The sequence below is a fragment of the Oryctolagus cuniculus genome, chromosome 4, assembly GCF_964237555.1.
Source record: "Oryctolagus cuniculus chromosome 4, mOryCun1.1, whole genome shotgun sequence".
NCBI lineage: Eukaryota > Metazoa > Chordata > Mammalia > Lagomorpha > Leporidae > Oryctolagus > Oryctolagus cuniculus.
Genome location: NC_091435.1, coordinates 169,281,095 through 169,403,160, shown reverse-complemented (window position 1 = coordinate 169,403,160; position 122,066 = coordinate 169,281,095). Strand labels below are relative to the sequence as shown.

General features: G+C 50.8%; 1 protein-coding gene and 1 long non-coding RNA gene across 14 annotated transcripts; one reads left to right on the top strand and one right to left on the bottom strand.

The window, feature by feature from the left end:
- Nucleotides 1–22,937: 22,937 nt before the first annotated feature.
- On the bottom strand, nucleotides 22,938–106,020 carry CNOT10 (CCR4-NOT transcription complex subunit 10). 13 transcript variants are annotated; one of them, XM_070072906.1, is made up of 20 exons: nucleotides 105,667–105,998; nucleotides 79,602–79,696; nucleotides 78,198–78,359; nucleotides 74,507–74,657; nucleotides 70,718–70,860; nucleotides 68,436–68,522; nucleotides 67,922–68,005; nucleotides 65,011–65,128; nucleotides 58,298–58,447; nucleotides 54,139–54,341; nucleotides 50,306–50,427; nucleotides 44,361–44,537; nucleotides 42,646–42,726; nucleotides 32,135–32,248; nucleotides 30,002–30,124; nucleotides 28,625–28,755; nucleotides 28,098–28,133; nucleotides 27,819–27,946; nucleotides 24,046–24,121; nucleotides 22,938–23,383 (listed from the first exon to the last, which is right to left on the bottom strand). In XM_070072906.1, exons 1-20 carry the CDS (start codon nucleotides 105,686–105,688, stop codon nucleotides 23,229–23,231), a joined length of 2,358 nt encoding a protein of 785 aa, XP_069929007.1. In that variant the 5' UTR covers nucleotides 105,689–105,998; the 3' UTR covers nucleotides 22,938–23,228. The 13 variants fall into 13 exon arrangements, with proteins under 13 accessions (XP_069929007.1, XP_069929008.1, XP_069929005.1 ...); XM_070072907.1 differs by having other exon boundaries at nucleotides 42,646–42,723; XM_070072904.1 differs by lacking the exon at nucleotides 105,667–105,998 and adding an exon at nucleotides 84,650–84,941 and having other exon boundaries at nucleotides 42,646–42,723.
- Nucleotides 106,021–106,279: 259 nt separating this feature from the next.
- LOC138849440 (uncharacterized) lies at nucleotides 106,280–107,471 on the top strand. Its single transcript, XR_011388310.1, has 3 exons — nucleotides 106,280–106,387; nucleotides 106,763–106,892; nucleotides 107,261–107,471. It is a non-coding gene; the product is annotated as an uncharacterized lncRNA (long non-coding RNA).
- The last annotated feature ends 14,595 nt before the right edge of the window (nucleotides 107,472–122,066 follow it).

Here is a 122,066-nt window from a genome sequence, read left to right as displayed (position 1 = left end):
GCTGCCTGGGCGGTGCCGAGAGGAGTGACCTGGGAGGCACCGAGGGCGGCTTCCCAGGACTTGCGGAGTTTGTGGCCCTGGGGCTGCAGGCCGAACCTTTGTCCGGGTCTGCTCACCATCTCGCCGCCAGTGACTTCTTGGGTTCCACTTAACCGGGGCAGGCAACAACCTGAATGAATCCGAAAACCTCTCGGGCCAGAGGCAAGCACAAAAGGATCACCCCTTAGGATTGCATTGACAGGGAATTCTAGAACGGGCGAAACTTCACATGGAGATGAGAAAGCAGCATTTGGGAGGTGAGGGACCCTTCCCCCGGGGGATGGGAGAGACACAAAAACATCATTTAATGCCGAAATTTCACTGTGTGCAAATTGAACTTCCATAAAACGGAAAAAAAAAAAAAACTTAGAAGCTTGGTTTCCAACCTGAACAACCCCACCTGGATCATGAAGTTGGAAAAATACAAGGAGACACACGGCCGTGCCCTGCTTCTCCGCGGATTCTCTCCCTGGGATCCAGAGGAAGGTCTGTCTGGAAAGAGCCCTTAAGTCAGGCCAGCTGGGCAAACAGCTCCCGAGAGGACCCAGCCGCAGCGGGGGAAGGGCGCAGGGCCACAGCACCCAGTGCAAAATGAGAAATCAGTGGCCAGTCCCTGAGAGACGTGAGTGGGAAAATTATTGGAGAAATAAAACCAAGCTGCAGCTCCTCCTCTGTCGACAGACCAGGGAAACTTCTTCTCATTTGAAAATGAGAGAGGGGCTTCTCCTGCCACCATCTGCCGCCACTACAGCAACTTGCGTCCAACATGGGAGACCCACGTGTGCACACACACACACACACATCTATGCACGCGTATGCCTTTGTACCATGGGCGCCTTGCTCCAGAGGTGCTCCATGTAGTTTTGTTGGGTTTTGTTTCTTTACCCTGCTTTGATTGTTTTGAGTTCTTTTTTTAAAAGCAAAGCAAAATAAAAATAAGAGGAAAACAGATGGGGGAAGAGAATTGCCAGAAGGAAGATGGCCCCATAAGGTCAGAGCTGGGATGGCCCGGATCTGCTGCCTCCCTCCTAGCTTGGCCCCACCCACCACAAAAAGAAAAGAGAGGAGGGGGTGGGGACAGGCCTCCCCCAGGCCCCCTGGTCCTACCCAGCAGACTGTCTTGCAAGTGGATGGCAGAGGGGGGCCCGTGAGCTGAGCTTCCTTGGGGGAGCAGAGTGATTCCAGGAAGAGGTGGGTTGATTTTCTGGGGACAGTCGCTCAGAATTACTCCCAAAAAAGGAAGAAAGAGGAAGGGGAGGTTTGATTTCTCTTTAAGGAGTAGGTTCTCTCCTCTCCTTTCCCGCTCCGGTTCACACCACATCGCCAGGAAATTGGGCACATTCCAAATTTCCCGGAAGACCGAACTTCCCACAGGTTGGAAAGACGGAGTTCTTCCCGCCGACCAGTTTCACTCCGGTTGTGTGGAAATACAGTTGTGATTTGTTGAAATGCGGCACAGCCGTAGATCAATAATAAATTAGTGCTGGATTGCAATAAGGTTTCAGATAAGCTGGAGGAGGAGCTGGAGCTACGCATCCACTCCCAGGACCCGAGCCAGAGTCCTGTGCCAGCAGCCCCCAGGTGGGAAACGCCTTGCCATCCTCCTCCATCGACACCCACTCCTAGCTTTCGGTTGTCCTTTCTCCAGTTTACATTAGCAAGGGAGCCTTTGCGAATCCCGAAAATAAATCATCTGCTGTTTTCATACGCAACCACCTTTTAAAAGAAACCAGCCCTGGGCTCACAGAGGCAGTAAATTTGCTTTTTTTCTCCACTGCATCCGTAACCATATTTTGGTTTCACAGAGTGACACCAGCCCCTGCCACCCTCGCGGACCCTGGCTTGGGGGCAGGGTCCGTTTCCATCAGAGCGACTTTGCTTCTGCGTTCTTCCTCTGATCCTTTCATTAAATATTCGATGCACCGTTTGTTTTGATGTCCAAATTGCACCTTTCACCATCCTCCTTGGCATGCATGCGTGTAATTTTTAAGCATATAAATCGCCAGATCATTAAAAAAAAAAAAGCATGGAACATAAGTTACATCATAATCACTGTTTGGAACCTTCGGGGCGCAGGGTGGGGGCCAGCTGAGCAGACACCATCGATTCACCGCCTGCACCCTGCCAGTGGAAAGGGGCTGGGGCTCTCCACACTGGGGCCCACTCTTCACTCCGCCCTTGCAATCATTAACAGAAGGGTGTCAGCTGCCTTCAACAAGCCGGGAGTTGAGAGGAGCAGCGTGTCAGAGGATATGCTAGACGCTCTAGTCACCAGGAACTATATAAATGACCGTAGGGAAACTCAAATTGCACGCATAAAAAGTTAAATACCCAGCTTTGGTAGTTAAAGGCAGGTTACCACTGGGTGAGGCTCACCCCACCCCCACCCCCCACTCCTAACTGTGTGACTTTGGGCAAGTGTACCTAGCCTTTCTCTGCCTCAATTTTTTTTTTTTTTATCTGCCTGCCGGGAATGTTACAAGTACCCAGCCTATCAGGGCTGAAGAAGCTGCTGACCACACAGCGCTTGCTACAGTTGCCAGCACGTGCAAGCCCTCCTCACCTCCGCACCTTTAAAATAATCAGCATTCAGAGCCTGGTTGGCAAACTGCCTGCCTACCCTCACGCCTGTCACTGCTTGATCACTACCCTGGGCTCCCGGCCGGCCAGTCACTTCCTCCTTCCGCCCTGCAGAAGGAAGGGGCAGTATCGGCCTCCTGTCACTCAGCACCAGGCCCCAGGGGCGGCCCGGGGCCACCCTGAAAATCCCAAGCTCTCAGTCCCGGTGTTTGAAAATGAAATTTGTCTTTCATACTAAGGGGCAGAGAAACGATCAACCCTGTTTTTAAAATAAATAGAGCAGCAGGATGAAGATCCAACCTGAGTCTTAAGCTACCTACCCCCGGTGCTGCCTGATTTTGTGGCTGGAAAACTCTCTGCTATTTATCCCTCCCTGTTTCAGCCTAATCCTGCCCTTCATTCATTCCACCTGCTCCAGGGTTGAAAGGGCCTCCTCTTGCCAAGAACAATGAACTGCAACTGCTACCCACGCTGGCGAGGGCCCCGTCCCTGCCCAAGTCCGCCTTCCCCGTGTGGCTTCTGCCCCGCAGCTCCAAGTCTGCTCTCATCCAGGCTTGAGTTCAATTGCCCCTCCAGCACCTGGGCTGGCTCCTGGCTCCCTGGACCACTGAAAGGAAGGCCTACCCGTTCCGAGAACTGGCAGCCAGCACCTTGGTCTCTCCTATCCAAAGTCACAATGCAGGAGGTCTGACTCCCTGCTAGAGACCCCACCAAGAGGCTCAGACTCCTCGAAGGGGACTGTTTGAGAGGAGCCCCCATTGTACCCACCAAGGTGACACGTGTACCAAGGCCTTCAGAATGTCCATAGAGGCCGGCGCCACGGCTCACTAGGCTAATCCTCCGCCTTGCGGCGCCAGCACACCGGGTTCTAGTCCCGGTCGGGGCGCCGGATTCTGTCCTGGTTGCCCCTCTTCCAGGCCAGCTCTCTGCTGTGGCCAGGGAGTGCAGTGGAGGATGGCCCAAGTGCTTGGGCCCTGCACCCCATGGGAGACCAGGATAAGTACCTGGCTCCTGCCATCAGATCAGCGCGGTGCGCTGGCCGCAGCGCGCTGGCCGCGGTGGCCATTGGAGGGTGAACCAACGGCAAAGGAAGACCTTCCTCTCTGTCTCTCTGTCTCTCTCTCTCTCTCACTGTCCACTCTGCCTGTCAAAAAAAAAAAAAAAAAAAAGAATGTCCATAGAAAATGCAATGAAAAGATCAGCTTATTTGGATGCCATGTACGTATGAAATTATGTGTACGAGGGGTCTTCAAAACACTTGTAGAAAATGCTGATTATGGGGCTGGCGTTGTGTTCCAGTGAGTTAAGCCACCGCTTGCAATGCCTGATTCTAAATGAGAGTGCTGGTTCGAGTCTCAGCTGTTCCGCTTCTGATCCCGCTCCCTGCTTATGCACCTGGGAAGGCAGCAGAAGACGGCCCAAGCATATGGACCCCCGCATATCTGTGAAGACCCGGATGAGTTCCTGGCTCCTGTCTTCAGCCTGGCCCAGCCCAAACCTCTAAGCCGTTCACTGGGAGTGAACCAGAAGATGGAAAAATCTCTGTCTCTCCCTCTCGCTCTGTAACTCTGCCTTTTAAATAAATTTTTTAAAAATCCTTTAAAAATGCATATTTACAGGGCTGGCGGTGTGGTGTGGTGGGTAAAGCCACCGCCTCCTGGCACATGGCTTCGGATTGGTGCAGCTCCAACACTGTGGCCAATTGGAGAGTGAACCAGTGGATGGAAGACCTCTCTCTCTCTCTGCCTCTTCTCTCTCTGTGTAACCCTGACTTTGGAATAAATAAATCTTTGAAAAAAATGCATATTCATGAAAAGGACTACACATAGATTGCAAAAATTTTTTGCACCAAAATAAACTTATCCTTTAATTCCATTATTCCCTGAACTTCTTGGAGTCCTCTCATGAGTGAAGCCATCTTGAAATATCCAGCCCGAACCCCACCCAGGTGAGCCAGTATGGATGCTTGAACTGCAAAATTGTAAGTATAACAAAACAAGTCTTGTATTTTTCTTTTCAATTTTTTAAAAGATCTATTTACTTATTTGAAAGGCAGAGTTATAGAGAGGCAGACAGAGAGAGAGAAAGGTCTTCCAACCACTGGTTCACTTCCCAGATGGCCACAACAGCCAGAGCTGCGCCGATCCAAAGCCAGGAGCCAGGAGTTTCTTCCGCGGTACAGGGGCCCAAGGACTTGAGCCATTTTCCACTGCTTTTCCAGGCCATAGCAGAGAGCTGGATCAGAAGAAGAGCAGATGGGACTGGAACCAGCACCCATATGGGATGCCAAAGCTGCAGGCAGCGGCTTTACCTGCTACACCACAGTGCCAGCCACTGCAATGCCTTTACCCATTCCCTTGTCGTTGGACATTTGGGTTGATTTAATTTCAAGTTTTGACTGTTACAAAGAAAGCTGCTTTGAATATTTACATGCAACTCTTGTGGGGGGGGGAAAGGTTTTTTTTTTTTTTTAAGAGAGATTTATTTATTTATTTATTTATTTGAAAGAGTTACACAGAGGAGAGGCAGAGAGGGGGAGAGAGAGAGAGAGAGAGAGAGAGAGAGGTCCTCCATCCGCTGGTTCACTCCCCAGATGGCCGCAACAGCTGGAGCTGCGCCGAACCGAAGCCAGGAGCCAGGAGCCTCCTCTGGGTCTCCCACGTGGGTGCAGGGGCCCAAGGACTTGGGCCATCTTCCACTGCTTTCCCAGGCCACAGCAGGGAGCTGGATCGGAAGTGGAGCAGCTGGGTCCCTGACCTCCATGTGGGATGCCAGCGCTTCATGCCAGGGCGTTAACCCTCTGTGTCACAGCGCCGGTCCCAAAAGTTTTTATTTATTTGAAAGAGTTACAGAGAGAGAGGGAGAGACAGCGAGAGAGGTCTTCCATCCGCTGGTTCACTCCCCAGATGGCTGCAATGACCAGAGCTGAGCCAGGAGCTTCATCTGGTCCTCCCACGTGGATGGCAAGGACCCAAACACCTGGACCATCATCTGCTGCTTTCCCAGGTCGTTATTAGGAGCTGCATAGGAAATGGAGCCGCTGGGACACCATGAACCGGCACGCATATGGGATGCCTGTGTTGCAGGCAGTGCCTTTACCAGCTGTGCCACAACACAGGCCCCTGCATAAAAGTCTTTAATGAGAAAAGTCTCTCCTTTTCTCCCGTGAAAATACCCAGGGATACAAAGGTTGATTTATATAGTAGGTGCAGGTTAGCTTCGCAACACACTGCCACGTCTTTTCGGGAACAGCTGTGCCCTGTGGAGTTCCCCCAGAAGAGGGAAGAGCCGAGTTTGCCTTCCTCACCGCCGAAGCTTCCGGTGCTCAGCTTGTTTTCGCTTTACCTTGAGCCGTTCTGTCTGACGCGTGGTCGTATCTCGTCTTGATTTCTTTTTTTAAGAGTAAGTACGTAATTTATTTGAAAGGCAGAGTGACAGAGACAGAGAACGCTTTCCCCCCCCAAGATTCACTCCTCAAATAGCCACAAAGGCCGGAGCTGGGCCAGCCTAAGCCAGGAGCCTGGAACCCCATCTTCCCATCCAGGTCTCCCACCTGGGTGCGGGGGTCCAAGCACTGGGCCAGCCTCCGCTACTTTCCCAGACGCGTTAGCAGGGAGCTGGGTCCGAAGCCGGAGCTGGGACTCCCACTTTGATACGCGATGCGGATCCTCACAAGTGGCAGTGGGTTTTAATTTGCGTTTCCCTGATACCTAATGGTGTGGAGCCTCCTGTCCCGTGTCTATTTGCAAATTATGGTTTTTCTTTGGTGAAGTTGCAGTTCAAAACGTATGCTTTTTTAACTGAATTTTTATTTACAGTTTGGTGGAGAAATGTATTCATTTTTAGATTCAAAACATTCCAACTTTACTGCATTATAACTGATACCTAAAAATTGTATGTGCTTGCACGACATGTTTCTATGCCTATATTCTGTGAACTGATTACCACATCAAGGTCATTAACATACCAATCACTTCCCATAGTTATCTTTAAAACTGTTGTATTTTATTTTATTTTATTTATTTAATGAGGTCAGTGTTGTGGTGCCGTGGGTTACACCGTCACTTGTGACACCTGCATCCCGTATGAGTGCCAGTGTGTATACTACACGTTCTTTATTGAGGGACACCCAGGGGAAGGTGGCCAGCCTCCTCAGCTGCGAAGCATCCGGGGACCCTGGGCAGCCGAGGTGTGGGTGAAGGGCTTAGAGACCAAGGCTCATGAGCTGGACGGGGTAGCATGAAAAGCATACATTACAGAGGGAGTACCTGGAACAAAGCGCAGAGGTCAGGCATGAGCAAATCCCAAGGTGAGGGAATGGTAAACACCCCGGAGCCTGGGAGTCTGCGGAAGGTGGGGTTGTGCAAGGTGTGTGCCTCTCCCCTGAGCCTGCTGTCTCCAGGAAGGGCACCCGCCTGGAGTCCCATAGCCAGGGTCAAACCAGCACGCGGGGAGAAAGGAGTCCTTGCACACTGTCGGAGGGGCTGCAAGTCACACGGCTGCTGTGGGAAACAGCACGATGGGGCCTTGAAAACTGAGTCGAGCCACTGGCTGGGCATTTGGTACAGTGATTAAGACACCATTTGGGGGGCCAGCGTTGTGGCCTAACAGGTACAGTTGCTGCCTGCAGAGCCGGCACCGGTTGGAGTCCTGGCTGCTCCACTTCTGATCCAGCTCCCTGTTAACAGATCAGAATGCATCTGGGGAGGCAGCAGCAGATGGTCCAAGTGCCTGCACCCCTGCACACACATGGGAAACCCGGAAGAAGCTCCTGGCTCCAGGCTTCAGCCTGGCCCAGCCCCAGTTGTTGCGGCCATCTGGGGAGTGAACCAGTGGATGGAAGACCTCTCTTTCTCTCTCTCACTCTGCCTTTCAGGTAAATTTAAAAAAAAAAATGTACATTTAAAAAAATACAAACCAAACAAAAATAAAAGTAAATTAACTGAATTTAAGAAGCGATAGATGCTAGAGAGAAAAGGGAGTCAGTAGAGATGTATGCTAATGTAAACATGAGCCTACTGCACGCCTGATGATGGCACCTTTTCCTCCTGCCCAGAAAGGTGCTGGTGGACTGTCCCAGAGAGAATAATCACCCCCGGGGCCGGCGCTGGGGCACAGCAGGCTAAGCTTCTGCCTGCAGTGTCGACATCCCATATGGGTGCCGGTTCAAGTCCTGGCTGCTCCACTTGCGATCCAGCTCTCTGCTACGGCCTGGAAAAGCAGTAGAAGATGGCCCAAGTCCTTGGGTCCCTGCACCCGCATGGGAGACCCAGAAGAAGTGTCTGGCTCCTGGCTTCAGATTGGCACAGCTTCAGCCACTGCAGCCAATTGGGCAGTGAACCAGCAGATGGAAGACCTCTCTCTTTCTCTCTCTCTTCTCTCTCTGTGTAACTCTGACTTTCAAATAAATACATACATCTTAGAAAGTTCCCAAGCCCTTGCTTGTTCGTTTCCTGAGACCGTGAGCTGTAGCTCACACAGCCCACATGCAGTTACGGTCCCCGGGTTCCAGATCATCAGCTAGACCGCAGAGCGCATGCCCGGCTCACCAGGCCTCCGGCGCTGGTCCTTGCTGCATAGCTCGGGGCTGGCCTCCCTGGGCCCCTGCAGGACCCCTGGCTGCAGGCCTCCTCGCCTCTCCTGTGTGACAGTTCCCCAGCCCCTGTCACCTCTGAAGGTTTGAGAGCAGCCTCCCCGGAGCCCACCTCTCACACGTTGCTATCAAATCCGCTTTTCCTCCAGACTTCGGGGAGGGACTCTTTGCAGGGCCTTGTAAAACCTTAAATAAACGACACGAACAAATTCCACTTTGACCGCTATCTTGTTAAAATTCCTTAAAAAAGTTAACTCATTGGGCCCAAAGCACCTTCACAAAAGCCAGGCCGTACCGCCCCTAGGAGTCACTGTTCCTCAAAGGGTTTTATGTACTGTTTAATGATTTTTCACAAATAGTTTCTCTTGCCCTTAAAGTCAGATTAATTGAATTTTAATTCAGCAGGGTCACTCTCTAAACGGGGACCACTGGCTCTGCAGGTGCAGCTGGGGCTGCTCAGGCTCAGAGGGGCTGGGAGGGTGGGGGCACCCCCAGCGCAGCTCTGCTGGGGGGCGCCAGGAAGAGTCTCTGTTCCTTGTAGGCGCTGGGGACCCTGGAGGGCCTCGGACAGGGACCGTGTTAGCTTTCAGCTTCTGGATCTACCCTCCCTCTCCAGCTTTTTTTTTTTTTTTTTTTTTTTAATTTTTTGACAGGCAGAGTGGACAGTAAGAGGGAGAGACAGGGAGAAAGGTCTTCCTTTGCCGTTGGTTCACCCTCCAATGGCCGCCATGGCCAGCACACCGCGCTGATCCGAAGGCAGGAGCCAGGTGCTTCTCCTGGCCTCCCATGGGGTGCAGGGCCCAAGCACTTGGGCCATCCTCCACTGCACTCCCTGGCCACAACAGAGAGCTGGCCTGGAAGAGGGGCAACCGGGACAGAAACCGGCGCCCCGACCGGGACTAGAACCCGGGGTGCCGGTGCTGCAGGTGGAGGATTAGCCTAGGGAGCCGCGGTGCCACAGTTCTACTTTTCTATCTGTGATTTCATGGATCTCATCACACCTCTCTCTGGTCCAAGTCACACACCGGCCAAAGAGTTTTTTGTTTTTTTTTTGTTTGTTTGTTTGGTTTTTTTTTTTTTTTTTTTTTTTTTGCTTTTTTCAATTGATTATTTATTTGAAAGGCAGAGTCGCAGAGAAAGAAGGAAAGAGAGCTTCCACCCACTGGTTCACTTTCCAAATGGCTACAACAGCCAGGTCTGGGCCAGAAGCTTCTTCTGGGTCTCCCACTCGGGTGCAGGGGCCCAGATACCAAGCACTTGGGCCATCTTCCACTGCTTTCCCAGGCCACAGCAGGGCGCTGAATCGGAAGTGGAGCAGCCGGGACTTGAACCGGCGCCTATATGGAATGCTGTTGACTCAGGTGGCGCCTTAACCTGCTGTACCACAACACCATGACCAAGGACTCTGGTTTTTAAATATTTGTTCCTGATTCTTTCTGAACTTCACTGTCAATTAAAACACCGTAAACCCACACTTTTTATATTCGTCAAAAATTTTCTTGAACACCTAAACCTGGTTAAAATTTCCAAAATGGCAAAAATTCTAGGCCTCCTCTTTTTCTTTCTTTTTTATTTGACAGAATTAGACAGTGAGAGAGAGACAGAAAGAAAGGTCTTCCTTCCGTTGGTTCACCCCCCAAATGGCCGCTGCGGCCAGAGCTGTGCCAATCTGAAGCCAGGAGCCAGGTGCTTCTCCTGGTCTCCCATGGGGTGCAGGGCCAAGCACTTGGGCCATCCTCCACTGCACTCCCTGGCCACAGCAGAGAGCTGGCCTGGAAGAGGGGCAACTGGGACAGAATCCAGTGCCCCGACCGGGACTAGAACCCACGCCCACATGGGATACTGGCACCGCAGGTGGAGGATTAATCAAGTGAGCCAGGGCGCCTGCCCCGTCTTTTTCTGTATTTATTTGTTTCTTTATTTGAACAGCAGCGCGACAGAGAGGGAGAGACAGCGAGAGAGCGAGCCTCCATCGTGGGTTCACTCCCCAGTCGCCCATAACAGTGCTGGACCAGGCTGAAGCCAGAAGCCAGGAATCCAGCCCAGGTCTCCCACCTGCGCCCTCTGCTGCCTTCCCGGGAGCATTAGCAGGGAGGTGGATGGGAAGCGGAGCAGCCGGGCCTCCTGCCAGAGCTTAGCTCCGGGATGCCAGCCTTGGCCTTGTGAGGGCAGCCCCCGCGCTGGCCCAGGCCTGCAGCTCTCGAATGCCGGCCTGCAGCTCACCGTTCTCGCTGTTGCTGCTGCCCGGGTTCCTGGGAGCTTTCGGTGCTGTCCGCCTCCGAGTTTTACCGAGTGACTCCGCGGGTTGGGGACCAAATGTAGCGTTTCCTCCCTGAACCTCCGTTTCCATGCTGAGCCAAACCTGAATTTCGGCGAGTACGAAATCAGACCTGGGGCCAGCACTGTGGTGTGGCGGGTTAAGCCACTGCGTGTGACGCCGGCATCCCAGCTCTGCGTGCGGGTTCGAGTCCTCTCTGTTCACTTTCCAAGCGCCCCTGCCACCCATGCGGGAGACCCCGATGGAGTCCCTGTCTCCCGTCTTCAGCCTGGCCCAGCCCCTGGCAGTTGCCACCTTTTGGGGAGTGAACCAGCGGATGGTTCAGGTCTCTCTTGGCCACTTTCAAATACAACAACCACCTAACCAACAGACGTCAGCCCTGGAGCAGAGGGGACAACGACCACAGACACCTGGCAGCCTCTCGGCCAGTGTGGCTGGTGAGGAGCTGCCTGGGACTGCACACAGCTGACCCAGGAAACCGTCCTGAGGGTGCTGCAAAGGAGGAGCAGCCAGTGTGGCCTGCTGGGAACGTGGGGGGGGGGGGGGCTCCGCGCAAGGGGCAGAGCTGGGGAGGCCCTTCCCACCCACTCCTTCCCCTGCAGCAGCGGCCATCGCCCTTGCACTGCGTCCTCACCTGCGGGCGGGGACCCAGGCCTCAGGCAAGCTCCTCTCTCACTCACGGCCCAACTGCCCAGCCCATGAGCGTCACCCCCGATCCACAGACGTGCACGTCAGGGACAGGCAGGCCCCCGAAGACCGAGCCCGGCCTCTGAGCTGGGGCCTGGATGCAGGGGTGTCCGAGTCCCCCTGCCCGGAACCTGGCCAGGAACCCTTCCTGCAGACCCGAGGACGGGCTGGGGCTGAAGCTGGGGCCTCAATCCAGGGCCACACGGGGGCAGCACCCAGTCACTTGAGCGGTCGCTGCTGCCTCCCAGGGTGTGCAGGAAGCTGGAATCTAAAGGTGAGAGAGGACTCAAACCCAGGAACTCAAAAAGGAAAAAAAATATATATATATAAACATATAACTATATATCAAAATTCTAACAGTAATTCTCTCTGAATATTTGTTTATGAGTAATTTTCACTTCTTTTTTTAAATTGAGTATCCCTTTTTTTAAATTTTTATTTATTTTTATTTTTTTGACAGGCAGAGTGGACAGTGAGCGAGACAGAGAGAGAAAGGTCTTCCTTCCGTTGGTTCACCCTCCAATGGCCGCCGTGGCCAGCGCGCTGCAGCCGGCGCACCGCGCTGATCCGGTGGCAGGAGCCAGGAGCCAGGTGCTTCTCCTGGTCTCCCATGGGGTGCAGGGCCCAAGCACCTGGGCCATCCTCCACTGCACTCCCTGGCCACAGCAGAGAGCTGGCCTGGAAGAGGGGCAACCGGGACAGAATCTGGTGCCCCGACTGGGACTAGAACCCGGTGTGCCGGCGCCGCTAGGCGGAGGATTAGCCTAGTGAGCCACGGCGCTGGCCTGAGTATCCCTTTAAAAAAAAAAAAAAAGATTTACATATTACGGTCGGCGCTGTGATGTAACAGATAAAGCCACAGCCTGCAGCTCCAGCATCCCATATGGTCGCCAATTTGAGTCCTGCCTGCTCCACTTCAGATCCAGCTCCCTGCTAATGCTCCTGGGAAAGCATCAGAGGGTGGCCCAAATCCTTGGGCCCCTGCACCCATGTGGGAGACCCAGAAGAAGCTCCTGGCTCCTGGCTCCTGGCTTCAGATCAGATCAGCTCCAGCCGCTGTGGGCATTTGGGGAGTGAACCAGGATGGAAGACCTACCTCTCTCTCTCTCTGTCTCTCCCTCTCTCTGTCTCTCCCTCTCTCTCTGTAACTCTACCTTTCAAATAAATAAGTGAATCTTTTTTTTTAAAAAAAGGAACTTCCTCAATCTAATAAAGGACATCTATGGAAGAAAAAAGATTGATTGATTGATTTGAAAGGCAGTGTTACATACGTAGAGAGACACAGAGAGAGGACCCATTCCCCAAATGCCTCAACAATTGGGGCCGGGCCAGGCCAAGCCAGGAACCTGTACCCCCACTTGGGTCTCTGTTGTTTCCCAGGTACGCCAGCAGGGAGCTGGACCAGAAGTGGAGACTGGAACTGGTGCTCATATGGGAGGCTGGTGTTGCAGTTAGAAGCCCAATCCACTATGCCACAAAGCTGGCCCCTATACTTTTTGTATTGTTTGAATATTTCATGTATTGCTTTCAGTAACACTAGAAATAACAAAGCTTTGGGGCTGGCGCTGTGGCATAGCAGGTAAAGCTGCCGCCTGCAGCGCTGGCATCCCATATGGGCGCCAGTCCTGGCTGCTCTACTTCTGATCCAGCTCTCTGCTATGGCCTGGAAAAGCAGCAGAAGATGGCCCAAGTCCTTGGATCCCTGCACCCACGTGGGAGACCCAGAAGAAGCTCCTGGCTCCTGGCTTTGGATCAGCACAGCTCTGGCCATTGCTGCCAACTGGGGAGTGAACCAGCAGATGGAAGACCTCTCTCTCTTTCTCTCTGCCTCTCCTTCTCTCTCTAACTCTGACTGTCAAATAAATAAATAAATCTTTAAAAAGAGAAATAATAAAACTTTAAAAATAACAGATACTGGAAAACTCTAGACATTCCAACCCCCTAGGCCAAATGCTGGCCTCACCCTCTTTTGTTCTCTTTGCTAAAGTTTAATTTGTTTATTTGAAAGGCAGGATGAGAGAGCACACGAGAGAGTTTCCATCTGCTGGTTCACTCTCCAATGGCAGAGACAGCCATGGCTGGGCCAGGCTGAAACCAGGGCTGAGCCTTGAACTCAGGTAGGTGGCAGGAACCCACGCAGTTGGGCCAATGGCCTCTTGCCTCCCAGGGACATTAGCAGGAAGCTGGATGAGATGGAAGTGGAGTAGCAGGGACTGGAACCAGTGTTCAGACATGGGAGGCAGGCACTGCAAGTGCAACTTAACCCACTGCACAATTCTCTCCTAAATAAAATATTTTTTATTTATTTATTTATTTATTTTTTGACAGGCAGAGTGGACAGTGAGAGAGAGAGACAGAGAGAAAGGTCTTCCTTTGCCGTTGGTTCACCCTCCAATGGCCGCCGCGGCCAGCGCGCTGCGGCCAGCGCACCGCGCTGATCCGATGGCAGGAGCCTGGTGCTTCTTCTGGTCTCCCATGGGGTGCAGGGCCCAAGCACCTGGGCCATCCTCCACTGCACTCCCTGGCCACAGCAGAGAGCTGGCCTGGAAGAGGGGCAACCGGGACAGAATCCGGCGCCCCGACCGGGACTAGAACCCGGTGTGGTGGCGCTGCAAGGCGGAGGATTAGCCTAGTGAGCCGCGGCGCCGGCCCTAAATAAAATATTTTAAAAGCTCCGGGGCAGGGCAGGGAGGTGGGGGCTGGTGCTGAGCCTTATCCGGTAAAGCCGCCGCCTTCAGACGCTGGTTCTAGTTCCAGCTGCTCCACTTCCGATCCAGCTCTGCTGTGGCCTGGGAAAGCAGTGGAAGATGGCCCAGGTGCTTGGGCCCCTGCACCCATTTCGGAGACCTGGAGGAAGCTCCTGGCTCCTGGCTTTGGATTGGTGCAGCTTCGGCCGTTGCTGCCTTTTGAGGAGTGAACCAACGGATGGAAGACCTCTCTGCCTCCTCGCCTTTCAAAAAACAAATAAATAAAATAAAAATATTTAAAAAGCCTCTGCTTAGAACACTCACATCCTGTCTCAGAGTGTGGGATAGAGTCCTGACTGCCTTCCAATGCAGCCTGCTGTTAATGTCCCTGGGAGGCAGTGGGCGATGGCTCAGGAACCTGGGCCCCTACCACCCTTGTGGGAGCTCCAGATGGAGTTCTTGGCTCCCGGCTTCAGCCTGGTCCAGCCCTGATTAATGCAGGCATTTGGGGAAGGAACCAAAGGATGCAAGATCTCTCTCCCTGTATTTCTTTCTGTGGTTCTGCCTTTCAAGTCGATGCAAAATAAATATGTTTATTTATTTCTTGACAGGCAGAGTTAGACAGTGAGAGAGAGAGACAAAGATCTTCCTTCCGTTAGTTCACCTCCCAAAAGGCCGCTATGGCCTGCGCACTGCGCCGATCCGAAGCCAAGAGCCAGGTGCCCCCCACCCCGGTCTCCCATGAGGGTGCAGGGCCCAAGCACTTGGGCCGTCCTCCACTGCCTTCCTGGGCCACAGCAGAGAGCTGGCCTGGAAGAGGAGCAACCAGGACAGAACTGGTGCCCCCAACCGGGACTAGAACCTGGGGTGCCGGCGCTGCAGGCGGAGGATTAGCCAAGTGAGCCACAGTGCCGGCCAAAAATAAATATGCTTTTAAAAAAGGACTCATTTATGGAGCTGGCGCTGTGGCATAGTAGGTTAAGCCCAGGTACTGCAGGCCAAAAAAGGCTGGGGAAAATTTGTGAATTAAAGAAGATTAAATAAAGACCTCAGCGGAGGTGTTAGATACAATTATCTCGGCTGTGTTAAATTTCCTAGGAGACTGTGTGTGTGGTTGTTTAGGGAATGCATGGGTTCTTAGAGACACAGGTTGAAGCCTCGCCGCGAAGTGTCGCCCCACGTACGCCCTGCCCTCAAAGTTCAGTGAAAACAAAAAGGATGCTCAGCACTTGTTGGCAGAATGGTCACAGGTGATCCAGGCTCACACGGCTTACTATTCATCTGGTGTTTTCCAAAGTAGGAGATGACACATCGCCCTGACCGGGGGGGGGGGGTGGGGGGGGGGGGGGGGGGGGGGGGGTGTGCCCCTGGTCCACCGCAGAGGGCAAGCAGCTCCCTGCTGGCCACCTTCTCAGCGTCTGCGTGGGGAACAGCCCCCCCCCCCCAGCCAGCGCCCCGCGGGGACCGGGGCTCCCGGGGTTCTTCGTTGGAGAAATGTCGAGGCATAAGTAACAGGCAGTCCAGGAACACCTATGAAGGCCTGCCTGACTCCCGGGGGAGCCGACCCGCACCCTGGGCTCCCCGCGAGGACCGTGTCACCGGGTCTCCGCATTTCTCTAGGCGGAGTCAGGGTCTGGGGCAAGGTTCAGAGGGGCCTGCTCTTCCCCTCGATTTTAAAAAGGAGAAAAAAAAAAAACCGATAAATAACTAAATTTTGGGGAAAACAAACCCCAAAGTAACTCTCAATACAATGCCATCAAATACCAAATTAAACAATGGAACACATGAATAAAGCGGAATAAACAGAAATCATTAAGTGAATCAGAGTAAAATAAATAAACGAAATAAAACAGGAGAGACACAGCGCGCGCCGCAGTCGGTGTCTGCGCGGCCCGCACGTCGCGGGGCGCGGGGCGGCCGGCAGGGGGCGCGCAGGGTCTCCTGGGCGCCTGGGCCCCCGGCGGTCGGCTCTGCGCCCCCACCCCCGCCGCAGACCAGCGCCTGCAGCAGCCGGCGCCCCGGCCGGAGGATCCCGACCCGGGGTCTTCCTCGACGGCTCCGTCCCGGCTCGCTCCCCGCGGGGGCAGGGGGCGCCCCGCGTCTCCTGGGACCCCCGGCGGTGGGCTCTGCGCCCCCCACCGCCGTGCCCGGAGGATGCGCGCGTCCGGGGCCCTGGCCGGCGTCCCCCGGCGAGGCGAGACCCGGGGTCTTCCTCGACGGCTCCGTCCCGGCTCGCTCCCCGCGGGGGCAGGGGGCGCCCGGGGCCGGGGGCGGCGCGGCTCTCCCGGGGGCCGGCGGCCCCGCGCCCCCGGGAGGCCGAGGCGGAAACAAAGCGTGAGCATTTTCTGCATGTGAAAAGCCCGCATTCCTGGGCGGCGAGGCCGCGGGGGCGCCGGACCACACAGAGCGCCTCTCCCGCCTCTCGCTCCGAGATTCCCGGCCGCTTCTCCCCTGACCCTGGCGATGCATCCGAAATGTAGACATTTCCCTAAACGCCGGCTTTGACATTTAATGCGATCCTAAGTAGTCTGAAATGTGGCCGGGATTAGGAGGAGGCTGGGGGCCCACAGGGACACTTGGCCAAATCCCCCTAAATCCTCCAGGACGATTGTCGGTCACCACACGCACTGCTTCGCCCCAGCGAGGGGGCTAATGACCCTCGTGGCCGCCCCTGCAGGCCCGGCTCCCACCCTCGTCCCTGGCCTGCAGGGCGCACGTCGCTGGCTCCGACCGCTGACCCGCGCGTCCACAGCCACTGCTTCACACTCACGCCACAAGGCTCAGGGTCAAGGCCGCCGAGCCCCTGGGAAGCTGGGGTTGTGCTCATGGGCCATCCCACCTTGAGAGAGGTCGGGCCTGTGGAGCGGGGCCAGGCAGAAGACTTTTTTCCCTGGAACAACCCGCACACACAGCCTGTCTTCCAGGGGACTGGGAGGACGTTGAAACCGCGCCCCTACACGCCCAGCGTTGCCTCTGTCCCCCTTAACCCGCGGTGTCCTTGCCTGGCCTTTATCAAAAGAAATTCACTGGGGAGTGACACAGCTGGCCCTACAAGGCTCTAATCACCGACTGACTCAAGGAGTCCTTTGCTTCCCCAATAGATAAGACCCCGGAAGGCCAGCGTTGCCCTGGGGTGGCCAGGTCCAGGCAGGGCGGAGCTGCCACCCTCCCAGACCTCCTGGAGCCCACCTGGCCACCGCAACACATTCTCTACAGACCACGGCATCACTGACCAATCAAAGGAAGGTCCCGAGCTCCAATGACCAACCAGGAACTTGGACAGGACCTGATCCTGCAGCCCCTAACTCCTGGGCGTGGGGCTGGGAGCGAAGCAGCAGCTGTCCAGCTCCTTGCTCTGTGCTTTGCAGTAAGCAGCTTCCTCCTTCCATCACCCCCAAGTCAGTGATGGGCTGTGAGTCAGGCAGGAGGACCCAGATCTTCCATCTGCTGGTTCATTCCCCACAAGGCCACAACAGCCAGGGCGGGGCAAGGCTGAAGCCAGGAGCCAGAACTCCATCCTGGTCTCCCACGTGGGTGGCAGACCATTGTCTACTATTTATCTGAGCCATTATCTGTTATCTCCCGGGCACATTTGCAGGAAGCTGGATTGGAAGCTGGGCATGCCAGTGAGATACGGGTTGCTGGTGTTGCTAATGGCAGCTCAGCCCACTCTGCCGAGACGCCGGTCCCCTCCAGCTTTCTGAAGGCCCTTCGTGTCCAGCAGACTGGGCAGCAGGCTGAGCAGGTGCTGCAGGCGACAGGAAGTGTCCACTGGCTAAGTTCCGTGTTCACTGCATTCCAATCCTCCTACAGGGACAGGTTTACCAGTGGGTGAGAAAGGACGCAGGGCGAAGAGTTCATCTGCTGTCACTAGGCTCGAGAGCTGAGGTTCCCAGCCAACTGGTCAGGAAAGGGGCTGTGTGGCCAGAGCACCAGGGAAGGCTTCCAAGAGGTGGCATGCCCCTCTGAAAGGTGGCAGGGGTGAGGTGTGCCATGTGCAGGCAGGCGGGTGTGAGGAGAGAAAGGCCAGGTAGGAGGCCGGCGCCGCGGCTCACTAGGCTAATCCTCCGCCTTGCGGCGCCGGCACACCGGGTTCTAGTCCCGGTCAGGGCTCTGGATTCTGTCCCGGTTGCCCCTCTTCCAGGCCAGCTCTCTGCTGTGGCCAGGGAGTGCAGTGGAGGATGGCCCGAGTACTTGGACCCTGCACCCCATGGGAGACCAGGATAAGTACCTGGCTCCTGCCATCAGATCAGTGTGGTGTGCCAGCCGCAGTGGCCATTGAAGGGTGAACCAATGGCAAAGGAAGACCTTTCTCTCTGTCTCTCTCACTATCCACTCTGCCTGTCAAAAAAAAAAAAAAAAAAAAAGGCAGGCCAGGTAGGATGCCACTGTTTACACTCATGCCTACAGCATGCACAGCGGGACCTTCCAGAGAACGCTATCCTGATGGCCCCCGACTCACGATGGCTCATTGTAGATTCCTCGACTTTATGATGGTGTCAAATGTCCGCCTGCAGGAGACTGCACTTGGCACTGGGGCCTTCCCCCAGCTGTCGCTGTGCAGTGTGGTGCTGTTAGAACGCGGGCAACAAGACCATGAGGCTTATCTGTATTCAACGGCTGAATGTCTCCTGGGATTGACTGGTTATACCCAAAGCGAGAAGCAGAATGCAAGCCTTATTATTCGAAGCCAAAACCACTGTCAATTAAAAAAAAAAAAATTGAAAGAGTGACAAGGAGAGAAGGAGACAGAGATCTTCCATCAGCTGGTTTACCGATGGCCACACTGTGGCTGGGGTGGGCCAGGCCGAAGTCAGGAGCCTAGAATTCCATCTGGGTCCCCCATGTGGGTGGAAGGGGCCCAAGTACTTGCGTCGTAATCTGCTTTCCCAGGCACGTAAGTAGGGAGCTGGATTGGAAGTGGAACAGCTGGGACCGGAACCAGCACTCCGACCTGGGATGCTGGCGTTCCAAGAGGCAGCCTAACCGACCGTGCCAACGCTGGCCCCCTTACGTTTGCAACTTGCAATGGCTTTACTGGGATGCAACTCACTGTAAGTAGAGAGGCATCGGTATACTCACTGTATACTTACTAGAAAAGATGCTAAGGCGGCTGGCGCCATGGCTCACTAGGCTAATCCTCCGCCTTGCGGCACCGGCACACCGGGTTCTAGTCCGGTTCGGGGCACCGGATTCTGTCCTGGTTGCCCCTCTTCCAGGCCAGCTCTCTGCTGTGGCCAGGGAGTGCAGTGGAAGATGGCCCAAGTGCTTGGGCCCTGCACCCCATGGGAGACCAGGAAAAGCACCTGGCTCCTGGCTTCGGATCAGCGCAGTGTGCCGGCTGCAGCACGCCGGCCGCAGCGGCCATTGGAGGGTGAACCAACGGAAAAGGAAGACCTTTCTCTCTGTCTCTCTCTCTCTGTCCACTCTACCTGTCAGAAAAAAAAAAAAAAAAAAGCTAAGGCAGGTGACAGGAAAAACTCCAGGGAAGCGGCATTTAAATACTTTAGGGGCCCCTTCAGAGGGGGCCCTGCAGGACGGCTCCCACAGACACGGTGGTGAGAAAGGCCACTCTGCCATCAGCACGGGGCAGAGCCGAGAGTACACCTTCCACACCCACAATGCCTCGGGGGACTGGGTGCAAGGAGCGAGCTGCCTGGCACTCAGAGATCCGGAAATTTGCCATGAAGGAGCTGGGTGCTCCAGATGGGCAAGTTAACTCCAGGCTGCCTGGACCAAGCACTAAGGCTGTCCCCCACCTTCCTGAGTGTCCCGAAAGCGTAGAGGGTGAAGACTGAACACGCTGTGTGCGTCGGCTGCTCATGTCCCGTCACCACGTCCACGGCAGTCAGTGTGGTGAGAACTCGCTGCTGGTTCAAGTCACACAGCAGAAGCACTTCCGGGGGCAGGCACTCGGCCTAGCAGTTAACGTGCCGGCTGAGACACCTGCGTCGGAATTGGGGTGCCTGGGTTCGACACCTGGCTCCCTTTTCAGATTTCAACTTCCGGTCAGTGCAGACCCTGGAGGCAGCAAGTGATGGTTCCAACACTCGGGTCCCCGCCACCCCTGTGGAAGGCTCACTGAGTCCCCAGCTTTGGGCTTCTGCCCCTGTCTAGTCCTGGCCGTTGTGGGCATTTGGGGAAGAAACCAGAAGCTGGGAGCTCTTGTTAAAAACCAAAAAACCCTTTGAGTATAAGTAGGATCACCTCAGCTAGATGTGGCTTCATTAACTGGAGCGGGACAATCGGGGGGTAGCGTGGGGAGGGGGAGCCTGTGGGGCTGCAGGGGCCAGTGGGAGGAGTCCCTAGGGTGCAGAGCTTACTCATGCTGGGCCCTGGTGGAGGTGGAAGGCCAAGCCGAGCTGCTGGAATGTCAACGTGACAGGCATCAGACGTGACTTCCAAGTGCAGGAGAACACTTCACTTCACCTTAAGACGTGCAGGGCTCAGGGCCAGTGTCTTGGCCTAACCCCAGCCACCGCGGCCATTTGTTTTTTGTTTTGCTCTGAAGCCAGGAGCCAGGTGCTTCCTCCTGGTCTCCCATGGGGTGCAGGGCCCAAGCACCTGGGCCATCCTCCACTGCAACTCCCTGGCCACAGCAGAGAGCTGGCCTGGAAGAGGGGCAACCGGGACAGAATCTGGCGCCCCGACCGGGACTAGAACCCAGGGTGCCAGCGTCGCAGGCAGAGGATTAGCCTAGTGAGCTGCAGCGCCCGCCTGAATCCACTTTCAAAGGGCAGTGGTTAACTAACCTGATTGGCCATGGGCACACAGGTGTGGCCAGGTAGGGGCATGAGGTCACACAGGGGTGTGGTGAAGGCGTGGTGTCCCAGCTCACAAACCTAATCTCTTCTATCCTATATACCTGCCTACAACATCCCCCCTCAGAGACTCCATTCCCTTAACCCTACGGGATGTTGAAGGGTGTACAATCATCCATCTTCTGTAGCCACTTCCTGCTTATGAGGGGCGTAGTACAGGCCCTGCCTGTCTTGGGTCTGGAAGTCTCTGTCTTATGAAACAAATTTGCTTTGTGAGCCAGAGCAGTCTTGGTCACTGCCAACATGTTTCCTCCACTGCAGACATTTGGATGGTTCACTCTAACTCTGCATTCAAAAAAAAAAAAAAAAAAAAAAAAAGAAATATATATATATATATATATATATATGTGCAAGGTCATCGCAGCCACAGCAGCGGATACTACCAGTGCTTGGCTTCTGTCCCAGGTTCCACTGCGGCGAAGGAGAGCCACATCTGGGGCTGCGCCAGGCTAAGCCAAGAGCCCGAGCTCCATCAGAGTCTCCCACTTGGGCCATCCACTGCTGCTTCCACAGGCACATTAGGGGAGCTGGATTGGCAATCGAACAACTGGGACTGAACCGGTACCCATATGGTATTCCCCAAATGCCCATAGGTGACAGCTCCACCCGCTATGCCACAAAACCAGCCCTCTTAATAATTGATGACATCTGTGGACTCGCTCTTCAGAAAATGCCCGGGCTAAGCAGTTCCACCACCGTCCTGCAGCATCTGTGCGGGCTGGGCTTTGGAAGACGCTGTGATTAGACTGACACTGTGCAGCCCTGCCTCCTGTGTTCACCAGCAACGTGGACACCCGGCCGTGGAGAGCTGTGCATCTCCACCCAGCGCAAGCGGAGGAAGAAAGCCTCCGTTCTCCACGTCGCGGCAACGCCCAGTTCCAGGACACAGCCCTGCGAGTGCTGTGTGGTGTCGGCCAGAGTAACCCAGGCAGCAGTTCGGATAACTCGTGTGCTTATCCAAACACTTGCCTGTGTGGCTGTGAAACTGGGGAAGCTGTGAGGTCGGCCAGTGCCAGACTCCACTATCTGAAGCTGGTCGTCCCATCAGGGAACGGAAGAGCCGGCACACGGCAGCGGATACGCCCACACGGCAGGCTTTGCTGAGTCCACCCAACACCATGCAACTTGGGGAGCGGTCACTCGATGTTCCTCACCAAGTCTGCACTGTCTGCTCCCCACAGTCTGCGTATCCAGGCCACTAGCAAATTTTGGCAATGCCGGTTTCACAGTACAAATCTGTCTCTTGGGAAGCAGCTTTTAAACTCTTGTCTCATCTGCAAAGGGGTTCGTGACGAGGGCGAAGCGCCTGAAGAGTCCAGAACCAGCGCTTCTGCCTGGGGGGACAGCGGGGGCGAACCAGGCCAGCACTCGGAATCCCGCGTGACTGCCAACTGCACACAGAGCAGTCTTCTCTTCTCCACCAGTTACACCAGCCCTGCGCGTCAGGACACAGTTCCTGCACCGTTGTCACAACCAGGCACAGGACGCGCCAGCTGTCCCCCTGTCCTCCATCCCAGGGCAGCTCTGGACTGACTGGTCACCTCCTGCTGGGTTGTCAGTGTCTGAAGCTGTAACGTGGGGCCAGCGCTGTGCTAGCCTGCAGTGCGGGCATCCCCTATGGGGACCAGTTCAAGTCCTGACCACTCCACTTCGGATCCAGCTCCCTGCTAACTCGCCTGGGGAGACGGAGGAAGATGGTACGTTGTGGCCCTGCACCCACGCTGGAGACCTGGAAGACGCTCCTGGCTTCAGACTGGCCCAGCCCCGGCGCTGTAGCCATTTGGGGAGTGAACCAGTGGATGGAGGGGCTCTCTCTCTCTGCATCTTTTCCTTTCAAATAAATTTAAGGAAAAACAAAAACTTTAACACGCATTTACAGATGCTACAATACTCTTCTAAAATATTCACTTATTTATTTGAAACATGGAGTTACAGAGGCAGAGAGGTCTTCTATCTGCTGACTCACTCCCTAAATGGCCACAATGGCCGGAGCTGGGCCGATCCGAAGTCAGGAGCCAGGAGCTTCTTCCAGGTCTCCCCCGCGGGTGCAGGGGCCCAAGGATTTGGGCTATCCTCCACTGCTTTCGCAGGCCACGGTAGAGAGCTGGATCGGAAATGGAGCAGGTGGCACTTGAACTGGCGCCCATATGGGATGCTGGCACTGCAGGTGGCAGCTTTACCCGCTAAGCCACAGCGCCGGCCCCAGATGCTAAAATACTTTTAACCGCTCCGGGAAAGACTGTCAAAGACTGTTCTGAGCAGATCATGCTTTAATTGCCTATGCCACAGACCACACAATGCCACAAAACGAGCAGTAACAGTCTGGCAGAGACTGCAGAGCTGCACCTGGGAATGAGCCTGTGAGAGTCCTTCAGTCTAAGTGACCTGGAATAAAAGCAGTGGACGGTCTCAAAACTGTGCCTTCAAAACCAGCACCGTTACCATCGGTCTTTTATTCGTTCTGCTGGCACAACTGAAGAGGCCAGTGAGTACTGCCCTGGGTCTCAGGTAACAGTTTTTTTTTTTTCCCCAAAAGCGAAATATCACTTTCTCTGCACAGTGGTGAAGGCCGGCATCTGGATGGGCTGGATCGGGTGGGTGGGCGGGAACACTGCCTTCTTTCTCAGCTCCGAGTGTGCCTTCACCGTGGGCAGCAGCTGATTCCTTTTGATGATCTGCAAGGCCAGCTGGGTGTTGCCTGGAAGAAGACAAGCCCCACTGAGCCAGCGTCCACAGCCAGCAGGGAGCTGACAGATGAGCTTCAAGAACCCAGGCCGAACGGCGCAATCCCAGACACTGACGTGCGTGCTGGAGGGCGTGGCCTGGACTCCCCAGCGAGTCCAAGGCACGGCCCAGGTTGAGAATCTGCTAGAGGTGGACTGCACAGTGTGCAGGGGCATGCAGACCGATGCCTGCTAGGCGCCTAGCACCTCACACCCGAGTCCGACTCAGAACTCCCGGTGTTTCTGACCCTTCCCGTCTCTCCCGTCCACACCACCCTGGGCTTTCTTCTGGTGAGCCACATCCTAGTGATGTGTGCTTGGAGAAACAGTGCTGGCTATAAAACTCGCTGATGACGTCTGTGTTCAAACACCAATGGCATTCCGACTCTTAGAGTCATGTAGCTGCTACGAGAAAGGTTCACTAGTAGGGATTAACTAACTGTCAGACGTTATGAGTCTACTTTCTCACAAAGAAATGTACTTACCCAACTATACTTACAGGAATCTGGGAGCTGCCCAAACCTCCCTGACTGCACTGTTGTTGGTAAGCACTGATCGGTGCCCACTTCTAGAAGGCAGAGTTTCTGCACTGAAGAGACAGCAGACGCGCCCGTCTGGGCGGGGAGCCGCCACTCACCGTTCTGCAGCTCCAGGTACACGGCCAGCAGAATGGCCTCCGGGGGCACCTCCTTCGGGTGGATCATGGACGCCGCCTTCGCTCAGAACAGAAAGACACCCATGAACACCAGCAGCTTAACAAACTCCAGCGTGCCGCCAGGAAATCAACAGGCACGCCCTTGTCACTCACTGCCTCTGCTTCATCCACACTGGGTTCCTGGTGGGGAAGGTCCGACTCTCCTTCCCTCTGGGCCTTTGCTGGCCCTCGGCACAGGGGTTCTGTGGGCGGCTCTTCACCGGAGCCAGCGGCATCCACGGGCCTGTCTCTCCTAAGGAGCCGCAGCACCGCGGGCTGCAAGCTGCCAGCCAGGAGTAAGAATGAGCTTACAGGGACGGCAGCACAGAGCACCGCGCCACGCAGCACGCCCGCCGCCCCGGCCTTCAGCACTGGCATGGACTACACTGGTGTCAAACAACCGTCGCCGGGCGTGGCCGCGAGCTGTCCTCGGACCTGAGTGTCGCCAGCACGCTTCAGCAGTCTCTCCGAGCCAGCCCTGGGGAGAGCAAGGCTGAACTGCTCTGGCCAAGGCGCTACACTCATCGGCTCGCTTCCTCCTTCAACTGTGCATGTGCCTCTCGTGCCAGGCGCTCGCTGCTCCCAGACTGCCTCGTGTGCCCTCTACGAACACTGAGGGAGCAGAGGCGAGCGGGCAGGACAGGAACTCGCAAGAATCCAAATGGTGCCACCTGAACGCCAGGGAGAAACAGTGGTTCCCACAGGGGGCTCTGCCCGGTCCCTGCACGGCTGCTGAGTGACAGGCAGAAGGGGGGGGGACAGGCCCGGGGACCAGGCGAGACTGCAGCAGAGGCCCACAGGATCGGAAGCTTGCAACAGGCTGGCTCCTAGCAGCCTCAGAAGGAAGCCCACACCGGGGACTGGGGGGGGGGGGGGTGTTTGTCCAGAAGGAATCCTACACTGGGGGTGGGGGGGTCTGTGCAGAACACACACTTTCAAGCTGCTTGGATGCATGCATCCCACACCAGAGTGCCCGGCTCCACCACTTCCTCCTCTTCTTCTTCTTTTTTTATTAGACAGGTGGAGTTATAGACAGTGAGAGAGAGAGACAGAGAGAAAGGTCTTCCTTCTGTTGGTTCACCCCCCAGATGGCTGCTACGGCCAGCGCTGTGCCCATCCGAAGGCAGGAGCCAAGTGCTTCTCCTGGTCTCCCATGGGGTACAGGGTCCAAGCACTTGGGCCATCCTCCACTGCACTCCCGGGCCACAGCAGAGAGCTGGCCTGGAAGAGGGGCAACCGGGACAGAATCCGGCGCCCCGACCAGGACTAGAACCTGGGGTGCCGGCGCCGCTGGGTGGAGGATTAGCCTAGTGAGCTGCAGCACCGGCTCTACTTCTTCTTTTTAAAAATATATATGTTTTTACTTATATATATAAGAGGCAGAATTAGAGAAGAGAGAAGAAGGAGAGAAGAGAGAAGAGAAGAAAGAGAGGAGAGGAGAGGGGAGGGGAGAGAGGTAGGTAGGTCTTCCATCCACTGGTTCACTCCCCAAATGGCTGCAATGGCTGGAGCTGGGCCCATCTAAAGCCAGGAGCCAGGAGCCTCTTCCAGGTCTCCATGCAGGTGCAGGGCCCCAGCATTTGGGTCATTTTCTGCTGCTTTCCCAGGTGCATTAGTAGGGAGCTGGATCAGAAGAGGAGCAGCCAGGACTTAGGAACTGATACCTATATGGGATGCCGGTGCCGCAGGTGGAGGCTTAGCCCACTGTGTCACAGTGCCGGCCCTGGCTTTTTCATTTTTAAAAAGACTTATTTATTAATTTAAAAGGCAGAGTATCATAGAGAAGAGGGAGAGAAAGATCTTTTATTCATTGGTTCACTCACCAAATGCTCACAACCACCAGCACTGGGCCAGAACAAAGCCAGGCGCCAGAAACTTCACCTGGGTCTCCACATAGGTGGCAGGAACCCAAGTACTCGGGCCATTGTCCACTGCCTTTCAGATGCACTAGCAGGAAACTGGATCAGAGTGGCTCGGGGCTGGCATTGTGGCATAGAGGGTACAGCTATTATTTGTTACGCTGCATCCTGTCCCAGCTGATCCAGCTCCCTGCTAATGCGTCTGGGAAATCAGTGGAAGACGGGCCACGTGCTCGGGCCCCTGCACCCATGTGGGAGACCAGGAAGAAGCTCCTGGCTCCAGCCTGGCCCAGCCCTGCTTGTCGAAGCCACCAGGGGAATGAACTAGTGGATGAAAGATGTCTCCCCCTCTCTGTAACTCTTACAAATAAATAAATTAAATAAATCTGAAGCTGGTCGCCTTCACACCACTCTGTGGTCATGAAAACCTCTCCTTCCTCAAGTAGCTGGGCAACACACGTCACCTACTGTTCTTCGCACTGACCTCAGTCTGCAGGTTTTTTTTTTTTGTTTGTTTTGTTTTGTTTTTCCTGAACTACAAGAATTCAAGGCAACAACTTTGAGATTTAATGGCGTTTTGCTTTCTGGCTGTTCAGAACGGTGAGAGGTGGGCAGGCAACCTCGGAAACACCTACTCGGAGCCCCTTCCCACTCTTCACGCTCACTGTTCTGCCATCACAGGCAGGGTGGGCCTCCCAGTTAGACAAAGGTCCAGCCTTTGGATTAACCTACAAACCAAGGGACCAAAACAAAACCCCTTCCGACCCCGAACCAGGCCCGACCCCATCTGCCTCTCCCGGTGCGGCACAGCCAGGGCCACCTGCTGTATGAGAACCTGAGCTGGACTGTACACACTGTAACTTTAGACCCACAGCTCTCAGCCCCAGTGGCTGGGGCCGGGGCCACTCTCGGGGGCGTTACACGTCCCAGCTCTGCCCCCGAGCACAGCCACACAGTTTAACTCGAGCACTCAATTCCACGTTCCCCTGGCCAGTCAACACTTTTCTCCATGGCAAAGCAATGCTACTTCTAGGCACAACAGGCCACCTGCACAGGCAGAAGTCTCGGGAAGCCAGCACATCGCCTAGGCTGAATTTCAGGCAAGCTTGTGAAGAGCCCATTTGGAACAAATGCCCGGTGTTACAAGAGTTAACTCTGCAGCCCTCTGACTTTGCAGTTCCCCTCCTAACCGCATGTGCACGGGCTGCGGCACGCCCACCGTGAGGGAGGCCTGGGCAGGCGGCCTCGGTCATCCAGCACGAGTCTCCCTGGAGGCCCGGCCACTTAGCGGGAGGACGCAGAGGTCTACGGTGGCTATTTTTGTACACTGCCCGCAGCTTTCTTTAGTGTGTGGGGAGTTTCTTGGCACTGGCTTTCTGAACGCTGACTTTCTGAAAGCTCTATTTATAATTGGCTTTTTGAACGCAGAGGCACAGAATTCGAGCTGTAAACGCCTCTGAGGGCACAGTGAAAGCCACTCGCCCTGGGCGCCCAGCACCCGGGCCAGCTCCTCCTCCTGCCAGCCGGCAGCTCAGGGGAAGCGACAGACACAGGCTTCCCGCCTGCCGGGAGGCCTCAGCTGTCCGCTCGCTCGGCACAGGGGATTCCGCGCGGTGCTATGCTCGGCCCGGGTTCACTCACGCGGCCTCTGAAATCTCAGTGCTCGAAACCATCAGGAAAAAACCATCCTTTGGGTACCCGGGTGCCTTCGCTAGGCTGGCTACTTGTTTCCCTTGCAGGAATACTTCCGCAGCCGGACAAACGAATATCCCGATGCTTCCCAGGGTGACTCACACAACCACACACACGACAACCCAGCGTCTCCGAGGAGGCTGGCTCCGCCCAGCCCGGCCTCACCTGGTGTAGACACTTGCGGGCTTTGTCGTACTCGCTCCTCAAGCAGTAGGCGCTACCCAGGTTGAACAGCATCACGGTCCTGGCGGAGTTGACGGAACTGGGGTAGCACTGAGGGGCCCGCTTCCCGGCTGCGGAAAGAGCGCACAGACCCGGGTGAGGAGGGCCCTGCAGGGCAGGGGCGCAGCCCACCCCCGCCCCGCCCCGCCCCGCCCCAGGAGCCCCAGGGAGCACACGGTACTGCCCAGGCCACGTCAGGTCTTCACACATCTGCTTACTTACAGGATTCCATTGGTTCATTTTCACCTTTGTCCGATCCTACGGAGACAGGAAGACACGTCTGAGGGGCCGGACAACAAGCACATTACCCAAAACCCGACTTTCTCTGTGGCATGGAGAGCCGTCTAGAGCCGTCTGCCCAGAGCGCACCCACCACCACCAGCTGGTCCTCAATAAAGCGAATGCCACGCAGTGCCACCTTCTCAAAGGCTGAGCCATGACTCAAAACTGGCTTCTGAATGGCATGTTCTACACAGCCCCGGGACTGCGGCAGCACTGCCAGGAAAGATCCAGAATCGGAACCAAGATGCATTGTCCAAGCATTGCCAGTCTTCCCAAAACCAGAACTGGACAGGTGACAAGCAGCTCCCGGGTCTGCTTAACTAACAACTCTGCCCTCTAAGTACAGCCAGAAATGGCAAAGCCCGCCCGAGACTTCCTCCCCTTCACAGCCATGCCCTTAGATCTGCACACGCCTTCAACAGCCACGGGAAGGGGCACCCGCTCTGGTCAAGGGTGTCTTCACTCACCTTGGTCCTGCTCGTTTGAGGAGATCCCTAAGGAGACATCAGTGACGTTCTCCGGGTTCAAGTGAGTGATGGCGTCAGATATCCTGTCGAGCGAGATGAGGGCTTCTGCAGCGTAGAGATGGCCCAGAAACCTGGAACGAGAGCAGACGCCCAGCTGAAAAGCAGGTCACCGCCCAAACGCCAGCGTCCAGGAACACGGAGCAGACTGCCACGGCACATAGGTATGTTTCAAACACTTCACATCCTGGAAATCTAAGTCTATTTAGGAAAAACAGATCAACCGAGGATAACTTAAAGTTTCTCATGAAGACCACCTTGTGGTCAGTGGTGTGGTGCAGCGAGCTAAGCTGCAGCATGTGTCACTGGCATCCCATATGGGCACCAGTTCAAGTCCCGGCTGCTCCACTTCTGATCCAGTTCCTTGCTAATGTCCCTGGGAAGGTAGCAGAAGACAGTCCAAGTGACTGGGTCTCTGCCACCCACATGAGAGACCCAGATGGAATTTTGGGCTCCTGGCTTCAGTCTGGCCCTGGCCCAGCCAGTCTGACATTTTGGGAATAAACCAGCAAATGGAGATGGCTCTGAGCAGCTCTCCCTCTAACTCTGTCTTTCAAATAAAGAAACAGACAACAGTTAAGTGTTACATTAAACAGAACAAAGTACACTACCATTAAGAAAACTGTTCGAAACTGACAAGCTGTGATGTTCAATTAATTGAGGAAATAACATTAAAGTAAAACAGTTCTGAAGTAAGAGACCAGCCAAGGATGGACGACGCCCACTCTGCTCAGAGCCAGGATGCGCGCTGCACGCTCTGGGCGGCCCACGGCTCGCTGGACACTCTGGGCGGCCCGGCTTTGCGCACGCACACCCTCTATTTTGTGCTGCCAGGTCAGCTGCACAGCCTCCTGGCTTACAATCGCCTGCTCCCGCCAGTCTCTTTACTCCGAGCCGTTTTCCCCATGATCACCCGGCTTTTCAAAACTGAAAACAGCCTTAGACATGCTACACCCCTGCTCAAAATCTTCATGACTTCTTCTCCCAGAGAACAAAAGGAACAAAGCTGAAGGGTGTAGTTTCAAGGCTCTCACTGATCTGCCCCACTCTCCTGTGTTCAGTCCACGCTCTCACTCCCCGTTCACGGCTTTCCTGCGGCCTTGCCTCGAAGGTCAAAGCCAGGTGGAGCCCTCCTGCCCCAAGGGCCAGCTCAAGGCTCACCTCCAGGGCCACCCTGCCCCAGCGGGTCCTCAATTTGACTATCTCCTGGGATTTAAGTACATCAGTCACCCCAGTTCTTCCTTTCTTTGCTAAGTAATTTCTCCTCATTAGGAGGGCAAAGTGACCTCTAATTTTGTTTCCCCACCGAGTAACTCACACCTGAACAACTCGCGGGCAGGTGGCGTCTGGTGGCTGAGTGACGCCACTGCCTGGCAGCATCCCGTACCAAGAGCACGGTTCTCGCTCCCGCTGCTCCTCTTCCTCCAGCCCCTGACCACGTGCCTGGGAAAGCAGTGGAGACTCGGATGGGGCTCCTGGCTCCGGCCTGGCCCAGCTCGAACAGTTGCGGCCACGTGGAGAGCGAATCAGCAGATGGATAACCTCCCTCTCTCCCTCTGTCACTCTGCCTTTCAGATGAATAAGTCAACCCAAACAGTAAGACACCACGTGGGATGCCCACAGCCAACAACGCAGTGCCTGGGCTTGAGTCCTGGCACTGCCTGATTCCAGATCTCTGCTGATACGTACCCTGCGAGGTGGCAGGTAATGGCACCACCTGCGAGACCTGGATTGAGTTCCCGGTTACCGGCTTTAGCCTGGGGCAGCCCCAGCTATTGTATCCGGGGAGTGAGCCAGTGGATGGAAGATCTCATTGTCTCTTTGTCTTTCAAGTAAAATGAAAATAAATAATTTTTAAAAAAATCAGTAACTTGGGGCCAGCACTGTGGAACAGTGGGCTAAGCCTATGCCTACGATGCTGGCATCCCATATGTGCGCTGGTTCGAGTCCCGGCTACTGCTCTTCTGATCCAGCTCTCTGCTATGGTCTGAGAGGGCTGTGGAAGATGGCCCAAGTCCTTGGGCCCCTGCACCCACGTGGCAGACCCAGAAGAAGCTCCTGGCTCCTGACTTTGGATTGGCCCAGCTCCAGCTGTTGCGGCCATTTGGGGAGTGAACCAGCAGATAGAAGACCTCTCTCTCCCCCTCTGTAACTCTGCCTCTCAATTGCATAAAATAAATCTTAAAAAATACAAAATAATAATAATAATATTTTTAAAAAAGAAATTAAAATTCTTACTTTGTTTTCTGTGAATTTAAGTTTAAAAAATGGTTAACCAGATGAAACGTCTTCACGGCACAGGAAGCCCAGAAACCCGTGACCAGGGGTACGGAGAGCAACAAGCAGCGGGCACAGGCTGCTGTGCCGGGCGGCACCCAAGGCAGCCGAGTGCACAAAGTCCTGCCGACCCCGGCTGGGAAGACAGGCGGTCCTGCTATTAACGAAAGGACCACAACGCTCACGGCAGACTCCTGGAGAGAGAAATTTCCAGACGGAACCTGGCCGATCCCGCAGAAGTCAGCGAGAGAACTCTATGACCGAGGCAGTTTGTTTCTTTGACTTTCAGATACAGAAGTTGACAAATAAGGCTAAAAACACTCCAACAGCCGAGCTGAACCCAAGTTGGTGACGCTCATCATCCAAGGGCCTGGGAAGACAAAGGCCAACACTGGACCTCTGACCTGGTGCCCCGTAGTGGACCAAAGGGTTTGCAAGGAATTTACACGTCTCAAACAAACAAGCCTGCCTCAGGTTAAGTAGCCCCCTAGGTGTTTGCCAGCCAGGTATTATTTAGGTTTAACCTGCGAGCTCTGGAGATCCTGTCAGAACCAGACAGCACTGGTTCACCGTCAAGTGATAACTTTCAGTGTCTTATGCCATAAATGCCGGTAGCAGCTGAAGCTGGGAGCCCAGAACTCCATCCAGATCCCCCCGAGGATGGCAGGGAGCTGGACAGGAAGCGGAAGCGGGGGTGGATCTCGGGAATTCTGATGTGATGTGTGTACCCAGGCGGCAGCTTAGCTTGCTGTGTCACAAGGCCCACTCCTAGCTGACAACAAAGTTAATACTGGGGAGGGATCTGAACAGTACGAATAAAACTCTCATGAGTTGGCACAGCAGCTTGGAAAGATCCTTGTCTGTTTAGACTGCCTTCCACAGGAGACCTAGTATGTGGCTCAAACACCTTTTTGTGAGGAGTCACCTTATTCTGGGGCCAAAATGCTCCAGACAGACCCAGCCGTGGACACTAGGAAGTCCCAAGTGTCCGGGTTCAGGAAATGAAAAATTTTCTACTGCTAAGACAGGAGTTAAGGATTATTATTTTTTAACCAGTGGTTTCCCCCCCAAATAAATATATCACTGGAGGGGTTAAAAGAAGGCACAGACCCCACGAATGTTAACCCGAAACTCTGAGACAAAACAAAGGAGACGCACTGGGCAAGCCACACTTACTTAAGAGATCCTGACAGCTTGGGCTGCTGAAGAAGTTTATCTGCGTGGTTCAAAGCCATAAGGTTATCGCCCAAAGCCAGAGCCACGTAAGCACTGCAAGCCAGTATGGAGCACCTAGAACGCAAACGAGAAGGGGCTGAGAACTCGAGCTGAAAGATTAACAATGGTTTTATCTGCCAAACAGCAATGAATGGGGGTCTTGGTGAGAAGAGAGAAAGCACGCTACTGAGGTTAAGAATCACAACGACGTAGAAAACCACCATCTGTGTGTATTATTTGTCTAACTCATCGTCAGCTTCCATCCAATCGACCCAGCTCCCCAGTAAGACGATCACATGCAGTTACAGTACATACTTAGCCTGAAAATAAGTAAAACGGTGCAGTTAATGGTCCAGTGAGAACTTACTTTCTTCTTTCAGTATACGAGAAATAAATATATTGCAGATCTTATTTTTTTTTTTGACAGGCAGAGTGGACAATGAGAGAGAGACAGAGAGAAAGGTCTTCCTTTTCCGTTGGTTCACCCCCCAAATGGCCGCTGTGGCCGGCGTACCACGCTGATCCGAAGGCAGGAGCCAGGTGCTTCTCCTGGTCTCCCATGGGGTGCAGGGCCCAAGCACTTGGGCCATCCTCCACTGCACTCCTGGGCCACAGCAGAGAGCTGGCCTGGAAGAGGGGCAACCGGGACAGAATCTGGCGCCCCGACCGGGACTAGAACCCGGTGTGCCAGCACCACAGGCGGAGGATTAGCCTAGTGAGCCGCGGCGCCGGCCTCGCAGATCTTTCTATAACAATTTGCAAACTTTGCTAAGATACACAGTCACCTTTTAGCTTAGCTTGCTATCTGCATTTTCTTGAATCTACTAAGCAGCCCACAGTTCTTGCCAACCAATGGAACCAAGAGTAACTAAAACATTCACAGTTAGTGACCGAAACAAATATTCAAAGCAAAGAAACAAGCTGAACAAATGCATCGGAAGATGAATTAAGTCACATTACTTCTCCTAAGTTGGGTCAGAAACCCAATTTCTGTTGGGCTCTCTCCTTCATGGGGCAGCTTATTTAAAGCAGATCTCGTGGATGTTAAACAACCGCTCCACAAAGCAATCTTAAAATAAACTTTGTCAAATAGAAACGGGTCATTTGAATGGTGGACCCCAAACAGCCTCAATCAGCTATGGGATACTGAGTTATGCTTACCAATTACAATATGCATGCATGTCATTAAAGCGCATTCAGGTTGCAATTTCATCTGAGGAGGAAGGTAACCATTGTTATCACTAGAGCATTCAGGTCCTCTGGGCAGACAGCACTGGCCTGCAGGGCGCTCTCCCCTTGCTCACCCTGTCCAGTACAATGCAGCTCCTCAATCCCGACATACAGGGGGCCAGGCCAGCTCTGGAGGGCCGAGGAGAGGCAGGCCGCCAGCCGCTTCCCGTGCTCCCACCACACTGAGCGCGTCCTCCGGCTCAGAGCGTGCGATTCATCACAGCCAATCCCTCCACCCTCCACCCCAGGACCACCCGGGATACAACCACAACTGGAAAGGAAAGAGCGCGAGCTCGCTACCTTGGGAAGAAAATTTCATCAAAACTAGTGTCTGATATTTTGTTACTGAGAATTTTAAATCTGAACCCTGTTTGTGGGAGAGTACTTTGAGAGCTGGCGTAGTAGTGCTTCCAACAGCACTGTCGAGGAAAACGTGCCGTCAGTCACTGTCCCTGGGACGCCGAGAGCTGGCTGCCCCAGCCGCAGGCCCGGGGACCCTCCCTCCAGGGAGGACTCCAGGGGGCAGCGGAGGGAGCACTGGTTGGTTATCTGCCACCTTCTGTCAGCGGCCAGGCCTGTGCGCCAAGATGAGGTGACTTATCGTCCTCTTCTGGCTTATTTGTAGCCTTCATGTTTAATTGGCAATGCACATTCATTCATCTAAGGATTTTCCTGGATGCCTCTCACACGGCAGGTGTGTTTTGCTAATAAGAAAAAAACCAGACTTCCCAACGTCTCCAGGGCTCAAGACAACCAACAGTCCAAGGCCTATGAACCAGCCACAGCATTTTGTCGTTCTTTTAATCTTTCTTTTCATTTTATTGAAAGACAGAGATTTTCCACTGGCTGGTCCACCCCAGATGCCAAGGAGATTTGAAAACAAAAACTACAAATAAACCAAAAGAGGACACGAATTACCATCTTCCAGGAGGAAGCCAGGAGCCCAGGATCCAACCCAGTTCTCTCCTGTGGGGTCAGGGATCCAAGCACGTGTGTGCATCAGCCGGGATGGGAGGTGGCGCAGGTACACTGATACGGGATGAGGGTGTCCAAGGAGCAGCCCTGGTCACAGCGTTTAACACCCATTTTCACCTGTGACTTTGGCAAAGGTCAGGGCAAATCAGGCGCTCATTAAAAACCAGAAGGCCACAGCTTTTGCTCTTTACACAAAGAGGAGAGCGATACTCCACCAGCTGTAGTCAGTTCTTAGTAGGCACTTGCTAAGGAACACGGCTTTCAGCGGTTAAACCTGCTTCTCCCAGACCCACACCACTCCTGTGCGATGACGCTGACCGCAATGTTCCCGATGCTCTGGGTGCAGGGGCTACTGCAAAGCCATCTCTGCTGGGAGTCTCCCTGCCTCTCTCGGCAGCAGGTAGGCTAGCGCTGCTCCAGCCCACTGTGGGTCCAGAAATCAGTCAAGTACACTTTGTAGCAGGGAGGGAGAGGGGAAGGGGAGAAGAAAGGGGAAGTGGAGGGGAAGGGAGAGGGATAGAGGAAGAGGGAGGGGGGAGAGGGAGAAGGAAAGGGGGAGGGAGATCTTCCATTTGCTGGTTCACTCCCCAAATGGCCAATAGTAGGGGCCCAAGCACTTGGGCCATCCTCTGCTGCTCTCCCAAGTGCATTAGCAGGGAGCTGGATGGGAAGTGGAGCACCCGGGACTCAAAGTGGCACCGATATGGGATGGCAGCACTGCAGGTGGTGGCTTTACCTACGAAGCCACGGTGCTGGCCCCTTGTAACAGGACTCTAATTCCCAGCAAGCCCCAACTGTAATGATGTGCAGCAAGAGGGTAAAAATCTGTTTGCTTCAACTTTCACCTTTTACTGTAAGATATATCAAATCCTATCTGGGTAAAAGAACCTAATAATAAAACAATCATTCTATTAAGCATATTTAAATATGGAAATACAAAATTGGGGCTGGTGTTCTGACCAAGGGTCATCAGTTTCAGTGTCCAAAACTCAAACCCATATTTATGCTTCTCTTCTATCGGTGCCTACTAATTCACCCCCGCTCCCCCCCCCCCCCATCTCCTCCTCCTCCTCTTAGAAAACAACACTGAGCTCTGCAGGAGGCTGGCGGACTGATAACACCGGAAGCATGCACTGCTCTATCTACAAGCCCCTGGAGAAATCACTTTACTTCTGATAGCGACTGCTTAAAATATTAGCCCTCCTCCCAGTCACTAGTTCCTCTGTCTAATCTGCTTTACTGAGTCCTCAGCTGATCTGACAGGTCACCAGACTGGAAGAGCTACACCTCAAGCAAGACACACAGCCACGGCCCAAACCCATTCACAAACTGGAGGAGCCAGCCCTACGTCCACACAACCCCAGCCCTTGGGAAAGCAAGGGAGAGAGAAAAGGGGGAAATGTTTGCTTTTTCCATTTTTTTTCTAATTGTTTGTGATTAAAGTCAGAGTTAGAGAGAGGGAAGGACAGACGCAGAGAGCTTCCATCCGCTGGTTCACTCCCCAAATGGCTGCAATGGCCAGGACTAGAAGCATCAATCCAGCTCTCCCAGGTGGGTAGCAGGGCGCAAACTCTGGGCCATCTGCTGCTTTTCCCAGGCCACTGGCAGGGAGCCGGATCAGAAGGGGAGCAGCTGGGACAGGAACTAGTGCCCAAAAGGGACGCTTGTGTTGCCAGTGGCGGCTTTGCCCGAGACACCAGAACGCTGGGCCCGAAAAGCTTTTTCCCCCCAATAAAGTACCAAATTACACCAAGCTTGAAAGATTGAGCATTATAATTTGTCAAGTCACATATCCCGTGAGTTAGAGGACTCTCACCCAAATATCTGTTGAACCTTCATTACAAGAAGCTACAGCAGAAGAAAGTCACTGTGTGTCAAAGGAAACTAAATTGGCAATGCAATGTCATAGCAAACATCATTTGAAAAATTGGTTCAAAAATCCAATAATGTAATTTCTTTCAACAAACTGAATATGGCTCGGATGTAATTCAGAGAATGTTAACTTGCCAACTTCAATTAAGTTTTCACTTCATGTCTCTGGAAATATTCTGTTTCTAATATTTATTGTTCTACACAAAAAGAACCTTACTGACAAATCAAATTCACCACAAATCTAAGTCCAGCACAAAGAAGCTAAAAAAGTTTTCATCGTCCCCAAATTCCGTGCCCCAGAGCCCATCCCACCCCAGGCAGCAAAACCATGCATGAAGTCGCAGAGCAGAGCCTGGGCATTTCACACCACCACCCAACCCAATGCTTTCATTTCAGAGGGGAAAGGCAGGCCCAGAGGGGTTACAGGATTTGCTGGGTCGACCGTGGCCCGAGGGGTTTCCACAGGCAGGCTCCTGCTGCGGCAGAACCGGTTAGACAAGTTTCAATGGGATCACAGGCCGAGTCTCTGGCAAGGACGGTAAGAGACTCAAACCAGCCATAGCGTCACCACGGGGCTAGGGGGGCTAGGACAAATATGATTCCTTAAATACACTAGAACTGCCTCTAATAGTCACTTTACCAACATTTATTTATCTCCTTTTCTACACCCTGGACGGTGGGAGGTACTTTTTCACTGCATAAGAAGAATTCACTGAGTGTCATGTTAAGAGTCTGAAAGAATTAACCTTCTATAATATAAAACCGTGGAATCACTTAATTGGGCTTCATTTCTTTTTACGACGCCCACATCCCATGCTGGGGCCTCCTGGCTCTGAATCCAATTCCAGGATCCTGCTGGGGCCCAGCCTGGGAGGCACTTGACTGTGCCTTGGCCCAGCCTCCGCTGTTGCTGGCCTGTGGGAAGTGACTACAGGGTGAAAGGCTGCCTCCGGTCTCTCAGAATGAACATTTAAAATACAAATTAAAATTTCAATTGCTCACTTATGCTTTGCTTTTATTACTGGGACAGACATTTCCAGTGTTGGCCCCAACATTGCTTCCCACTCTCCCTGTTCTGTTACCCTCTATTCCAGAACCTAGAGTAGCATCCATTTTAATTTTATTCTTTATTTTTATTTATTTGAAAGGCAGAGTGACAGAAAGAAACAGAGATCTTCCAGCCACTGGTTCATTCCCCAGAATGCTGGCAACAAACAGGGCAGAAGCCAAGAGCTGGGAACTGCGCCTGGGCCTCCCATGCAGGTGACAGGGATCCAAGCACTGGAGCCATGGTCTGCTGTCTCCCTGCTACCTTCTCAGGAGCGTGGACAGGAAGCCAGGCTGGGAGTCAAACCCAGGCACTCCACTGCGGATGTGGGTCCCAAGTGGCAACTTAACCCACTGTACCCCACACCAGACCCAAAACTTTTTTTTTAAGATTTTATTTATTTATTTGACAGGTAGAGTTACAGACAGTGAGAGAGAGAGAGAGAGACAGAGAGAAAGGTCCTCACTCCGCTGGTTCACTCCCCAAATGGCTGCTACAGCCGGAGCCGCACTGATCCGAAGCCAGCAGCCAGGTGCCTCTTTCCAGTCTCCCATGCGGGTGCAGAGGCCCAAGCACCCGGGCCATCCTCCACTGCCATCCCTGGCCACAGCAGAGAGCTGGATCAGAAGAGGAGCAACTGGGACTAGAACCGGCGCCCACATGGGATGCCTGCACTGCAGGCAAAGGATTAACCCAGTCAGGCAGCCAAAACTTTTTTTATTCACAAAATAGAAGACTTACAGCCCCTTTCAGTTGAAATTTCTCTCCTCAAACAATCTTGAGCAGAAGGCCTTGAGATTATCAACCGTGAAACATGCTGAAATGAAAACGTTCTTGAAGTTTACAAACCAGTACTCTGTATAGGAATTCTCTATAGTTTGTCAATCAATGCATAAAATACTTTCTTTAATCGAATAGAAGGCATGTTCAATTTATGTCATTCTGTGGAATTCTCCTTGCTTCACTGGACTCTCTCCACTGCTGCTTTTTCTTAGATTCTCCGGGATGCTCAGAGCACCTGCTACATTTTTGCCATCGTCTCTCAGCACCACTTTGATGCCTACCTTCACCACTTCCAGACCTGGGTTTCTAATTATATTCCCTCAACTTCGATCTGTAATTTCTTCTAAAATGCTCACTTCTCCTTATTTTGGTGTCTACGCTTTCCAGTTTCAGAAACAGAATCTCTCCTCTTGCCTCTCTTCTTTTTGGGATCACTACTGTTTATTTTCCAAATCCACATGCATTTCTCGGTCTCTGTCATTTGAACTCTTAGAAGAAAATGCAGGATTTGGCATAGCATATTACAAGAAAAGCAAGAGCAACAAAAGAAAAAAAATAAAATTGGGGGCCGACGCTGTGGCATAGTGGGTAAAACCGCCGCCTGCAGTGCCGGCATCCCAGATGGGTGCCAGTTCAGGTCCCAGCTGCTCTGCTTCTGATCCAGCTCTCCGCTTATGGCCTGAGAAAGCAATGGAAGATGGCCCAAGTGCCTGGGTCCCTGCACCGGAGTGGGAGACCCAGAGGAAGTTCCTGGCTCCTGGCCTGGGATCGGCGCAACTCCGGCCACTGCGGCCAATTGGGGAGTGACCCAGTGGATGGAAGACCTCTCCCTCTCTCTCTCTGCCTCTCCTTCTTTCTCTGTGTAACTCTGAATTTCAAATAAATAAATCAATGTTTTTCAAAAAAAGAAAACTGAACTTCATCAAAATAAAATACTTTTGTGTTTCAAAGGATACCTTCACAAAAGTGAAAAGGCAACCCACAGACAGGGAGACAATACTGCAAGGCATGTATCTGATAAGAGACTTGCACCTAGAACAAAGAACTCTTTTTTTTTTTTTAATTAATTAATTTATTTGAAAGTCAGAGTTATAGCCAGAGAGGGACACTGGTTCAACTCTCCAGATGGCCGTAATGACCAGGGCTGGGCCAGGCTGAAGCCAGGGAGCTAGAACTTCTTCTGGGTCTTCCATGTGCGTGCAGGACCCAAGCACTTGGACCATCTTTCACTGCTTTCCCAGGCCATCAGCAGGGCGCTGGATCAGAAGTGGAGCAGCCGGGTCTAGAACTGGTGCCCACAGGGGATGATGGGATGGGGTGCCAGCATCGCAGGCAGCAGCCTCACTTGATAGGCCACGACACCAGCCCCAAGAACTTTTTTTTTTTTTTTTAATTTATTTGAAAGGCAGAGTTACAGAGAAAGAGGGATGAGAGAGACGCTTCCATCTGCTGGCTCACTCCCCAAACAGCTGCAATGGCTGGGACTGAGTCAGGCTGAAGCCAGGAACCAGGAGCTTCATCCAGGTCTCCCCTGTGAGTGGCAGGGACTCGAGCACTCTCCATGCATTAGCAGGGAGCTGGATCAGAAGAGGAGCCGCCAGGACTCAAACCAGTGCTCACATGGAACGTTGGCATTGCCTGTGGCTTAACCCACTGCGTCACAATGCTGGCCCAATAAAGTATTCTTACAACTCAATCAATAAAAATAGCCCAACTTAAAAATGTGCAAAAGATCTGAATAAACATTTTCCCGAGGAAGATACACAAATAGCTAGTAAGTTGAGGACACGAAGAAACTGGAATCCGCATACACAGCTATGCTGGGTGAGACTGTAAACAGTGCAGCCACGTTAGCAGACAGTCTGACAATTCTCACCTAAACACAGACACCACGTGACCCCACAGACAGCCTGACAATTCTCACCTAAACACAGACACCACATGACCTCACAGACAGCCTGACAATTCTCACCCAAACACAGACACCACATGACCTCGCAGACAGCCTGACAATTCTCACCTAAACACAGACACCACGTGACCCCACAGACAGCCTGACAATTCTCACCTAAACACAGACACCACGTGACCTCGCAGACAGCCTGACAATTCTCACCTAAACACAGACACCACGTGACCCCACAGTGTCATTTCTAGGTTTATACCCAAGAGAAACAAAGTGCGTGCCCACATAAAAACTTGTACCTGAACTTTTACAGCAACATTATTCATAATAGCAGAAAGATGGATATAATCCAAATATCCATCAATGGACAAATGTATAAACAAGATGGTGTATCCATGCAATGGAGTATTACTCAGCAATAAAAAATAACACTGGGGTATGCGTCTGGCACAGTGGTTAACATGTCACTGGGGACATCTGTGCCTCCTATGAACTGCCTTGGTTTGAGCCCCAGCGTTCTGCTCATGTGCACACGGAAAGCAGCAGGTGATAGCTTGGGTTCTTGGGTCCCTGTTACCCACGCAAGAGCTCCAGGCTCCTGGCTCACCCCTGGCCGTTCTGGGCAACTAAAGAATGAACCAGGGGCCAGAGCTGTGGCACAGTGGGTTGATCTGCTTGTGGCACCGGCATTCCATATGGGCGCCAGTTCCTGTCCTGGCGGCTCCTCTTCTCACTAGCTGTCTGCTATGGCCTGAGAAAGCAGTGGAAGATGGCCCAAGTGCTTGGGGCCCTGCACCCATGTGGGAGACCTTGAAGAGGCTCCTGGCTTCAGATTGGCTCAGCTCCTGCCGCTGTGGCCATTTGGAGAGTGAACCAGTGATAAAAATCTCTGTTTTTCAAGTAGATAAAAATAATAAATAAACATTAAAATGTACTTATAAAACTGCTTGTATTACACAAGAAGTTTATTTTTTTAAAGTTATTTATTTAGTGAGAGAAATGCATAGGGGAGTAAGGGCTTTATCTAAGGGAGAAAGAAAAGTCTAGAAATTAAGTTGGGGTCCATATCGAGCAGAGACCAGGCCAGGACCCACGTGCAGTGAGCGTTTAGTTATGAGCAGCCACAAACAGCTTAGCATAAGCAGCAAAGCGAAGGTGGACAGAGACAAGAAGTTCTAAAATCAATACCCAGCATAGGATTTAAAAAAGGAGAGCTGAGGCCGGCACTGTGGCCTGCAGTGCCAGCATCCCATACAGGTGCCTGAGTCCCGGCTGCTCCACTTCCAATCCAGCTCTCTGCTGTGGCCTGGAAAAGCAGTGGAAGATGGCCCAAGTCCTTGGACCCCTGCACCCACGTGGGAGACCCGGAAGAAGCTCCTGGCTGCTGGCTCTTGGCTTCAAATCGGCCCAGCTCCAGCTGTTGCGGCCATTTGGGGAATGAACCAGCGGATGTTAGAACTCTCACTCTCTCTCTCTGCCTCTCCTTCTCTGTGTAACGCTTTCAAATAAGTAAATAAATAAATTTTTTTTTTTTAAAAAGAGCAAACCAGTTAATAGAAGGAAAAGTAAAAAGAAAAATTTAGCAAAATAGAAAACAGACTACCAAAGAAAGTAGGTAAAGTAAAAGTTTGCTCTTTGAAAACATCAGTCCAATAGGTGAATCCCTCACTATCACTAAGCAGAAGAGACAGGAGAAAAACCACAAATAACTGACATCATAAATGAAAATGGAGATGTAAATGTAGATCCTACAAACATTAAAAAGACAAGGGGATACCATGAACATGTTATGCCAATCAATCTGACAACCCACAGAAAAAAAAATTCCTTGAAAACTTCTGGGTGGGCACTAGACACAGCGGTTAAGATGCCCACGGGACGCCTACACCCCACACCAGCGTGCCTGGGTGACCGGGATGTCCATCAGCGTCCCAGCTCTGCTGCCAGGGCCGGCTTCCTGCTGATGCGCATCCCAGAGAGGGAAGAGGCAATGACCAAGCAGCTGGGTCCCTGGCCTTCTTCTGGAAGACCCGCACTGAGTTCTCGGCTCTCACTTCTGGCCCAACCCTGGTGACTGCGGGCATTCGAGGAGGATCCAGAAGGGAGCCAGCTCGCTGTCAAATAAATTAAACTTTAAAAAATGCAGAATAAGAAAAACTCAAACTGACGCAAGATGAAACACAAAACTGAAATAGCACTCTATACTGAAGAACTTCAATTCGTACTAAAAAATTTCTCAGAACGAAACCACAGGAGCAACAGTTTCACCGCTGCAGTCCGTCAGACACTGAAGATGCTCCATTGAGGGAGGGCTTAAAAATCCCACAAAAATAGAATTCAGAAGTCCCTTCCTGTATTACACAAATGTTTTCAGAAGAGAGGGAGAAGCTCTTCTTACCCCATTTATAGGATCAGTGCAGTCCTGAAACCAAAACCTGACAAAGACGCCCCAAGGAGAGAAAGCCACAGACCCCACAGGAGATCAACAGGTCGAACCTAACGACCTAGAAAAGGGGGTATGCTCTTACCACGCAGGGTCTCAGCATGAACACTGGATGTCCAACCAGTAAAATTTATCATGTTAACAGGACAAAGACTGCTTAAGAAACACTGTGCTCATTTTGATAAATTTAACGCTAACTTTGATTAGATACTCACTTCAAGTTTTCTAATTCCTGCTTTCTCAGTGGTGATGACGGTGGAGCTGGAATGAATTTATCTCCATCATGGCTTTTACTGCTAAAATAGAGGTGGACTTAATTAAGAACAGCACATAAACAAGTACAACATTTATTTCCTATCCCATATCTGTACAATGTAAGAGTCAACACAATGGAAATGCTTCTAATTTGGTGCTACTAACATGTTAAAGCTATACCGCATTATTGGTTTCTTTTCCCCAGCAAATGATAGTTTTAAAAATCTCTAAATGAAAAAAATTTCCATGTTATGTAAAGAATATCACTTCAATATTTTCACACATTTCTCATTCATCTGCTTTTTGGCAACTACAGAGAAACAAAATTCAGTGATGGAGGAAAACCCCACAATTTTGTTTCAAGTTTTTTTTTTTTAAAGATTTATTTATGGCCGGCACCGCGGCTCAATAGGCTAATCCTCCACCTAGTGGCGCTGGCACACCAGGTTCTAGTCCTGGTCGGGGCACGGGATTCTGTCCCGGTTGCCCCTCTTCCAGGCCAGCTCCCTGCTGTGGCCAGGGAGTGCAGTGGAGGATGGCCCAAGTGCTTGGACCCTGCACCCCATGGGAGACCAGGAGAAGCACCTGGCTCCTGCCATCAGATCAGCGCGGTGCGCTGGCCGCAGCGCGCCAGCCGTGGTGGCCATTGGAGGGTGAACCAACGGCAAAAGGAAGACCTTTCTCTCTCTCTCTCTCACTGTCCACTCTGCTGTAAAAAAAAAAAAAAAAAAAAAAAAAAAAAAAAAAAAAAAAAAAAAAAAAAAAGACTTATTTATTTGAAAGGCAGAGTTAGAGAGAGTTCTAGAGAGTTCTTCCATCCGCTGGTTTCCTCCCTAAATGACTACAATGGCTGGGGCTGGGCTGAACTGAAGCCAGGAGTCAGGGACTTCCTTGGGATCTCCCATGTGGGTGCAGGGGCCCAAGCACTTGTGCCACCCTCTGCTGCTTTCTGCTTTCCCAGGCCATATCAGGGAGCTAAATCGGAAGTGGAGCAGCTGGGACCGGAACCGGCACCTATATGGGATGCCGGCACTGCAGGAGGTGGGCTTAACCTGCTAAGCCATGGCACCGACGCCGGGCCCTCTAGTTCTCTACAATAAGATGTTATGTATTTGATAATCAAGGAAAAGATGCCGGGCTGGGGGAGCTGGGTATGACAGTGTCAAGTGTGGACAGCAGAACCTTCTGTCTGTAACGGGGTTGCTCTGCTATTATGCTGAGTTCCCTCAGTTCCCACAGGTTGACACGATTTGTAATTGATATCAGAAACTAGACAATTAGGCACACTGGTTTACAGTGTAAGAAAACAGGAGTTACAGGATCTGTGCTGCCTCTGATAACAAGAGCATCTCCTGAAACCATCCGTCCTGTCGGGGAAACCTGTGCCGTCCAAGTTCCAACCAGGCCTGCCCCTGCCTGGCTTCTGAGATTAGACGAGATCAGGGCTCCGGGGTGGGAAGGCTGCAGACTGTACTCTGTCTTCCAGCGTTCTGTCCTGAGCCTTCGCGTTCTTCCTCTCTTCCAGAAACATTCTGCAGCAAGCTTTCTTTTAATTATTCAAAACAGAATTCTGGGGCTGTGGCTGAACATTTTAGGCGGTCAGTACCTGCAGGAAGAGAGGCCTCCTGCAGCTCTCAAGGATCTGCCAGGGGTCTGGCCCCAGGGAGCCACATACCTGCAGGTCTCACTGCTGTCGCTGCTTTCTGTGGTTCCACCTAGTTGGCTACTATTTTTAGACCCATTTTCCTGTTTTGGGTCTTGCTGTTCTTCAGGTAATAGCAACAAGGCATTCCTGAGACAAATGGCTGCAAACTCCATGCTGGCTACAGGGATAGCGGAAGACTGTCCATCACTTAAAAAGAACAAGAACAAATTAGCTAAGCATACTGAAAAACAAACAAACAAACAAACAAACAGGATGTATTTTGGGATAACATAATTAACTGTTAATGCTGAATATTCTATATATGATGTAAAAAGTATTAACAATGGGTTACAAGTACATATACTACACACACACTGTGCCTCCAGGAATCACATGAGGACAGGAGGCCACGTTGGATATGCTGTAATGTCAAAGATACACAATAGTCCTGGAGGAACTAAGAGTGGACAGGAAAAATTACAATGAAAACCAGGACAGGTGCATGGTGAAAATGGGAAGTAAAGAAAATGCACTTTCACATTGGAGCCTTCTTTTGGTTGATCCTTGCGTTTATTTTTATTTTAGTTTTAAAAAGATTTATTTGAAAAGCAGAGTTACAGAGGCAGAGGCAGAGAGAGAGAGACCATCCATCTGTTGGTCCACTCCCCAAGTGGCCACAATGGCCAGGCCTGGGCCAGGCCAAAGCCAGCAGCCAGGCGCTTCATCCAGATCTCTCACAGAGGGGCAGGGGCCCAGTCTCCTGGTCTGTCTTCTGCTGCACTCCCAGGTGCATCAGCAGAGAGCTAGACTGGAAGTGGAGTAGCCAGGACTCACATGGATGTCGGTGTCATGGGTGGCAGCGCAACCCACTGTGCCACAACTGTGGCCCCATCCTTGCTTTAAAAACTCCTTTACAAGGGGCTGGCACTGTGACGTAGCAGGTAAGGCCGCCACCTGCAATGCCGGCATCCCCTATGGGCATCCAACAACTGGGGCTGGGCCAGGCCGAAGTCAAAAGCCAGGAGCTTCTTCCAAGTCCCCCAAGTGGGTGCAGGGGCCTGAGCACTTGGGCTACCCCCTACTGCTTTCCCAGGCCACAGCAGAGAGCTGGATCGGAAGTGGATCAGCCGGGACTCAAACTGGCGCCCATATAGGATGTGGACGCTGCAGGCCGTGGCTTCAACACTGCGCCACAGCGCTGGATCCCCCCAAAAATTTTGGAAAGTAATGACAACTTTGAAATTGTAAGATAATGATACTATGTCATCAGATAGTATTTTATAAAATACTGTATTATGAATGAACTAAATTAAGACCAAAATATTATATGCTAAATACTATTTAAACTTGGAAAAATGTTTTCTGTTTTACTTTTTAATTATTTATTGCTTAGAGGCAGGCCCCCCCCCCACCAAGAGACACAGAGACAAGTTCCCAAAAAGCCAGAACTGGGCCAGGAGGAAGCCAGGAACCCAATCCAAGCCATCCACATGATTAAGTGGGAACCCACACGTTTGAACCATCATCTGATGCCTCCCAGGAAACTGGAACTCAGAGTAAAGGCAGGACCTGAACCAGGCACATAATATGGGGTGTGGTCTTTTTAACTGGTGTTGCCATTAGGCCAAACATCTACACCTGGAAAAACTTTTAAATCGCAGTGAAAATTTTTCTTCTTGGAATAAGAAAAAAAAAGAAAAGCAGTAAATAGTTCAACATACAGTATGAACAACAAAAAAAATAAACACTGTTCCTCAGCACGGAATGGGGAAAAGCTGGAAGCATTCCCACTAAGTTCAGGAACCAGGCAGGGATGCCCACTCTCACCACTGCTATTCAATACAGTCCTGGAAGTTTTAGCCAGAGCCATTCGGCAAGAAAGAGAAATGAAAGGGATACAAATTGGAAAGGAGAAGTCACACTATCCCTATTTGCAGATGACATGATTTTTTTTTTAAGATTTTATTTATTTGGGGCCGGTGCTGTGGCTCAGCGGGTTAATGCCCTGGCCTGAAGCAGCAGAAGATGGCCCAAGTCTTTGGGCCCCTGCACCCGCATGGGAGACCCGGAAGAAGCTCCTGGCTCCTGGCTTCGGATCAGCACAGCTCCAGCCATTGTGGCCATCTGGGGAGTGAACTATTGGATGGAAGACCTCTCTCTCTCTCTCTGCCTCTCCTCTCTCTGTGTAATTCTTTCAAATAAATAAATAAATATTTTAAAGAAAGATTTTATTTATTTATTTGAGAAGCAGAGTTATAGACAGAGGGAGGGGAGAGACAGATAGAAAGGTCTTCCACCTGCTGGTTCACTCCCTAAATGGCGCAAAGGCCAGAGCTGGACTGATCTGAAGCCAGGAGTCAGGAGCTTCCTCTGGGTCTTACATGCAGGTGCAGGGGCCCAAGCTTTCCCAGGCCATAGCAAAAAGCTGGATCGGAAGAGGAGCCGCAGGGACTCAGACTGGCACCCATGTGGGATGCTGGTGCTGTAGGTGGAGGCTCAGTTCACATAGCACCAGCCCAACATGATTCTATATACAGGGGATCCAGAAGACTACACTAGAGACTACTGGAACTCATCAAAGAGTTTGGCAAAGGATATAAAATTAATACACAAACATCCACAGACAATGCCACGGCTGCGAAGAACTTCTAAGATCAAGCCCATTCACAACAGCTACAAAAAACAACAACAAAAACAAAAACGCCTTGGAATAAATTTAACCAAGACTGTCAAAGATCTCTACAATGAAAACACTAAACAAAAAAATAGGAGACATACACAAAAAATGGAAAAATTTTCCAAGTTCATAGATTGGAAGAATATCATCAAAATGTCCTGAAAGCAATTTATAGATTAGATGCGGTCCCAATCAAAATACCAATGACATTCTTCTCAAAGCTAGAAAAAATGATGCTAAAATTCATATGGAGACCCTGACAGCTAAAGCAATCTTACACAACAAAAACAAAGCTGAGGGTCGGTGCTGTGAACCAGCGATTGAAGCCCTCTCTCTCTCTCTGTAACTCGGCCTCTCAAATAAAAATCTTGAGAAAAAAAAACAAAAAACACAAACAACAACAACAAAAACAAACCCGCAAATCCAGAGGCATCACAATACCAGACTTCAAGACAGACTATAGGGTAGTTATAATGAAAACAGCTTGGTACTGGCACAAAAACAGATGTGTAGACCAATGGAACAAAACAGAAACTCCAGAAGTCAATCCACGCATCTACAACCACCTTATCTGTGACAAAGGAACTAAAATCAATCCCTGGAGCAAGTACGTACGGTCTCTTCAACAAACGGTGCTGGGAAAGCTGGATCTCCACATGCAGACGTATGAGGCAAGACCCCTACCTCACACCTTACACAGAAATGCACTCAAAAGGATCAGAGACCTAAATCTACGACTTGATACCATCAAGTTATTAGAGAACATTGGGAGAGGCAACTGACAGACTGGGAGAATATATCTGCAAATTATACAACTGATAAAGGGTTAATATCCAGAATCTATAAAGAGCTCAAGAAACTCACTAACAATAAAACAAACAATACAGTTCAGAAATGGACAAAGGACTTGAACAGGCATTTTTTAAGATAGGAAATTCAAATGGCCAACAGATACATGAAAAACTGCTCAGGATCACTAGCTGTCAGGGAATTGCAAATCAAAACCACAATGAGGTTTCACCTCACTCCAGCTAGAATAGTTCTCAAACAGAAATCAAGACAACAGGGGCCGGCACTGTGGCACAGTGGGTTAATGCCCTGGCCTGAAGTGCCAGCATCCCATATGGACGCCGGTTCGAGACCCGGCTGCTCCACATCCGATCCAGCCCTCTGCTGTGGCCTGGGATTGCAGTGGAAGATGGCCCAAGTGCTTGGGCCTCTGCAACCATGTGGGAAACCCGAAGGAAGCTCCTGGCTCCTGGCGTCGGATCAGTGCAGCTCTGGCCATTGCGGCCAATTGGGAAGACCTCTCTCTCTCTGCCTCTCTTCTCTCTGTGTAACTCTGACTTTCAAATAAATAAATAAATCTTCAAAAAAAAAAAAAAAAAAGAAAGAAACAACAAGTGCTGGCAAGGATGTGGGGTGGGGAAACAGTACCCTAATCAGCATATTAAACAGTGATCTGTACTCCCACATTTATTGCAGCTCAATTCACACTAGCAAGGATATGGAATCAACCCAGATGTCCATCAACTGAAGACTGGATAAAGAAATTATGGTATATGTACACTATGGAATACTACACAGTGGTAAAATAAATGAAATCCTGTCACCTGCAACAGAATGGGTGCAAATACCATATGTTCTCCCTGGTCTGTGTAACTAACCGAGTACCTAGAAGGTAATCTATAGGAGTGAAATGGACATTTTGAAATGGGAAGATTTTTAACAGCCTTTGTCTGGACTATTGAGGAATAGTGTTTTTCTTCATATTATTTTTTTTTTTAAGATTTATTTTATTTGAAAGAGTTACACAGAGAGAGAAGGAGCTGCAGAGAGAGAGAGAGAGAGAGAGAGAGAGATGTCAGTCTTCTATGTGCTGGTTCACTCCCCAGATGGCTACAACGGCCGGAGCTGTGCCAATCTGAAGCCAGGAGCCAGGAGCTTCTTCTGGGTCTCCTATGCGAGTGCAGGGGCCCAAGGACTTGGGCCATCCTCTACTGCTTTCCCAGGCCATTGTAGAGAGCTGGACTGGAAGTGGAGTGGTTGGGACTTGAACTGGTACCCATACAGGATGCTGGCACTGCAGGCGGCAGCTTTACCCACTACGCCACAGCACCGGCCCCTACTTTATATTATGCGTTAAACTCTTTATTTAGTGTAGGGTTAATCATATGTGTATAAAGCTAATTGAAAATAGATCCAAGTAAAAACCCGACTGGGACTAGGAGAGGGAGAAGGGTGGGATTGCGGGTGGCAGGGAGGGTGGGTGGGAGGCAGCACGATGTTCCTCAGTCTGCGTATGTGCAATTCATACACCTCAAATACAATTTGAAAAAAACGTTTACTTCTGTATTAGAAAGTATAACAAAGGGAGGTGGTGGGCGGGGGCTTGGGGGGTGGGAACAGGTCTTCCATTCGTGGGTTCACTCCCCAAATGCCCACAACAGCCAGGCCTGGGGGAAACCAAACTTATACAGGTGGGGCTTTCACATGGGTCGTAGGGACCCACTGCTGCCTCCAAGGGTGCAGGAAGCTGCGTCCGAAGCAGAGGTGGGGCTCAGTCCAGGCACTCCAATACGGGATGTGGGCATCCCAAGAGAGGGTGTAACTGTCTCAGAGGGCCTGGCCCAGGAATGGACAATTTTCTTATTGTTAAAAAAGGTTTATTTATTTGGAACACAAGAGCGAGAGAAAAAGATATGGAGATCTTCCATCCTCCAGTTCACTCCCCAAAATGCCCACAATAGCAAAGGATGGCTAAGCCAAAGCCAGCAGCCAGGAACTCCACCCTGGTCTCCCACATGGGCGGCAGGGACGCAAGCACTTGGGCCATCACCTGCTGCCTGTGCAGGTGCGGGCAGGAAGCGGGATCAGAAGGGGAGTCCCCAGGCCTTGCACGGGCACTGACATGGGATGCAGGCGTCCCACGCAGCGCTTTCCCTGCTGCACCAAGCACTACCCTCTGCAGTTATTTTGAATCCTGGGGAATAGGAGAAAAAACCTAAGTGAAAAGCGTCGGTGCAATCCTAAAAGGCATCCAGATGCCCTCTTCTGGACATTTCGGGTAATGGCACTGAGCAGACCAGGGTTTCTTAGGGCGTGGGCAATGCCGGCATCCAGGGATGTAATAAGCCCTAATCACAGTGTGTCAGATGACATTTACTCTGCGTCCAGGGATGAGGGTCTGCTCCATGAAGAAGCAATGAAATCTAGCTACGAAGTACTTCCTCACTTTTATACACAGGTAACACATGAAACAGTAAATACACACACTTTCTCTTTGCAAGATACTTACTTATATACAGTGTTCTGTATGGACTGTGATGCCAGGACTATTTTACGATGATAGCCTTGACCAACAATAGACTGAACAATTCCTTTTTTGCTTGGAAGACCTTTAGTTTCTTGTTCAGAAGTCTACAAAATACAAATAATTTCCAAGAAATTTAAGGTAATTGTAAAACGTGACATGGAAAAATGACCCAATACCTTTCATAATTACTCTAAGTTTAAGAGAGCTCATAAGATCCATCTGTGTGGATTTTTTTTTTTTGGTGGTAAAGGAAGAAAATTTAGTATCAGAGGAAATAGTACATAGGTTGAATATTTGTAATTATGTGCTACACTGCTGTTTCTACGAGATCTGAGGAAATTCTAAGGAAAGAAGCCAATTCACGAATGACCCACGTATGCACCTAGAAAGTCCGCGTTCCCACTACCACGGCAGCACGTTACAGGCACTCCGCCACCAGAGCAAGGAAAAGGAGACACACAACACAGTATAAACCGTGACGCAGTTCCACTCTCTAGAGACAAAGACCTTTTCTTCTTACACCAAAGTATTAATTAAATTTAATTAAATTGTCAGCAATTATAAACTCCAACAAGCTATATGCTAAAATTATATGAGCACAATTCCTGACTTCTAGGAAATTAAAATGCACAAATCTTAAAATCAGAAAGAAAGCATTAAACTGGACACAGAGAGCCATTTACACATATTTCAGGACGTTCTATTAGAATGCATTCGCACTGGGCCTGACAGTGCCAGTTTCACTCCTCTTCTCCCTTCACTGCAAGTCTCTAATTTCCCTGCAGGTGGAATGTCACCTATCAACTTAAAAAGACGTCCAAATTCTCATGTCAGGAACAACCTGGAGCCAATCAATATATGTATTTGCAGAAATAAACCCTGCCCTGCCAAGAACTTTTCTCTAAAGATAATTTTTTTTTTAAAGATCTGTTTTATTTATTTGAAAGGCAAAGTCACACAGAGAGAGGTAGAAAGAGAGAGGAGGTCTTCCATCTGCTGGTTAACTCCAAATGGCAGAAACGGCCAGGGCTGGGCCAGGCTGAAGGCAGGAGCCAGGAGCTTCTTCCAGGTCTCCAATGTGGGTGGAAGGCCTAGGCACCTGGGCCGTCCTCTGCTGTTTTTCCCAGGTACATTAGCAGGGAGCTGGGTAGGAAGTGGAGCAGCCGGGACTCAAACCAGTGTCCATATGGGATGCCAGCGCAGTAGGTGGTGGCTTAACCGGATATGCCACAGCATTGGCCCCAAAACAAATGTTTTTATACTGTTAGTTATTAGTCTCTAATATAATTTTACTGTAGTTGTACTTATATATTACTTTAAAAATAAGGACTTACTTGTATATTCATTTAAAAAACATACTACACAAATGCAAAAAAATATAATGAAACTTTGCTGACTGGGACTAACTTTATGCAGAGGAGGTAGACAAGCTGCACTAAACAAAGTAAGAAAGCTGAACGCTCTGAACCAGGACCAGCAGGACCTGCGTGGTGCCACACTCACAAGGATCAATCGTGCTCTCGTTCCTGACGGGTGAGGCCACGCACACCGATCTAGATGGCGGGATCTGAGGATGCAATGCGTGAAAACAAACTGGCCCATGACGGAAGCAAACAGAAACTCACAATAAACCACACACCCAGTCCCCAACAGCCAGGATGTGCGCCAGATCTGTTTTGATGTAACAGGATCACAATAATTAAAATGCAGGGTCTGTGTTGCTTAGCAGATCTTTTCTCATACATTACACACCGCTCTGCTAACCACGAGCCCAGTTCCTGCCAAGAAACGGCTCAAACAACACGCATCACACTGACAAAATGACCCCTGAAATCAACAACTTAGAATCACGCTGGTTTCTTAAATTAAAAATGAATTTAATTCTGAGGGCAAGTGCTTTGTTCAACATCTGTCCTGCCCTGACTAAATAAAATACATTTTATAGAATTTTATCTGGAGTTTACCATTTCTTCTATTGGGATTTTGTTCAAATGTATTTGAGAGTGTTTTTACTGTTTTTAGGTCACCTTAAATCTTTTGTAGGAGTTAATGCCCACAGACAGACAGTCATGTCCAGCTTCCTACCAGCAGCACAGATGTGGGTGTTCTGTTATCCAAACACACAGAAACCAATCTTTACCATTTTTTAAAAATTTCAAACACAGAGTCTCCTAGCAGAAAATGGGGGCTACATTTGAAGTCCAGCGGAATCTATAGACAACCCTGAAAGTACTGTTTCTAAAATTAAGTAATTTAAGTACCGAGGTGGACACTTGGTGAAGCCGTTCAGATGTTGTTTAGGACACCTACTTCCGACCTCAGGAGTGTCTGATTCGAGTCTGGGCTCTGCTCTGGATCCAGCTTCCTACTCCTGCACACCCTGGGAGGCAGCAGCTGATGGTTCAAGTAACGGGGTCCCTGCCACCACGCAGGACACCTGGATTCAGTTCCCAGCTCCTTGCTTCAGCCTGGCTCCGCCTAGCCATGGTAGAGTGAGCAACTGGATGGGAGATGTCAGCCTGTCTCTGTCTTCTAAATTAAATAAGAATATTTTTAAAAAGATTTATTTATTTATTTGAAAGTCAGAGTTACACAGAGAGAGAGAAGAGGCAGAGGGAGAGGCAGAGGCAGAGGCAGAGAGAGAGGTCTTCCATTCGATGGTTCACTCCCCAATTGGCTGCAACGGCCGGAGCTGTGCCGATCTGAAGCCAGGAGCCAGGAGCCTCCTCCGGGTCTCCCACGCAGGTGCAGGGGCCCAAGGACTTGGGCCATCTTCTACTGCTTTCCCAGGCCATGGCAGAGACCTGGATTGAAAGTGGAGTAGTCGGGTCTCGAACTGGTGCCCATAAGGGATGCCGGTACTTCAGGCCAGGGAGTTAACCCACTGCACCACAGCGCCGGCCCCATATAAGTAATAATTTTAAAAGAAAATATTGGCTGGTGCCGTGGCTCACTAGGCTAATCCTCCGCCTTGCGGCGCCAGCACACTGGGTTCTAGTTCCAGTCGGGGCGCCAGATTCTGTCCCGGTTGCCCCTCTTCCAGGCCAGCTCTCTGCTGTGGCCAGGGAGTGCAGTGGAGGATGGCCCAGGTGCTTGGGCCCTGGACCCCATGGGAGACCAGGAAAAGCACCTGGCTCCTGCCATCGGATCAGCGTGGTGTGTCGGCCGCAGCATGCTGGCCGCGGCGGCCATTGGAGGGTGAACCAACGGCAAAGGAAGACCTTTCTCTCTGTCTCTCTCTCTCACTGTCCACTCTGCCTGTCAAATAAATAAATAAATAAATAAAAAAAGAAAATATTAAATTTTCCTGTATTTCTCCAGTCCCAGGAGGAAGTAACTTCCTGGTTTCCAGTAACTATACGACAGGTCCCAACCTAAATTCACGAATGGATTAAAATGTAAAAGCAATTTCTAGATATCCTTTTATTTCTATAAAGTATAAATCTGGGGCCAGCACTGTGGCGTAGCAGGCTAAGCCTCCACTGCGTTAGTCATACGTCTCTGAATATCACCTGGTTCACACACATCATCCTGCTGCCCAGCAACTGACAGTCAACGTTCCACCAGCAAGACTCTCTCGGGTCTTAACTCTCCATGGTGTCTAGAGACTGAGCGCCACACATCTTGCCACTCACCTAGAATCAAAACGTGAACAAATGGCTTTTGAACTAAGATTTTCCTCAACTTAAAGAACGGGAGGTTATCTTTATAAACTCCCGGAGAGTTAAAAGTGGAATGAGGTTTTCTATATTCCCACTTATTTTCTGCTTTCCACGGAACAAGAATGGGAGAAGAGATAACCAAACAGCACTCACCCCCTTATTGGCAGCAATGCAGCACTCAGCCAGCCGAAGCCACAGGCGTGGATTTGCGTGATAAACCTGGACAGCCTCAATCAGACACTCAAAGGCAGCAAGCGGCCTTCCAATGTGGAGAAGCTGGATCCCACAGTTGTACAGCAACTCGTACCTCTTGTTGGTCAGCAACGTGCACATGGGTCTTCCGGAAAATTTTCTGCCTAGCAACAAAAGTTAGACGAGAATACATTAGGTATAAACTAACAGCTACACGGAAACCATGCGTTCCTGTAAGAACTTTACACTCCCACGCCGGGTCTCAGTGACCCCGCTATGAGCAGTACCAGCTCTCACCAACCAGAGCGGGCCCCACCCTCAGCAACACAAATCCTCCCCAGCCATCCCACTTGTGCTTTCTCATTGCCAGCCCACAGACAACAACACTAGAGGAAGGCAGGGACAGGAGCTGAGAGGACACCCTCACTGCCTGACGTCACCTTCCCGCACGACAGGAGTGAGAGGACACCCTCACGACAACCTGACGTCACTTTCCCCCATGACAGGAGCTGAGAGGACACCCTCACTGCCTGACGTCACCTTCCCGCACGACAGGAGTGAGAGGACACCCTCACTACAACCTGACGTCACTTTCCCCCATGACAGGAGCTGAGAGGACACCCTCACTGCCTGACGTCACCTTCCCGCACAACAGGAGTGAGAGAGGACACCCTCACTACAACCTGACGTCACTTTCCCCCGCGACAGGATCTGAGAGAGGACACCCTCACCACAACTGGACGTCACCTTCCCCCACAACAGGAGTGAGAGAGGACACCCTCACTACAACCTGACGTCACTTTCCCCCATGACAGGAGCTGAGAGGACACCCTCACTGCCTGATGTCACCTTCCCACACGACAGGAGTGAGAGAGGACACCCTCACTACAACCTGACGTCACTTTCCCCCGCGACAGGATCTGAGAGAGGACACCCTCACCACAACTGGACGTCACCTTCCCCCACAACAGGAGTGAGAGAGGACACCCTCACTACAACCTGACGTCACTTTCCCCCATGACAGGAGCGAGAGGGGACACCCTCACTGCCTGACGTCACCTTCCTGCACGACAAGAGTGAGAGAGGACACCCTCACGACAACCTGATGTCACTTTCCCCCACGACAGGAGCTGAGAGAGGACACCCTCACTACAACCGGATGTCACCTTCCCCCACAACAGGAGTGAGAGAGGACACCCTCACTACAACCGGACGTCACCCTCCCCCACAACAGGAGTGAGAGAGGATACCCTCACTACAACCTGACATCACCCTCCCCCATGACAGGAGCTGAGAGGACACCCTCACAACAACCTGACATCACCCTCCCCCATGACAGGAGCTGAGAGAGGACACCCTCACTATAACCTGATGTCACCTTCCCCCATGACAGGAGTGAGAGGACACCCTCACTACAACCTGATGTCACCTTCCCCCACGACAGGAGTGAGAGAGGACACCCTCACGGCAACCTGACATCACCTTCCCACACGACAGGAGCTGAGAGGACACCCTCACGGCAACCTGACGTCACCTTCCCACACGACAGGAGCTGAGAGGACACCCTCACTACCACCTGACAGCACCTTCCCGCACGACAGGAGTGAGAGAGGACACCCTCACTACAACCTGACATCACCATGATTTAAAGCATCTGTTTCTTTAATTTGGTAGGTTTTTACTTCTTAAAAACATGATTGACTTTAAACATTTCAGATCAAGGATCCACCAAATGTGAGTGAATATCAAAATAAACTTCAGAGGCCGGTGCCGTAAGGCGGGGGCTGGGCTGCAGTTTCTGACGCTCGCATCCCGTATCAGAGGGCAGATGAGTCCCGGCTGCTCCACTTCTGATTCCTGCTAATGTGCTTGGGAAGGCAGTGAAGGGTGGCTCAAGTGCCTGGGCTCCTGCCACCCATGTGGGAGACCCCATTAGAGTTCCTGGCTTGGGCCTAACCCAGGTCTACATGTTGCAGCCATGTAGGGAGTGAACCAGAGAATTCAAGATTGATCTCTCTAAGGCTCTATCTCCAGCTTTGCCTTCCAAATAAATAATTTAAAAAAAAAGAGTAAACTTTAGGAGTTTGCTTAAAGAGTATCAGACATTGCCAGTGGTACCCAAGGTAAACTCTGCAAAGAAGCTACAATAAAACTAATTTGGTCTTTAAGTTTTTGGGCAGCTATTTGGTGCAGCAGTTAAGATGCCCCTCGGGACACCCGCATCTCATATCAGAGAGACCAAGTTTCAGTCCTGGCTCCACCTCTGATACGGCTTCCTCTAATCTGCACCCTGGGAGGCAGCAGGGGATGGCTCAGCAGCTGGGTCCCTGCCATCCATGGGGGAGACCTGGACAGAGTCCCGGGCTGCTGGCTTCAGAATGGCCAAGCTCGGACTGTTGCAGACATTTGGGGAACGAATCAGAAAATGGAAGATCTCTGTGCTTTCTAAATAAATTAATGGAAAAAGGACACTTAATTTTGAATCAAATATTCTGATTTACAACACTACCTTTAGTAATTACTGATTTTCAAATCCATGAAAAATAGAATCTAGCTAAATTTTTAACAATTCAAAATTACTCCTAATGCCTCGCTATTCAAAGCAACAGCACCTTCTAGAAGTCGGGATCATCGTTAGCCGTACGCAGGGCCACATGCTGTGTCTTGACCAGAGCATTCTTGCTCTTTAAGTCATGCTTTTCACTGTCAGTGTCCCAGCGCTGTGGCTCAGCAGGTTAAGCCGCTGCCTGCAGTGCTGGCGTCCCCCATGAACGCTGGCTGAGTCCCAGCTGCCCCACTTCAGATCTGGATCCCTGCTAATGCTCCTGGGAAAGCAGTGGAAGACGGCCAGGCGCTTGGGCCCTGCCCCCTCAAGGGAAACTAGGATGCTCCTGGCTCCGACTGCTGTGGCTATTTGGGGGGTGGACCAGCAGACGGATTATTTCTTTCTTCCTCTAACTGCCATTCGAAAAGTAAATTACTCTTTAAAAAAAAACCATGCTCTCCTCCAAGTAGTAACAACAACCCCCCGCCCCCGTGTGCACTCACCTGGGTCAGCGCTGCCTGCACTGGGCTGTGCACAGCTAGTAACAACAACCCCCCGTGTGCACTCACCCGGGTCAGCGCTGCCTGCACTGGGCTGTGCACAGCTAGTAACAACAACCCCCCGTGTGCACTCACCCGGGTCAGCGCTGCCTGCACTGGGCTGTGCACAGCTAGTAACAACCCCCGTGTGCACTCACCCGGGTCAGCGCTGCCTGCACTGGGCTGTGCACAGCTAGTAACAACCCCCCGCCCCCGTGTACACTCACCCGGGTCAGCGCTGCCTGCACTGGGCTGTGCACAGGTAGTAACAACCCCCCTGCCCCCGTGTGCACTCACCTGGGTCAGCGCTGCCTGCACTGGGCTGAGCACAGGTAGTAACAACCCCCCGTGTGCACTCACCCAGGTCAGCGCTGCCTGCACTGAGCTGTGCACAGGTAGTAACAACCCCCCGTGTGCACTCACCCGGGTCAGCGCTGCCTGCACTGGGCTGTGCACAGGTAGTAACAACTACCCCCTGCCCCCATGTGCACTCACCCGGGTCAGCGCTGCCTGCACTGGGCTGTGCACAGGTAGTAACAACCCCCCGCCCCGTGTGCACTCACCCGGGTCAGCGCTGCCTGCACTGGGCTGTGCACAGCTAGTAACAACCCCCTGCCCCGTGTGCACTCACCCGGGTCAGCGCTGCCTGCACTGAGCTGTGCACAGGTAGTAACAACCCCCCGGCCCCGTGTGCACTCACCCGGGTCAGCTCTGCTTGCACTGAGCTGTGCACAGGTAGTAACAACCCCCCGCCCCGTGTGCACTCACCCGGGTCAGCGCTGCCTGCACTGAGCTGTGCACAGGTAGTAACAACCCCCTGCCCCGTGTGCACTCACCCGGGTCAGCGCTGCCTGCACTGAGCTGTGCACAGGTAGTAACAACCCCCCGGCCCCGTGTGCACTCACCCGGGTCAGCTCTGCTTGCACTGAGCTGTGCACAGGTAGTAACAACCCCCGTGTGCACTCACCCAGGTCAGCGCTGCCTGCACTGGGCTGTGCACAGGTAGTAACAACCACCCGCCCCCGTGTGCACTCACCCGGGTCAGCGCTGCCTGCACTGAGCTGTGCACAGACGTTATCATTCTCCTGCAGGGCCTTCTTAAAGTAGAAAATCCCCAGATTGTGCTTGCTCATGGCAAAGTGGATGCAACCCAGATTGTTCCAGAACATACACCTCAGGCATTCACCTAAGAAAAACACAAATGAAACCGTTCATGGGAATGTCAGGGTTTGGATCCGTCATGGGAGAATCTGGCTCAGCAGGAGGAGGCAACGCAGCGTGCAGTGCAGGCCCACTCTGTCCTTGCACAGTTCACGAGGCAGCTGAAGCTCAGGACGCTCTCAAACAACCTTAAACTCCTTTTCAAAGAGAACCTCTACTAGGAAAGGTAAAAGGGACCAGTGCTGTGGCACAGCGGGTTAGGCTGCCATCTGCAGTGTCGGCATCCCATCTGGGTGCCAGTTCAAGTCCCAGGTGCTCAGCTTCTGATCCAGCCTCCTGTTAAAGCGCCTGGGAAAGCAGCAAGAAGATGGCCCAAGTGCTGTACCCACGTGGGAGATCCAGAAGAACCTCCTGGCTCCTGGCTGCTGCCTGGCCCAGTCCCAGCACCAGCCCCAACAGTTGAGGCCACGTAGGGAGTGAACCAATGGATGGAATATCTTTCCCTCTCTCTGTAACTCTTTCAAATAAGTAAATAAATTTTAAAAATACAATAAAGGTAATAAAAGAGGTGTGCTTTGGCCTAGCAGTTCAAAATGCTGCTTGGACACCTGCGTAATATTGGAGTGTCTGGGCCTGCGTCCTGGCTCCACTGCTGACTCCAGTGGCAGCAGGTGATGGTCCAAGTACTTGAACCCTGTGGACAGGGACTGAGTCCCCGCTTCAGCCTGGCCCAGCCTGGCTATTGTGAGCATCTGGGAGGTGAGCCAGCAGATGAGAGCTCTTCTCTCTCTCACTGGTGTCTACTTTTTAATAATTGCACCCGTACAGTGAAATACTACGTAGAAACTGGAAATAATGAACAAATACATCTGAAAACAGCCCGTGTGTATGTAAAATCTGAAAGGCAGACAGTAAGAGACATGGGGGGCAGAGAGAAAGCGAGAGAGAGAGACAGACAGACAGACAGACACCGACACACACCAAGGTCTCCTATCTATCTGCTGATTCACTTCCCAAATGGCTGGCCAGGCTGACGTCAGGAACCTGGAATTCAATCTGGGTCTCCCACATGGGTGGCAGGGACCCAAGCACCTGGGCCATCACCTGCCGCCTCCCAGGTGAGCATCAGCAGGAAGCTGGGTCAGAGGGGAGCTGGGACTCGAGCCCACACAGCCAGGGTAGCACGAAGACATCCTAAGCGGCGCCCTAACCTCTGCCTCAAAATCCTACTCCCAAAACACACTACAGGAAGAACACCAAGAATGCACAGAACAAAGTACACAAAATACTGCTCTTGCCTGCTACTCCTCAGCTTCCACTGTTACTCGAATCCAGAGGTCTGAAAACATCGCTGTACCCTTGTTTATCAGGCATCCGATGCCTCTCAGCCTGTACGCCGCTGCTTCCTGTGGTACAGGCGTTTCCCTAATGGTCACCACTCGGCTTTATGTTAGAGAAACCTTCTGTGACATCTGTTTCAAATATCCCTGCCCACGACGTTTATCATCTGTTTTGTGACTTGGTTCAGTATGTCTATGTGTGTTTATGTTTTTAATCAGAAAAAAGTTTAACATTGTTATGTGGTCAAATGCAGTAATCTTTTCTAAATTCTGTGGTATTTGGATTTTGGATAATGAATGTTTAGTCAAACCTTCCCTAGCACAAAATTAAACTATTCATACAGGTTTTCTTTTTCACTTTTTTCTTCTTATTTTAACCCTTCCTTCATCTTCCTGGATTTTACTCTGGTGTAATGACAGGAATCCAAGTTTTCGTTTTCTTTTTCTAAATGGCTACTTTACTTCACAGTCCATATCTTTTCTTCAATGATATCAAATGACTAGAATGACAGTTAATAAGCAGGGTATTCATTGCTTAATACTAAAAACAAAAGGTTCTACTGAGATTATATGTAATGCATATTTAAATATGGAGATTTATTTATACATACATATTTAAAGACTTGTTTATTGGAAAGGCAGTTCACTTCCTAAATGGCCACAACAGCTATGCTGGGCCAGGTGACGTGAGGAGCCAGGAACTCCATTGGGGTTTCCCGCATGGGTAGCAGGAGCCCCAGGGCTTGGGCCACCTTCCACTGTTTTCCCAGGCATGGACCTGGATCAGCTGGGACTCAAACTGGTACTCTTGACATGCGACACTGGAGGCTCAACCCCCTATACCAGAATACCAACCCTTTCTTTCTATATATGCATACATGTGTGTATACATACATATGCTCTTTTTTTTTTTTTTTTTTTTAATTTTTTGACAGGCAGAGTGGATAGTGAGAGAGAGAGACAGAGAGAAAGGTCTTCCTTTGCCGTTGGTTCACCCTCCAGTGGCCGCCGCGGCCGGTGCACCGCGCTGATCTGATGGCAGGAGCCAGGTGCTTCTCCTGGTCTCCCATGGGGTGCAGGGCCAAGCACTTGGGCCATCCTCCACTGCACTCCCTGGCCACAGCAGAGTGCTGGTCTGGAAGAGGGGCAAGCGGGACAGAATCCGGCGCCCCGACCGGGACTAGAACCCAGTGTGCCGGTGCCGCAAGGCGGAGGATTAGCCTAGTGAGCCGCGGCGCCGGCCCATATGTTCTTTTAAAAGTTTATTTATTTATTTGAAAGGCAGAGTTAGAGAGAGGAGACAGAGAGAGATCGAGAGAGAGAGAATGAATCCTCCATCCACTGGTTTACTTTCCAAATGGCTGCAATTGCTGTGGCTGGGCCAGGCCAGTCAAGAGCTAGGAACTGGATTTGGATCTCCCATGTGGTAGCAGGGCCCAAACACTCCAGCCGTCTTCCACTGCTTTCCCAGGCGCATTAGCAGGGAGCCGGATTGGAAATGGAGCAGCTGAGACTTGAACCAGTTCTCATCCGAGATCTCAATGTTGTAGGTGGCAGTTTAAACACTGTGCCACAACGTTGGCCCCTCTTCTGATATATTTTTGACGAACAAATAACAATATATTAAAGAGATACACTAAGCTTAGAAACACATTATAACGTTTCAAGGCGGTGCTGCTGGGTTACTGCACTGTGGACGACTGAAGGAAACCTTTTCCACATCTTGCCTAATAAACATTTTGTCAGCAGCAAGAAACGTCCATACATGGGAAACAAATTACATTTCAAATCCAGTAACTGAAAAATAGCATTATATAAAATACATAACTATATAAACTTTTCCCTACTACTTCACTTTTTAAAAAGATTTTTTTTTTTTTATTTGAAAGAGTTACAGAGGGAGAGAGGAAGAGAGAGGTGTTCCATGCACTGGTTCACTCTCCAGATGGGTGCAGCAGCCAGGGCTGAGTTAGGCCAAATTCAGGAGCTTCATCCGAGGTCTTCCAAATGGGTGTCAGGGCCCAAACACTTGGGCATCTTCCACTGTTTTCTCCAGCCATTAGCAGGGAGCTGGATCGGAAGCGGAGCAGCTGGGTCACCAACCTCGCCCAGTTGGGATGCCAGCACTGCAGGTGGCGGCGTTACCCGGGACCCCGTATTTTATGCTGTCCAGCACTGGTCAGCCACGGTCTCTGCTCCTGGTTGCACTTTAGAGACTGACGGTGCCACAGAAACCTGCCTGAAGGCAGCCCTGGGCCAAAGCCCTCTCAAAGCACAGCACCTTTCAGTTTGAGAGATCCCTTTGTTTTCAGTGTCAGAGGGCTTCTGAGGGGACACTAGGACAGTCTAAGCATCAAAATTTAAAATTCGGCAGAACTAGAAATGGGTACTTACAACAAAAAGAATGCCCATGAGAAAACTACAGGAAACAAACCGCCTTCCTCCACCTTCCACGACTCCAGTGAGCTGGAAGGTGCATGAGGGCAGGTTTGCCTGCGTGTGCTCTGCTGTGTGTATCGGAACCTGCAAGGCACAGGCACACCCACACCTGCCTCACCCTGCTTCCAGCTCCTACTTCCTGCCGGTACACACCCTGGGAGGGAGCAGGAGCTCCGCGACCCAGGTCCCAGCCACCCACCCCAGAGAACAGACAAGGTTCCAGGCTCCTGGTTTCAACCTGGCCCAGCTCGTTGCTGACAAGGGCTTTTGGGGAGGGAACTAGAGGATGGACGATCTTGTTCTCTGCTCTTTACAGTGTGACAGAGAGAACAAGAGATACACAAAGACTTCTAGCTGCTGGTTCACTCCCCAGGGGCTGCAATGGCCAAGGAAGGGCAAAGATGAAGCCAGGAGACAGGAGCTCTATCCAGGGCTGGCACACGGGTGGCCCTGTGTGCCCAAGCACTCAGGCCATTTTATACTGCTTTCCCAGGAGCATTTGCAGGGAGCTGGAATGGAAGTGAAGCAGCTGGGACTTGAACCAGTGCTCATTTGGGATGCTGGTATTACATGGGCGGATTAATCTGCCAAAGCCAATCCCAAAACATTCTGAGTAGTTTACCCTCATTTCTTTATTTTTTTTGGACATTCTGCTGGTTTACTTTCCAAATGCTCAAAACAACTGGGGTTGGGTGAGGTTGAAGCGAGGAGCCTGGAACTCCATGTGGTTCTACACAGGGGGCAGCCACCCAATTACGTGAGCCACCACCTGCTGCCTCCCACGATGTGTGCTAGCACAAAGCTGAGTAGGGCTCAAACCCAGGCACTCCGATACGGGATGTGGGCCACCCAAGTGGCGTCTTAACTGCTGTCCAATATGCCTGCCCACCCTCACTTTTTAAACACCTTATTTCCCTTCTCTCTTCTCATAGTAGTAATATAGACCTAAATGGCAGCCACAATTTTTATCTTTCATGTTAACATTATTATTAAGCAATTTATTAAGACTTTCTAAACAGAGGCAAGAATAAATACAACAATTATCTTCCTACTTTTATAGCAATATTTTAGACCTTAATGCAGTTCTGGGCTCCTGGCTTCAGCCTGGCCCAGTCCTGGCTGCTGCACCAGTGGACGGATGATTGCTTTTTCTGTCTCGCTCTGTCATTTTGCCTTTCTTTTCTTTTTCTTTCTTTTTTTTTTTGGTTTTGTGTGTGTGTGTGTGTGTGTGTGTCTTTTGACAGACAGTGGATAGTGTGAGAGAAGAGACAGAGAGAAAGGTCTTCCTTTTTGCCGTTGGTTCACCCTCCAATGGCCACTGCTGCCGGCCGCGGCAGCCGGCGCACCGCACTGATCCGATGGCAGGAGCCAGGTGCTTCTCCTGGTCTCCCATGCGGTGCAGGGCCCAAGTACTTGGGCCATCCTCCACTGCACTCCCTGCCACAGCAGAGAGCTGGCCTGGAAGAGGGGTAACCGAGACAGAATCCAGCGCCCCGACCGGGACTAGAACCTGGTGTGCCGGCGCCACAAGGCGGAGGATTAGCCTAGTGAGCCGCAGTTCTAGTCCCGGTCGGGAGTGCAGTGGAGGATGGCCCAGGTCCTTGGGCCCTGCACCCGCATAGGAGACCAGGAGGAAGTGCCTGGCTCCTGGCTTCGGATTGGCGCACTGCGCCAGCTGTAGCGGCCATTTGGGGGGTGAACCAATGGAAGGAAGACCTTTTTGTCTCTCTCTCTCTTTCTAACTCTGCCTGTCAAAAAAAAAAAAAAAAGAAAAGAAATATTTTAAATATAGTTAATAGTCTAAAGAATCACATTACTCATTGCTTTTATGGGAGAAAAGCAAAAGTGTAAAAACATTATCTCAGTTGCTTAAAAGGTCTCACTTCTGGGCTGATGTGGCGTAGTGGGTAAAGCCACCGTCTGCTATGCCAGCATCTCATATGGGCACCGGTTTGAGTCCTGGGTACTCTACTTTGGATCCAGGTCCTTGTTAACATGCCTAGGAAAGCAATGGAGGATGGCCCAAGTCCTTGGGTCCCTGCACCCATGTGGCAGACCTGGAAGAAGCTCCTGGCTTCAGACAGGCTCAGTTCCAGCCTGTTGAGGCCACACCGGGAGTGAACCGGAAGATGGAAGATTTCTCTCTGCCTTTCAAATAAATAAATCAATCTTTAAAAAAAAGTCTCACTTCACAGAGCCCAAGGACCTCATGCCCTTGATATAATTTCTAAGCTAGTATTAAAAATACAAAATGAGTGGTGGGGGATGTGTCTAGTGGTTAGGACGCCAACTGGGAATCCCCGTCAGTCACATCACACCTCAGAGGGCCCAGGCTGACGCCTGCCTCCAACTCTGAACTTCGGCTTCCTAAGACAGACCCTGGGAGGCCGCAGCGACGGCTCAAGAAATCGGGTCCCTGGTGCCCACGTGGGAGATCTCAATTCCCTTCCCTGGTCCTAGCTCCAGCCTCCACTCCACTCAGCCCCCTTGAGGGGAAAGCCAGCAGAGCCAACTCTTATACTCTCTTTCAAATAAGCAAATAAAAATTACAAAGAAGATGAAAGAGGCTAAGAAAAGAGAAAGAAGTGAGGTGGCTTCTTAAGGAAGGGGTCATCAACTGAAACACCAACATATTTTAATATTTCTGCAGCGGAAATATTAAAAAATTTTATTTCAAGATAGGCATAATTCACTGAAGAGCGGTCCAGGAAAACACTAAGAAACAAAAAACCCAAAAAACAAACTCCAAAGAATAATGTATAAAAGAACCAGGAAAAAAAAATAATGACGTTTCACCAATTTTCTTTACCTGTTTTCATGAATCCTGGGTGCTCGGCGATGTTGGAACTGTTTAGGAGCTTCACAGCTTTCCGGTAATTGCCCCGCAAGTACTCGAAATTGCTTTTAAGAAAGAGAGAGGGTGCCGACTGCAAAGGAAACACGGGAGTTGTTTATTACTTGGTTTCAGGTGTCGAATGCGAGATCACAACTCCGTCCCGCGGCACTGGAACTGCTTGGGAGGATAAAGGAGTCGGTTAAGTCGTGGCCACAAACACTACAGTCCAAATTCCTCAATGCTCTCACAATCTAAAAAAACTGAAACCTGTTAAAAAAAAAAAAAAGTAACATACATTGTCCAAGATTACAGCCTGAGGACATTAAACTGTCTTCAAATATAACAGCGCCCACCAGAAGCCAATGTGAAAGCATAAACTGGCTCTTTCATCTCAGTGTTTGGTAGGGTCTGGTAAGCTCCCCTACTTAGAACCCTAATAACTGAGGGGCAGCGCTGTGGTACTGCAGGTTAAAGCCCTGGCCTGAAGTGTTGGCATCACATATGGGTGCTGGTTCGAGTCCCAGCTGCTCCTCTTCTGATCCAGCTCTCTGCTAAGGCCTGGGAAAGCAACGGAGGATGGCCCAAGTCCTTGGACCCCTGTAAAGTGTGGGAGACCCAGAGGAGGCTCTTGGTTCCCGGCTTCGGATTGGCTCAGATCCAGCCGTTGTGGCCAATTGGGGAGTGAACCAGAGATGGAAGACCACCACCCCCGTCTCTCCTTCTCTCTCTGTGTAACTCTTTCAAATAAATCTTAAAAAAATAAAATAAAATAAAATAAAAATAGAACCCTAAATAATTGAATACTTTTCCGACTAGGAAACAAAAAAGTGTCATTCCACGAATGGAGGAATTTTCTAACGGAAGCCTGATCTGCCGCTGCCAATCCTGTTTCGAGATCATGTTTTGGATTACGCCTCACCATTCAGCAGTGCTAAGAATCCCTACAGCGGAGGACCCTCAAAACAGGACCTGCTGAGAGCGCTAGAGCACCCGGAGACCCAGGACCCATCCGAGAGGACTCGCGGAACCCGTCTCAGTATTTAACCACTTCAGCTCAGCACAGGCTTCCCTCCAACTCCCAGGGCGCCCTCGGCTCTGCCTCCCACCCGCTCTCGAGTACTACTCCAAGAGATCGGGGTTATCGAGGCTACTCTAGGTGGCAGCATGTCTGCCTGAGGACCTCCCTGATTCGGGTCTGACATCATACTGAGGATTAGTATCTTCATCTTCCTCTGTGACTCTGGCCTCCTCCAAGCGTGACCAGTTAGGCCTTTCTCTCCTCGGCCTTATCACTAGGCCACAGTTGTTCTGACACCACTGGGGTACTGAGCCAGCGGCTCGCCTGGGTCCTGCCCGACATCCCTAGCTGCATCTCCTCCCAGCTTCACCCTTCTCAAGTTAACGCTCCTGAAAGCAAGACTGCTCAGGATTCCACTCCCTCCCCACATCATCTTAGAAACTGAGCATCAATGCAAGAGCAGGTGGAGGGGGTCAAAGGAAGGAGGACTTACATTTCAAATACTCTAGTACAAGTCAAGTCAAAGTTATTGTCAAGCTAAGGCTACAATTTGACTGTTAAACCTTTAATTAATGTTTTGAGTATAACACCAAAAACTCTGAAATAACTATATTTAATATTAGTAAAATGTTTGAGTGAATTATAAGAAACCATTCCCAGAACACTCAGCAGCTGTTTAAAATAGTTTTGAAAGCTACATACAGGGGCTGGCACTGTGGTGTAGCGGGTAAGGCCACCGGCTGCAGCGCCCGCATCCCATATGGGCGCTGGTTCAAGTCCCAGCTGCTCCTCTTCTGACCAAGCTCTCTGCTACGGCCTGGGAAAGCAATGGAAGATGGCCCAAGTGCTTGGGTGGCCCAATCAGCCCACCTCCGGCCCTAGCAGCCATCTAAGGAGTCAATCAGTGGATGAAAGACCTTTCTTGTCTCTCCCTCTCTGTCTTTAACTCTCTCAAGTAAATAAATAAATAAATCTTAAAAAAATGAAAGTAGTGGGGCCAGCGCTATGTGCAGTGGGTTAATGTTGTGGCCTGAAGCGCCGGCATCCCATATGGGCGCCGGTTCGAGACCCGGCTGCTCCACTTCTGATCCAGCTCTCTGCTGTGGCCCGGGAAAGCAGTAGAAGATGGCCCAAGTCCTTGGGTCCCTGCACCTGCATGGGAGACCCGGAAGAAGCTCCTGGCTCCTGGCTTCAGATTGGCACAGCTCCAGCCGTTGCGGCCAACTGGGGAGTGAACCAGCAGATGGAAGACCTCTCTTTCTCTCTCTCTCTGCCTCTCCTCTCTCTCTGTGTAACTCTTTCAAATAAATAAATACATCTTTTAAAAAAATGAAAGTACCTTGATAGGAGGTTCAATAGTATAAAAAAACCCAAAACAAACCAAAAGCTACATATAGAGGGGCAATGCTTTCTATAATTTTAGCTGAAAAAACCACCATATTAGGGAGCAGGCATTCTGCTTAGCACATGAAACATCCGTATCCCTTACAGGTGGAGTGCCTGGGCTTGATTGCCAGCTCCGGCTCCAGACTTCAGCTTCCTGCCAGCGCAGACCGTGGGAGGCAGCCATGATGGTTCATGGCACTGGCCCACCCAGCTCCAGTTGTTGTGGGCATCTGGCGGGTGAACCTGCATGCGGTAGCTCTGTCTCTGTCTGCTTCTCAAATAAATAAATGTTTAAATGTGTATTATTTAAACTGCAGGCACAGCTGAACATAGACACAGCATGAGCAGTACTTCTCAGCTCGGTAATGAATTTTTTTCTGGGAGTATACACAACAGACTAAGATCATTTAAAACTGACAGACATGTGCAGTCTAAACAGGAGCCACAAACCGGAACGCAGGGAAGGCCGCAGAAACTTACATTTCCAGCTGTGTTCATGACTGACTTGATCTCCCTTTTGCAGGCCTTCAAGGACTTCATCTGGATATAAGCTCTCACTTTGTACTGCCAAAGAAAAGATGCTCTTAGTCCGTAAGAACTACAGTCCATTTATGTACTTACTGAACTGGACCCAACCTGTTCACAACACAGTTACACCAGGTGGCTGCAGAAGCAAGTGTCAAAGTATCTTAAATATTCTATTTGAATGCAGCGTTGGAATATACACTAAAAACCCACAGAGATGGTAGAATAAAATTTATACCTAATTCCAAAGATTCCATCAACCTTTTTCTATACATATAATTTAAAAAGAAATTACATTACCTTAAGCGAAATGCATTTAGGAGAATTAATGTGCTTCTAAATCCCAACACTTCACAGCCAAGCACAGACACATGCCTTGAATGACGCCCAGCTCTGGCGACAGCACCACCCCACCGTTGCTAAGTGCAAAGAACGTGCACACACGACCCGCCTTCAGCACCAACACTACCTGATGTATCTTTGACTTCGCGGCTTCTATCATAGCTCCACTCTCAGCTTTGTGATTTGATCCATCTTTGCTGGTATTGTTACCGGTCTACAAGGAGGAAAACAACAGTAACCGAAATTGAGTATTTCTGACCATCATGTAAATCAGTGATTTTCAAGTGAGCCACTTGAAATCACCTGGAGAGCACTTAAAACCGCAGAGGCCTGAGTCCCATTCCCAGAGGTCCAGGTCCACAGCCTGGAGTGAGGATGAACCAGTCAGCAGTGCACAGGTGAGCACACTGACGAGCTCAGTTTTAACAGACATGGATATTACTCAGCCTGCCTCTCACAAACCCAGAACAGATCCTATTACTACCTACTTAAAAACCTCTGTGCTATAAACATTGCCAACAACATCAAATCCTAACTTAATTTAAAAAAAGAAAAAAAAAAAGATTTATTTATTTGAAAGGCAGAGTTAAAGAGAAAGAGGGAGAGACAGAGGTATCTTCAAAAGTATCTTTCATCCACTGGTTCACTCCCCAAACGGCCACAACGGCCAGGGCTGGGCCAGGCCGAAGCCAGGAGCCTGGAACCGTCAGGGTCCTCCGTGTGGGTGCAGGGGCCCAGGCACTTCTGCCGTCTTTCATGCTTTCCCAGGCACATGAGCAGGGAGCTGGACTGACACGGAGCAGCCAGGACTCAACAGAACCAGTGCTCACATGGGATGCCGGCGTCGCAGGTGGCAGCTTAACCTGCTGTGCCACAACGCCGGCCCCTCAAACCCTAACTTTCTAGTTCAGTGTCCAAAGATCTTCAAGCTATGACCCACACGCACACTGCCCACAGCAAGCCCTACTACTCTCGACTACAGTGCTCGGGTTCTGCCCACTTCACCGACAGAGTGCTCACACCCTTCGTGTGGAATTCTCTGCCACTTCTCTTCTGAGTGGTCAGACTGCTACCATCTTCCAAGGCCGACACGACCCGTTCCCTAACCCTCTTCTTCCCTAGCCATAAGCAGATGTTGCTTCATCTACCACCTCCCAGACCTGAGATCCTTGAAGGCAACAATTACAATGTTTTCAATTTTGTCACACCAGTGCTGAGCAGAGTATATAAACACGGGCTGAACTAAACTGTATGTCAACAGACATTAAAAGTATAAAAACAGATATATTTTACCTAATATAAAAACAAATTACTTTACCACACAACATTTAGAAATAAAGCTAAGACATTCAAGTGAAATTCCTTACACAGATACACTTGTTAGGTTGAAAAGGGTAATGAGAGATATTTATTTATTTATTTTGACAGGCAGAGTTAGACAGTGAGAGAGACAGAGAGAAAGGTCTTCCTTCTGTTGGTTCACCCCCCAAAAGGCCGCCACGACTGCACTAATCTGAAGCCATTGCTTTCCTAGGCCATTCGCACGGAGCTGGATTGGAAATGGAGCATCCGGGTCTTGAACCAGCCCTATACGGACGCTGGTGTCACAGGCGTTTTACTTGCTACCCCATAGTGCCAGTCCCTATCTGTCCATCTTGAAAACGGACAAAGTACCTGAAAAAGAATCAGGGACACGATACAATGTGGAAGAACCAGAAAGCATTATCCTATGTGAGAGAAGCCAGTCACAACAGGTCCCATGATTCCAGCTCCGTGAGACACCCAGAACGGGAACTCCCCAGAGACTGACAAATTAGGGTGGGTGTTTGGTGCAGTGGTTAAGATGCTACTTGGTATGCCTGCACCCACACCGGACTGCCTGGTTTGATTCTTAGCTCGGCTTCCCAATCTAGCAACTTGGCAGGCAACAGGTGATGGCTCAAGTACCTGGGCTCCCGCCACCCATGTGGGAGACTCGGATGAGGGCGCAGGCTCCTGGTTTTAGCCTGGCTCAGCCCTAGCTAGTGCAGGCACTGGGTGAGTGAAGGACAGATCTCTCTGTTATAAATTTAAAAAAAAAATTTAAATGGTTACCATGGTAAGTTACTACTACTACTACTACTACTACTACTACTAGTAGTAGATTAGTTGCTACCAGGAGCTGAAGGGAGGAAGAAATACATGGAGTGAGTGCTAACGGGGACGCGGTTGCTTTCGGGCAGGAGGAAACGTTTTGGCGGTGCTGACTGTGAACTCTGTGAGTATGCTAAGAAAACACTCAGTTACACAGTTTAAAACGATGAAGTTTATGGTATGTGAATTATAACTCAATGAAGCTTTTAAAATACTTCATAATCACAAACATTAACCATACTTAAATTTTTAACTCTGATCACTGTGAACACTCACCTCATTCTTCCCGTTTTTATTATTGTTGCCTTGTGATATCATTTTTTCTAGGACTGCAAGAAGATGCAAAGCCTTCTCAGCTTGGTAGGTTAATATATATAGGTCTACCAGCAAAAAACAGACCGCTTGGGCAAATTTTTCTTCTGGAAGACAAAGAAAAACAGAAAAAAGACAAGTCAATTCCAAGTGAAGCACCCATCTCAGAGCACAGCACAAGAAGACACGAAGCTGTAAGGAGCAAAGCTCAGTCTTCACTGGGCCACGGGGGAGGCAGCGTGCTGCACGCCCAGCGCCGTTCGATCAGGCATCTCCACGCCTCTCATTTCAGGGACTCCAGTGACGGGACCCTCTCTGGAACACCGGCCATGCAATGCAGAGCGCTACGTTGCGTGGTAGATGATCGGCTGCTTACTACACGTGCGGTCTTTGTATACCATCTACCACTTTAGGCCTCACTGGGCTGACCTGCAGGCAGAGGGTGGACCATGGGTTATCTCAAGGCTCCCTCTAGCTATAAAAAGGCCGTGACTCCAGGAAACAGACTGCCTGCCCTTCTGGGTCACAAAGACAGAAAAATAAAGAGTTTGATTAGACACAGAAGACGCGGGGTGTTGTCTGTAGACACTACCAGGAGGAAAACAGACACAAGGTCTGCAGGGGAAGGAGGACTCAAAGGAGACACTGGTGTGGCCTAACCCGCTTTCAAGAAAGAAAAGGAAAAACGTAAAGGGAAAGTCAGGCCCACAGGGCAGCTGCTGGAACCAACAACAGAACACTTCCAGGGCCTCTGAAGAGCAAACGCCATTTCCACGTGGGGTGGACACAGCTGATGGGCAAAGCCAGCACAACTCTGTGTGCTCTGACCCTCCACACCTCAGGAAGCCTTCCCCCAAGGCAGCCTTGTTTTACCTGTCCCGCCCCTGGCTACCTCTGACTTTGTCCCCTACCATTCTCCCCATCTAGCTCCAGCCACAATGATCTCTCACTGAACACTGCCCCTGGCGTCGGGTCCTCTGCCCATGCCATTCTCTCTGGCTGGAATCCTCCCACCCTAGATCACATGGCACACCTCCTGGATTCAGGTCTCTCTTCTTTTTCTTTTTTCTTTGTTTATTTGAGAGCTAGAGTTACACAGAATGAGAGGAGAGAGAGAGAGAGGGAGGTCTTCCTTCCGTTGGTTCACTCTCCAAATGGCTGCAATGGCCGGAGCTGCACCAACCCAAAGCCAGGAGCCAGGAGCTTCTTCCCGGTCTCCCACGTGGGTGCAGGGGCCCAAGGACTTGGGCCATCTTCTTCTGCTTTCCCAGATGCATTAGCAGGGAGCTGGATCGGATGAGGAGCAGCCGGGACTAGAATCGGAACCCATATGGGATGCCGGCACCGCAGGAGGAGGGTTAACCTAGTGTGCCATGGTGCCGGCCCCTTCAGGTCTCTTTTCAAACACAGGCTCATCCCAGGCCCTGACAGATTACCTCATCTGAAAGTAACACGTCCAGTCAATGGCTACCCTCTTTCCTAGTTCCAGATTGACTTCACAGCATTCAGCCATCTCACAGCATGTATTTATCATGCTGTTTTCTCCCCTAGTAGACTATAAGCTCAGGAAGGACAAAGACTACCTCTGTTTTGTTCACTGCATTATCTCCAGATCCCAAACAGAATCTGGCCCCTGGGCTAAATATACACTGCATGAAGAATCTGAGAGGTTAGGATTCCAACTCTGACTTTCTAGAAAGGGCAAAACTACAGAGAGGGAAAAAGACCAGGGGCTGCAGAGAGGAGGGATAAACTGGAAGAACTGGAAGAATTTTTAGGGCAGTGAAAATACTCTTTATGAGACCACAACTTGTCCAAATCCACACAATGGACAACACCAAAAGTGGACCTAATGTAAGCTGTGGACTCTGTTTAGGAGGTGCCGGTGTAGTCCATTAACACTAACAGACGCTCCACTCCGGGCAGAGGCACTGACAGCGGGGAGGTTGTGGGGGGTGCGTGCAGAGGGAGACACCTTCCTCTCAATCGGCTGAGCCTGAAACTGCTCTTAATAAAGTCTTGGGGCTGCTGTGGTGGCACAGAGGGTTGAGCCGCTGCCGGAGACATCAGCATTCCATACTGGAGCACCGGCTGCCGTCCCAGGTTTTCTGCTTCCGATCCAGCTTTCTGCTAATGCACCTGGGAAGGCAGAGGACGATGACTCAAGTGCGTGGGCCCCTGCCACCCACGCGGGAGACCCAAACGTAGTTCCAGGCTGCTGGCTTCAGCCTGGCCCAGCCACAGATACTGCAGCTACAACAGTAGATGGAAGATTAATATTTCTGTTTTTCTCTCTCTGTAACTGCCTTCCAAGTAAATAAACAAATATTAAAGAAAAAGTCTTAAAAAACTACAGTAAAGGCTAAAAACAATTTTTTTAAGAAAAAAAGTGAGGAGTCGGCACTGTGGCACAGTGGGTTAAAGCCCTGGCCTGTGGCACCAGCATCTCATATGGGTGCCGGTTCATGTCCTGGCTGCTTCACTTCCGATCCAGTTTCCTGCTAATGTGCCTGGGAAAGCAGCGGAGGATGGCCCAAGTCCTTGGGCCCCTGCACCCACATGGGAGACCTGGTAGAAGCTCCTGGCTCCTGGCTGAGCTCCAGCTGTTGCTGCCATTTGGGGAGTGAACCAGCAGATAGAAGACCTCTCTCTGTTTATCTCTCTGTAACTCTTTCAAATAAATAAGACAAATCTTTTTTTTTTTTAAATGGTACTACCTTATTTTAAAAAAAATCTTAAAAAAAAAAAAAGAAGAAAAGTCGATCTGAAAATTGAATAATTAAGATTCTATTCAGCCACAGTACAGAGGAATAAGATCTTGTCAACGTTCTGAGATTTCCAAAAAGCATCAACAACTGTAGCTTTACACAAAAACACGTGTGATATCCCAGAAATGTGATTCTGAAGACGGGGACTGGTCACTGGCTCCTTAGCCTTCCCACCGGCGTCTCGTCTGCCCAGCTGGCCCGGCCACTGAGTCCTCAGGATGCAGGAAGACAAAATGGCTCTCTGGAGCCCGGGGACCAGCTGCTTAACCAGCTGTCAGCGGAAAGGGAGCCTCTAGGCCTTCCCAAACCCCCAGAGGTGGTGTCACACCCCACCATCTGTCCTGGGTGACCACACCAGCAAGCAGGTGTTCATCAATTAGGAATTCTCATCCGTGTTTTGAAGACAAAACACGTGCAATCCGGCTGCTGAGGGCTGGGAACCAAGCACTCTCTCCAACACCCTCTTCCCGGGTCAGCATCCCTCTGCTGCTGGGTCTGCGCCCTAGTTTTTCCTTTTCCCTGACCTTGCTTACCACTCCTTTTGAGGCTAGTTCAGATAGCAAGCTGGTTAAAATACCGAAAAGGTAACACGGTTCTCTACTGTCTATGCCAGGATTACCCACGAAAAGAGACAAGGAGCCAGTGTGCAGCCCCTAACATTGCAAAATGGTCCTTCCTTTTACGTAGGGAGGTGAGAAGGGGGTCAGGTACACACGGCAGAGTTCACACAAAGACAAAACAAAATACAGCAAAAGCCAGGAAGTCTTTCCATCAGTGTTTCTCACAGTTACCTTCAAAAATTGGCAAGAGACGTTGAAAGAAAACCTGGATTCAGCTAAAGGCCAAAAGATAATTTCAGTCTTTTTAACCATTAGGAAAAGCTCACGTAGCTCTAGAGACAATTACTGACATATAGGTACGAAGCACCAGGGAGCTCTGTGAGCAGGGGTTGATAAGGAAGTTCCTGACCTGCCAGATAACCTACCAAAAGGTTCTATGAACTGATAGAGCTTCTCGCCGACGGATATGGCCTCCGTGTGCTGCCGCAGGTGGTACAGAACGACTGCCTGGTTGTAATACAGCACGCTGTTCTCCACGTCGTCTAGCCCATCCATTTCTTCAACAGCTGAGTGCACCTGCGAAACGACAAGCCACGACTGTGTTCTGACTGTGAGGAAGGAAGAGAGTGAAATAACCCACAGCAAGCAGGGACCCGGGCCAGCACCCCTCAGTCTGGACTTCCCCACACTTCCAACAGGACCGCTGTCTTCTGATCACTCTCGCGCTGTAAAAATCGTGTCATTCATCTGTCCAAGCAGAATACAAATCTCCTAAGCAGACAGCTTTGCTGCACTTTATTAAATACCCTGCACACGGCAGGGCCCGGCTCTTCCTCGCCACGCTGACGGTACCTTCCCCGCTGTGGCTTCCGAGCGGGACGCCCACTTCCAGCTTCCTGCACTGCCAGAGTCAACACGGAGAAGGGGCAAAACCCCAAATGGCCTCTCCCCACAAAGCATTATACGATACGGACGGCTGGATTCCATGTTGTAAAAACTAAAGTGAAATGTAAACATTAACAGCAGCAGCTAAGTACTTACCGTGCGCCAGGCCTGCCAGGTTAATCCTCTCTACCCTCTAGGACATACATGGAATCTCCATTTTATAATCGTGGAAACCAGCACAGAATGCTTCATTATGCTATCCAAGGATACATGGCTAGGAAGCATATTTTCAGATTCTGTTCCCAATTAAAAAGAACAGATTTTTCTAAAGTAATGAAAACCAAAAATACACGATGTCACACAAGATGGTCAGAACAGGCTCTCAAGGGCTATTCTGAAACCCTAGCTCTCAAGCCGATCAGAAGAACAAGAATCAACACTTATATTTTAAAGCTCATGACATTTGTAGAGCCCCTTCCCTGAACTGGGGCAATGGGCTTGTAAGCCATTCTTAATTCCATATAATACATGCAATTGGAATTCCACCTATGTTAACACTAATCCACTGTCATTATGAAGACTGCAATAAACGACTGTAACACTACATAATTAATTCTCATATAACTAATGACACTTCCCTAAGTCATGCAGGGGAACTGTGGCACGTGGCCTTACCAACCTCTGCCTGGCTAATGGTAAGAACCCGAGGGTTCAGAACACAGCGTGATCTGTAACTGGACTTCCGCAGACTCGTCACTGTGGTGAGCCCAACACAGGGTAAATATTAGCAAATGGTACCTGACGACCACCAGCGTGTACACTTCATTGAGTCTGGGAGATTTTTTTTTTTTTTTAAGATTTTATTTATTTGAAAAGTAGAGCTACAGAGAGAAGAAGAGACAGAGACCGAGATCTTCCATCTGCTGATTCTCTCCCCAGATGGCCACAACAGCTGGAGCTGAGCTGATCCAAAGCCAGGAGCCAGGAGCCAGGATCTTCCTCTGGGTCTCACACATGGGTGCAGGGGCCAAAGCACTTAGGCAATCTTTCGCTCTCCGAGGCCAAAGCAGAGAGCTGGATCGGCAGTGGAGCAGGCAGGACAGGAATTGGCACCCATATGGGATGCTGGCGCCGGCAGAGGCTTTGCCTGCTACGCCACAGCGCCGGTCCCTGGGAGCTCTTTATGACATCCTTCCCATTTCAAGTTTCTATCTGCAAATGATTAAAGATCGTCTCCTTAAAAAGAAAGAACTCAGAGAAAGAATGAGCTAAGGAAGGGCTAATTCTAATTTTTAACCAGCGAGGGGTATTTCAGACAAAGCGGTCTGAATTCAGCTCCGGCTGAATTTACCACTTGAATAACTGCCACATTTTTTATGATTCACCAAAAATAATCCAATAACTGCTGAAGGCAGAACAAGATTGCTCGATCAAGGAGATAAAACATTGATGAAAGTGGAGTAGGTGGAAAAACCATGTCACTGCCCCTAAGACACGCGACCGTGGACACGCGACTTAGAGAAGCCAGAAGACATTAAGTACAAACACTTCTAGGAAACCAAATGCTCGGAAGGCACTGGACCAACAAAAGGACTTCAAAAAGCAGGTTTTCTTGGCTTAACAGTAAGCTTGCACAAACCCTGTATTCTAAGAGAACATTTCCATGACTTTGAAGGAAATGGCCCATGGAGCAGAGGGGTGTCACCCTAGGTAGGGGCAAACGTCATCTTTCCTCTGATCCTGGAACTCCAGAGAGAGTCACGTGTAAAGTTACAACGGAAGGTGATGGTCTAGGAACACCAAGGGGGCTACACATGCAGGAGGTTCACTTCAAATCCTGCTCCTCCCCTTACTAGTTGCATAAATTAAAATCATTGGACTTCCTAAACCCCAATAACAAGTATCTTCCTCAAGGGTTGAATGTAAGGATTTTATGAGATAAGGCAGAAGAAGTGCTTAATACAGAATCTGGCATTCAGTAGTCAATCAATAAATGTTGGCTGTTCTCATTCTTTGATAAAGAATTTTCGTAGAGTCAAAAAAATGACCTCAAAAAAGAATTAGTGGCCGGCGCCGTGGCTTACTAGGCTAATCCTCTGCCTTGCGGCGCTGGCACACCGGGTTCTAGTCCCGGGCGGGGCGCCGGATTCTGTCCCGGTTGCCCCTCTTCCAGGCCAGCTCTCTGCTGTGGCCAGGGAGTGCAGTGGAGGATGGCCCAAGTGCTTGGGCCCTGGACCCCATGGGAGACCAGAAGCACCTGGCTCCTGCCTTCGGATCAGTGTGGTGCGCCGGCCGCAACGTGCCAGCCACGGCGGCCATTGGAGGGTGAACCAACGGCAAAGGAAGGCCTTTCTCTCTGTCTCTGTCCACTCTGCCTGTCAAAAAAAAAAAAAAAAAAAAAAAAAAAGAAAAAAAGAAAAAAAGAAAAAAAGAATTAGCCTCTGTCTCTCCCTCTCACTGTCTGTAACTCTACCTTTCAGATAAATAAATAAAATCTTAAAAAAAAATAAAAAGAATTAGAAAGAATTAGCAAGAGCCCAAGGGATATTCATTTCCAACTGAGCCGTACTTTAGGCTGATACTGTACGGTACAGGGTATTCACAACAGTACGGAGTTTCAAGAGCCCCTACAGCACAAAGCAGTGACAGAGCGCGGGCTCTGCAGCAGACACGCCTGCGTTCACAAGGCTCGTCCTAACGCAGTCTTGTACACGCCCTCCATGCCTCAGCTTCCCCACTTGCGAGAGGGGACGCCACGGCAGCTGCTCACGGGACTACTGGGCAGAGTGGCTGAGACACTGCATAAGGTTCCTGGTAGGGCCTGGTCGCACGGTGACAATCCGTCCCTGATCCCAAACGCCAGGACAGGCAGACACTACTCATTGTCTCTGCAGTCATTAACAAGATAGGAGCACCTCAGAAGCCAAGTTCTTCCATACAATTCTACTTCAACCTTCAAAACTCCAAAGCCCATTCAAATTTCACATATTGTTCTATCATGTTCAAGCTCATTAAAAAAAAAAAAAACAGAAAAAAACCCATACAACATATTTTTCATTGCCTAGATTAATAATTTTAACTAAGGAAGTTTAATTCCAACAAATATTTCAGATACATTAGAAATTATGCCATTAATATCAGTCAAGTAATTATATTTTCCTTAACTAGCTATATTTCACAAATTCAAGAATATAATAACATTTTAAATAGTTAAATTCATTTGCATATCACCTGATTCTTCAGCTGGTTAAGTGTTTGTCTCAAATTATCTGTTGTTGTTTGGTTACTTTTAAAAAATTCAGCTACTGCTGTATTCAAAATTATTTTATAATCATCTTTGTTTATATCTTGTAGACAGGCGAGGTGTTGTAGACAGGCATCGTAATTTCCAGACTAAAAAAACAAAAACAAAAACACACACACACATTCACACACACATACAATTACATACCAGTGTTCAGAACAATAACCATCCCCAAGTACATTGTATTCATTTTTACCTTAAATATTCTTAAAATGAAAGATATAGTTCCCCCAAACAGATCAGTTACACGAAACAATTTTCATGTCAATTGAGAAACTGTATATATGTACTTCCTAGGACTCACACTGACAGGGACACATCTGTCTGTCAGACATACAGTTGGATATAAGTATCTCAAATTGTAATTTCTTTGAATATTCAAGTATCCCATTTTGCTATATATATATGACCTTGATAATCAAAGTTTTCTTTCATATCACTTAATGTTAGAAAAGCTAAAATTATGACGATAGCCTTCTGGAGTTTTTTTAAATTAACTTTTAAAAGTTTTGGCTATCTGTTTATCTGAAAGGCCGAGGGACAGAGATAAAGGACGCAATCTTCTGTTGGTTCACTCAACAAACGCCTTCAACAGACAGGGCGAGGCTGGGCTGAAGCCAGGAGCCAGGAGCTCCACCTGGATCCCAGGCCCAAACCGCCACGTGGCTGCTCCCCCACACCAACCCCTGGCATCCCACTTTAGAGGATATCCAGGACAAAGAATCGGAGAGCAGTGAAATGAAAGCATCGACCTACATCTTTACAAGTACATTTAAAAGACTTCAAAACACAACAATGTGAGAGCTAAACATGTTTATGAAAACACAGAAACTTGGGAATGGTTCCAAGGACTTCCCTTGCTTTCACTGCATTTAAAATCACACTTACATACCTCTTACTACATTTAACTATTATCAAACAAAACTACATTTAACTATTATCAAACAAAACCATCAACTGAAAAGCTCACTGTGGAGACTCCACTTGACAGAGTCCTGCAGTTGCGCAGACTGAGAAGCCAGGAGCAGGTGCTGAGCGCCAGCTGAGACCCCACACCTCACACCAGAGTACCTGGGCCTGATTCCTGGCTCTGGCTCCTGACTCCAGGCTTCCACCAGGCCAATCTGGAGAGGTGGCAGTGAGATTTGAGTAATTGGGACCCCACTGCCCACAGTGGAGACCTGCACTGAGTTCCCAGCTCCTGGCTCCCAGCTTTGGCCCCAGCCACTGAAAACATCTGAGGGCTGAACCAGCAGGTGGGACCTCCCTGTCTCTGCCTCCCTCCCTCCTTGAAAAAACCACCACCAGGAGAGGGAGAGGCCACTTCTTACTGTGAAAGCCTGGAGAGCGTTCGTGGAGAACTCCTTCTCTTGATCCGTGATGCCGGACGACGGACCTGCCCCTTCGTGCTTCTCCGCGCCCTGATCTGCAGAAATAAGAGCGTACAGCGGATCTGTCCCTGGTTCTCCTCCTGTTGTCTTCCCAGGGAAGCTGCCAGAATTAGAGCTGTCAAAAGGGCTGACCAACGTTACCAGTGCGCAAGAACACTTGGAAAGGAAGTGCTTCCCTCTGCCAAGGCCAAGTACCACGAAACGCCCTGCATCTATAAAAGCAGCCCTCCCAACTCTGACGCGCGATTTCCCCGGCCCGCCCCCGCTCTGTTGGGACCGCCCCGCTCTGTTGGGACCGCCCCGCTCTGTTGGGACCGGGGAACCTCACCTGGGAGTGGAATCCCAATAAAAGCTTGTGGATTAATTGATTCGTCTGCCTGGGAAGGTTTGCTATGCGCCGGACACCCTGCACTGGAGACAGGAGGGCAGGTAGGGGAACAGCCCCAATCCTTCCATAGCTGGCTAAGGTACTAATAAGCATTATCCCAACTTCACCTTCAGCCTCAAAATTCAGGACACCTATGCTGTGACACTTCTTGCTTTCTCTGAAGTGTTATCTCAACAAACAAGCTGTACATAATCATTAGTAACAACCTTTAGAAACTATTTTTTGGTGCTGGTGTAGTGGTGTCGATGCCACCTGTGATGCTGGCATCACATAAGGGCACCGGTTCGAGTCCCAGATGCTCCACTTCTGCTCCAGATCTCTGCTAAGGCCTGGGAAAGCAGCGGAGGATGGCCCAAGTCCTAGGGTCCCTGCACCCACGTGTGAGATCTAGAAGAAGCTCCTGGTTCCTAGCTTTGGATTGGCCCAGCCCCAGCCATTATGGCCAACTGGGGAGTGAACCAGTGGTGGAAGATCTTTCTGTCCCTCCCTCTCTGTAATTTTTTCAAATAAATAAATAATTTTTTTTTTTTTTTTTTAAGAAACAGAGATCTGGATCGGAAGTACAACAGTTAGGTCTTGAACTGGCATCCACACGGGATGCAGGCAGCAGCTTTATCCACTACGCCACAGTGCCAGCCCCATAAATAAATCTTTAAAAAAAAGCTATTTTCTTCAATATTTATAAGTATTTTTCCCACTTAGAAAACTTCTTTTGACTTAAAAAAGAACCTTCAATCTATTTTTCTATAATTTTAAAAATCCCTTTTATTCATGCCCCAAACTTTCAATGTTGAAAATTTTCATACGTATGGGAAAGCTGCAAGGCTATACAATGAACATCTGTATTTTCCTCACTTGGATTAACCTTTTTTTACATTAAACTTTCAGTTGTAAGATAATCACAGAGTCACATACAGTTGCAGACAATACACAGAGAGATCCCTCGTTTCCTCACCCGATTTCCCCAACATCAGAGGACCATCTCACAGCCCGAACGCACAGGGACAGTCAAGACGCACACAGGGACAGTCAAGACGCACACTGGGACAGTCAAGACGCACACAGGGACAGTCAAGACGCACACAGGGACAGTCAAGACGCACACTGGGATAGTCAAGACGTACACAGGGACAGTCAAGACGCACACTGGGATAGTCAAGACGTACACAGGGACAGTCAAGACGCACACAGGGACAGTCAAGACGCACACAGCCATCAACTCCGGGATGCTCTCTTTTTTACTTTACAGCTACACACACTTCCTCCCCTCCTCCTTACTCCTAGCTCCCACTAATTTGCTCTCCGCGTCAATAATCCTACCACTTCATATGGGCGCCGAGTTCCAGTCCCGGCTGCTCCTCTTCTTATCCAGCTCTCTGCTGTGGCCTGGGAAAGCAGTGGAGGATGGCCTAAGTCCTTGGGCCCCTGCACTCACGTGGGAGACCTGAATGGAGTTCTGGGCTTCTAGCTTTGGCCTGCCACAGCACCAGCTGTTATGGGTATTTGGGGAGCGAACCAGCAATGGAATATCAATCACTAGATCTCTCTCTGACACTCTTTCAAGTAGATGAAAGTAAACAAACATTAAAAAATTAAAAATAAAATTTTTAAATGCCAGCCCAAAACTAACATAAGGCAGATAAGCAGCTACCTTGAGGAAGCTAGCGGAGTCTGCTAAAGATCCAGTGGTGTGCTCAGAGTGTGAGAACCCACCAAACTGTAACACTTACAATCTTATCAGAGGGCTCTGACCCACTGCACTGGTTCATTCCCCAGATTCCCACAACAGATGCGGGAGAGGCTGGGCCAAGCAGAAGTCAGAAGCCAAGAACCCAATCCAGGTCTCCCACAGGGGTGACATCTGCTCCCACTAGGGTGCACATCCGGGGTCTGGAGAGGAGCCGGGCAAATCCAGGCATTCTGCTATGAGATACGAGGGTCCCAAGCAGTGTCTTAACTGCTAGGCCAAATGCCTGCCCCAGTCTGGGCATTTTTTGGTAACTGCCTAGAAACCCACATTCCAGGAGCATCTCGAAGAATCAGCGGTCAGAAGAGCTAACTAGGAACCGCTGGCCTAAGATGTGCCAGCAGCCAGCGGGGGTTCCCAGCCTTCCTCTTTCAAGAGCCAGTATGGTGTAAGGAAACGGGCACACGCCTTGGAACCTGTCACTCAGTCGGTACAGTCTATTCTTGGCCTGTCTTTAGCTGGAAACGCTAAATAACCACCAGCTCCCTTTCCCTCTGCCTCTGCCAGGACAACTAAGGCTTCCTATGGTTATTTTTTTAAATACACTTATGTCTGTACTTTAAACACACAAAGTGGGGGCCGGCGTTGTGCTTTGCTGCCTGCAACACCAGCACCCGTAAAGGCGTTAGTTCAGGTCCCGGCTGTTCTACTTCCGATCCAGCTTCCTTCTAACGTGCCTGGGAAAAGCAGCGGAGAATGGCTGAAGTGTTGGGGTCCCTGAACCCATGTGGGAGACCCAGAAGAAGGTCCTGGCTCCTGGCTTTGGACTGGCCCAGCTCTGGCTGGTGCGGCCATTTGGGCAGTGAACCAATGGAGGGAAGGTCTTTCTCTCTCCATCTTTCTCTTTGTAACTGACTTTTAAATAAATAAATAAATCTTTAACCACACAAATTGACAATGAAGTTAATTTAGTGTAACTTGATTACAGACCGCCTTAGATTACTGTGAAATGTCTACACCCTTCTCAAATCACATTTATACTAACAATAATCTGCTTTTGAGAACCTATCAATCTAAGAACTTATCTGCCCTATAAGAAGGGCATTCTGTGAAATGTTACTTCTTTCTTTTTTAGAAAAGATTATTTGAAAGGCTGAGTTAGGGAGGGAGAGAAGAAGGGGGAGGGGAGGAGGAGAGAGCAAGAGAGCAAGATCTTCCATTGCTGGTTCACTCTCCAAATGGCCACAAAAGGGTAGCTTTTCCAGGTGCATGGGGTGGGGGGGAGCAGGATCAAAAGTGGGGCAGCCAGTACTCAAACCTACACTCATGTGGGATACTAGTGCTGTAAGTGGCTGCTTGACCAGTTCTGGCACAACACCAGTCCCAGAAATGTTAATTCTGATAAAGTTAGCAGATAAATCAGTGTTCATGGGGCCTGCACTGCGGAGCAATGGGTTTAAGCTTCCGCCAGCGATGCCAGCATCCTAAATGAGCAGCAGTTTCAAGACCTGTCTGCTGTATTTCCAATCCAATTCACTGCTAACGTGCTGGGAAAGGCAGCGGGTGACGGCCTGAGAGTTGGAATCCTGCAACCCACATGGGAGACCTGGATGGAGTTCCAGGCTCCTTGGCCATTTGGGCAGTGAACCAGCAGATGGAACATCTCTTTCTCTTTCTGTAACTCTTTCAGATAAATACATTAACTGAAAAAAAAAAAAAAAAAAAAAGGCAAGGTATAAGTTTTAGATCGAAGCAAAATCTCCCATTCCACAAATACTCACCATAAAATTTTAAACAACGAATTTAAAAATATTTCTTAGGGGTCAGCGTAGCTGTGGCGTAGCGGGTAAAGTTGCCACCTGCAGTGCCGGCATCCCAAATGGGCACAGGTTCGAGTCCCAGCTGTTCCAATTTGAATCCAGCTCTCTGCTGTGGCCTGGGAAAACAGTAGAAGATGGCCCAGGTCCTTGGGACCCTGCACCCATTTGGGAGACCCAGAAGAAGCTCCCGGCTCCCGGCTTTGGATTGGCGCAGCTCCAGGTGTTGCAGCCATCTGGGGAGTGAACCAGCGGATGCAAAACCTCTCTTTCCCTCTGCCTCTAGTTCTCTCTCTGTGTAATTCTGATTTTCAAGTAAATAAATAATTTTTTTTTATTTTTGACAGGCAGAGTGGACAGTGAGAGAGAGAGAGAGTCTTCCTTTTGCCGTTGGTTCACCCTCCAACAGCCACCGCAGCCAGCACGCTGCGGCCACCAGCACTTTGCTGATCCGAAGGCAGGAGCCAGGTGCTTCTCCTGGTCTCCCGTGGGGTGCAGGGCCCAAGCACTTGGGCCATCCTCCACTGCACTCCCTGGCCACAGCAGAGAGCTGGCCTGGAAGAGGGGCAACCGGGACAGAATCTGGCGCCCCAACCGGGACTAGAACCTGGTGTGCTGGCGCCACAGGCAGAGGATTAGCCTAGTGAGCCATGGCGCCGGCCTAAATAACTAAATCTTAAAAAAAAAAAATATTTCTTTGAGAGGCAGAGAGAGCTCTCATCCACTGGCTCACAACCAAAATGTTCACAACGCCCAGGGCTGGGCCAGGCTGAAGCCAGGAGCTGGGATCTCAACCCGGGTCTCCCATTTGGGCAGCAGGAATCCACGCACTTGAGCCAGCATCTGCTACTCCCAGAGTGTGCCTCAGCAGGAAGCTGGGTCAGCAGCAGCCGGGACGTGAACCCAGGCACTCCAGTGAGGGATGTGGGCTTCCGGGTGGCATCCCAACCACCACGCTAAACAGCCACCCAAGATAAAAATTATGTTTGCTTATCTATGCTTCTCAAGTTTTTTTTTTTTTTAAGAGTATTCATTTTTGTAGTCAGTTTTAGAATGTTTTTTCAATGTCCATTATTTGTAACTGCTCACTTCTTACCAGACAGAGACTGCACATAATTCCACAGCGTGTCTTTATCTGTCCAAAAGTAGTCTCCATTGCCAATGGACAGAGTATACGACCGCTCATCCATAAGCTTGACCTTCCTTCTGCTCTGGCCTAAGGAGCACGGCTGACCTTCTAGGCGAACAGAGCTCTTTGACCCACAAGCCTTGACATTCTTTAAGCCAACGGACTTCATTTCTAACCAAATAATTGCTTTTTGGTTTGAACTAAGTAGAAAAGATATGTACTGCTTTTTCAAAACCATAAAAAGTCAGTTAACGGAAAGAACAGACACATTCCAGCACAGAATGTTAACCACTCAAATCTGATTGGAGGATGACTACTAGCTATAGCTCCAATGATGTTCAAGAAAAGAAAGACGTTTCCAAAGAAATGAGGAAACTGAAAGGCCTGAGGAGGATGCCTGGCCTCACGGTTGAGACTCCCATGTCTCACACGGAGCATCTAGCTTTGATCCCCAGCTCCTGAGTCCAGCTTCCTGTCCTGGGAGGCCGCAGCCACAGCTCAGTGACTGGGAACTGCCACCCAAATGGGAGATGTGGATTGAGTTTCTGACTCCAAGTTTTGGCTACAGCCCAGTACTGGCTCTTGTGGACATCTGGGAAGAGAACCAGCACATGGGAGCTCTCTTTCTAGAAAAAAAGAAAAAGGTTACCACTTCAAAAAATAAAAAATAAAAAAAATCAATTCAGGTTCACTAAAGTCACCATATAGCTAAGGTTAAGACACTTCAAATGTGGTTTCTATCATCTAAACAAGTATTTCTGACTTAACAAAACCCCACATATACTAATTTCAAAGCCAGTATTGGGGCCGGTGCTGTGGCGTAGCGGGTAAAGCCGCCACTTGCAGTGCCAGCATCCTATATGGGCACCGGTTTGTATCCCAGCTGCTCCACTTCCGATCCAGCTCTCTGCTGTGACCTGGGAAAGCAGTGGAGGATGGCCCAAGTCCTTGGGCCCCTGCACCCGCATGGGAGACCCGGAGGAAGTTCCTGGCTCCTGGCTTCAGATTGGTGCAGCTCTGGCCATTGCGGCCATTTGGGAAGTGAACCAGCAGATGGAGGGCCTCTCTCTCTCTCTCGGCCTCTCCTGCTTTGTATAACTCTGACTTTAAAATAAATAAATGAGTAAATCCTTAAAAAAAAAAAAAGCCAGCCTTGTGGTGTAGCAGGTTAAGCTCCTGCCTGCGATGCCGGCATCCCCTGCGGGCACCAGTTCCACACCTGGCTGCTCTGGCTCCATCCAATTCAGCTCCCTCCTGATGTGCCTGAGAAAACAGGGGAGAGTGGCAGTGCCTGTCACCCACATGGGAGACCCCGATGAGGCTCCTGGCTCCTGGCTTCAGCCTGGCCCAGCACTGGCTGTCATGGCCATTTGAGGAGTGAACCAGGAGATGGAAGCGCTCTCTCTTTTTTGGGTTCTCCCTCCCTCCCTCTCTCTCTCTAACTCTGATTCCAATAAGTAAATCATTTTTTATAAAGAAACTATAAAAAAGGACTAATTTCTACAAAGCTCCGAGAAGTAAAACACGACCAGTGAAGCCACGTTCTACAGTACAAGCAGTCACTAAAGCAGGTCCCCTCTACTTGAAGTTGGACAGAAGAGCTGGAGAACTGGCCCAGAGGATAAGCCAGTCATACCAGCAGCAGTGCCACAAACCGTAGCATCCTGCCAGTCACAGACCTCGAGTAACTAGGGTCAGCACGCTTGGAAGACAGGCAAAGCAGAACACTGCCACTGACAATGAGTATTCTTATCTTCCCATCTAAAAGCACTTTTTATGCATAGAAATATCTGAATTTTAGTCTAGTTGAAACATTGATACTTGAAATATTAAAGTCACAAATTCAAAAATCCTGGATATCCTTCAAACTTTCACATTCAACTTAGATATCTTATTCTATTTGAAGGTCTAATTTTGAAGGGTTGTTATAAATGTTTGAACTTTTAAAAAACCATTTGGCTTATTTGAAAGGCAGAGTTAGAGAGAGAGAGAGAGAGGGAGAGGGAGAGGGAGAGGGAGAGGGAGAGGGAGAGGGAGAGGGAGAGGGAAAGAGGGAAAGAGGGAGAGGGAGAGAGTATTTTCCATCTGCTGGTTCACTCCCCAAATGGTCACAACAGCTGGGGCTGGGCCAGGCAGAAGCCAAGAGCCCCAGACGACACGGGTGGCAGGGACCCACCTATTTAAGCCACCACTGCTGCCTCCCCGATGTGCATTAGCAGGAAGCTGGAATCAAAAGTGGCGCAGTATGTGGGTGTCCCAGATGGCAGCCTAACCGTGGCACCACAACGCCTGCCCAGAGAGCTGCTCTTCGCGGCAGAAGGCCTGCTAACAGATGCACACAGCAACAGAACCAGGGAGGTGCCCCTCTGCAATGCCCAGTCTCAAGTGGGGATGTCTGCACAATGCCTAATCGCTTCCCCAGAGAGTACTTCCAGTTGCCTGGAAAAAGATGCTCCTGTCAACCACCTTAACAAACCGACCAAATTTAGCATCACTAATAGTGGATAACCTGACTCCTACAAAGTGCTACACATCTAATAGCCCAAATAAATTTCAGTTTATGAAAATACAGGCGGTAAACAAACCAAGTAAAGGACGCCAGGAAGAAGCAGACACATCTGGAACCCTGGGATATTCTACCAGATAACTTGGTCTCTTCAAAAAGTCACTGCTGTCGGGAAATCAGAGTGGCCAGTGGAATTAAAGAGTCTCAAGAGACATATCAAAATATAATACTGTGGGGGGGGGGCGGGGGCAGGGTTGGACACCAGGCAGAGCCATTCAGCCACCGTTTGGGACACCCACATCCCACAGTAAAAAAGGCCTGGATTCAAGTCCTGGCTCTGCTTCCAGTTCCAGCTTCCTACTAATGCACACCCAGGGAGGCAGTGATGGTGATCCAAGCACTTGGGTCTCAGCCACCTACGTGGGAAAATCAGATGAGGTCTGGCTTCTCGTTTTGGACTGGCCCAACCCCACTTGCAGCAGGTATCTGGAGACTGAAGTTTTCGTTGTCTCTTTTTGCCTTTCAAATATGAAATGAAAAAACTATACATACATACACACACATATATAAACATATAATACATGGTTTGAAAAGTAAAGCCTTAAAGCACATTATTGGGACAATTGGCAAAATTTTAACATACTGAAACATCGACTGAAATATGACAGGAGGGGATTAAGAGGGTGGAGTACGGAGAGAGCTTACTGTTCTAGTCTAGAAGAAAGTTTAAAAAAAGCGGAGAGCGCAGTCTCAGGGAAGAGTTAGGGAGAAAACAGCAGACGGAGCTCTACACAAATTAGAGGGTCACCATGGACCTACGTGGAGGGTGTGGACACCCACACTCAGGACCTAGCAGCTGAGAGCCTGCACACCAGCCTGGGGGAGTGGGGTGAGACCAGACTGCAGCAGCCAAGTCGCTGGTGATAGAGCTGCAGGAGGAGCCTGGAGGGAATCCGGCTTGGAGCCCCTGGGGGACAGTGAACCTGCCAAAGTACAGGGGAAAAAAAAAGAGGGGCACGTTTCTCTCATGGCGTTCCGTAACAAGCCAATTCAGAGCGGGCACCATTTTGGACATACATAATAGCTGCTCCAGCTCGTGTCCATGCCCAGCAATCAGCCACACGAAGACTTCTGAGTCTGGTGGGGAGAACAGGCAGGGGCTGGGTGCTCGTGACTGTGGGAGGCTTGTGTGCCAGGACTGTGCAAACACTGAGGACTCACACTGTGGCTGGGACGTGGGCCGTCTCTGTGGGAGGCTGCAACACTCAGGGCTCCCTGGATACCTGGTGAGGGGCACTGCAGGGGAATCTGAGCTCACACTGAGGACTGCACAGGTCATTTGTGTGGTCCTTGGGACAGAGAGGATGAATATTATACCCCTGGGGCTAGCGCTCAGGCGCTGGTCTCCTTCGAGGAGAGGGACTCAGCTGAGCACAATAAGCCTCCCCGCTGATTAAAAAAAACAGAGATTTACTGCACCAAACCTGGGTGTGTCACCTTAGACACGCCTTTCACCCTGGGGAACTGAACACAGCTCCCTGGCCACAACCAGCACACGCCTCTCATCACTGAAGGCAGACACTGCACTCATCTACAGAGGCAAAGTACAAAGATCAAAGCTGCCACAGCTGAAAAACAAAGAAATCAACCAGTATCTCCACAAATGCTGAATAACGAATGCACCAATTCAGGAAACAAGAATAAGGCAACATGATGCCCCCAAAGAACACAGCAGTAGATTGTGAAGATGATGAGACTGAAGAAATGCCAGAAACGGAATTTCAGAATCAAGTGCGCGAACTAATGAAATCTGTTCATGATATGAAAATGTTTCACACGAAACTGAGATCTTAAAGAGAAACTGGGGCCGGCGCTATGGCGTATCAGGTAAGGCCACCACCAGCAGTGCTGGCATCCCATGTGAGAGCTGGTTTGAGTCCTGGCTGCTCTACTTCCAGTCTGGCTCTCTGCTGTGGCCTGGGAAAGCAGTAGAAGATGGCCCAAGTCCTTGGGTCCCTGCACCCGTGTGGGAGACCTAGGGGAAGCTCCTGGCTTCGGACTGGTGCAGTTCTGGCTGTTGCGACCAGTCGGGGAGTGAACCAGTGGATGGAAGACCCCTCCCTCCCTCCCTCCCTCTCTCTCTCCCCTTCTCTGTGTAACTCTTTCAAATAAATAAATAAATCTTTAAAAAAAAATATGAAATCTTAGAAATGAAGAATTCAATAGAACAAATAAAAACTGAAGTGATGGCTGGCGCTGCGGCTCAATAGGCTAATCCTCCGCCTGCGGCGCTGGCACACCAGGTTCTAGTCCCGGTCGGGGCGCCGGATTCTGTCCCGGTTGCCCCTCTTCCAGGCCAGCTCTCTGCTGTGGCCCGGGAGTGCAGTGGAGGATGGCCCAAGTCCTTGGGCCCTGCACCCCATGGGAGACCAGGAGAAGCACCTGGCTCCTGGCTTCGGATCAGCGCGATGCGCCAGCCGCAGCGCACCAGCTGCGGCGGCCATTGGAGGGTGAACCAACGGCAAAAAGGAAGACCTTTCTCTCTGTCTCTCTCTCTCACTGTCCACTCTGCCTGTCAAAAAAAAAAAAAAAAAAAAAAAAAAAAAAAAAAAAAAACTGAAGTGAAAAGCCTTAACAACAGAATTGGTGAAGCAGAAGAAAGAATATCCAACTTAGAAGACAAAGCACAGGAAATTTTTAAAAATGTTTTTTTCTTTCTTTCTTTTTTAAAGATTTATTCATTTATTTGAAAATCAGAGTTACACAGAGAGAGGAGAGGCAGAGATATATATAGAGAAAGAGAGGTCCTCTATCTGATGGTTCACTCCCCCATTGGCCGCAACAGCTGGAGCCGCGCTGATGCGGAGCCAGGAGCCTCCTCTGGGTCCCCCAAGTGGGTGCAGGGGCCCAAGGACTTGGGCCATCTTCTATTGCCTCCCCAGGCCATAGCAGAGAGCTGGATTGGAAGCGGAGCAGCCGGGCCTCAAAACAGCGCCCATATGGGATGCCCGGGCTTCAGGCCAGGGCGTTAACCCGCTGCGCCACAGAGCCAGCCCCAGCACAGGAAATTATACAGACGAAAAACAAGAAGAGAAAATTAGAAAACTAAAAACACTGTTGGGAATCTACAGGATACTATCTAACGACCCAAGGTGTGGAAAGAGAAAAGGACTAGAAGGCCTTTTTAGTGAAATAATAACAGAAAATTATCCCAACTTGGAGAAAGAAAGGGACATCCAAGTACAGGAAGCACACAGAACGCCTAGTAGACGTGACCAGAAAAGATCCTCACCACGACACATTGTAATCAAATGCTCCACAGTAAAACACAAAGAGAAGATTCTAAAACGTGCACCAAACATCAGATTCTTTCAGAGGATCTCCAATTAGACTCACAGCAGACTTCTCATCAGAAACCCTACAGGCTAGGAGAACATGATATATTCCAAGTCTTACGAGAAAAAACTGTCAACCCAGAATACTGTACTCTGTAAAGCTCTCATTTGTGAATGAAGATGAAATAAAGATCTTCCACAACAAAAAGAAACTGAAAAAATTTGCCACCACTCGAACAGCCTTAGAAAAGAGGCTTAAGGGGGCCAGTGCTGTGGCACAGAGGATGAAAGCTGCCACTGCAGTGCCAGCATCCCATATGGGCGCCGGTTTGAGTCCCAGCTGCTCCTCTCCATCCAGCTCTCTGCCATGGCCTGGGAAAGCAGTAGAAGATGGCCCAAGTCCTTGGGCCCCTGCAGCTGCGTGGGAAGACCTGGAGGAGGCTCCTGGCTTCAGATCAGCACAGCTCCACAGCTCCATCCATTGCGGTCAACTGAGGAAAGAACCAGCAGATGAAAGACTTCTCTCCCTCTCTGCCTCTCCTTCCCTCTTTGTGTAACTTTGACTTTCAAATAAATAAATAAATCTTTTTAAAAAAATACAATAAAAGATGCTTAAGGATGTGCTGCACACAGAAACACAGCACCAGCTCCCCCAAAGTACACTTACACTTTTTTTATGTACTTCATTATAATTAAAATGTTTGGGATGATTTTGTTTGCTTTTAATTTTTATGTTTATTTATTTGACAGCCAGAGTGCTTCCCTTACTGGTTCACTACATAAATGCTCCAACAGCCTGGAGGCCGAAGCCAGGAATTCAACCCAGGTCCCTCACATGGGTAGCAGGAGCCCAGTTACTTGAGCCATCATCATCTGCTGCCTCCCAGGCGTTCACAGGAGTGGGAAACAGGAACTGAGAGTCGGAGGTGGAGACAGACCCACATACTCAGATACTGGACACAGGCGTCTGTGGGGAGCAACTGGGAGCAACTCGGATTAGACTGTTACTCGAATTAAGACTTATTCTATGCATCTGCTCTCCCACAATATGGCGCTGGGAGAGGAGGAAACAGCTTCTACACAGCTGCCTCCAGTTCAACCAATAAACAGCAGGACCTGCTCCTGATTGGAGGAGAGCAGCGTACTCGGCGTGTGGGCAGCCGAGTTGGGATTGGTGGAAGCGGACTATAAAGGAGGAGAGAGACAACATGCACCAGGAACACCTGAGGAACACCTGTGCAGCCCCCGAGAGAGCCGGCCGGCGGTGTGCCGCTCCCCCGCGGAAGTGGGGAAAGTGGCAGGGGGAACCGCCCTTCCACGGAGGTGGAAGGGTCAGTAGCCAACCCGGGAAGAACCAGCAGCAAACCCGGGGAGGGCCGAGCAGACAAAAGAACAGCGCAGGGTCCTGTGTCGTTCCTCCACGAAGAGGGGGAGCGACATAATGGTGCCGTGACTCGGATATGAAGCCTAGGCAGGTTTAGTGTCGCTCCTCCACGAAGAGGGGGAGCGACATAATGGTGCCGTGACTCGGATAGGAAACCCAGGCAGGGTTTAGTGTCGCTCCTCCATGAAGAAGGGGAGCGACAGGCGTCCTCATGGCATTTTCACCACCAGGCCAAATGCCCATCCAGGGGTGTTCTAAATAAACGTAACCTTGACTTAATCGTTTACATTTATTTGTTCTTTCTACAGGTTTTCTGGTCATCCTTGCTCAAAGCCATCTGTAAATTCTCTTTTCTTGACTTCTTATTACCCATGTGGCCCTATTTTTCCCTCCTTCATAATACCATCAACCTCTCCTGTCAACCCTGCCAACCACCATCGCCACAGTCCAAATTCTCCGGTAACTTCAAACCTCAGATTGAGCCCCAGCTCCAGCTATTTCCTCCCTTCAAATAATAAAGAGCAAAGTCAGTAAGTAATTCTGAAACATTGTTAGCATTTAGTAAAAAGTGACACTGGTTTAGGAGATGTTGAGCCTAGCATTAAGACGCCTGTATCCCACAAGAGTGCCTACGTCTGGTTCCCAGCCCCAGATGCTAGCTTCCTGCCGATGCCTGGGAGGCAGTGGTGAGGGCTCAAGTGACTGGGCTCCTGCCTCCCACAGGGGAGACCTGGACTGAGTTCTCAGCTCCTGGCTCTGGCCCTCGCCCATCTCTGGCTGCTACAGACGTTTGTGGCGATAACCACTGGCTGGGAGCCTTGTCTCTGTCTCCCACTCTATATCTGAAATTCAAAGGGGGGGGGGGCTTGAGCTGTGGCACAGCAGGTTAAAACCCCCGCCTGCAGCTCTGGCATCCCACAGGGGACCTGGTTTGAGTCCCCGCTGCTCCACTTCCAATCCAGCTCCCTACTAATGTGCCTAGGAAAGCAGTGGAGGATGACACAAGTGCTTGGGCTCCTGCACCTGCATGGGAGACCCAGAAGCTCCTGGCTCCTGATTGGCTCAGCTCCAGCCATTGTGGCCATCTGGGGAGTGAACCAGCAGATGGAACACCTCTCTGTCTCTACTTCTCTCTGCAACTCTTTTTTTTTTTTTTTTTTTTTTTGGACAGGCAAAGTGGACAGTGAGAGAGAGAGATAGAGAGAAAGGTCTTCCTTTGCCGTTGGTTCACCCTCCAATGGCCGCCGCGGCCGGCGCGCTGCGGCCGGCACACCACGCTGATCCGATGGCAGGAACCAGGTACTTCTCCTGGTCTCCCATGGGGTCCAGGGCCCAAGCACTTGGGCCATCCTCCACTGCACTCCCTGGCCATAGCAGAGAGCTGGCCTGGAAGAGGGGCAACCGGGACAGAATCCGGCACCCCGACCAGGACTAGAACCTGGTGTGCCGGCGCCGCAAGGCGGAGGATTAGCCTAGTGAGCTGCGGCGCCGGCCACTCTCTGCAACTCTTCCAAATAAATGAACTTTTAAAAATTGCCTTAATAGTGGTTTCAAGCCACTTTTCTATGTTATGTAAGAAAAGAAACCTTGTGAATCTTTCCAGACAGACCCTTTTCCAAGGAGCTCAGCTTCCTGCTCACCTACTGTCCTCACTCACCAGTCTGTCAATTTTACTGAGTATTTCTCCCATCTGCCTCTCCCATCCTTCCTACCAGTACCCTAATGTACTGTTAGCTAGCATTTTTTAAAAAATTAGGGCCTGGGCCAGGCACATAGCCCAGTGGTTAGGACGCTGGTTGAGAGACCTGGATCCCACGTCGGAGTACCTAGGTCCAGTTGCCGGCTCTGGCTCCTGACGGCTGCTAATGCAGACCCTGGTAGGCAGTGGTGATGGCTCAAGCGACTGAGTCCCTGCCGCCCATGTGGGAGACCTTGACTAAGTTCCTGGCTCTTGGTTCTACCCCAGCCCAGGCCTGTCATGGGCATTTGGGAAAAGGACCAGCAGATAGGAATTCATTCTTTCTCTCTCCCTCAGCCTCTAAAAGAAGAAAGAATTAAAAAAAAATAATAATGAATATAGAACCGGCGGTGCCTGATGGTGCGTCTGATGCCGAGTTGGATGGGGTAGTCGGGTGGTGGGAGAAGGAGGCGGCGGCGAATCACTCACGAATGTGCCCAAGCAGGACCCGAAGCCTAAGTTCCAGGAGGGTGAGCGAGTGTCGTGTTTTCCTAGGGCCCTTCTTTATGAAGCAAAGTGTGTACGGGGTGCAGCAAAGGACAAACAAGTGTGATATTTTATACATTACAGTGGTTGCAATAGAAACTGGGATGGTTGGGTTCCAGAGAGCAGAGTACTCAAACGTGTGGACACCACTCTGCAGAAAGAGCGAGAACTTGTGACGGCCCATCGGGAGCAGCATGCAGGGGGGAAGAAGAGGGGGCTGCTCCAGGAAAGACGACATCTGGTCTGGAACAGAAAACTCCTGGAAATGGAGATGGTGGCAGAGCCAGCAACACGCAGCCTCCTCGGAAGGAGAGGGCCTGCGCAGGTCCTGCTGTTGAAAGTGAGGAAATTCAAGAACAGAGTGGAAGATAAAGATTCCTGGGGGCCGGTGCTGTGGCACACTAGGTTAATCCTCCACCTGCGGCGCCGGCATCCCATACGGGCGCCGGTTCTAGTCCCGGCTGCTCCTCTTCCAATCCAGCTCTCTGCTGTGGCCTGGGAAAGCAGTACAAGATGGCCCAAGTGCTTGGGCCCCTGCACCCACGTGGGAGACTGGAAGAGGCTCCTGGCTTCAGATCGGCACAGCTCCGGCCGTTGCAGCCATTTGAGGAGTGAACCAACAGATGGAAGACCTCTCTCAGTCTCTTCCTCTCACTGTCTAACTCTACCTCTCAAATAAATAAAATCTTAAAAAAAAAAAAAAAAAAAAAGTAAAGATTCCTGAAGAGCTCAAGCCACAGCTTGTTGATGATTGGGACTAAATTACCAGACAAAAACAGCTCTTTTATCTTCCTGCCAAGAACAAAGTGGATTCCTTTCTGGAAGATTATGCAAATTACGAGAAATCTCGTGGAAACACAGATAACAAGGAGTATGCTGTTCATGAAGTTGTGGCAGGGATGAAAGAATCCCTTCATGTAATGCTGGGCACACAGCTGCCCTCCAGACCTGAGGGCCCACCGCACGCTGCCGTCCTCGGAGAGCACCCGGACGCACCCATGGCCCAGTGCCTGGGGCGCCACATCTGCCGCGACTGTGTGTGCCAACTGCAGTGATGTTGCCCCCACACCTCTGGATGAGAAGGCCTTGCTGTATTACTCAGCTATCTTCACGATGTCCTAAAGTGCTTAGCACCAGTGACTATGAACGGGCTCCCCTGGGAAGCACCGGGAAGCTGTGTGAGAGGCGCCAGACTCACTAAGGACTGCGTCTCTGTAAGCATATCTTTGTTCTCAGCCCTTCTCTTGTACAAACGATGCAGTCTGAAGACGTTAGTGTCTAACAGAATCCATGCTTGTTTTCTGTTTGATTTTTTTTTTTAAGATTTATTTATTTATTTGAAAGAGTTACAGAGAGAAGGAGAAGCAGAGAGAGAGGTCTTCCATCCACTGGTTCACTCCCCAGTTGGCTGCAAGGACCGGAGCTGCACTGATCCGAAGCCAGGAGCCAGGAGCTTCCTCCTGGTCTCCCATGCGGGTGCAGGGGCCCAAGCACTTGGGCCATCTTCTACTGCTTTCCCAGGCCATAGCAGAGAGCTGGATTGGAAGTGGAGCAGCCAGGACTCGAACCGGTGCCCATGTGGGATGCCGGCACTGCAGGTGGCAGCTTTGCCCGCTACGCCACAGCACCGGCCCCCTGTTTGATTTTAAACACAGAAAATGAATGGGGTTGCAGCTCCTTTTTTTCTTTTCTTACTTTTTCATTTCCAAGTTGCCACCAGTGTATTCAGTGATGGACAACAGAGGGACGTGTTGTGGTTTCACTGCCTGGTCGACAAAGCTGCTTTGAACGCTGGTGGTTCTATTCCTTTGACACTACGCACTTTCATAATGTGTTAACGCTAAAGGACAAGATGCTCCGATTCTCAGTGCCACAGGTTCAATTCAGAGTATATAACTGGGCCGGCTCACTAGGCTAATCCTCCACCTAGCGGCGCTGGCACCCCGGGTTCTAGTCCCGGTTGGGGCGCCGGATTCTGTCCCAGTTGCCCCTCTTCCAGGCCAGCTCTCTGCTATGGCCCGGGAGTGCAGTAGAGGATGGCCCAAGTACCTGGGCCCTGCACCCCATGGGAGACCAGGAGAAGCACCTGGCTCCTGCCATTGGATCAGCGCAGTGCGCCGGCCGCAGCGCGCCAGCCGTGGCGGCCATTGGAGGGTGAACCAACAGCAAAAGGAAGACCTTTCTCCCTGTCTCTCTCTCTCACTGTCCACTCTGCCTGTCAAAAAAAAAAAAAAAAAAAAAAAAAAAAAAAGTATATAACTGAAAAACTCCTCCGTTTGTGCTCTTTTTTTAATTTTTAAGTGATGTTTAAAGTAAAGAGCCCATCCTTGGCAAGTCATCCATGTGGTTCCTTAGGCATTTTATCTTTGCTCAAACTGTTGAAGAATGGTGGCTTGTTTCATGGGTTTTCTATTTGTGTCTAATGTTAACATTTTAACACAATAGAAGCAATGCATTGTGTAGCTACAGTTTTCTGGAAAAGTTGATCTTTCAGGAATTGTTTGTCAGATCATCAATAAATAAAGTTTTTCTTTAAATTTGAAAAAAGTAATAATAACCCTTTATAGGCCCTGTGAGATAGATAAAATCATCACTCTCATTCCACAAACAGGACACACTTTGACAGGCAGAGTTAGTGACAAAGAGAGAGACAGAGAGAAAGGTCTTCCTTTGCCGTTGGTTCACCACCCAAATGACTGCTACGGCCGATGCACTGTGCCAATCTGAAGCCAGGAGCCAGGTACTTCCTCCTGGTCTCCCATGCAGGTGCAGGGCCCAAGGACCTGGGCCATCCTCCACTGCACTCCCGGGCCACAGGAGAGAGCTGGCCTGGAAGAGGGGCAACCGGGACAGAATCCGGGGCCCCGACCGGGACTAGAACCTGGTGTGCTGGCACCGCAGGCGGAGGATTAGCTTAATGAGCTGCGGCGCCAGCCAAAGCTCCTTATATTCTAAAGTCACATATGTGGTACAGTTAGAGCAAACCCAGGCCATCAGATTTCAAACCTCGAGGTCCAAACTCCTACCATTTTGGCTCAGTTAAAACAGAGATCACACCACAACACCTTTGTCGAAAACTCCCCGTGTTTTCCTTTGAGTGAAAATGAACTCCAGGGCCCATGAAGCCTGAGGACAAACCCCAGCTCCTGCCACAGCTTCGACTTCCTTTCTCGCCATGCGGAGCTAAGTATGCACTGAGTGGCTCCTCTCTGGCGGCCCTAGCCCTGGGCACTGGAGCTAGAGCACGCCTGCCACGAAGTCCAGGTCCTCCGAGGCTTTCCTGGTGTTCTTTAAACACTTTCCAACAAGGGTTCCAAACATTTGTTGCTTCTCCTGCCTGAGTCATTCTTCTCCCAGATGGTTGGCTCTTGAAGGTCAAAGGTCACCACTAAAAGAGCTTTATCTAACCAATCCATCTAAAAAGAGTCCTCACTGTTAACCTCTAAGCTCCCTCTCATTTTGCTTTTCTTCAGAGTATTTACACAACTTGAAATCATATTTTTTGCTTACATTATTTCCCTGTCTTTCATACTATATAAGATTTTATTTACCTGAAAGACAGAGCTGGGAGGGGGGGAGAGAAAAAGATCTTTATTCAATGAATTGCGAACAGAGAGACTCTCCAGGCTAAGGACTGACCTCAGGAGCTCAGAGAGGAGTCAGTATGCTAAGATTCTGCATGAGAGAAGTGTTCACCAGATGTAAAGAAGGGCATTCCAGCTCAGAAACTCAAGACAGCGTTCCATGCACGAGCGTATTTTCTGTTGCTATGACAGAGTACCCAAGGCTGGGTCCTTTATGAAGAAATGCAAGGCGCCGGCGTTGTGGCATAGCAGGGTAAGCCACCACCTGTGACACTGGCATCTCATGTGGGTCTGGTTCAAGACCTGGCTGCACCACTTACGATACAGCTCCTTGCTACTGCGCTAGGGAAAGCAGTAGAAGACGGCCCAAGTCCCTGGGCCATTGTACCTGCGTGGGAGACAAAGAAGAAGCTCCTGGCTTTGGATCAGCTCAAGCTCTGGCCATTGTGGTAATTTGGGGAGTGAACCAGCGGATGGAAGACCTTTCTTTCTCTCTGAATCTACCTTTCTCTGTAACTCTTTCAAATAAATAAAAAACATATTTTTTTAAAAAATGAGGTTTGAGGTCTTTTTTGGGTGGCAGGGGCCTGAGCACTTTAGCCGTCTCCTGCTGCTTTCCCAAGTGTATTAGCAGGGAGCTGGATTGGACGTGGAGCAGCCAGGATTCTAACCAGTCCCAAGTAGGATTCAGGGTCGCAGAAGGAGGTCTAACATGCTGCACAGTACTTGCCCCTGGGCAAGCAGTCAAGCAGCTGCTTGGGACACGTGCATCCCCTATCAGAGTTCCTGGGTTCAAGTCCAAGCTCTGCTCTTGATGCCCTCTTCCTGCTAATAAGAATTCTGGGACGCAGCCGATAATGGCTCAATGCATGGGTCCCTGCCACCCACGTGGGAGACCCGGGTAGAATTCTGGGCTCCTGGGTTTGGCCTGGCCCAGCCCTGACTGTTGCAAGTATTTAGGGAGTGAACCCCTGGATGGGAGACCTCAGGCTGTCCCTCTGCCTTTCAAATAATGAAGTAAATAAATTTTATTTACAAAGGAACAGAGGTTTATTTAGCTATAATTCTGGAAGTTCAAAGTACAAGACCAGGTGGGCCCTACGTGTTTAGTGTCAGCTGACAGCTCACAACACAATAGACAACAGTATGGTGACAGCGTGTGCAACAAGGAGAGATCCCATGTGAGATCGAAGCCTGGAGAATTCAGGGGCCAGATTAGTTCTCTTATATTTTCTTTTCAGTATTTTTTAAGGATTCACTTACTTATTTTTTTTTTTTTTTTTGACAGGCAGAGTGGACAGTGAGAGAGAGAGAGAGACAGAGAGAAAGGTCTTCCTTTACCGTTGGTTCACCCTCCAATGGCCGCCGCGGTTGGCGCTCTGCGGCCGGCGCACCGCGCTGATCCGATGGCAGGAGCCAGGAGCCAGGTGCTTTTCCTGGTCTCCCATGGGGTGCAGGGCCCAAGCACCTGGGCCATCATCCACTGCACTCCCGGGCCACAGCAGAGAGCTGGCCTGGAAGAGGGGCAACCGGGACAGAATCCGGCGCCCCGACCGGGACCAGAACCCGGTGTGCCGGCGCCGCTAGGCGGAGGATTAGCCTAGTGAGCCGTGGTGCCGGCTGGATTCACTTACTTATTTCAAAGAGTTACAGAGTGAGAGAGAGAGCTCTCATCTTTCGGTACACTCCGTAGATGGCTGCACTGCCCAGTGCTGGGTCAGGCTGAAGCCAGGAGTCAGGAGCCAGGAGCTTCATCCAGGTCTCCCACGTGGGTGGCAAAGGCCCAAGCACTTGGACCATCTTCTGTTGCTTTTTCAGGCCATTAGCAGGGAGCTGGATCTGGAGTGGAATAGCCGGGACATGAACCAGCACCCATATGGGACGCAGGAGCAACATCACAATGCCAGCACGTTAACTCTTTCATAATAGCTCTAGAGTCCTGCAAGAACTATATTAATCCTTCCTAAAGGCACTGCTCCAGGGACTTACCTACCTTCCACTAGGTCCTGCCTATATTTATATGAGAGGAAGAGAGGCAGACAGACAGCTCTCAGCTAGCTGATTTACTTCCCAAATGCCTGCAAAGACTGGAGCTGCAGCCAGGAATTCAGCTGGTCTCCCATCTGATTTGGATGAACCCAATTACCTGAGCCACCTCGGCCGCATCCTAAGCTGTACATGCCAGAAACTGAGGTCACGAGCCAGAGCTGGAGCTGGGTACTGACCACAGGCACTCTCATACGGGACACAGGCGGACTCACTCTTCAGTCGTAGGACAAACGCCACCTCCTAGATGCCACCGTCTCTCACATCAACACACGGGAGCAAGCGTCCAGCTCTTGCACACTTGTGGGAACACACTCAAGCTACATCTAGACCACAGCACTTTGCAGGGGAGTCACTTCTAATGTCGAGAGCTGGATGGACTGAAACACAAAATCTGTGGGAAAGAGCGAAGAGGCTCACAAACTGCATTAAAGAGGAAGAGACTTGATGCCCCCAAACACAGTACAGTCTCAAGTTTACAGGTAGAACGACATGATTCAAGGAGTGTTTTAGACATAAAGACAGCAGTGAGAACGCAATGGACAGCAACAAACTCTCGCCTGTTGTTCACTTTAAGTCAAATACATCACATGAGGGCTGGAGTTGTGGTAGAGTGGGTAAAGCCACATTCCATACGGGGGTCAGTTCAAGTCCTGGCTGTTCTATTTCCGATCCAGCTCTCTGCTCATGGTCTGGGAAAGCAGAAGATGGCCCAAGTGGTTGGGCCCTTGCACCCATGTGGTAGACCTGGAAGAAGCTCCTGGCTCCTGGCTTCGGCCTGGTCTGGCCCTGGCTGTTGCAGCCATTTAGGGAGTGAACCAGCGGATAGAAGACCTCTCCCTTTCTGCAATTCTTTCAAATAAATAAATATTTTTAAAAATACAGCATATTAAGAGGTAAAGGCTGGAACACAGTAGTTGAAATGGAGATGTAAGAAAATGTCTGGTGATCCATTTCCCAGCACAGAATGGAAGTTACTGCTGGATGACCTGCGGATGCAGCACAATTCACTAGGCAAACAGGATGCCATGGAGTGATCAACTCCCAGGAGGACACTGAAACACTGAGAAGGAAGGAGGAAGGTGACTTTGTAACTGAGATGCCCTCAGAAAGACTGTACGCCCCCTAGTATTCAGCCAGTGAGCACAGGGGAGGGACCTGCGGGCTGGGTTAAACTGCCTGCTCCTGCTGCCCTTGACACCAGCCTGCTTTCACTGCGCTAGTCCACCTCGAGTAGACAGGTGAGGGTGTTTCCCACAGACCTGGGGGCTCTCCCAGGCTCTCTGTGCAAGCGTGGAACGGCCCCTGGCAGAGGGGGAGACACACCCCCCCGATTTCTGCGTGGCCGCTAGGTCCGCGTGCCCCATTTCCGGCAGAACCACAGAAAGGCTTGAGGCTGTCGTTAGGAAGGCGATGGAGGCGACACAGAAAAGAAAAAGCACATGGCAACCAGGCAACCCTGTGCAGGAGCCAAGGAAGGAGAAGCCGGGCTGTAAGTACGGCCTTGCTGGCTGGCTGGGTACTTCTGCACGCCGAGTCTGTGTGGCTGAGGGGTATCTTAGACAGGAAGAGCGTGTGGAGTCCCCGCCAGCGGTTCCATCATCCAGCAAGGGAACCAGCCGGAGACAGATGAAGTGGGTCCCGCGGTGTGCAACAGACCTCCGTTACAGGAGACAGAGAGCACAGGGACACTCACCAGCCAAAATGGGGAATAAGAATTCCAGGCCAAGGCGGGTGAAGAGGCTCCCTCTGACACCCCCGACAGTTCACAGGGGAGAGAGTACTGGGGCCCCGGGGGATGCTCCTCAGACCAGGAACAAAGAAAAGCAAAAAGGATTAAATATTGCTGTCCTATTTTGTCTAGAGACTCCATTTGTGAACCTTCTGTTTTTTGGCCCAAGTGTGGCTCAGACGAAGATTGAGTGTGCCAAGCTCCAGTTTTCTATGTGAACGACAAAACTCCATCCTTAGAAGAAACAGATTACGCTCCCTGCTTGATGAAGCAGTTGACCCCTCTGTTCCCCCTCAAAAAGGGGGAGGGAAGCAAACAATCGGGAGAGAAAGCTTATACAAGACAATACCCCGTTCCTATTGAAGAAGGGTTAGAACCTCGCATGTCCCTGTACCCCGATTCTCCCAGGCAGAAAATCTGATGGGCCCCATACATCAGTGCAGAATTTAAGAAAGGAACTGGTACCTGGGGAGTTAGTAAAACAAGGTCTAGAAAGCCTCTTACTTCCAACAGAAGTGGCTCCAGTTCAGGTAAATGGTCATCAAAAGGGAAATTCTGCCTAAGTCATGCGAGACAGACTTGCAGATGCAGCCGCTAAGCAAACCTCCCTAGAAGGAGGAATCAAATTATGCAATCTAATCCCACACATCCCGAGAGTAGCACTAACGCCCGGTTTACTAAGGAGCAGAGAGGGACTACACCGAATGGAGCCCACTCAAATGGAAGCTGAAAAGTGGGTGCTCCCTGATGGGAGAGATGTAAGTAAACCCGGGATGAGATTACTGTCCATATAACATAAAGGGAGCCATGTGGTCCCCAGGCTATATGTGATGGTGTGATGCAATACTTAAGAGACACGCCGGCGCCGCGGCTCACTAGGCTAATCCTCCGCCTAGCGGCGCCAGCACACCAGGTTCTAGTCCCGGTTGCCCCTCTTCCAGGCCAGCTCTCTGCTGTGGCCCGGGAGTGCAGTGGAGGATGGCCCAAGTGCTTGGGCCCTGCACCCCATGGGAGACCAGGAGAAGCACCTGGCTCCTGGCTCCTGCCATCAGATCAGCGCGTTGCGCCGGCCGCAGCGCGCCAGCCGCGGCGGCCATTGGAGGGTGAACCCACGGCAAAGGAAGACCTTTCTCTCTGTCTCTCTCTCTCTCACTGTCCACTCTGCCTGTCAAAAAAAAAAAAAAAAAAAAAAAACTTAAGAGACTATAGGTGTGTGGCAATCTATACCACAGCTAAGAAGGCAAGTGGAGGTTGTGTAACATGTCAGAGGATAAACAGGTACTTAGAAAACAAAACACAGGAGGAAGACCTCCTGGGTTAAGGCAATTTCAAAGTATCCAGGTAGACTTTACAGAAACACCTCACGCTGTGGCACAGCAGATAAAGCCACCATCTGCAGTGCCAGCATCCCATATGGGCGCCGGATCGAGTCCCGGCTGCTCCAATCTGATCCAGCTCTCTGCTATGGCCTGGGAAAGCAGTAGAAGATGGCCCAAGTGCTTGGGGCCCTGCACCCACGTGGGAGACCCAGAGGAAGCTCCTGGGTTCGGATCGGCGCAGCTCCAGCCATTGCGGCCACCTGGGAAGTGAACCAGCGGATGGAAGACTCCTCTTTCTCTCTGCTTCTCTGCAACTCTGAATTTCAAGTAAAACAAATAAAATCTTAAAAAAAAAAGGAAAAAAAGAAAAGAAAAATAGTTGCTGATGGTAGCAGATCATTTTCTGGCTGGGTGGAGGCTTTCTCACAACTGCCATTGCTGGAAATGTCATCAAAATACTAGGACTTGCAGAGAACCCGGATTCAGACAGCGGGGGTCATTTCACATTAACGATCCTGAAGGGGCTGTGGAAAGGCTGGGCAGTAAACGGCTCTTCCTCACTCCCTAGCATCCTGCCTCTCCAGGAAAGGTGGAAGGGGTGAGTCAGAAAGACTGCCGCGCCACCCTTGGAAACCACTCTCCTGGAGCAGACACCTCCTGAGGGTCAGAACAGCTGGGAAGGGAGGAGTGACGGCCTCCCCAGGAACTGTGACCTGGGCTCCCTTGCGTAGGAGGACCACATGGAACCCAAAGATGAGTTTCTAAGGACTATGTGCTGGCCACATGCTCTACTTTATCATCCCTAAGGTGCAAGGACTGACTCCCTGCCAGACTGTCAGGTTCAGTCCACCACTTCCCAGCCAGCAGTTTGGTGCTGATGAAGATCTGGAAGGAAGACAGGCTCCACCCCTGCTGGGCGGGCCCACACCAAGTGCCCCAGTCACATGCACACCCTCCAGTTAGAGGACTGGACCACCGGGAAGCGTGGGGGCCGTCTAAAGGACCGTAAAGGCGACTCCAGCCCCCGCCTCCGAGCTTCCCATACTGACGCAGGCCATGGAGTCCGGCTCGGTGGGGCGCGCTGCTGCAGGAGGCGGCTGAGCAGGGAGGCCTGAGTATCCAGTACTCTCAGGATGCCCCCAGAGAAAGGACGTCAGGAGGAAAATGCTGCATCCTAAATAACACAGCGCCCGATGGAACCGCCAGAGGCATGCCAGCGGCTAGCTACTGGAGCCAGTGGACGGGCAGAGAAAGCTGGAACTGACAACCCTTTACAGGCTGGCTAAAAGGGCACTTTGGGAAATGGAACGGTATGGTGGCTTCAATCCCCAGCTCTCTCATAATTGTAGCTGGAGTCCTGAATCACATTATAAGAAAAGAAACAATTTGAGAACAAAAATAAGAGTGAAAATGGGACCAGAAAGTCCAAGTGGAGCACACAGATTCCAAGAAGTCGCATTGAACAGTCAACCATTTTATACAAACCAAAGCCTTACAACTTAGGTAGCAAAGTGGTCTACAAACTTAAATCAACCAAAGAAATGCGCTGGGCCTTATTCTCCAACTAGACATAGCTCTTACCAAATGGTACTGCAAATATGAAGGGCCTGCCCAGGGGCTGGCACTGTGGTGTAGCAGGTAGGGCTGCTGCCTGCAGTGCCGGCATCCCATGTGGGCACCGGTTCTAGTCCCGGCTGCTCCACTTCCCATCCACCTCTCTGCTGTGTCCTGGGAAAGCAGTAGAAGATGGCCCAAGTCCTTGGGCCCCTGCACCCGCATGGAAGACCCGGAGGAGGCTCCTGGCTTCAGATTGGTGCAGCTCGGCCATTGCGGCCAATTAGGGAGTGAACCGGCGGATGGAAGACCTCTCTCTGTCTCTTCCTCTATCTGTAACTCTACCTCTCAAATAAATCTTAAAAGAAAAGAAAGGCCTGCTCCTTCTAACAGACTGAAGAGCAAGTCTTCCGGGGCAGACGGTGAGTCAGATCCCTTTCTCCAGCTTTGCGAATGAATCCAGGAACAAGACGAGAGGCTTTATTTCTGTGGCAGGGCTTGAAAACCACAAGTGCTTTAGGTTTTAGAAGGGTGATTCCAGGCGAGCAGAAACGGGAACCCTGGCGCTCTGCACACAGGAGACAGAAGCTGGTCCCCCTGCACAGGCCAAGTTCACGCAGAGCCTGTAGCACCCTCCCTCTCCTCCCCTGCATCCAGAATTCTGCCCGAACACCAGCTCTGCAGGGGCAGTCCCGGGCCGCTCTCGAAACTCCACTACACTGCATCACGCTCACCGCCTAACCCTTCTCTCTGCTGTTCTCCTTAGCAGAAGCTGATGTTTCGAAAAGACCGTGTGCATCTGTGGCTGTCTAGTGGCTGCTGAGCGAAGTCTCTAAGTCCGTTTGTCAGTTACTGGAGAGATCTGGACCTACCAGGGCGGCCAGCACGGACACTGTGTTCGCTCTTCTCACCGTCAAGACGAAGCGGCTGACCTTGGGGAACTAAGGAACACACACACACACACACACACACACACAGAAACGTCCTGCCGCCGAGACGAGCGGGGCTCGCGAAGTTCCTTCCACGGGACGTGCAGGTGCACCCCAGCGAGAGCCACCGGCCGTGGCGGCAGCCGCGCGCGCCGGGTCTGCGGAGCGGCGGAACCAGCGCGTCCTCCCTCCAGGCCGAGTTACTGCAGAGAGCTGCCCGGACGCGTCCTGAACTACAGAGCTCGGGGCTCCAAGACTCCACGTGGGCCAGATCGGCCGAGGCAGAGCAGGGACGGAGAAGCGCGCGCCCACCGCAGGGCGCCCCGCCGCCGCCCGCCCCGCGCGTCCCGCCGCCGCCCCGCGCGCGTCACCTGCGGGCTTGTCTGCAGCCATCTTCCCGCCTCGGCTCGAGTTCCTCCCCGCAGGCGGCGTGGCCCCGACTCCCGCCGCCGGGCTGGTCGCTGTCCGGGACCTCGGAGGACAACTCTCGAGCCTACCCCGACTCCGGGCCCCCCGGTTCCGGCCTGGCGAGTGGGCAGACGGCGGGCTGAGGAAGTGACGAGAGCGGGTCCGCGTCGTCTAGCAACAGCAGCGGCGTCCCCGCCCAGGCAGCGCCCCAGCCTCCCGCCATACGCCGCTTCCGCCCCGCGGCGTCCCGGAACACACCACTTCCGGGAGCCGGCGTGGGAACTGCGCCGGCCCCGCCCCACGCCGGCGTCCGCCCCGCCCTCGCGCCCGGCCCCGCCCCACGCCGGCGTCCGCTCCGCCCTCGCGCCCGGCCCCGCCCCACGTCGCGTATGCCCCGCCCCTTGCCGGCGTCCGCCCCGCCCTCGGGCCCGGCCCCACCCCACGCCGGCGTCCGCTCCGCCCTCGCGCCCGGCCCCGCCCCACGTCGCGTATGCCCCACCCCACGCCGGCGTCCGCTCCGCCCTCGCGCCCGGCTCCGCCCCACGCCGCGCCGGCCCCACCCCACGCCGGCGTCCGCCCCGCCCCTCGCCGGCGTCCGCCCCGCCCCGTTCCGCGTTCTGGCTCCGGGGCTTCTCGGCGCTTGCTTGGCTTCGGTGACCGTTCCGAGGCGGCCGGCGGGGTCCGGTGAGGGAGGCGCCTTGCGCGGCGTGTGTCTCGGCCAGGCTGGGGCTGTGCCCACTGCTGTCCGGGCGGCTGCGCCTCCGTCGCTCCTGGCCCTCCGGCCCTCCCGGCGCTCTGGAGCCGAGAGCGCGCTGACCCCTAGCTGGCGCTCCGTCTTCTGCCGTCCCTGAACGAGGGTCTCCACGGGAGGACCCCCCCTCAGCAGTTATCCCCCCCCCCAGTTATTCCCCCGCCCCCCGCAGTTATCCAGTATTTATAGCAGCAGTCACTGCACACTGTGGTTCCCACCCAACGCTGCATTATTCTGTCGCGCGCATTGTCCCAGCTCTGCTAACTAGGAGTTTATTTTGTATTTGATTATTGTGATTTATTCCAAAGGCACATTGACAGAAAGGGAGAGACAGACCAAAAGAACTCTTCCACCCACTGGGTCACTCCCCACGTGGCTGCTGCAGCTGGGCCGGGCCGGGCGGAGACCAGGAGCCTGGAACCCACCTGCTTCTCCCACGTGGGTGCAGGGGCCAAGCGCTTGGGCCATCATCTGCTGCTTCCCCAGGCGCGTTAGCAGGGAGCGGGATCGGAAGTGGAGCAGCCGGGACTTGAACTGGTGCCGGTGTGGGGCGCTGGTGTCACAGGCGGTGACTTAATCTGCTAGGCCACAACGCTGGCCCCAGTTGGGAGGTGTTTTTTTTTTTTCCCCCGTGTCTGCTCCTGTGTCCCTTTAACGTATTGCTTGTTTCTTTTTTATTCAAGTTAGCATGCATGAAGGAAGGCGCACACGTTGCAAGCGCAGCCTTTTGAATTTTCACATAATTAATACCCAGAGGAGGTACAGAGCATCACCCTCACAAGGAGGCTCTCCTCATTCTTCCACAGGGATGCTGATGTCTGACGCTGGGAATTCCTGCCTCCTGTTTTTAAGACTTATGGTAACTTCGGATCAGCGCGGTGCGCCGGCGGCGGCCATTGGAAGGTGAACCAACGGCAAAAGGAAGACCTTTCTCTCTCTCTCTCTCTCTCTCTCTCACTGTCCACTCTGCCTGTCCAAAAAAATTAAATAAATAAATAAATAAAGACTTCTGGTAAATGGAGCACACAACATGTTTTCTTTGGAGTATAGCTTCTTCTTTCTCAAGATGATGAGATTCATGTTGCTGAGTGCAGTAGTTTATTTCTCATTGATGTATCATCGATATGTATCTCATTGATTTCTTATCGACATGTTACTGTACTATATGTGTTGATTGTGTTGTTGGACTGTGGATATTTTATGTATTTTGAACAAGGCCAGTATGTGTATTTTAGTGTGACTTTTGGTGACTGTGCATTACAGCTCAACATAAGAAGGCGACCTGGAATGCGGTGGGGAAAGGGGATTCCTTTATTGGGGAATCAGGAGGGGCTGCTTTTGACTGTGTAGAAGGTTGTGAGAGGTAAGGGGCCGCGTTTGGACTGAACGCAGTCAGGAGACAGGTAACTCAGTGATTGTCAGTTTTTATCTAAGATGCAGGAAGATTAAGGCACGCTACAGCTGTCTTGGGTAAACGGGCAGCATCATTCATTTTTGTGGTTGTGCAGGGCCTTATTTCTGCCTTGCCCATAACACAGTGTTGGTGTGTTTACACCTACCATTGTATGAACTTTGTCCATGATCTGTGAGTGTTGTTTGTGTCCAGTTGTTTGTGTGCCAGCAGAACTGTTTCCAATTTTTTTCAAATATTCTATATATTTTTCAAAGATTTATTTACTTATTTATTTGAGAGGCAGAGTTACAGACAGCGTGAGAGACAAAGATCAGTCTTCCATCTGCTGGTTCACTCCCCAAACGGCCACAACAGCTAGAGCTGGGCCAGACCGAGAGCCAGGAGCTGCTTCCAAGTCTTCCACGTGGGTGCAGGGGCCCAAGGACTTGGGCCATCTTCCATTGCTTTCCCAGGCCATAGCAGGGAGCTGGATCGGAAGTGGAGCAGCCAGGAATTGAACCGGTGCCCACATGTGATGCTGGCACTGCAGGCGGAGACTTAACCTACTACTATGCCACAGTGCCAGCCCCTGTTTCCTACTCAGTCCCTCTCTGCAGGTTAGCTGTCAGCAAAGTCCTTTTTCACCTTCTTAAATGTGGTCCCGTATCTGTTGGTTCTTTTTCTCTGCTTCATAGATAAGGAACTGAAGCACAAACATTTACTCAGTTTCCCAAACCACAGGTCTAGTAAGTGGGTATAATCTTCATCGTTGCATTGCAGGTTCAAGGATTTGTTTATTATTTCAGGCTGCTTATCTCGTCTTTCAATATTGACAGCTCTCCTTCTGTTCACAGCCCAGTTCACTCATGTCATTGATGGGGAATGACTTCAGGAATAGGAAGTGCAAAAACTCAACGGGACTCTGCTCTGTCACCAGCTCCGGTGCGCCACTTGCCTCCTGCCAGTGATGGTACCACTAGCCATCCAGAATCCCTCCAGTGGGACGTGGGCCTTGCCATTTGTAGCAGGCTGTCTCCAAGGATAATTGTTAGCAAATCCTCCCATCCCAGTGTGCGCATGCTGCTCCTCCAGTCAAGGGGCTAGGGTTGTGGCACAGTGAGCCAAGCTGCTGCCTGCCATGCTGACATTCTGCATCAGAGGACTGGTTCAAGTCCTGGCTGCGCTGCTTCAGATCCAGCTCCCTGCTAATGTGCCTTAAAGGCAGCAGAAGATGGCCCAAGGACTTGAATCCCTGCCACCCACATGGGAGACCAGGCTGGAGTTCCTGGCTTCTGGATTTGGGCTGGCCCAGTCCCAGCTATTGCGGCCATCTGGGGAATGAATCAGTGGATGAAAGATCTCTCTCTCTCTCTCCTCCCCACCATCTTTCCCTCTCTATTTGTAACTCTTTAAAATAAATAAATAGATTTTTTTGACAAGCAGAGTAAGAGAGTGAGAGAGAGAGACAGAGAGAAAGGTCTTCCTTCCGTTGGTTCACCCCCCAAATGGCCACCACAGCCGGCGTGCTGCACCGATCCAAAGCCAGGAGCCAGGTGCTTCTCCTGGTCTCCCAGGCGGGTGCAGGGCCCAAACACCTGGGCCACCCTCCGCTGCCTTCCGGGCCACAGCAGAGAGCTGGACTGGAAGAGGAGCAACCAGGACAGAACTGGCACCCCAACCGGGACTAGAACCCAGGGTACCGGCACCGCAGGCAGAGGATTAGCCTCTGCTAATTTATTGGCGGCACCAGCCAATAAATAAAATCTTTAAAATAAAAGGAGTGGTTAGTCCAAAGTCATGATGACTATAGATACAATAATACATACTTGAAGCTCACTAGAAGAGATGTCCAAAGTTCCCACCACACACACACACACACACACACACAAGTGGTAACTGGGTGAGGTAATGGATCTGTTGGCTTGCTTGTGGTACTTATTTAACAACATATACATGCATCATAACATCACACTGTATACCTTAATCTATCCACATTTTATTTGTCAATCATGCCTCAATAAAGCAAGAGGGAAAAGAAAAGGGTGGAGACACCTTTCCCCTCCCCTTGAATATAATTGGCTAGTACTTGCTCTGACCAAAAGAAGGCAGCAGAAGTGATGTGAGCCAGTTCTGGGCCTGGCTCTTAAAAGGCACCACAGCTCCCGTTCTCCCTCTCTTAGAACTCAGCTACCCTGCTGGAGACAGACAGGCAGTGTGGAAGACAACCGAGTAGTCCTGGCTCACAGCCAGCACCAAGTTCCAGACCAATGAATGAGCCTTCGGGAACCATCCAGCCCAGCAGAGCCGCCAGCTGAATGCAGCGGTGAGTGAACCCTCGATACCGCGTGCAGCAGAAAACTGCCCAGTCGACCACCACAGCTGTGACCGAACAAGCCACGGTGGGTGTTTGGGGGAATCCAACCTTTAAAGGTTAAGATGTAATTCACATACGATGCAAGTCATCCTTTTAAACTATGCAATTCCATGGGTTTGAGTATGTTCAGATAGTTTTGCAGCTGTTTATTTCCAGGACATTTTTTTTGCACTTTGTAAATTTACATTTATTAAATAAAAAAGTGAAAAAAAAGGATTAGGAAGCATGTTTTGGTGTTTTGTGGAGTCTACAGTTTATCTCAGGGCATACAAACTGTAGGCATGAAGTGAATTAAAAATATTTTTTAAAAATATAAAAATAAAAATTACCAACCATGGGAAAAACTATATTCGTACTACAGAAATACAGAATATGGGTTGGTGTGTTCATTATTTGCTTATAATTTGTGTATAATTCATTATTGGAATAAAGCAGTAAAAACAAAAAAAAAAGATTATGGCTGGTGTAACCATAGATGGTAAGCAAACAGCAGAAGTACTGAGAACAGTTGTGTTAGATGACAGATAGATGTACACATTCGTACTCATATTTATACTCTAAACTTACGATTTTAGGAAATTCTAGAACATACACATGAAATGTTACAACAGTAACACCAGTGATCACATACCACGTAGGCTCTGGAAACACCACAGTGTACTTGTGAGAGAACGAGAGTGAAAAAAGCAACTAACATCTCGGTATAATTATGGAAACAGTTTTGACCTCACAAACCCTGAAGCGGTCTTAGGATCCTTTCAGACCATACTCTGAGAACCTCTCATCTTCCCACTTTCCTGTATGATATGGAATTTCTCAGTCACTTTCTTCCACATGTTTTCTCATTGGAAAAATCAAGGAAAATTGGAAAGGCCGCCCCCTTCCAAAATTGCTTAGAAATCTGATAGGAAGGGAATAATTAACAGCAGGACATTTTTTTATCACCCCCCCCCCCAAACTCTATCCATAGGCAGCCCCTCCTCATTCCTTCAACTATTGATTTTCTTTGTGTCTGTATGGGTTTGCCTGTTCTGGACAGTTCACTTAACAAGAAACGACTAAGGTGTGACCTTCTATGTCTGGCTTCTTTGTATGATTTTTTTCTGGAGTTCTCTATAGTGTCTCTTCAAGTATCAGTACTTTATTCTTTTTTATGGCTGAATACTATGCCACGGTAAGGATATAGCACATACTGTTACTCTTCAGTAGACGGCTGTCTGGGTTACTTTCATCGTTTGGCTGTTGTGAATGACGTTGCTGTAAATGCTCATCTGCGAGTTTTTGTGTGGATGTGTTTTTCATTTCTCTTGCTGTGTAACTGAGTGGAATTGCTGGGTCCCGTGGTACCTCTGTTTAACTTTTAACTGCCCAGCTGTTGTCCTAAGGAGCCATACCGCTTCAGCTTCCCACAACCACTGTGTGCCGTCCCTCTGCTGCCTTCCCAGGCGCGTCATCAGGGAGCTGGATTGGAAGTGGAGCAGCCGAGACACGAGGTCGTGCCCACGTGGGATGCTGGTTCTCCAGATGGCAGCTTCCCTACTATGTCACAGTGCAGGCCCCTCATATTTTTCCTTTTAAAAAGATCTTATTTGAGAGGCTGCTAGATGGAGAAAAATATAGAGAGAGCTCCCTCGGCTGGTTCACTCCCCCAAATGCCCAGTGGCTGGGGTTAGGCCAGGCCAAGGCTCCGAGTTAGTAACTCAGTCTGGCTCTTCCACGTGGGTGACCAGAGCTCAGCTCTTGGGCCATCACCACCTGCCTCTGAGGCTGGGCCTCAGTAAGAAGCTGGAATAGGGAGCAGGGCTGGAGTTGAAGCCTGGGGACTGCGGCGTGCGATGTGGGCATCCCAGCAGGCGCTCAACTGCCTGCCCTCGCTCAGATAGCTTCAAGGTGTTTGAAGTGGTTTCTTCTTTATTAGGGGATGTATTTTATGTATTTGAAAGCCTGAGTGACAGAGAGGGAGGGAGAGACAGAGAGAGAGATCTTCCATCCACTGGTTCACTTCCCAAATGACTGCGATGGCCAGCGCTGGGCCAAACCAAAGCCAGGATCCTGGAACTCCATCTGGGTCTCTTACTTGGGTGGCAGGGGCCCAGGCACTTGGCCACCTTCTGCTGATTTCCCAGGTGCATTAGCAGGGAGCTGGGTTGGAAGCAGAGCAACCATGACTTGAACGAGCACTCCGATGTGGGTGCTGGGGTCGCAAGGCGGCGACTTAACCTGCTGTTCCACAATGCCAGAACCTAAAGTGGTTTCTCTTTTCTTGGATAAACTCTGACCGATATAAATCTTATGTAAAATATTCAGGAAAAATTTAGTAATGGGTATAGTCTCCCTCATCTCAAGACTTCCCAAGAGGCTCTTTTTTTTTTTTTTTTTTTTTTTTTTTTTGACAGGCAGAGTTAGACAGTGAGAGAGAGAGGGAGAGAGAAAGGTCTTCCTTCCGTTGGTTCACCCCCGAAATGGCCGCTACGGCTGGCACGCTGCGCTGATCTGGAGCCAGGAGCCAGGTGCTTCCTCCTGGTCTCCCATGCAGGTGCAGGGCCCAAGCACTTGGGCCATCTTCCACTGCACTCCTGGGCCATAGCAGAGAGCTGGACTGGAAGAGGAGCAACCGGGACAGAATCCGGCGCCCCAACTGGGACTAGAACCCCGTGTATGGCGCCGCAGGCGGAGGATTAGCCTAGTGAGCCGTATTGCCCTCCCAAGAGGCTCTTTACTCCTTCTAGAGACACCTTGAGCTGGAGGGCATTTAGGTCTGTGCCTTTATCATTGTTATAGTGGATTTTTCACAATTTTATCTATACTATATAACTATCATGTCCCACTGCCAGTGATCTACTAGTTCCATCTCCTGTAGACATTTCAATTTACATATGAAGGAAATTATAGATATCTTAAACATTTGTTACTCTCTAAATGGGGGTGGGTAATGTCCAGCCCATGGGCTATAGGAGGCCAGGGAAATCATTTGCTCTGGCCCACCCTGCCAAGGTAACCACACGTGGGATTCAAAATTCAATAAATCTGTAGGAGATTAATTTTTTAAAGATTTATTTATTTATTTGAAAGGCAGGGTTGCAGAGAGAGAAGTAGTGACAGAGAGATCTTCCATATACTTGGTTTTTTGTTTGTTTGTTTTGACAGGCAGAGTGGACAGTGAGAGAGAGAGAGAGAAAGGTCTTCCTTTGCCGTTGGTTCACCCTCCAATGGCTGCCGCGGCCAGCACGCTGCGGCCGGCGCATCACACTGATCCGAAGCCAGGAGCCAGGTACTTACCCTGGTCTCCCATGGGGTGCAGGGCCCAAGGACTTGGGCCATCCTCCACTGCACTCCCTGGCCACAGCAGAGAGCTGGCCTGGAAGAGGGGCAACCGGGACAGAATCCGGCACCCCAACCGGGACTAGAACCTGGTGTGCCGGCGCCGCAAGGTGGAGGATTAGCCTAGTGAGCCATGGCGCCGGCCATCTTCCATCAACTTGTTCACTCCCCAAATGGCCACAATGACCAGGGCTGGGCCAGGCTGAAGCTAGAAGCCAGGAGCTTCATCTGGTTCTCCCACATGAGTGCAGGGACCCAAGCACTTGGGCCATGCTTTGATGCCTTCCCGGGCACATTAGCAGGGAGCTGGATTGGAAGGGAGCAGCCAGGACTTGAAGTGGGGTCTATGTGGGATGCTGGCACTGCAGAGGGCGGCTTAACCTGCTGCACCGCAGTGTCGGCCCTAAGCTGATAATTGTGTGTGGCCTGTGAATGACGTTATAAATATCCAAATGGCCTTTGGCAGAAAGTAATTTCTCCATTCCCACAAAACAGGATTTGGAGAACATTATTTCAGCTATAAATATGAGAAAGTTGAGTAAGATTTTGTTTTAATTCTTACCATCACCATCATGAGATATTTTAAAACAGAATACAATATGACAAGTGTATTTAACCACTCAGATTTAACAAATGTCAGTGTTTACCACATTTGCATCGGAGGTTTTTTTAATTTGCAGATATTACTGGTGCAGCTGACTCAGTTTACACTGCCTCCCTGACTAGGTCTCCCTCCCCCACCCCACCCAAGACACTGACTCAGTTTACACTGCCTCGCCGACTAGGTCTCCCTCTCTTCCCCCCCAGAGGTGGCCACTACTCTGAACTTGGTGGGCCTCCTTCAGCTGCACGTTTGCAACATACGTGCACCTGCAAACAACAGTTATCAGTTTTCATTCAACTTTACAGAAATGTCACACTGACACTATCACTCGGCAGTGGGCATTTTCTTCACTCATTATTATAGTTTAAAGATTTAATCACATTTATGTATGTGTGTGGAGGGAGGAAGGAGGGCGGGGGGAGAGGGGTGGGGCCAGTGCTGTGGTGCAGCTGGTTAAACCACTGCTTGCCATACTGGCATTCCATTTCAGAGTACTAGTTTGAATCCTGGCTGCTCCACTTCCAGCTCCCTGCTAAAGTACCTGTGAAAGCAGCATTTGATGGCCGAGTGCTTGGGCCCCTATCACCTATGCAGGAGACCAGGATGAAGCTCCTGGCTCCTGGCTTCAGCCTAGTGCAGACACAGCTGTTATGATCATTTGGAGAGTGAACCAGCAGATGGAAGATCTCTCACTCTCTTTCTCTCTGTTGCTCTGCCTTTCAAATAAACAAATAATCTTTAAAGAATTTATGACAATAAATTCATGACCTTATAATTCTTATCCTTTAGAGTTGTTAAAAACCATTTTTCAAATTTAAATTTTTTTTTTTTTTGGACAGGCAGAGTGGACAGTGAGAGAGAGAGACAGAGAGAAAGGTCTTCCTTTGCCGTTGGTTCACCCTCCAATGGCCGCCGCGGCTGGCGCGCTGCGGCCGGCGCACCGCGCTGATCCGATGGCAGGAGCCAGGAGCCAGGTGCTTCTCCTGGTCTCCCATGGGGTGCAGGGCCCAAGCACTTGGGCCATCCTCCACTGCACTCCCTGGCCACAGCAGAGAGCTGGCCTGGAAGAGGGGCAACCGGGACAGAATCCGGCGCCCCGACCGGGACTAGAACCCGGTGTGCCGGCGCCGCTAGGCGGAGGATTAGCCTAGTGAGCCGCGGCGCCGGCCTAAATTTTATTTTTTAAAGATTTGTTTATTGGGCCTGGTGCCATGGCTCACTCATTTGGTTAATCCTCCTCCTAAGGCACCAGCATCCCATATGGGCTCTGGGTTCTAGTCCCAGTTGCTCCTGTTCCAGTCTAGCTCTCTTCTGTGCCCAGGAGGGCAGTGGAGGATGGCCCAGGTGCTTGGGACACTGCACCCGCATGGGAGACCAGGAGGAAGCACCTGGCTCCTGGCTTCAGATTGGTGCAGCACGCCGGCTGGAGCAGCCATTTAGGGGGTGAACCAACGGAAGGAAGACCTTTCTCTCTGTCCCTCTCTCTCTAACTCTGCCTAATAAAATAAATTTGTTTATTTATTTGAAAGAGTTACACAGCAAGAGAAGGAGAGGGAGAGAGAGAGAAGTCTTCCATCCGCTGGTTCACTCCCCAATTGACTGCAACAGCCGGAGCTGCGCCGATCCAAAGCCAGGAGCCAGGAGCTTCTTCTGGGTCTCCCATGCAGGTGCAGGGGCCCAAGGTCTTGGGCCATCTTCTGCTGCTTTCCCAGGCCATAGCAGAGAGCTGGATCAGAAGTGGAGCAGCCAGACTCGAACCGGCACCCATATGGGATGCCGGCACTGCAGACAGCAGCTTTCCTGCTACACCACAGGGCTGGCCCCTGTATTTAAATTTTTAAATTTATTGGAGAGGCAGAGAGACAAAGAGAGAGAGAGGGCTTCCATCCATTGATTCATTCTCCAGATGCCCACAATGGCCAGGACTGTACCAAGGTGGAGGCCAGGAATTGGGAACTCAATCCAGGTGTCCCATGTGGGTGGCGAGAACCCAATTGCTGAAGCCCTTATCACCTGTTTCCTCTGGGTCCACACTGGCAGGATGTGAAATTAGCAGGAAGCTGAAACTGGGAGTGGAGCCAGGACTCAAGCCAGACAGGCACTCCAGTGTGGAGTATGGGGGTGCAGGGCCCAAGCACTTGGGCCATCCTCCACTGCACTCCCGGACCACAGCAGAGAGCTGGCCTGGAAGAGGGGCAACTGGGACAGAATCCGGCGCCCCGACCGGGACTAGAATCTAGTGTGCTGGCGCTGCAAGGCGGGGGATTAGCCTAGTGAGCCGCGGCCCCGGCCAGAGCCTTTATGATTTTTAGAAGTGCTCCTTTAGAATTACTTAGACATACAGATTTTAAAATTATATTACTCATGAGCACACGAAACAGGAAAATGTAAATAAACTGGTGAAGGTATTTTCAGAACATCTTTCCATCACATCCCCACTCTGAACCACCTCTCAGTTCTGCACCCTCAGTGTCTTTGCTCCGCGTGTCGTCCCTTGCGCCCTCGTGAGCACTGGTGGAGGAGCGCCTTCTCAGAGCGTGAGTGCGTCACTGCTGTTTTAATTCTGGCACTTTCTGGGTCTTACCAGAAGATAGAAAGCATGCCACGTTTTCAGAGCACGTTTGCACACACAGATCTGGATTGACACACTTACATCGGCCTATGACAACAGCACCCGTGGGACGCTCCCAAATGTGACAAACCTGCCAACTGCTGAGATGAGTGAGGGCCTGAGAGTCACTGAAGTACAAGTACAGTGAATCTTTGCTGGAGGGCCCCATTCCAGATTTCCCCTAGTTCTCGTGGGAGAAATCGGTTGCCTGCCCCCGTCCGGATCAGTGACCGGCTAAAAGAAAGAAGACTGCTCTGTGCGTGCCTTGGGCTCACTGTGTGTCCGCCGTGCCTGGGGGCATTTCTGTGGGGATATCAACCAGGAGGAGTCGGGATGGCCGCTGATAGGACAACCTCCTGTCACTTTACCTCTCTGTATTAATCTCTTCTTGAAGTAATTTTAAAAACACAGCTACAGAGATCATTCTCGAGCCTGCGTGCAAAGCTCCATGAGTTTCTCTAGGACACATACTACAAAAGTAGTCGTTTAAAAATTTTTATTGCTAGGCCTGCGCCACAGCTCACTAGGCTAATCCTCTGCCTGAGGCGCTGGCACCCCAGGTTCTAGTCCCGGTCGGGGCGCCGGATTCTGTCCCAGTTGCCCCTCTTCCAGGCCAGCTCTCTGCTGTGGTCCGGGAGTGCAGTGGAGGATGGCCCAGGTGCTCGGACCCTGTACTCGCATGGGAGACCAGAAGGAAGCACCTGGCTTCTGGCTTCGGATTGGTGCAATGCGCCGACCGTAGTGGCCATTTGGGTGGTGAACCAATGGAAATAAGACCTTTCTCTCTGTCTCTCTCTCTCACTAACTCTGCCTGTCAAAAAAAATTTTTTTTTATTGCTAAACTTCCAAGTTAAAAAAAAAAATATTGCTAAGCTTTCAAGCTTAGAAGTGGGGTGTGTAACAAATCCCACGTGTCCGTGTGTCCATCCCCAGCTTCATATTGCTTCATCCGCCCCTCCTCCTTGTTTGCGACTGGGTTGTTCCAAAGTATTATATCACATCGTTCCTAAAAACTTCAGTATGCCAACTCGAAAAGAAACATGTAAATATTTTCTTGTATGACCACAATGCCGTTATCTCACCTAACAAATTTCAAAATAAGTCCCAAATGCCATTCAGTCTGCAAGCCGTGCTCCAGTTTCCTCCATTGTATAAAAAGCCTTTTTGTAATTCAGAATCAAGGTCAAACAGGAGCCGTTCATTTCACTTGGTTATGTCCCCGTTTCTTTTCAGTGTTTTAAGTCTTACGTTTCTCTTGTTCTAGAACAGTGCCCGGCCCTCCCGTGTTTCCTTGCCTCCACTTGTTGATGGAGTTAGAGTCCAACATGAGGTCCCTCTTTTGGGATCATCTATCTGTTTTGCTTCCATGTGGACTGCGTCCTTTATCCTCAGTATCCTCTTGTGGCTTAGAGGTCAGTCCCAAAGACTTTGATGATTATTGCTCAAAAAAAAAAAAAAAAAAAAAATCAGAAGACTTGCTCCTAGGTGATTCTGTGTGCTTCCTGCATCCCCAAGGGGAGGCAGAGTGTTGGTTGCCTCACTTTCTGTGATGTTAGCATTGATTCTTGGGGCCAGCACTGTGGCGCAGTGGGTTAATGCCCTGGCCTGAAGCGATGGCATCCCATAGGGGTGCTGGTTCGAGACCCGGCTGCTCCACTTCTGATCCAGCTCTCTGCTATGGCCTGGGAAAGCAATGGAAGATGACCCAAGTCCTTGGGCCCCTGCACCCACGTGGGAGACCCGGAAGAAGCTCCTGGCTCCTGGCTTCGGATTGGTGCAGCTCTGGCCGATGTGGCCAACTGGGGAGTGAACCATCGGATGGAAGACCTTGCTCTCTCTCTCTCTGCCTTTCTTCTCTCTCTGTGTAACTCTGACTTTCAAATAAATAAATAAAAATCTTAAAAAAAAAGATTGATTCTTGGATTCAAACAGTTGATCTGATTTTGCATGTTTCCTATCAGCCGTTCTGCTCGTGTGTGTGTGTTTTAAGTTTATGCGAAAGGCAGACACACACACAGACAGAGCGATCTCCATGTGCGGGTTCATTCTTCATAATGCCCCCAACGTCTGGGACGGGGCCACCTGCAGCCAAGAGCCTGGAGCTCAGTCTGGGATCTGCCACGTGGGCGACAGGAGCCAGCTACTCAGGCCTTCCAGAGTGCTCATAGCAGGAAGCTAGAATGGAAAGCGGAGTCTGGACTTCAGCCCAGACATGGAGTTCCGACACTCCAAGCTGAGGCGTGTCCACCGCGCCCAACACCCATCCCCACTGTGTGGTTTTAAAAGCAGTGATGGCCACTCCTAATGGTTGGGATGATTTTCCAGTGTGGACATTGCTGTATTTGGACACTGGGAATCAAGGTTAGGTGAGTGTTCCTTAAATTGAACACCCCTAGATGCCTCCCCCGCTTTACCCTCGCCCCAGTCCTAGCCGGAATTCTGAACTGAAGAACCTCCCCTTTTCCATAGGCATACTTGTTTTTACTGAAATTCATTTTATATCTGAAAGACTGAATATTTTTATCTTTCTTTTTTTATTTATTATTTTTATTTTTTTTTTTGACAGGCAAAGTTAGACAGTGAGAGAGACAGAGAGAAAGGTCTTCTTTCCATTGGTTCACCCCCCAAATGGCCGCTGTGATCTGAAGCCAGGAGCCAGGTGCTTCTCCTGGTCTCCCATGGGGTGCAGGGCCCAAGCACTTGGGCCATCCTCCACTGCACTCCCGGGCCACAGCAGAGAGCTGGCCTGGAAGAGGGGCAACCGGGACAGAATCCGGCGCCCCGACCGGGACTAGAACTCAGGGTGCCGGCGCCGCAGGCAGAGGATTAGCCCAGTGAGCCATGGCGCCGGCCATATTTTTATCTTTCTACAATTTATTTTATTTATCTGAAAGGCAAAATGACACACACACGCACTCAGAGAATGACAGAGAACTCTGTCCTCCGGCTCATTCCCCAGATGGCCGCAACAGTAAGGCTGAGATATGCCAACGCCAGGAGCTCCATCTGGGTCTTCCTGTGCGGAGTGGGGACCCAAAGAAGTAGCTAATCCATCTTCCACTGCTTCTCCAGGCACGTCAGCAGGGGGCTGGATTGGAATCAGAGCAGCCAGGACTATAGCTGGCACTTGGGACAGTAGCTTAACCTGCTGTGCCACAATGCTGGCCCAGAGACTGGGAGTTTAGTTTTTGGCCTAAAATGATTGATTTTCAGAAGAAAAAGTTTATGCCTCAGCAATCTCCAGGACTGTTTTTTTTTTTTCCTAAAAAATTATTCTTAACTGATGGCTTTTTATGTATTTTTGCCTTTTTTAATCAACTCCAGTCCTTAATTTTTCAATATTAAAATTATTCCATTTTGTACCAATGAGAGAATATAATCTCAGTGATTGCCCATTATTAAAATTCTACCATGTTTTTTGTTGAAAAAATTTATTTACTGGCTGGCGCTGCAGCTCACTAGGCTAATCCTCCGCCCGCGGCGCCGGCACCACAGGTTCTAGTCCTGGTTGGGGTGCCGGTTCTGTCCCAGTTGCTCCTCTTCCAGGCCAGCTCTCTGCTGTGGCCCGGGAGTGCAGTGGAGGATGGCCCAAGTGCTTGGGCCCTGCACCCGCATGGGAGACCAGGAGAAGCACCTGGCTCCTGGCTTCAAATCAGCTCAGCCTGCCGGCCGTAGTGGCCATTTGGGTGGTGAACCAATGGAAGGAAGACCTTTCTCTCTGTCTCTCTCTCTCACTGTATAACTCTGCCTGTCAAAAAAAGTTGTTTATTTATTTTCATTTTATTTGAAAAGGAAGAGGGAAATCTTCCATCTGCTGTTTCACTCCCCAATGGCTGGAGCTGTGCCGATCCAAAGCCAGGAGCCAGGAGCTTCTTCCAGGTCTCCCACATGGGTGCAGGAGCCCAAGGACTTGGGCCATCTTCCACTGCTTTCCCAGGCCATAGCAGAGAGGTGGATTGGAAGTGGAGCAGCTGGGACTCAAACAGGGGCCCATATGGGATGCTGAAACTGCAGGTGGCAGCTTTACCTGCTACGCCACAGTGCCGACCCCGACGCCTCTTTTCTTTCTTTTTTTTTTCTTAAAGATTTGTTTTATTTATTTATTTATTTATTTATTTATTTATTTATTTTTTACAGGCAGAGTTAGACAGTGAGAGATACAGAGAGAAAGGTCTTCCTTCCATTGGTTCACCTCCCAAATGGCCACTACGGCCGGCAGGCTGCGCTGATCCGAAGCCAGGAGCCAGGTACTTCCTCCTGGTCTCCTATGTGGGTGCAGGGCCCAAGCACTTGGGCCATCCTCCACTGCACTCCCGGGCCACAGCAGAGAGCTGGCCTGGAAGAGGAGCAACTGGGACAGAACCGGCACCCCAACCGGGACTAGAACCCTGGGTGCCGGCACCGCATGCAGAGGATTAGCCTAGTGAGCTGTGGCGCCAGCCTAAAGATTTGTTTTATTTATTTGAAAGTCAGAGTTACACAGAGAGAGGAGAGGAGGAGAGGCAGAGAGAGAGAAAGGTCTTCCATTCGATGGTTCACTCCCCAGTTGGCCGCAATGGCCAATCTGAAGCCAGGAGCCAGGAACTTGCTCCGGGTCTCCCACGTGGGTGCAGGGACTCAAGCATTTGGACCATCTTCCATTGCTTCCCCAAGCCATAGCAGAGAGCTGGACTGCAAGTGGAGCAGCTGGGTCTCGAACTGGTGCCCATATGGGATGCTGGTGCTTCAGGCCAAGTCGTCAACCCACTGCGCCACAGCACCAGCCCCCATTCCTCTTTTTTTTTTTTTTTTTAAAGATTTATTTTATTCATTTGAAAGAGTTACAGAGAGAGGCAGAGACACAGAGAGAAAGAGATCTTCCACCCACTGGTTCAGTCCCCACATGGCCGCCTCTAGGACTCTCATGTGGGTGCAGGGACCTAAGCACTTGGGACATCCTCTGCTGCTGGCAGAGCTTGAAATGGAGCAGCTGAGACTCTAACCGCCCCCCATGTGGGATGCTGGTGCTGCAGGCCAGGGCTTTAATCCGTTGCACCCAGTGCCAGCCCATGGTGCACTCGTCAGCAGCCAGAGCTGGGCCAAGTCAAGGTGCCCAGAACTCAGTCTGGGTGGCAGGGATCCGAGTACTTGAGCCACTGCCTCTTCCTCCTGCGATATGCGTTAGCGGGCAGCTGGAATTGACAGTGGAGTTGGCATCTGAGGTAGGCACTCCCACATGGGATGTAGGCGTCCCAAGCAGCAACTGAACTGCCGCACCGAATGTCCACTCTGTATTCTTCTTAGGAACTCCCACACTGCATCCAAAGTGA

Excerpts from the sequence above, each read along its gene's own strand:
- CNOT10 (XM_070072903.1), bottom strand. The coding sequence starts at position 84,920 with ATGGTTTTGAAAAAGCAGTACATATCTTTTCTACTTAGTTCAAACCAA. Across the intron at positions 78,360-79,601 it reads ACGCTCTCCAGGCTTTCACA|TCTGGAAATTACGATGCCTG; the intron begins GTAAGAAGTGGC and ends TTGTTTTTTTAG. Across the intron at positions 68,006-68,435 it reads CGAAGTCAAAGATACATCAG|TACAAAGTGAGAGCTTATAT; the intron begins GTAGTGTTGGTG and ends TTTCTTTGGCAG.